Source organism: Falco rusticolus, chromosome 15 (assembly GCF_015220075.1).
Source record: "Falco rusticolus isolate bFalRus1 chromosome 15, bFalRus1.pri, whole genome shotgun sequence".
Taxonomy (NCBI): Eukaryota; Metazoa; Chordata; class Aves; order Falconiformes; family Falconidae; genus Falco; species Falco rusticolus.
Window position 1 is genome coordinate 7,481,734 of NC_051201.1, and position 144,179 is coordinate 7,625,912.

At 39.0% G+C, this 144,179-nt stretch overlaps 1 protein-coding gene across 3 annotated transcripts; it reads left to right on the top strand.

Moving 5' to 3' along the window:
- The first annotated feature begins 28,950 nt into the window (after positions 1–28,950).
- On the top strand, positions 28,951–108,851 carry ADAMTS18 (ADAM metallopeptidase with thrombospondin type 1 motif 18). Of its 3 annotated transcripts, none has more exons than XM_037409559.1 (23): positions 28,951–29,334; positions 29,497–29,575; positions 31,421–31,737; positions 57,803–58,085; positions 61,732–61,931; positions 62,511–62,594; positions 63,463–63,622; positions 64,243–64,348; positions 68,741–68,878; positions 70,319–70,472; positions 71,520–71,615; positions 72,580–72,728; positions 78,256–78,428; positions 80,278–80,408; positions 80,545–80,668; positions 81,881–82,125; positions 92,204–92,345; positions 93,882–94,008; positions 98,434–98,638; positions 100,954–101,145; positions 101,520–101,729; positions 103,161–103,308; positions 106,833–108,851. In XM_037409559.1, exons 1-23 carry the CDS (start codon positions 29,233–29,235, stop codon positions 106,946–106,948), a joined length of 3,681 nt encoding a protein of 1,226 aa, XP_037265456.1. In that variant the 5' UTR covers positions 28,951–29,232; the 3' UTR covers positions 106,949–108,851. The 3 variants fall into 3 exon arrangements, with proteins under 3 accessions (XP_037265456.1, XP_037265459.1, XP_037265460.1); XM_037409562.1 differs by having other exon boundaries at positions 29,227–29,338; XM_037409563.1 differs by lacking the exons at positions 28,951–29,334; positions 29,497–29,575; positions 31,421–31,737; positions 57,803–58,085 and adding an exon at positions 61,028–61,364.
- The last annotated feature ends 35,328 nt before the right edge of the window (positions 108,852–144,179 follow it).

Here is a 144,179-nt window from a genome sequence, read left to right on the forward strand (position 1 = left end):
AGTGAATGTAGTTAAATGCTGGGCAATGTAGCAGGACTTTTTTGGTGCTATGTTTGGCAGAACTAATGACTGTAGTACAAAGGCAGACCCTCAAGTTAGTCTGCTCCCAACTAAACTAATCTTTCTTATCTCATGTTCCAGCAGTTTTGGGTTGGTTGTGAGAGATGCATTTAGAAGCTTGTCAGATAATCATATGGAATGGTAAAAGAACTCCTGACATACTTTCCTTCCCATGGGATGGCAACATCTGCAGTAGAAAGTGTTTTTAAGTGGGTTTCAGTTGTGCTTTCTAGAAACTCTTCTTTTAAGGCTTCCTGCAAAGAAAAAGAAATAAAATAAATGTCCAAAATGCAAGATTACTTTTATTTCTGTCCTCGCTCAAAATAGTAGGATATTTGTAAAGAAGAAGTGTAAATCACCTGAGAAGAACACCAATTTTAAGTCAAAGTCCTGCCAGGTGATGTCCTGCCAAGTACTGAAGTGATGAAAAGTGGACATAGCAGAACAGAAGTGTGGTCTGTGAAAAGAATCTAATTTGAGACATTCTCTATAGATATAGACTATGCTGAACTAAAACACTCAACTACTTACTTATAATCAGAGTTGAATTTATTCCTTTCTTTCATTCTGCTCTGACAAGTCCTGTAATGCCTTACTATTGAATACTTCCTTATGAATACTTTACTGTTACATTAAATCAGTTGAATATCCTGTCCAAGGGATTATCTTGCAGGCATGTAGCTAAAATGGTGACATTACTATAAGAAATGACTGATTTTCCAAGGACTGAACAGTTACATAGTGTCATAGGACAGGAGACATATGGCTGATGACATTAGTGTGAGGAAATACACTTTCAGTGCAATGTTTAAGGAGACAAAGACAGTGGAACAGCCCACTTATTTCTGGGCAGTTCACCAACTCACTTGCCAATAAGAACGAGTTCAGGTCCACCCTTTTCTGATCCATTAAACGTAATAGATATAGGACTGTAAATAGACCCAAATAACACAAAATAGTAGAAATAGTATTTTGAAGATACTTGCTAGCTGCTGAGAAAATAAGAGAGCACACTAATAATTTAAGCCTTAGATTCTCATTGATAGAATGAGCTCTCTCTATTTATAGGATGTACCACTGCTGCAAGTCATATAATTTCTGTGTCATGTGTCCCTTGAAACTCAAGATCTTTCTGTTCTAAAGCTTCACATCTATGTCTGAGCCTTACGGTATTTGAACTAAACTGCAGAATTAGTGTTTGCCTTGAAAAAAACTTTTGTGTGGATGAAGAATCTCCAATCAGTGTTGAAAGAATAACAGAGTGTAACAGATTGTATTTCTACCTTCCATAGCAGGCAAGAGAATGAAGTTCAAAAGTCAGGGGACAGAGAGAGCTCTATGTATCATCTTTAAAAAAGAATCTATTATCTTGTGTTTGGCTTATGGTGGCTTTAACAGCTGGGCTTGGCAGAAGCATCAGCATGCGGACTACATACCTTACAGTACCAGTGCTGTGTTACATCTTTTTGCTGGGGAGGTGCTAGTATAACAGTATTATTTTAACCATAGCAGCTACATGTGGAAGGTTGGCTGATGCCAGGATACTGTGAAGTGTAAAAATGGGTCAAAGTACTTCTCTTCCATCATATATATTCCCAGGGTGGAGGTGAGGAGGAAAGCACAAACACTTGTGCTCAGTGATATAGAGCTAGTGTGGCCTCAAGAAGACCATGAGAGGCAAAGTCTGACCACATGCTGTGCTGCTGTCCTAACCAACAGTCAAGTCAGCTGGGGTAGGGAATACACAAAGCATCTTTCTTAAGCTGTTTGAGGTCTCTTTCACTGTAATACACCCCAATAAGCTGTCCTAGACCTTGTGCTACTGTCCAACAGAATAGACTCACTCTATATTAGCTGTTCAAACTAAACAGCCAGAGCAAGCAGTTTAGAATAGAAAAAAAGACTGCTAAAGGAAACATCAAAATAATACAGTCCTCATGCAAAATACACTGGCTTTGTGGGCCAAGTGTAAGATCCTGTAACAATAAATAGAACAACAACAACAGAATTGTAAATAACTGAGTGAAAGGACAAAGCCGACTACAAATAAAAACACAACAATAAAAGGGAAACTACTATAATTCTTCCTTCTGTCTTTTTTCCCTCCTTCTCTGCCACATGGAAGGAAAATTAATGTGTGCACACCCTCCACGTTGCTCCAGCACTGCACTTCCATATACAAAGCAGCTGAAATGCAGATCGTATATATTTTGCTTCTGCTGGCAGCTCCTCACATCCCATCAAAGGCTAATAAGGTATTCTGGATGCTTCATCTCATTCGTTATCTTCCTGATGGCATTATCATTCCAGTCAGAAAGGCACTGAATTCAGCCACCTCTGAGATCACCCATCACTTACAACCATGCTAGCAGGGAAAGCACATCCAGAATTACGGTCCGCCTGCAAGTTCTTCCTCCTGTTGCTGTCACCACAGACGTACATACTGTTAGAGACTGTGCATACCATATTTTTATTGAAAGAGTTAAATAAAAATTGACAAGGCAGCTATTTTTCTTTTTCAGTCCTTGCTGTAAGGGTGGCCTTGGCATGCTGGGGAGTGCTCACCCAGTTATTTTATATGCTGTGCACACAGTCTGTGTTAAGTAGGCTTCACTTGACAGCATGAAAACACTTGGATTTACACATCGCAAATGCTCCACTATAGTATATGGGTCTCTTCCTCTGATAGCTTCGGCAGAACAGTGCCCTAGATGAGCACAAAATGACCACTCACAGACTAAAGCTGCCCACTGGAGATTTGCCATGCCAAGATTCAGGCTGTTCTTTTTTAGCACTGGCATCCAGCCTAACTGCACAGCAGGCTTTAAAATAGTGTAGAAGTTGGTACCAGTCCTCCTAAGATGCCATACCCATGAGATTACTTATTAAAAGATTTATATCTTGTTAATGATCTCAGAACCACCCACGGGTGTTTTGCTTTAGAATCTGTACTTGTAAATTGATGATTAGGAAGCAACACGAGGGATTTGTCTCAGTGAAGCACTATTTTCTCTTTAGTTAATAAAGGAATTTCAGGGGAAGACACTCTTACCTCTCTCTCCTCAAGGTGAGAGTGAACCTTCATCCCAACATCAGTAAACTAAGCACTGTTTGGTCTGTCCGTATTATTTTTGCAACTCTAGGTAGTCCAGATAGTTTGTTACTGGGATTTTTTTCTCTTTTTTCTCAAAGGTGGCCGTGAGTTTCACAAACTTGGATAAAGTAGAGCTCAAGGTGTCTGAGCAAAAGAAAAAGATTTGTGAGGGTGGGACTCTATAGCAGACCAGCTAGGTGTCATGCTGCTCTTATAGGGTACACTCACTATGGGAATGGCGACAGTTAATTATGTCTCAAGGCTGATTAAAGAATAAGATAAGATCTCTGCTCTGTGGTTCTTGCTGTAAGATAACAACAGGATCATTAGGCACGCTTCACATCCTAAAACAGCAAGTCAGAGTATGGCAAGTAGGCAAAATCAAGTTAAAGAGCTCAATGATACAAGAAAAGTCCTACCGTCAATGTAGATTTAGGAAAGATCAGCCTCTGCTGAACAAAGGGGACTCCTGTACATTTTGCATGTAGACATTTATGAGAAATTAATCTCCTTGGGTGCTGCAGTGGATTTTATTAGTGACGGTTTAGCTGGACCCCACCACATGTATGTGACACAACATGCTTTAAGGCCATGTTTTTCCAAACTGTCTGGGTTAGGAGCCTGGCAGGATCACACAGGGACTCCCTTTGAAGTCCTTGGCAAGGCAGTAAATGTGTGCCAAATTCCCCTCCCAGATAGAAATCTAATGAGAACTGTACCTACGTTCAGGTGTTTAGTTTATACAGACTAAAATAAGCTTTTAGCCCTGAGAAGAAGTTGCTAAATAACTGACAGCTCAAAGAGATCTCTGAGGAGGCATGTCATGGCTACAGGGGCAGAGGATTCAAGTATTAAGAAAAATCATGTCTGGTGAACTACATTTGGCAGACACTTCTGTGTAGTTAGTAAAAATAAATGTTTTGAACCAAGGTTTTATAGGTGGTAATTCTGTGTTCCTCGTTTTCTGGGGATCCAACTTGAGACATCTAAGCTAATGTTTCTGGTTTGCAGATGTGGCAACATCTCTCTTGCATTAACATCTGTTCTGAGTGGAAATGTGCTACACTTTGTAATTGCTTTAAAAAGTCAAGCCCTATGTTTCTTAAACCAGGCAACCAGAACAAGATAGCACATTTGGCAGTCATGGAAGAGTCATGAGTCTGATGAGGTACAGCAGGGAATGCAGGAGGTTATGCAGTGAAGGAGGGGAACAAAATAAAATACTCAATAGCAGTAGAGAGCATTGCCTGTTCCTATACAAAGCGTATGGCTGTATAATGAGAGTGTCCCCCATACATAATACATACACTCATGCAAGCCAGATTAAAACTGCATAGGCAGTTGCAGAGGAAACCTTAATTCTGGTACCTCCTGGCTGTTGAATCCTTACTTCACAAACTTAATGTGCTGTTGTATGTAGGTTTGGAGAGACTTGGCTTCATATACTTTGCAGTGCAGAACTCCCCAAAGGTAGGAGCTAATTACATAAGGCACTGTGCAAACCTAGAGAAAGGGGTGCTCCCAGGCCAAAGAGTTTATAATTTAAATATAACAAAGTACTTGATGGGTGTGTGTAAAAAGCATGTGAGAGGTGCTAAAAGAAAAATTTGTTTCAGATATATATTACAGTGATCTGTCCTATCCCATATCAAACCTAAAATGCAGCAGCTAATAGTGGTAGAAGATGTTCATACATTTTTCAGCTCCAGTTTTGTACTGACACTGAACAGGTTAAAGATCCTTTAATCATCACAAGACAGCATCCCTTTCTACAGTCATGTTTTCTTTAATAAAAACTATTTATATCATATTTAAAAAAACAAATCACCTCCTACTAGTTCACTGGAAGCAGGCAGTAATGTACCATAGGGTGCCTGCTACAGGAGGGCTCTGAGCCTGGAGCCACCCAAAAATTCAATAGAACTGTTCTACTAATAGCTTTGAAACCAAAGATTCTTGAGACCTTCTTAAGTTTCCCCATGAAATCCTGTCGTGCTTTCCCTGACCAACCAAAACAACAAAGTACAAGCCCATACAAGTCAAAGAGCTGCAGGAAAACCGTGTGCAAGTTGAAAAACAGAAATTCCAATGTTGGTGGGCTTCAGAGCTGGACTATTGCAACTAACAAAAAAATCTAAACAAAATCTAACAAAGCAACCCCCTAACATTCATATAGGACATGTAAACATAGAGCCATGTCTGCAGCAATTGGACTGAGTTTCTTCTGTGGGGCTGTTACTGCTTTAGCCAGACCACATGTACAACAAAGTAAAAGATATCTTTGTCTTTCCTTGGCTATACTTCTTTCAGAATTAAGTGCAACTTGAAGGTCAGCTTCAAGGAGGTGATAGACAGAACTACATGCAGGCTGCTTTCTCATGTGTACTCACCTTTGTTAGCAATGGAAGTAAAAATTAATAAAGATTTTTATTAATCTTTTTCCCATAATCCTCCCTCCAGCTTTATGTCTTTTCAGTCAAAGGTCAGTCTTTTAAAGCATGATTTAAATCCATAATCCTCACCCCAGCTTTACGTCTCTTCAGCAAAAGGTCAGTCTTTTAAAGCATGATTTAAAATGTTCACCCTAAAAAGAGAAAAGCAAAGCCACACAGGTCCTGGATGTTAAAAATATACTCATCTATAAACTGTGCATTCCTGTTGGGTCAAATACATAATCCCTTGCTGAGGTCTGGCTATCTTGTACTGTTTTGTGAGATATTTTTGCATGGAAAGAGCTGATATAAATGATACCTCAGAGAAGCAAATGAAGGAACTAAGATCCTGATCATGTTCTTCTACAAGACAGCTAAGGAGATGGAGCCTTAATGAAGATCCTTAAAGTGAGAGCCAAACTTAAAAAGTATGACTTGGGAGGAGGCAAGTTGAATATATCCAGATTCTCATGGATCTGCTACATGAGATCCATATGCTTTGCTGCTGCTTCCCTGGTAGCATAGAATAACTGAGACCTCATGCAATATTCTCCTGCTACTCTCAAAACTCCACTTTTATGCAGTCCCACAGTCTGGTGCCATTCTGAAGAAGAGTCCTATTAGGCCATAATAGCAGCTCATGGTGACACATGAAAGCTTAGGGCAGCAGCATACTTGCCACAAGGCACAGTTTAGACAATTTGTACACTGTGAACATTAAATAATAACAAAACAGATTGCATGTAAAATGCAGGAATTGCACTTCTCACAGAATGGAGCATTGCTTGAGGCTTGGTAATACCAAACCCCTCAATGTGGATGTGGTGGCTAATGATTTAATACTCAGCAGTTCACCTCTGAAACAGCTTGAAAATGGAGGCATGTTCAGGAAGGGTGTTGCGCTGCTTTCTTTCACCATCTTACTCTGTAGGAGCACTCCCTTATCGTGAAAGTCATGAGTGATCTGTAAGATAAAAGAGGTGGCAAATGTGTGTGGCAAAGTAATACACTGCTACTGAAGCTTCTGCAAACATTGGAGATGTGGGAGGCAAACCTCCCCCTGCACCTCTGCCTGGCATAGGTAGGAGATCAGTAAAGACAAAGTTGTTGCCTGCAGGCAAACTGTGTTGCAATGACCCAGCCTGTATGCTTTGTACTAAGATTCATTAGGTTTGCTGACATTGTGTAATACTCTTCGTGTGGCAGTAAACCACTTCAATTTTCCAGCTTTGCATCCACCGAGGCTTTGAAAAATCCTGTGAATTTATCTCTAGTTGATTGCAAGGACATTTTAATGGAGGAAGAGACATCATTATAGATTTATTTACCTCAAAGAACAGGGAACCAGGGCACCCACTGGCAAACTACAAAGCCAGAAACAAGGGAAAAATTCTGTAGGGGACCAGGAAAATACTGTTCTGCCTAGAGATAATACTTTTGATTTAAAGCTTTTATTGTCTAGGTTTTCCAACTGAGGCTTCTGCTGTGTGAGAATGGGCTACATATTATGTATGTTTAGTTTTTTGCAGTTGTTTTCTCAGGGATATTTGGCATCCTAAAAGAATATGCAAAGTACAGATGGTGCCCAAAGCAAGGAAATGTGGAATGTAGCTTGGAGTGTGTCACAAATGAAGCATCTGAAAGCCTCCTGGTCTGCTCGTGCAGACCAGGGGAGCACTGCAGGGTAGCAAGACTCTTTGCTCTTATTGTGTTATATCGAACGGTTTGCTGAAATGCTGTTCATTTACCTTTTGTTTCTCTCCATTGCCCACCCAAAAAATCTAAACATTTAAAAGCCCAGTTTGAATAATGGGATGTGTTGTACATTCTTGTCTCGTTTGATGGGACAGTGTCTGTGCCATGGGGGGTTGATGAGGTAATTCTTTATTGACCATGAGTAATTCCAGGAGCATATTGTATAAAATTCCAATGAACTGCATTGTGTCAAACTATGCCTTATTTAATATCTGATTTAATTAACTTTTTTATTCCCTATGCTGAACCATGGTAACGTGGAAAGACACCTCCCAAATTGTAGCCAATGCATTTCATGGGTTATGCTTGCTCTCCAGTGGCTTAAGCTTTTTACATAATTATTTTGGGTTTGGATTTAAGAGTTTTTACATACATTTAGAGCTCACTTTTGAGCAGCAAATGCAATTTTTTTAAAAAACAGTGGTTTCTTGTATTGTTGAAGAAAAATGAAAGTCATTGTATCTTTGGGATTTAGTTATTTTTTACTTTTGCTTTCATTTGTCAAAAAAAAAAGGTGTATTGTCTAAATGAAGTAATAAATCGTGTGTGTGTGTGTGTGTGTGTGTGTGAGCTAGCTCTTGTCTGCAATACCATCCTGAGGCATCTGCCATTTCTTCTGTGCTAACTGTGTTTTCACCATGACTGCAACAAAACAAACAAGCACAGATGATTGGAACATAAACGCCTTATCTTGTAAAAAATATCGAGACTGTGTAGAAAAGAAACACTTTGGATCAAGATGGAAACATAGGCTCTTTAGTTATTTTGAAGAAACTAGATTCTGAAAAATACATTATTTTCTCCAAAAGTTTTTTCAACATTTTAAATAAAATCAAAACTTTCTAAGGTGAGGCATATCCAAATGGAATTTTCAGACACTTTCAAACTCAATTGTTTCTATTTCATTAAATAATTTGCTGGAAAGGATGAAATAGTCATGCAGCTATCATCACAAACCCGCTTTCAGAACCCTTCGTCCTAAAACCATATAGCCTATAACATTATGCAAGATGCCGGCTTTTTTTTTTTTTTTCGTCAGCTGCAGTGGCAGTGGATCAAGGATAAAAAAGGTCAAATAAGGCATGTGATGTAATCCAAGCATAAATATTTAAAAAAAATTATATATTCAACTTTAGGAAAGTTGAAGCTGTGTAACACTGCTTGTATATGATTTAACACCTATGTGGTAGTAATACAATGAAAGAGGAACCAAGGGATTTAAATGCAGTCAGAACATGAGGTTGCTGATGTAGTAATGACATTCGATCGTATCTTAAAGATGTACAACTTCTGCAATACAAGTAATCAAATTTGTTAGATAATTTAATTCAGATGTTTTGTGGTTACTGGAAAACAAAGACCACAAACTGAAAGAGAGGCCTAAATATCCTCTAATGATTTATTAGGAAAACTTTCAGCCTACATAAATGATCCCATAAAACTGACTTAATAACTGAGATATGGAACACAGTAAACCCAGAAATTTTTGTCTTACTGTTCAGTGTAAGCATATCCTGCAGGAACATTCTGAAAACTCAAGCAGATTTTTTTGAAGAAGTTCTTTCATGAAACATGCTGCTCTTTTCTTTTGAGAGGAAATGTTGTTTTGGTTGTGCTGTAATGGAAGATACTTTACTGACTTCAGTGGATGGCAGAAAGAATACTATAACCATATTGATCAAAGCAGACATTTTTAGTTCAAAAGCAATAGTAATAATACAATTGAAGACCTTATTGAGATGAAAATTTATTCCTTGGTAAAGCTCCATAGCTGTAACCGCAGGAACAGTAAAATGTTTGTTCTTTCTTTGGGGCAATGCAATGCAATGCACTGATCCAAAATCCCAGTCAGCATGCCGTGGCACCCAGCTGCAAGGTAAGTCAGAAAAACACTAGAGTGTGTATTCTGAGTGCTCGTCCCATTGTTAACGCGGAGTGGGTTCTCTGATAGATACTTCAGTAGGCCTGTCTTGGTACCATAGGTGGAAAGAGGGAGACTTGATTCTCTGGATATTATCAGGGTACCATGTTACAGTAGGAGATTATGTACAAGCCTAATTTAACAAGTGTGTAAGTGAACGAAAAAGACCCCCTACTGATTTCAGTGGTCTGGTACTTTACTGAAGGATTACTTACCTTTAAAACTGAGTTACAGTGCAGAAGAAATAGCCTCAGTGAAGAGAATGATGGAATATTGACAACAGTTCCCTTAGTCAGGGACCTTTTCTTTCCACACTGATTAAGGACAACTGTATTTTACAGCAAGAATTTCACAAATGGACTGTGAAAGTACTTTATCTGCTCATAGGCTGCAACAATAGATCCACTCAACAACATTCCTTGCCTCCAGTGTTTTTTGAAAATCCTTTGTGGGCAGGTGGATTTAAGGCTGTGTCAGCTAGCTGGGTAGGAAGTCAATTTTCGAAAGCCTTTTTTCTTTTTTTACTCAAAAAGTGAAATTTTCAAAAAGTTGTACACAAAGCCTAAAGCTGCCAAGTAACCTGGGAAAAGCTCCTGGAGTTTAATGGGGATTTTGATTTAACAAATTATCAGCTTTTCAGATCTTTAAAGATCGTACCATGCTGAGATGAACAACTGATTATTTAAGCAATCAAATCTCAACTGATTTGTTGGCTATACTGATGTTCAACTCTCTTGAGAAAGACTCTTCTGTGACATGTCCTTTGGCAATGGACTGTATTCCAGGTCCTGCAGAATGCTAATGGCAGTGTTGTGATCATACAGTGGAATAGATGATAATATTAATCAGTAAAAGATCATCTGCTAGGCTGGAAATATGGGGAATACTTAATTTACTCATTAAAAGATGACGTTCACAATTATTATTAAGCAGACAATGAATATGAAAAATTTGGTGTCAGGTTGTCTGTAAAACAGAGGTGATATTTATCAGTAAGAAGATTCATTGTGTTGATGTACATAAGAAAGTGACAGATAAGAGCTATGTTATCAGAAATGTATTTTCCCTGTACAATAACAATAACTTAATTAGTACTTCAATCTAATTTTTTTGCATATGCTACTGTTTATAATAGCTATCTGCACGTGCTCCCGAATACAGCTCTATATCCTTTTCATGCATTAGTCCTATAGGTTGACTGTCAGTTCTTGCTGCAAATTCTTTTGATATTGGGACTGGGTTTTGCCTGTAAGTGTGCAAATTTCCATTTGATTTTGATTATTAAAAAAGCACAAAGATAGCTTTAAGCTCTGACCTGTTTTCTATATATTTTTCAAAGAAAACAATAGCAAAACATTTACACTCTTCTGATTGAAACACTGTAGCTATAGTTACAGAGGAGCAGCTACAGCATGTTAAAATTAGTTTTTATTACATTTGGTATTACCAGTTTCCAAAACAGGTGAAGTCCACTCTTCAGAAGTGGTGCAGAAAGCGATGAAATTCCTGTTTCTTTCTCTGCATGGAAAGCACCAGTGTAACAGCTTTACAAGAGAGTCAGTGCTTTATTTTAGCCCATCAGAGAAAAGGTATCAATGGCACCAGTAATCAGCAATATGGTTGAACTAGAGAGAAGACTCCACATAGGGTGTGTGAACACACAGATTAATTTCGCTTAAGACATTGTGTATGGGGCACAAAGAGGTTCTGGTTAAAATTCCCAGTGCGTGGGTTCACATAATGTCCCTGAGTGGGAACATGTGGCTGTAGTCTTCCGCAAGTTTTGCCTCCACATTCTTTTTATTGTTCCAGTGTATGATCTCCAGTTTGTTGATGGTTGATATGATTTCCTTCTCTATCACTGGTTGGAATGAATAAGCTAAAACCTTTTGTCATTTAGTGAAATAACAGTGATTTATGTTCTCTTCTTTATGTATTGACATTCATTTCTGCCTCAGGGATGTTTTATATTTGGTACCTGATATATTTAGTTTTCAGCTCTAGGAAACCTGTTCAGTGATGTCTCTGAGCCACATGTCTGTGATGTAGGAGCATAATCATGGCATGAACATAATAATAGAGAATTTCACTGGAAACAACTGTTATTGTAGGTATAAAATGATGTAAGTTAATTGCCATCACACACTAAGGCTGCCCCTGACAAGCTGCTGGGAATATGGCAAGAAACAAGCATCTATCAACTTCTGAATTCTTGTAATGAAGGCACTTCATAAAAGTATTGGTATTCACTTTTTACTTATGAGATGAATAGAAATTACTTGCTTGAGTTCAACTGGAATGCATGTTATAAATGATGTACCGAGCACCTGCATCTGTGCTCATTTCTGTAGTCACATATATTTTAGTGGAGGTATTCATAAATGAGGCCTTTTCTAGAAGAAAAAAATTCCACAGAGACTTTTTTTTTTAAAGTACATGCAGAAATTCAAGTGAAGAGGTTTTCAAAGACGTTCCCAATTCCTCTATGTAATAAGGTTGATAAATGGTAAATTTGTATTTAATCTTTTGAAAACAACTTATGAGAAAAAGTTCAGAAAGCTCAAAAGCCCCTAAGATTCTTTCCTCTAGAAACAATTCAAACTGTTTGGGGGAGTTGTTTGTTTAATCATCAGCATCAGACATCTCTTTTATGTGTTTGGCAAATTGTTACCATTTTTTTTTTGCATTTCAATTTGATTAATTAGACCACAATGAAGACATTGGAATAAAATGGACTGGTTACTTCTTCCTTTGTTTGAAAAATAAACATTTGGTTAGAGATCACATTTTTCCACTTGAGTGCATGAGAATATACTTTTGTGGGCCTTGATTTTTGAAGATTTATTTGCAAAATGTCAAACACATTTCTGTTTAGCTTTCTTTATGTACAGTTATTATTTCTTTTTTATTAATCTTATTTTTTGAGCCATGTTCATATTCTTTGGAATATACTGTTTAGCAACCTTCAACTATTGAGCCCTCTGTTAATAGAACATTGAGAAACTTGTCAAATTCATGAGGAAAAAAGAAAGAGAAAACATACCAATTTTTTTCAGTGATTTTAAATCTTTCCACCTCATGGCACACAACTTGCACAATCATTAAAGAATTCTGTGACATAACCATGTGAAATTATGAAAATATATGGGGTGAGAGTATTACAAAGTGATGACAGCTGATTCTTAATTTCATCATTCATTATTTTTCTTGTCTTTATGAACAGTTTGAGATAAGCTGATTTTTGTGGTTAGGGTATTCATAGTTAACATGTTGCTATATTTCTCGAGACATATGTACACTGCAAAATATTTTAACCAGTGGAAGCGCCTGTCTGAACTAAATAAAGATAATTTAGGACATGATGAACCTATGCAGAAATCCCCCTTCCCCCTCTTCTGTATCTGCATAAGGAATGAGCCATGAGTCAAACCAGGAAAAACAAGTTTGACAATGCTCCATTTGAAGGCCCACAGAATAAAATGGAGAACGATGGAGTGAAATAAGGAAAAAAACCCCACCTACAAACAAAAGTTTAGATTGGCTGCCTCTTTTGTCTGGTCTGTAAGTCAGGCTAATTTAGCACTGTATATTTAAGAGCCAGAAAGGAAGAAAAGGAAAAGCCTCACCAGTGTCCTTTGACATGACATTTGCACTCCACATTAATGTAACTTGAGTATTTGTTGGTTATCAAAGTAAGGGGTAGTTCTCCAAAGCCTCATTTCAAAATGCTATCTGCTTGCTAGATTACATCTTGTTATTCAGTGATAACCTATGAAAAATTACTGAAATAACAGTTGAGAATAAGTCAGTTCTCCATTGTTAGCTTGTTCTTCTATTTTAAGATTTTTATGTATTTTATGCCATGTAGCAACTGTTTCCATATTAACATTTAAATACTTAACTTTCTATCTCTGTAGTTTAATCTTATTCTTATATCCTTCAGCCTTTCATGACATTAGAGTTACCTGATAAATGCACAGTTCTCTGTTTCCATTGAAGCAGTGAATTATTATACAGTATGGACTAGATTATCCATAGATTATCTTCCATGCAATACAAATCATGAGATTCTCGAGAGCCTGGGCAAACACTCTACATCAAGCTGCAAGGTCTGGTTTAGTACTTGCTCCAAGATAATGGAACTGAATTTTCCTTGGCTGGTTTTAAGAATTATCTCTAGCCACAGGTGCCTGCAGGCAGCATATGAGCTAGAATCTTCACAAGAAACAGCATTTAGTTTGTTTTCTCTGAAGAGTGATTTCATCATCTGAAAGCAAAAATTGTCCCTGCTCTAAGAATACTCAGTCAGTAATAAAATGAAGTTCCAAATTCGAAAATTTTGCTTTTTAGGTCCAAGATTTGATGCTAATTATAAACCTGAGTGATGATATTAAGGAGGAGGTAATGTCCCAAGTTCCTTGTGGTCATTTAAGAGTATTACCTTGCATCTAAAAAGAAGAAGTTTCTGTCTTGTAGTTGTAAAAGAAGGCTAAAGTCTATGAAAATCCAAAGCAAATAACCTGTGCACAACTGAATTCTGCTGCATAAACCCTCATGCAAACATGAGTATGTAATGATTTAATAACTTTTACATTTATCTCGTGATTTTTAAGATGGCTGTCATACATCAGATTTTATGGAAATGCTAGAGTTAGGACTGGAATGGTGCCCCAGCCTTCTCTGCATTCTGGTAACATGGGTATCTGGATAGTAAGAGGTGGTCTAAATATATTAATAATTAGCTTCAGGAATACATAAAAGTGAAACATACTTCATCTATACTCAAGACTACAAAATCCAAATGTGTGAAAATTAATGTTTCCTATAGCATCTCAGAATCCAATATTCTAAAATAAAGAAGGGGGGTGGGTGTGGGTGGGTGGATAAAGAAAAGGTGGGGAAGATATGTTACCATCCAGAAGTCTAAATGAAGAGGGGTGTTGTCTGAAGATTTATGAATGCTGCAATCCTGTTACTTGGGCATCATCAAACTCTGTGTTATTCACAGGAGCTGCTGTGAAAATAATTTTACAGCAAATAGCAATAACTCCACTGTACTATTCAGTTTTCTGTTTGGGGAAACTGTTCTGTCTGCATTGTACATAATACCTCTGGTTTCCTTAATGGATACCTCCAGTGGACTGATCTGTTCTTGTGCTGGACGATTGTTTATAAGCTTATGGTCCATGCCCATTTCCTAATAACTTTTTCCACTCCACAGAGTCAGATGGTGCCCTTAAGAAATGTGTGATTCAGGCACTCCAATTCTCTTTTAATTATTAATTTCCACTCTTCATTTGTATTTCATTGAACTGCAGAAAACCTCCAGTCATCACAGTGCCATTTCCATCTCTTAACAGCCTGAAATATTTATTAAACTCATTAAGCTCCTGTCTTGGTAGCTAATTACAACAAATGTATGTTTATGGAAACAAACGTAGCCATGAAGATTAAATTTAAATGAGTGCTAAAAACTCCTTGCCTTTGGAGATTTTTGTTTTTCCTCTTTTTAATTTGTCCTGCTGATTTGTAAAGCTTCCTCGTTATTCTGATAACATTAGCACTGTTGATAATAACAGACACTGTTTGTCTTGGAGAAGTGCCAGTATTCTAAGTACATATCTAATTTGTCCAGACAGTTTTAAAGTCTCTTGAATTTAAATTATAAGTTTAACCTGAAGAGTTACAACAGCTAATTACAGATTAAAATTTAGAATGAGATTTTTTAAAACAAAACGAACTACCAGAATTCTTTGAAGTTAAGGGCACTGAACAAATTCTACCCCTTTTGTATAATGAATGTCACCCACCCCTGTATACAAGCAGAGCTCTCAGAGGGTTGAGCACGTGGACTTGACGCTGTTTAAAGGCTTCAACAGACCTTGTATAGCTGATTTTGAGGCCACTGCTAGACCTAAATCTGTGTGTGTATATTTACTGGGGTAGAAAAACGCTGTGCCATTGCTGGAGGGTCTTCTGGAACACAGTCCAAGTTAGACCTCCTCTGAAGCATCCTCTGGAGGACTGTCTTCCTCTCCAGAACTGGATAGGCTACCGGAATGAGCTCTTTAGGCTGTCATAGGTGGCATTCTAGAGTAGTCTTCAATCTTTCATTGTCTTCCACAACAGAATCCTCAGTAATGTGCTATTTCAGCAAAGTCTTCCCAGGAAGATAGAAAAGTGTGTTTAGGCTGCCGTAGCAAAAGTGTTAGCTACTTGGATACTAACTCTTACTCGCTAAAAGCGATTGCCTTCATTTTTACTTATGAGCCTTTCTGGAAGCTGTCCCCAAAGGTACCTACACAGTGACTCCCCAAGAACCATTGGAATAATTCTGTGTACATAGGCTGTATAAAGCTTTCTGTGAGAGCACTCTCCTCTCTCCTTCAACAGAAAGGGAGTAAGCTCTTTCCCTGAAGAAATTCTGGCCGTAGGATTTACTGAGTATTACAGTTTGTTTATGGATATAGACAATATGAGACATCCAGACTGGATTAGAAAACCTTTTGGATTGCTTTATATTCCCTAGACAAAATTTGTTATTGATGCAAATTGCTCCAGTTCTGTTTGATTTGTTACACTCTGAGCTGGTCTGAAATTGTGTCTAGCAATAGGTTTCAGCAATACGTGACTTCAGTTGAGCTATACTGGTTCACAGCAGCAGAGACTTTTGGGAGAATCTGACCCCTGTTCACAGGAAGGAGCCTGTGAAGTCTCACTGATGCTTTTTAGTAAACCGACACTCTGCTGTGAAGTGGTGTGAAATTCAGAGCACTGCATAAGAGTTGTCAGTTAAGTGGATTAACAGAACACAAGTCAGGAAGATTCTCCTCTGAATGAGGAAGATAGTGTAGGTATTTTTTGTTATTTATAGACTTTCATTTCAGTTTCAGTAGAGTAAAGGATCTGGAGCATGTACAAAACTGAGCCCATCGTGACTCGGATGATGGGAGTATAATGCCACCCTTCCATTTCAGTGATACAATGCTTGCCATTACAGAATTGCCATGATTCAGAGTTATATAGTAGCATGAAATATCTAAAAACCTTAGCTTATACAACATAGCAGCAGACCTAAGAAAAAAAGGCATAGAAATAGAAGTTATAGGCTGAAACAGTAGTTTTAAATAGCATCTTTCAGCTTGAGAGTCAAAAGGTGGAAGCCAGAGATTCTTAAATGACAAAACGCCTCTCCAATAATCACCCTTGCAATAGAACTATTCACTTTTTTATCATTATTTTTTTTTAAATACAGCTGTTTCCTTCTTGATGTATATGTTGATGACTTTGTCTTCTAGTGTTTGTATAAACTGAGTTCAGTAAATGCCCTTGGAGGAACTGCAGAAGAGTGTGTAACCTGAAGACGGGTGTGCAAGGCTTGCTGCCGATATCTGCAGGAAGGAATTTCAGGTTTACTGGCAAAAGGAATTTTGTCTCGACTTGCTTCTTGGCTTCAGTGGAGTCAGGATATAAAATGTTATGGTGGTGTACAACAGAAGAATTCCTTTATACACATACTAGGTCTAGCAGATCCTTCAGATGTGCATAGCAAGTTCCACCATTTCCACACTGGCTGCTTTTCAGGCTAGAGCATGCAGCATGCAAAAGTCACCAGATAAGTGCTTCAGGGTTTGTGATTGCCTGAATCCTACCCTTTGAATTTAGAAAAATTGCTTAGCATTATTTTCATACTGTTTTAAAAAATACTTGTGGGCATGCATTGAGTTAGTTTGTTTAGACAGATAAGCTTGGACTTGAACATGGAGTGTCCCTCTGGTATTGTATGCTGTCATGAGACAGATTTTAGGAAAAAGTAACCCTCTTTTGTTATTTTTTTTATTCAAAGAAACAGGAGTCGGATAAGATATCGTAGCTTGATAGCCATCAGTGTACGTTGCCAAAAAAAATCAGACGTCTTAAAGCGTTTCTGTAACTGCCAGTAAGTATGTGCAGAACTCGGGCCATGGTACAATGACATTAGACAGGGTTCAGAGAAGTAGGCATACAGACAGTACAGCTTTTTAAGCCATGGTTGTTCAGCCACACTAGAGTAGCAGGTTGCACTAACCATTCCAAAACCAGTAATTTCCTCTAGTATAATAAATTATTAATGGTACATTGCTGAGGGTAGAATTACTTCATCATTTGACTTTCCAGTGTTATAGTCTAAGACAGTGAATGTGTGGATGTACAGCAAGTGTACATTCTGGAGTTCCCAACATTGCAGTGACCCTGACTATGAATGAATATGAATATGAAGGACTGTCTCCCCAGCTGAGGACTGCAGAGCCTGCTTAATATACAAATAAATTGAAGTGCATTTCCAAAAGTTCTTAAAGTCCTTAAAATCTATGGTTAAGGTCAAGCTTTTTAGTGTGTATTAATCAAGCACATCTATTAGACTGGAAAAGAAATGGCTTATTGGATCTTTAATGTTCCAAGGAATATCTCTCCCTCTCAAACACCAAAACTTACTTCTGTCCCTTTTTAGACAAGGGTGGACAATGACATATTTTTCTAATCTCACTCCACTGAGCACTCAGGGCAATAAAATGGAATTCTCCATTTCAAGTATTTGTGGATTCAGTTCCTTTTTTTTTTTTTTTTTTACCTGATACGAGTCATAACTTCAGATGTTTTTATAATGATACCATTAAGCATATCAAATGAAACTCATACTTACACAGTTTACCTAGAACTGCATCTGACTTTCTCCAGGTATGTCCTCTTTTTCTACCTAGATACTTTGTCCAGGAAAAACTGAGGTAATGTGATGCCTGTTCAGGACTCCGATGAGCTGATCAAGGCCATTTGCAGACATATCTGTTGCATATGGTCAGATCTATTCTACAGTATATGAACAATGGATCCCATGAATTCAGGGTGCATGAGATCTAATGTGTGTGCACTGAATAGGTAATCTGTGTGAGCACAGTAAATCCAATTCACACTGAATTTACTGTATAAATCAAGGATGCATCCCAGACACATTAGTCTCACTGCATTTCATTTTGTCTGGGAAAACCTGGACAGAAATATGGTAGCCCTAAGCTTCCCACATTCCACACTCCACACACACACGTAATAGGTTCAAATCTTGAACCTTTAGTCTCTCTTGGGCTTTCCATTATTGTTGATACAACACATAAATCTCAGGATAAGTGTTCTCCTGACTTAACAGTTCTTCGTGATTTTCCTATAGGCCCAACAGTCTTTAAATCCTTCCGAGCTGCTTATTAGATTTTTAGGTGGGAAATAACAGGCGACCCTTGATTTAGCTCTGAGGATGTTACTCTCTCTGGGTAATGTCCTGATATCTGACAACCCACTGCAAGTGATTTCTGCAGACATGGGCATTGTTCTTTCTGTTTAATGTTCTCTGTTGTTTTCTTAACCAAGTTGCTTTGGTATTTATTAATTGAGAGTTGTAAGTAATTCAGTTAATCTAACACTTGATCAGCTATTTCAAATCTACATTTGAGGGGGAATATGCCCTAAGGCAGTTGCTATTTATTCTGGTCAGGCAATTCTTTTCTGGGTTGTTTAAACACCAACGTGTTTTCTGTAACAGTGAGGCTACCCAACTTAGGAAAGGAGTTTGCAAAAGTCTGCCTTTCTGTTTCTTTAGAAGTTTAGCTAAGTACACTGCTTAGTGTGATATTGATAATCAAGTATTAAGATGGGCAGACAGCAGCATCATTAAGAATATGCAACACTGCAATATGAAGTCCAGGCATCTGGTAAGGATTAGATTTGCTGGTTATACAAAATCATGAAGATACAAACCGTTTTGACAGATCTGATAGGGAGAAGAAAGATGAATACATTACCATTTAAGCTGCCCTTGTAGCACTGAGAAATCCTGTAGTGCTTTCCACATAAAATATTTCAACATCCAAAGCTAAACATTTGGTTCACAGGGAAAAGTTCTCATATTTACGTGTATCACCCACTGCTAAATTCTCCCTTAAGTATTTTAAGTATTTTTATTCCTCTGTGGAGGAAATATCGACTATACTGCTCACATTTGGATTTTAAGAGATTTCTTTTCTCCTTTTGGAGTATTAAAAAGTCTGACTTGCTGTTCCAAGAAAGTCCAGTAGTCATGAAGATCCATAGTAGAGTTGCTTCAAGGCACCCCATAAGAAAGAAGTTAGAATAATCTCACTGAAATATGAAAGACTGAGCTGTAATAAAAGCACTGTGATAATTCAGGGGCTAGCATATACAAGCCACATTTGTAGTTGATAAACAACCGAGCTTTAATCGCTGCAAGCAGATTGCTCCCTTTATAGCTATAAAAAAGTGCTTTGGCAGTTAAGCAGCACAGGCATTTAGTGAAAACTCTGATATTACAAAGGTTATACGTTGTCATATTTATCGGCAAGGAAAAGACACAGCACAAGCCCCCATTCTTCCTTTTCTTCCTTCTCCCAAGAACAACAACCTGCACACTACCAAAGCACTGAGCTCTATTTAGTGAACTGTTAGAGTAGGGTTTTCCTGGACCTAGTAAGGCAAGTGTCTGCAGCTCCAGAATAAAGTGGGAAACTGAAGAAAGCTTTGAATTTCAAACATCTTTCAGTAAGGAATTAGTTTTAAAAGACATACAACAATAAGCCATGAAATAAGTCCAGACACCATAATTCAGGGATAGAATATGCTATGAAACTGGCAGGCATCCAGGCCAGAGCCAGGTGCCTGTTTTGGATCAGATTCAAGTGGCCTTAGGCCACCTACAGAGCTTTCAGGTAAAATCTGGAAGCTGCTCACCTCAATATGCCCTACCTTACTTCTATTTCAGGTACTTGTGAAGGATTCCCAGATGGCTGGCCCTTGTCCAAAACAATATGCTTTCAGATTGCATTGTCTCTATACTGTGAAGAGGCAGGTTTCAGAAAAAATCTATGTGGAAAACAGAGACTTAATAAACTGCTCATTTTGCTCAGTTTGCACTCAGAAAATCTTACTTATGAGAACAGCATTTACATTGTGCTGCTTTTGACACCCTTAGCGTGTGACTGCAAATGAGCAAGCCACAAGTGTATATATATAATCAAATGGACACAAAAGGTGGATCCTGGGAAAAAAAAAATTTGCAGTTTAGATTATTATAGATTATAAAAAATAGAAGTACTTCATCAATCTAATTCATATTTTACCTGTCACATTTTTTTGCTTATTTCAGTTCTGTTTTATTCTGGATCATGAAAACAGGCCAAGGTAACTTAAGTTGTAGATGTTAGCGTGTAGACTTCTGACTGCAAATAGTTTTTGCTTGACTGTGACTAAATCCTAGACATGCGATGCCTTCCGTAGTCATCTGAAAGATCCTGTGCATATCCCGGTACACATCATGCGGTGTGGGACTCCAATTTCACACTATGAGGGCAGCAGGCAGCGCTAGCTGGCCTGGCAGAGCTGGAGTCAGCGCATTTCTTCCTGCTAGATGCAACTCAGTAAAATTATCCTGCGAGCATGGGTAAAAAATAATCAGGTTACCCTCAAACAGACTAATCAGTTTCAGTTTCTGGTTATGAAGCTGTAGCACAATGTTGCAGTGTCTGTGTTGCCAAGGCAGGTTAAATCTCATTTAAATTCAAGCTAAAAACCCCTGCTCTCATTAACAGTAAAATGATTGAAAAGGCCATGAAATCACTTTTATTAATGTTACACTGTTGAAGAGTTCATCCATGGAGCAAAACAACACCACTTCCACAGTATTTGGTATTTCTTAAAGGAGAGGAAGGGTAGGATTTTGATTATAAGGCACCTCCCAGTGAGCATGAACATACCTGGCATTAGACTCATAAATAAGCGTTGGCTGAGTAAAGCTTCAACCTGCAAGAATCTGATTTTCATGAATATTCCGTGTTACGTTTCTCTTATTGTAATATGCCTAAAAATGACCTCTTCTTTAAATCTACCAGATACCTTTACATTTGTGCTCCACTAGAATGCTTGTGCAAGTTCAGAATCGCCACCATAAAGATCCAACTCTACCTTTATTGAATTCAGCTGAAGAGGGGCTGTTAATTTCAATGTTACAGGCGTACAGCCTAAAATGATTTCATTCCTTTTTCTTCCCAACATCCATCTCTACTGAAAATAGACAAAAATCAAACACTTTCCACTCAGTACACACTCACAGTAAGATATTATTAAATGTTGTCACAGCAACCAATGCAACACTGAGTTTGTAAAACAACTGTTTGACTCCTCAACATGCTGAAATCACTTTGGAAATCAACACCACAGTCAGGGAATAGTTTTGTTTGCAAATTAGGAATGCAAAGAAGGCTGTGGTAAATTAAAAACTGTAAGCTGAGCTCTTGGGATAGGGACCAATTTTCTGTTCTGCATGTGTTCAGCACCTAGCTCAAGGGATCCTGTACAACTAGTGCTACCATATTCTTCATCTGTTATCATCATCTTTTGGTAAGAAAAATAGTGGTAAAAACACCCTTCGTTGCAGAAAATAAAAGGTAAGTCATGAGGGCCTTGTTTTCCTCGGGAAAGAGTATAAAGCAAGTTAAATATTTAGAGTTAATACCCTTACACAAAGCAGGGAAGTGATTGCTCACCGCCATTGTGGTGCAAAATAGCCTACAAAAAATGAGAATCTGTCCCTCAAAAGATATAGCTAGCTTTCCAATGTCTAACACAAACCCCACTCTTGTTATGGTACAAGAGTTTGAAGTCTTTCAGTACACAGCAAATAGAGTATCTATGCAGATTTATTGGACAACGCTGCCTTTGTATAGTATTGCATGGTGCTGTAAGCTCTTTCTTATAGAAGCAAATATGGAACAGCTCCATAATTCTTTGGGAGACATTCTCCTGTTTGATTGCCAAGCTGTAGTTAAAATTCCCACTGAGAGGTCCATTTTGAGTAAGAAAGAGATGAAGGTGGTGGGTCTGGGCAGCCAACAACAAAGGGAAGATGAACACACACTGAACCAGAAGTAAAAGCACCTAATTTTCATAGGGAATGGGCTGATACTTAATTGAAAATGGTAAAACAAACTATTTGTGGGGAAACTGCAACTGTTACACAGAAGGGACTGAAAAGGCTCCTGAACTTCTATGCAATCTATGTTCCCAGCGAGAAGGCTGAAGTAACAAAGGCTCATTGATGTGAAAAGGGAGGGAAGTTTTTAATAGAGGAATCCCAGGAGCCAGCCAAAGAAGCATTATCTTGTATTAAAAAAATCTGCAAATAATGAAATTCAGAGGAGAGAGAAGCCAATTTTCTTCTTTGCTTGGCCCATGGAATTAATGGCAAATAAAAGAAGAAACACATGTAAAAGGGACTGAAGACTAAATCTTCCCAGCAATATTCTTTTTAGGGTATGTTGTTCAAAAGAGTATGGGGTTCATGTTCAGAAATACTGAGCAGGTTCAGTTCCTCCTGATTTCAGCTGGAGCTGTGAATTTGTGGTACTTTGGAAAATTGAGCCCCAAGAGTGCACTTGAAACTTTCATCCCAGAACTCAGACTTCCACCCTGAAATGAACTGGGTACAAGCAAGAAAATTTTCATCAGTGATCTTATCTTACAAAGCGACGCAAAGTGATGCTAGCACTTGTGGGAACAAGTCACATCAGCAGAAGTTACCTTTCCAGTCCAGAAATAAAATTAAAAGGGAAGATAATATTACAGGCTTAGGTGAGAAGAAGCAGTGCTGCTAGGAATAGGGGGGGAAAAGAACAACTTGTAGGCTCCATTGAATGAAACAAGTATGTTTTGTTCACAGAGATGAAAAGAGGAACCAATAAGAAATAAGTAAGATACCATTTCATCCCAGTGCCATTTGGGAGTGGAGTAACTTCATGCATTCCTATTATGGAAGACAGAGGTTGAAACTTCCACATGGATTTTCTTTCTTGGCCTGGTTTTTCCTTTTCTGGGGTGCAGATGCTGGCTGGCTGTAACAGAGACTGGGCTTTCCTTCCTGCACGTGATGCCAAAGTCAGTCTGAAACCAATACTAGTGTCTTAGAAGTAATTTTCAGAGGTTTTAAATATGTCTTTGTGACTCCATAGGCTACACAGCCTTCCGGGTATAGTGCAAATCAGTATTTATAAAAAGCATTTTTAAAGTGGATCTTTGAACCTGCTGGACTGCATGGTTTCTCCTGTGCCATTTTTGATCCATTGTATAAATACAAATTTTGGCACGTGCACAACATTATAAACTGCATAATTGTTTTTATTAGAGTTCTGTGAGTTTGGAGGTACCTGTGCTTTAATTACTCTTGGCAATTTTCCAGGAAAACTCTTCTAAAATGTAGTGCTTGCAAAGCCTTAGTTGGGCCACCCACAATGACAGCTTTTATTTTTCTTCTATTAGTGATGGACATTTTCATTTAATTTTGGTCTGGGTGTGACAGAGCCCCCATGTACTGAGCTGCAGCTTCGCCCTGTTCACTTTTCAGCCACAGAGTGTGTCTGGACACTGTGGCAGCAACTTGTGACATTTGGATCCAAGCCAAATGAATGCTATTTGTCAAGTTTTTAGGTTCTCTTTCTTGCTTTCTTGGTCTCCCCCCTGCCCCCCCATCCCTTTAAAAATTGCTGGTGACACTAGAAACGCAAGTCAGTTAATCTCTTCTAAAATCTAAGCATTAGCCTACAGCACCAACTGCAAGAGAAATGCAGAACATTGCTCTGTGAAGTTTCTGTATGTCAGCCGTAAGCACCCAGCATGGAGGTGGTTTTAGTTCCGCTCCTGAGCCCAAATCTCGTGTGTCGCAGGATAGAGCAAGTACAATGGTAACAAGTCAGCAGGATAGCTGGAACTTCATACTCCATGCCAGAAAGTAGGATGTCCAGCTAGCACAAATAAATGTGTAGAACTAATCAAATTAGGATGGACATGCTGTGCAATACAGAGAAATGCATGTAAGCAGAAAATTGTGTTTAATATTTGTAATCAAAAGCGTTTATTTGGGACTATAACAGCCCAGTGCTACGTGCAAATTGGGTGAGGAAAAAATGTAAACAGTGTTTCTTTGATTTCGTTGGGAGTTAGGCTACAGCAGGAATGCTGGATCAAGCTCCTTTTCCAGTGGCTGTGATTAAAAAGCTATGTGAAATGAATTTAGGGGCTTATTGACAGAAAATATTACTGTAAATGGTGGTGAAAACCTATTCCACAGAGATTACTCTTTATTGCATGGATTTCACCAGAATTTATACGATGCAAACTGAAAACTGTGGGTTTAGAGACTATGTGAGGACATAACTTTAGTCCTAACACCACATTTTGAGGCTTCTGCAGAAAGCAGAATTTAATACAGAAACTGGTGAGACAGTGGAATTTTATTCTGTGAACTTTCAGGCCCTTAAGGAACAGGAATTAATGGAGGAACCACACTAAGTCAACCAGTAGATATTTTTGTTACACAGTTTCCCTGTCAGCTGAAATATAGTTACCCATAAACAGAATAACCAGTGACATCGTATAGCCCATGTCATGTGTCACTGAAGAATGCAATTAGCCATCATGCAAAAGCAACTTTATTATAGTAGCTCATATTATAAACTGAACACTGCTTAGAAATGCAGATGGGAACACACTAGACGAGCACTTTCCATTCCTGACAATGCTGTAGTTGGCTTCAGATTTCACAGAAGTAAACAAAGAAGTTCTTACTGTTTCTTTTTATGACAGCAGCCTTTCAAAATTTGGGGAGGGGGGAAGAATCCAGCGTAGGAGTGGATCTGCAGTTAGTAGGCATTACAATACTGTCTAGTACCTTATCAACCTTCTCTGTACAAGAAAGAGCAAGTGCTAATGCTGTTCCAGCTGCAGGGGAACCTGACCAGTGTCCTCAGACCATTAGTCCGTTCCAGCTGTGCCCCCGTACCATACCTGAGGTGCTCCCTATGGCAGGGAGGTATGTCACAAACTCTTCGTTTACAATCTCCTTTCCGCACAAGGGATCTTTCTGGCAGGAAGGACAGAGTAGACTATCTTCTCAGGTTTGGTAGCTCAGCCAGATAGAGGAGCTATGATCATTTATGCCAGCTGAAAGGCTTTAGCCTCTTCCTAAACTGTATGGTATTGAGCAGGTTTAGATAACCTACAGACAGCCATGCAAATGGAATTTGATACCAGATGACTGCATCTCTGAAACTACACTTAGTCTATATGAACCCTTCCATGAGTTCTTTTTCGAGTTGCTGGTATTTTGTTCAACTAGAGGTTTTGTCCTGCTACAACGGAGTAATGGTTGCTGAACTCTTTAGACAAATTATATAAACTCACAAAATACCTTGAGATAATTGAATGACAAATATAATGGGGAAGAACAGCATCCTTAGCAGTTGTGGTATGTATGGAGCATAACCAACTTTGGAGCATAACTTCACTTTGAAGCCTCTTCAACTTCGAACAAAGATGAACTTGATGGGTTTTGAAAACTACCAGCTCATTCTAAAGAGGGTCATTATCATTTGTAAAGGGGCTTCCATGAAGACTTCTCTGCAAAGAGTTTAACCCAGCATGTGGTTAATTACCACTCACTATAAATGAAGGCAAAGGGCTTCTGTCCTTCACAGGATTGAAACATTTTCATGAGGATAAACACAAAGAGAGCATAAAGATTGAGCTGGAAGAATCTTATGAAGTGCTTACATGTATCCTGAATAACCCCACAAGTATGTTGTTCTATAAGAAATAGTCACAGAAATGGTCAAGTAGGAATGGACAGTTGCAGAAACTGAATGCTGTTAGCAAAAAACATATCTGCTCTGATTCTACTATGCGTATTCACTCACTATGATGTGACTACCTGATTAAAACAAGCCCTCACTGCACCATTTTCCCATTGGAAGTGCTCTGCTTCCAGGTATCCAATCATATATGATTAAAATATGATATAAATTATTCACATTAATTTCTAGTACAAATATATCTGGAAAAATAATCTAGATTGACAGAGGAAGAGGTGACTGCTGTCAGACAACAGACTCCTGTGAGTCATTCACTCATCTCAGTGGTCACAAATGTCTCATATGATAAAGAATTTGCTTTAACAAAGATGGCAAAACAAACACAATGGCATTTTAATTCAGGGCTTATTTCTTCTGCATGCCTGTCAGTCATGTTACCGATAATGTGAGCTCTGCGCGGTGCTAGACTCTATCACGATGGCCACCACAGCATAGTTCTTGGGGAAAAAAACTCAGTAGAAATCCATGAGAAAAGAGGGATTCAGAATTAGAAAGAATAGAGTTATTAAAAATAGTAATCCATTTTCTCTGATAAGCTGGCAAGTGGAAACAAGAACATGCAATGTGTTTGCATCTGGACATCAAACCAATGGACACTCTGCATGCAGGTGTGATCTGTCTGGAGCGGGTGGATGAGAAACCCTGGTGAAACTGGGGCTGTGCTCTTGTGAGGTTCAGTGTGTTGATGAGGTGATAGTGAAGCAGTAACTCGCTGCTGCTGTAGGGCAACAAGCCCCCTACTATCCCTTGCAGATACGAGAAAAATCGACTTCCTGGGTCATGGCACACAGTGATCTCTTCATGCTGGAGATCCCTCCCCAAGAAGGGTACTGTCTGTACTGCAGAGAAGCTGCAGCTGGGTCTCCATGCTTTCTTGTATTCACTGGTAATGGAGAAATGTAGGTGGAACACAATGCCAATGGGTGGATAGAAACAAGTAAGGGAAGAAAAAGACCAACTGAAAACACAACAAAACTGGTAAGCATGAAAAGTGTTAGGAGCATCTGATCTGACAGCTTAGGGACAATCGAGAAGAGTCCAGTAGCAGACTGTACTGTGGTAATGATTATCTCTGAAGGCATATATGCTTGCTGGTCATCTGAGGTGGGAATTGCTGGGGAGTGGGGGGAGGAAAAACCCCCTCTGACTGCATTGTTTACTACACTGCTGGCTGTGGAGCTTTATTTCTCTAGTGTTTTGCATGGTAACTATGTTTGCACATGGTAACGAGCTGCCTGCAGGATTCTCTGATGTTTATGACCATCACTGCTGGGATCTTGATTGACTCAGGGAGCAAAGTTTGATGTTGTCTGAGCATATTAACTGATCAATGTTGCTGCATACAGGCCAAGAAAGACTGGGGTCCCCTGCCTAATGCCAACTCAGATTTGGATGCATGTCATTTATAGTCATGCAAATCAATGTCACATTCTTTTCTTGTCCTTTGATCATACTCAGAAACTATAAATCCCCAGGGTGAAAACTTAACTGCACAGAAATCAAGAGCAAAACTCCCTTCAGTGGTGCTAGGTTTATGGCGAAAGTTGTCTTCTTTCTTAAACGTTCTTGTAATTGGTAGAGAACTGTATTTATTTCCCTCCCCTCACAGCAAATAAAATGTCAGTCTACGCAGTCAGGTAGTCGACCGAAAACAGTCAAGTTCAGGGTGTTGTGGGCCAATGATAAAAGTAGAGCCCAATAATTTTGTATTTTTCTCCTATTATCTGCAACGCACAGCGTGTTTTATGTGTTCTGCTCCACTGGGACCATCGTAAACTTGTTATTTCATTTGAACATACTCAGTGGGAGGTGACAGGTGCACTATTACAAAAAGATCTTGAAACTTTATCATAATATATTCAGCAAGGTGATAATGTAAAACCTACTGGGAAATAGAGAGAGGTGAAGGAGAAATTCCACACCTGGGGACTTATTTAATGTTTAAAGACAGAAAATGATTTAGAAGGGAAAATATCTCTGATCTGTCTAATCCGCTGCCCCAAACCAGTTACCACGAAACCCCTGGTGCAGGAGGTAGATAGAGGAGATGACCTCCAGCTCACCTCAGCTTCCACTGCGCTCTCCAGCTTGTGTGCCAACTGGAGCAGCAAGGCACTTTAAATCGACACAGCTACCACTTATTTTCATGGTGTGACCTGGGACAAGGGAGATTTTGAGTGAGATTGGACTGACACACACACTGGAAACCCCTCTAGCACAAAAAGGGAGATCATGAGGTGAGGGACACTTCTCCAAGTGTAGCCAAACCCATCAGAAACAAGTTCTGTATTGATTTCCAGCTGGGACCAGTCCCATGCACTTTAATACTTCAGTTTCTGTATAGATTATTTAGATCTTGGATCCTTTACTGAAGCTTTCTGTAGAAGGGAAAGCATAACCAGAACCGACATTGGGGTCAAGACATGTGAGCCACTGTGTGACAGCTCCTTTACAGGCAATATTTAGTAACTGGCCATGGCTATCACAGCTGTGTTTTCTTCTCGGGCATCCTCATCTTCGTTTGATTTGTTTGCTTGCTTTCCCGCGCAGCTACCTTTAAAGATGAAGGAAAATAACCGTGTATTCTCTCCAAGTGAATGGTGCTTTGGAAGCGGAATGGCTAATGCTGGACTCTGCTCCTCCCAGCATCATCACAGAAACTCTGGCCCGCCTGATGAAGGCCCGTGGGTCACCCCCTCCCCCCACTTTTGCACCCCCCCTACCGCGGTGAGGAGTCCCCCGATCTCGGCAGATCGCCCCAGGTGTGCGAGCAGCGGCGCTGCCCGGCTCAGCCCAGCCGCTCCCTTGCTCCCCCCGCGGCCGGGGGGCCGCACGCCACCGCCTTTCCCAGGTGCTGCCCCGCCTGCGCCCGCCAGCCCCGGCCCGGCCCGGCCCCGCCGCCTCTCCATTGGTCCCGCCCGCTCCGCTCCGCTCCGCGTCGCCCCCCGGCCGGCGGCCGCGCCGAGACGCGGCGCCGGAGGCAGCGCTGCCCTGCGGCGGCGGCGGCGGCGGCGGCGGCGGGGGCTTAAAGCGTGCGCGCCGGCGGCGGCGAGGGCGCGCTCACCTGGGCGCCGCTCCATGGGCTCCGCCGCCGCGCACGGCGGGGGCGCGGCGCTGCGAGCCGGCCGCCGGAGCTGCTGCGGGGCAGAGCCCAGGTGACCATGCGGGGGATCCGGGCTCGCCCGCCGCACGCTTCGGGGAGCAGGTAGCACGCCAGGTGCACGGCGGAACATGGACTGTCTCCTGCTTGTCGTCTGGACTTTACCTGTTGCGATTCTCAGCGGCAGATCCATGCAATTCCCGGCTCTCCTGTGGCTTGGAAGCACTGTAAAGGCAGGTCGAGAGCACTTTCTTTTGCAGTTACCTAGTGTACTTTCATACCAGGTTACTGCACAGTTTCTGGTGCCTTGTCTTTCTGCCTTCCCTTGTAAAGTAAATCTCGCCCAATACTCCTTTTTTTCTCTCTTTTTTTTTTTTTTTTCTCTTCTCTTGCAGACCCTTCAGCTGTGCTGCCTCTGTTGCATGTCTCATGCAGCAACTTTAACCAGTGACAGCATCAGTGAATTGAACCATGGTTTGTATAGCTCTTTCTGTCTGTGTATATGAACATTTGCATGGATGCTTTTTTTGGTGGACTGAGCGTTTAAAGGGAAGAAGCCACGGTGTTCGGGGAACATAAAGTAAAAGCAAGTTGGCTGCTGTAAAATAGCTAACTATGGGCAGATATTAACTTTTTAAGCCCTGTGTGCAAAAGCTAAAAGGAACAGTATATAATAGCAAAGCAAATGAATGAGATGGTAAATACATCCACGTTTACATGTGTGTTTAGAAAGATGAATGCGTATGTAGCCACAACAATAAAACCTCATGTTTCTGTTATGGAAGCAATGAGACTAAAGTAATGAAAAGATTTGGGTGGGAGAGCGGAAGAAGCCGTGCAGTGCACGCTAAGGGAGAGCAAACCTGGAGAGAAAAGACTCCCGAGTGAGAGCTCAGGAGCTGTTTGTTCCCAGGTTGCAGAGACTAACACTTAGATGCTGATGACCTGGGGAAGTTTGAAGTGCAGTGTATGCTTTTTATTGGGTGTGAGTGGAAACAAAGTACAACAGGGAACCACACCAGGGTGCAGAAAGGAAAACCGTCTTGCACCCTATCCTCTCCTCGCTGGGGGATTCCCTCTCTCCAGCAGCTGCTTGCATTTTTTGGCCACCAGCCTGCTTAACGTCCTCAGCTTCTGCCGTTGATTAACACCACTTGAGGAAAGTGAAAGCTCTTGATGTATTGTTTCCACTGTCTAAGGAAAAACAACCTATCACTGGTTATGTTTTTGGCTTAACGTGTGACCAATAAAGTCTGTCCAGGCAAAGAGATTGATAGTTTTTGCAACATCTGTTACAACACAAGGAGTGGGTTTTCTTCTTTAGCGGTGGTGTTTCAATTTAGGAAGACAAATGAATTCTTTTACTGTCAAATACATAGACATCTTTAAGTATTCATAAAGCAATACAGCTCAAACACTAAATGGGGCTGGGAAGCAGTTTATTCAGCATAATTACTCATGTAACCAGGAATAGGTGCAAAGTTACTACCTCAGCAAATGGTAAAATTCAGACCCAGCTTCCAGGATACAAGTAATCCCTGTATGGGTTGATCAACAGCAATGGTTATATACTTTAAGCTAGGCACCTGCTTATACAACCAGCTGAATTGTGGCCTGAATCTTTTTCCTTTCTTAGGTGGTTATGAGTAGATCTTGGCCTTCTCACAAATAGTTTCGTAATTTTTCACATACTTTGTCCAAAACAGTAAACTTCTTTGACATGCAATTAGCAATGGCTGACAAAAGGTTATTAGGTAGGATGTAATCTCTTTCTGCTGAAGGTCAGTTACAATTTGAAACCCGGTCTAATCAAGTCACTACAAAGAGATGAGGTCTCACTCAGTTAAGGCATTAATAAATTAATCCTTTAATCCATTTGAGCAAGTGGTACAGTTCTACAAAGTCTCAGTCATGGTTACCCCTACAGTGATGTAATATTTGCTGATTCTTAAGGAAGCAAAAAAAAACCTCTCAGAGTGGCCTTCACATTTGACAGCAATTAATACAGGGGGAGGGGAAAAATCTACAGATCTGCTGGTGATGACAAATGTCTTCAGAAGAGCGATTGTGGGAATGTTCGCAGCTATGCTAGTTAGTCTGTACCTCTCAGTGGGGCAGAAAGGAAACAAACACAGTTTGAGAGCCTGTGTGACTTACAGGGGTAAGACTATACACACATAGCCTGCGGAGCTTTCGGGCCATTCCCTGAATGAGGAAATTGTTCCTGCCATAGTGAAAGCCTGATGCTTACCATGTTAGAATGATGCTTACCTTATTTGTTGGATACAAGAGCTGATGGCTAACTTTTTATCGTTACAGATTATGTATTTGTGACACCTGTCAAAGTGGATTCCAGTGGATCGTACATTTCACATGATGTTTTGCACAGTACTAGGAGAAAGAGATCAACTCAGAGTTCAAAGAGTTCCTTGCACTACAAATTTTCAGCATTTGGACAGGAACTTCACTTAGAACTTAAACCTTCGACCATTTTAAGCAACAGTTTTATTGTCCAGGTACTCGGGAAAGAAGGAGTCTCAAATTCTCAGGAACATGAAATTGAGCAGTGTTTCTACCAGGGATTTATAAGGAATGATAGCACCTCTTCAGTAGCAATATCTACATGTGTAGGCTTGGTAAGTGTTTCTTTAAAAAAAATCAGCATTGAAAATACTTTCATACATGGAATAGTAGCTGAAGGTATGCAATTCATACAATATCCAGGATACATAATCGTATGATATTCACCATTTGGTGATTATCGTAATGCTGCTAGTTACTGTAGCATTTAGCAGAAGAGGTTTAGTTATAGCCAATGAGCTGCATCATGCACTTTTATTTTTCTTATCACAGTCTTTCAAGGAAAGAACCCAAGAAGACTGTCTGGTAGTCCTAGTAATTATCCCATAGCAATTTTCATTTGTTATAGTTCGTGATAGTTTCTACATTTTTTGCTTGCTTTTAAGGAAATTCTCTTCCTGCCTTTGTGTATTACTATGAATAAAGAAAAAATAAATCAATCCATAAGCTTGTGAGAATAAAATATTATACCCAGGTTTGTCAACTGCTTTAAGAAAGGGTGAATTTCCTAGCTCAGCAGGAGTTATGAACCAATTTCCCTTTGTTTCCTTTGACAATTCCAGTTTTATTTGGGTTTGTAATTCTTGATTAGTTGATCTCTTATGGATGTGTTAAATGTTATAGTTGCATTTTTTCCCTTTATGGCTGTCATCCAAGTTCATGAAAAAAATTATTACTCACAAATGGTTTTTTTCAATATACATTTGATAGTGCTTATTGCCAGCAGAGAAGTCTTTACTGATGTAATTCAGAAGAATCATCTACAGAATTAATAGTTATTGATGTTTCTTTAGGCTTAAGCCCTTGCACAGCAATCTTCTGTGGATGTAGATTAAGGCTGTGACATTTACATGTTAGGTATATGAAGCTATCTGTATGCTTTGTGGTTGACTAAGGTCCAGAGGATATGTTGGGTCACCCTCTAGAAATCTGTTTTGCAAAGGCACTTGTCCATAAGGGCTATTAAACTGTGTGACAGGACCAAAAAAGGAGTACTTGAGACACCCAGTGTTTCCTTTGAAATTATAATCAGTGACTTGAGAAGACTGTTCATTAGGGAGAGCTGCTGAATACTGATAACTAGTTGAAGTAGTCTGGATTATATTTTGAATGGTCTACTTGTTTTCTCAGCAAGTTAGAGGAATTAGTATTTTATAGTTCATTTGAACAGTTGCAAATGTGACTTTGGAGCAGGTGCCATGAAATGAAGCTTGCTTTTGTTTTTTGAGCTGTGTTTGTAGTGATGAATTGTTAGTATCAGGTGTGCTTAGTTGTTGCTGTGGCTGCTTGATTTTCACAACTGCTAGCTTTTACCATATTCATTCAGAACAAAAACTGTTTTCACTTGTTGCAGTGCTTGTCTTTTCCTCTAAGAGAAGTGCTCTATCTACACACAGCAGTTACAGTTTGGGTGATCTCCCCCATTTGGTCCCGTTTTGTTTTTTAACATGCTTTATGAGCTAAGTGAAGTTGGGCTTGTTAAGTCTTGTCTGGAGAAGGAAGGTTCAAGTCTGCCTCAGGTCACAGAGAAACAATGTGGTGATCTTAACTGAGACTGAAATGGATCTTTTACCACTGTCTCGACATAGAGATTGTTATGACTGGTAAGCTTCACTTAGAAAAGATCCAGAAACTGATCAAAAGAGAGTAAGTATTGTGGCATGAACAAATTAATTATGGCAGTACGTAGATTATCACCAATTAGAATCTCTGTCTTCCTTTAAGCAGTTCCAAGGTTCAATAGATTTCACTTTAATTTGTTATTTTAAACTGATAAATGAAGTAAACTTTTACTTATAATTATCTCCTGCAGAGTAGGTATCACAAATAAAGTATAATTGTTCCTTTCTCTGTATCCATTTATTACTTTCCGTGCACCTAATGAAGCCCAGGCAAGTTATCAATAGGATTCTTAGTCTTTGAGTTTGCAAGGCTGCCTTCTTAAAAGTGTGTCGTCAGCTGTCTGTAATGACAACTATGTCATTTTTTACTGTGATCCAAATTCAGTAATCATATGTTAAGTCTGGACGCTCTGCTCTGACCAAGAGAACCTTGTGAATAGCTTCTATATCCTCTTTGCACCAACTACTTTTGTCACTTGGTTGCCCTTCTTTCCTATTTGCTTTGTTCACTGCAATTAAACTGAAAGTGGTGTTTCTTCTATATGGTTGGTAGCACTAATCTTTCCATTGTTCCTTTCATTAGCAATAGCTTCTCTACAATAAAACTGCAGTGACCCATTCTTTCAAGCCTGGAACACCACAATGTGATTTGGAAGCAATTGCATTTCAATAGACTACAGGGACTCTTTGATCTAATTTTTTGGATGACCTAGAGTATTCAGTCATTCAGCTGTCTGTTATCTGCCATTGCCTGCAGAGTAGACTTTTGAGAGAGTCTGTATGAAATGGTTTGTTAGGCAGGATGACCTTAACTTAACACTGGAAAGGAGCAAGAATTTGTTGCTTTGGTATAGATCTATTAAGAGATGTGTGTATCTTACTCACGTTTTAATAGCTTGGTTGACAGTAAGGCCCCACATTTTTGTGCTGATTTGTTGATTTGAGACCCAATGTTTCCATCAGTCAACACAATTTTCTTGATGTGTCAGAAGGCAAAACTGGATCTATGCTCTTTATCTGAATAAGTACTCTAATTATATTAATATTTTAGGAGAATGTATAAGTTTGCTATGAGTACTGTCTCTTGCCTTTTCATCATCCAAGTGTTTAGGTACTTTGATTTTTGACAGGAAACTTGCTTTCTTCTGTCTTCTGCTCTCTCCTGCTTCAGTCAGCATCCTTTACTTGCTCTGGAGCATCTGTTAGGCAGCAACAAAGTGTGATTTATTTTTTTTTTTAATGAAATTAACTTCTATCTTCTATGCATGAAATCTTGTTTAGATCTTCCTAAGTGTCTGTTTCACTATCAGGCATTGAGTAATAGCATCAAACTTACTGACAGAGTATGACAGATTTATTAAAATTCAGGTTTACATTGTACATCACACAATGTGCTCAGACTTGCAAAAATTCTCAAAAGACGGATATACTTTGTACATCAATGGCTCAATGAGTTCATTTATGTTTATAAATACAAATTAGTTTCTCTCTCTGGCATCATCTTAGTGTGGCCCAAATAGAAATTAATGCAAAATTTTCAAGTCCTTTCTCCACTCATATATTCATTATTACTTTTAATAGAACTCTTCTGTTACTCCAGCATGCCTTCTTGGAGTTTCCTTCAATCCCTTGTGCTCTCCCAACTGATATATGTGGCCCACTGGTTTGTCTTGCTGCTTCGTCCTCTGCTTGCATTCTCCAAATCAAGCTGTTAATTCTTCCCAAATTCATTTTTTCCCCCAAAACTCCTGACTTGAGCTGATTCTTATTCTAATTATATGTTTTTACTACTACTATTATTTAGTAATATGTTCTTACTTATAATTGCCTTTAGCTATCTAATTGGGAGGGAGACTATGCCAAATCCACAGAATGTTGGGTTTTTTAAGTTTTTCTGAAGGAGGTGGTGCTGGCCACTGTTAGAGTAAGAAATTGTTTTCAGGACTTAGCATGGTCATATCTGTTTTCCTACCTCATTCCTTTTGCCCATTCTTATCCACATGTTGTGCTATGTCATCTTCATTAAAACCGGATGATCTATTATAGGTTCACCATCTTTAACTCCACTTTCATGATGACATTGTCTCTAAAAGCCTTACTGCTTGCTGTCTTCCTTGTCTGTGTATAAACTGAGTGTTGCCTCTCTTTATATGCTAGTTTTTGTCTCTTTTCTGTCTCCTTATGTTATGTCTATGTATACATAATCACTCTTGTATAAAGTGAGGTGTTTGCAGTCACACAGTAAATCAGGGTAAAATACAAGAGAACCCCAGAGTTCTCAGTAGTCCAGCTGTGTTTTAGAGACATTCTTAAAAGTAATTTATAACTGTGCATTTAGGAGAGGTCACATTCCCCTTGTGAACAAGAACTCTCACTTACAAAGTCAAACAAGTTCACAGTATAGTCCAATACACAACGTAGAAAATAGTGAACATAATGAATGAGTAATCTATTATATAGGATTTGTGGGGGTGATGTTGCTGTTTTATGGAGGAGACAGGTGAGGGCATATAGTAAGTGCAAAACATGTGCCCGGAGGAAAGAAACAGACATACAACAGAAAGAAACTCGTTCTACCATTACATCACAGAGGATACATGCATGTGTATTTTGGGTCAGAGAGAAAATGAGTACAGTTCAGTGGAACAGTTCAGGTCCTTTAAAACTACATGATACACAGTTTTATTGTTCAGGCCAAATTTAGCCCTAAACAACACACTACATGGAGGCCTGAGAGGCTGCACCTGCTTACGCTAGAGGTGGATGCGGGCCATTCTCTCCCTTGTATTTATGTATCTCAATTAAAAGAGTGGAGTCAGCTTCATGTACTAGCTAGTGCCCTCCTTTGTTTTTGGTAAGATGTGATCGAATCTTTCATTATAAGGGGCCTCTTTCTCTTGTCTCAAGTTCTGTTATGTTTGTTAGTGTCTAGTCAAGGGAAGAGAAAGAAGAGAGAAGGATGAATCATGTTACACTCACTGAGCTGTCAGAGGAGTCTACAACTGGAAAAAGGGTTAGATGCAGCACTGAGAGATAAACAGGAGATGCATTAATTCAATGGAAGTTGTGTGTGCATGTCTGAGGGCAGGACTTTGTGCTCAAAGTATCAAAGAAGCCACAAAATTAAAGCTTCTTAATGCAGTCTGGCCACCAAAGAGGCAGGCAGGCTAGGCAATTCATATACCCATTCTTTGTAGTCATTTAATTGCACCCTGTATTAGCATTAAGTTCATGCTAACAACAGCCTCTTATTCCTAGAGCTCACACTTTAAGTCCAATTAAATATGTTAAGACAAATCCCAAGGTTCTTATGCAGACAAACTCCCATCAAAATCAGTAAGCCAGACTGCTGGTAAAAGTACAAAATAATTGCCGTTTGCAATGAGGTTCCTTTAGAAACCTACAGCTGTAAAAATAGGACAAGATTTGGCCCACTGGGACCCTGAAGAAAAACTAAGTATAGAACTGGTGATTTGACTTATTCTCAAAACTATTTTTGGTCTGCCCACAAGCCAATATACAAATTCTACATCTTCTGCCATTATACCAGCACAACATGAACAGCATCTGGTGTATGAGTTCTTTGACTTTCTTTATATTCGCACACCATTACATCTCCATTCTTTATAAAACACAAACTGTGTTTTACAAGTTCATAATTTTTTCCACTGTTTTGATGGACATTTTGCCATAATATGGTAACGATGAAAATAAAACGAAAATACAGGAAAATGAGGTGACAATCAGGAAAAGCCATATTCTTGAAGATATTTTGAATTCTAGTAGACAGATACAAGACACTGTTTCTAGTCTCTGCATTGAATTGACTGTTGATGAATTGTGTGATTAGATTATTGATTGCCCTTCTCCATATCTGTCTGATAAGTTTTATGTTTTACTCCAACTTTAGCTCTGCAAGACATAGACAGTTTTATCCCAGGCATTTTGACCCTACTGATTCCTGAATGGGTGAGAAATGGAGTTGAAGAGGATTAATGATGGAGAAATAATCTGCTTCTGCAGACAGGAAAAGTAATAGAGGTTGCATTTCCTCCAGTTTTTATATTGAAAAATTGAAAACCTGGAACATACGTGGAGGAATTACTACGTGACTGAGAGCACTTTGGCTCCATCAGCCTGACCACAGTGGGCTGTGGATGCCAAACAGCTTACAAGAGTGCCCACAGGAGCTGGTCCTCTCAGTCATTTTCCCCTGTTCCGTTCCTGCTTAGCTGGCAGGAAGAGCATGGAAATTGTTTGCTTGTCTATTTCAAACCAGACTTCAGGCTCTTGGGAGCACCGCTGCTTGCACCCATAAAGTAGTTCCAGAAGCAGAGAGCCATCCATTTGTACATAGATCTGCAGGTCATCCTGGCCTTTCTTGTTAAGCAGCAGTGTTATCATGGTTTCTAAAGGAATTAGTGGACTCCCTCTATACTTGAAACATCAGCACTTTTCTTGCTGTAGCAAAGTCTTTCCATAAAGCTTAGTTCCCACACTTCCCCTACTCCGTAAGAGAGAAGCTTATAGTCAGATGCCTTCGTAAGGGTCAGGAGAGAATGACCTGTCTGCACAGACTTGACCTCTTCATAACAGGATGCCTTTGATGTAAATGAGGATTTTTATTTTAAGCGCCACTATTTTCATTTGGACTGTACCATCTCTGCTGCCGAGATGCAACATAGTCTCTTTTGCACAGCTGTGAACTGCTGAACGTCTGAAGTATTTCTCTTTCTAGAGGCAGATTCTAATAACTAATAGCAGCTTTTAGTCGCTAATAATTAACCTAGACAAGATTTTCTTTCTGTCATTTTCCTCTTCTTTCTCCACTTCAGAGGTGTTTGAAGAAGATACTAGGTTTGCAGACCAGGAGTGTAAAGGCTTTTATTTACCCAAAACACAATGACAGTCTGTGAAACTAGTTCAAATCCAACTCAAGCAGCCCACTCCTAGAGCTCTGTACCTGACACATAGCTGTAGAGTGGAAATCACATGAGTGTCTTGGCTGTGCCCTGGCCCTGCTGCACAGTCCACTTAATTTGAGCAAACAGTGGTATCAGAACTGTTCTTAAACTGTTTTGGTTGTTTTTTTCCCGCCAAGCTTACTCCCTCCTTAGCCTCTCTGCAAAACCAGTGCTCTGATTATAAATGACAGCTGTGTGATTTGCACACTTGTACTTGGTTGGGAACTTTGTTTCAACAAAGGCTGCCCAGTTACAACTGGTCTGAATCATCACTGGGAGTTTGTTACCAGCTCTCTAAGTCCCTCAGTCATTTTGGCACCTACTGTTTTTGTGTGTCACAGCTGTGTTTAAGTCTACAAGATATTTAAGATGATAATGTTTTCTAATTTGCAACTGTTTAGGGAAGGGTTTGTGTTTCTGATGCACGGCATGTCCCATACTCTTCGAAAGAGATGGTAGATTGATCACTGGGACTGCTGTCCAGTACTGCCAACAGTGAGAAAAGGGTGGAGGTCTGAAGACTGTTTTCAGTCAACTGTCTGTGGTTTTGAAATTTGCCATCCATGGATGGAGGCAAGATAAAAGCTGGGACCATGCTAGACAAAGCCATCAAGAGCTGTGATGCCAATAATGTATTAGTCAATTCTCTAAGACAGTTTTAGAGCTATCTGTATCTGATTTCATTCCCTCCTGAGCGTCAGTAATGTTGTTGGCTAATAGATATATAGCTGTCTAGGGATTTCCTAGAAAATACCTGCTTTCACTTTTTGGAAGCTGCAATGTCAAGTGATAACCCAATAGCAGCCCTACCCCCACTAAAGTCAGCAGCCTTTTTGGTCATCAGAATTGTTCCCTCTGACTTGACTCCTGACCAAATACAAAAGCTGTTAGCTCTATGTGCCTCACTTTGTAATGGCCTTCTCACAGTGAGCTGGCAGGACAGGGGTTAAACTTAGTTATCGCTGCAGTGAGAGGTAGCAGTGGAGCTACAGTGAATTTTATCAGCTGAAACTTGGACTTCGATATCTTTTTTTCTAAAACCCAGTGATTTGGTGTTAGGAAGGCTCTGAATAGTCCTTAAATGGTATCTGAATTGAACTTTAATGGATAATTACATTACAAACAAGGTTTTCCTCTGTCTTTTTGATCATGTCACTGGGAGCAGAAATGTTGGTTCTTTCTTGCCTTTTCTTATCCTGTTTTAATCCCAGTTCTGTTGCTGCAGGTCTACCATAAATTACAGTATGCTAAAGGAATTTCCCATTGATTTGCTCTGACAGTGATTTGACCAGCTATGTGAATAGCTGATGGAAGCAGAACTTATCCTTGGTTCAGACAGTACAGCATTGACTAAAGCTTCAAGGTAAACATTTACGGAAGAAACCTGAAATCATAATGCCTTGCAGCTCAGCACAATTTACAAACATGTATTAATTAAGCATCAGTAGTGGCTTTACTGTGTGTTAGATGAGAACAGCATCCTGGCTTATAATAGGCTGACATCGGTAACCTTTTACTGTTTATCATGCTCGGAAGTCACTAAGAATGAGGGTGAAGAAATGTCAAATAATCAGGTCATATGCAAGTGAATGAGTCTTGATGGTTGAAGCTCAGTACCGTGGGAACCATTATTGTCCAGAGTAATTTCTGGAACATGCAAGTTAATTTCTTTTTTACAATGTTAGTTCATAAGCTAGGGAAATCTGCAAACAAGTTGTGTAGTCAGATGAAAGCCTTTTCCTGAATCTTGTGTATGGCTGCCCAGCTAGTTCCTGCCAAAAAATAGCAAAAGTAAAAAGTTTGATGACAAAGATAATAGGTCTTGAAGTTATTCTTGCTGGAATAACAAGGCCCAGCACAAACTTGCTTAACAGAAGAGGAAGCTGAGGCAATAAAGTGATATTTACTTGCACAGACAATAGGGCATTGCCTTTTCACTCTTCTGTGGCATTACCATTTCTAGCTGCTTCACTATGTACACAGCGCACTCATGGCTTTATTCTTTGAGGACTGGATTCTTGCTGTTCACAGTGGGATCACTTGAATACTTGTGCCTGCCTGCCTAATATATGTTAATTGAAGGACTTTTGTGTCTCAACATCTTTATTAATATTAATGATATGAGATTTTTAATGGACCTATGCAAAATATGCTTGACCTAGCTTGAGCCCTCACTTTTGTTTTTATACTCTGCAGCACAGTGTGACTTCCAACTAATTTAAGAATGTAATACTATATTCTGTGGCAGAATACACAAAATAATGAAACGTAGATTACTCTTCAGAGCTGCAGTTTCTGTGCCATGAGATATAGAATTTATATAACACCAGAATATAATTAGGTTTTTTAAATCTTGAAATTAAAAACAGATTTGCTTTTTCTTTATGCAAATTATTGCACTTCAGTAAAAAGAGTGAGCATTTTAAAATAATTCTATCTTGAGCAGGCTTGTCTTATGCCACACGCGTTCTTTTTTTAGGAAGAAGTCATCAAAACAGTTAAGTCTATTAGGCTAGACTAAACCTCAAGAAATATTTCAAGTCAATATTGTAATTGAGGTGTAAGCTGGTCATGGTAAGGGATAGGTGTAAGTGCTGTGACACAGTATTGGAGAAGAAAGTCTAAACTGTTCTAAAAATCTGGCTACCCAGTTTGATTTCCTGCTAACACTTGACAAAAGTCATGCTATTTGTTTTGTTGAATACAAGTATAAATTAGATGTTTAAATACCAATCTTGGGCTAGGGCTGAGGTGAATTTTTTGCAGCCCACTGTGAATGATTACAGTAGGGCCAAGTAAAATGCTTCTGTCACTTTTGCACTTTTTTTGCTACTTTGTCTAACAAAGGATCATTTGTTATATTCTGCTCTATGTTACATTGTTTGCAATAGATGGCTGTGAAATCACTGTAGAGACCAGCCTACTACAGCAGTATCTCCAGCCTCCAGTAGGTTTTCCCGGTTTGCTGGCTTCTCTTCATGCTACAAACCACGCTGAAGGCCATATGGATATTTTTTTTTCCCACTCCCAGCATCATGTACTGATGATCAGATAGTTATCTTGCCTCTAGCGGCAAAAGCTTGAGCAAAGGGGTGGAAAAAGGACAATTTGCAGGCTGAGACTGAAGTGAGCAGCTGATGTCTACTGATTTGTGCAGCACAATATCTTCCACTCTCATTAACAGGTATTTGCTGATTCATGGGCTTCATCTAAAGCTCGTAGTGAATAAAAAGTTTTATGCTGGCTGCTTTAGATCAGAAACTGGCCTCAGGAGCCTTTTCTTCCTCCCTGCATCATCTTGGCCTTTGAGTCAAGAGGCACACCATTTCTTTGGGAAACATTACTCCAATTACTATGTCGTTTAGAAAGACATTTTGCAAATGGAGAGTACCACTGGCTCGTCAAGAAACTGAAGCATGTCTGCTGCTACTGGCAGGCCCCAAAACACATCTTGTAAGTAATCCAAGGTGGTGCTGTATAATCAAATTTCACTGAATCAGAAGTGAGGTGGAAGAAAACAGCCTACTTGAAGGGCAAAGAAACCCATCTGCAGACTGACCCTATGCTGTTCTTATGGACCACTTGGACTAGTAACAGCCAGGAGTGAAATGAGGCAGGAGTTCAGGCAGTTTCCCAGAGAACCAGCTGCTGCTACTACTGCTAGAAAACACACTGAAGTGCTTGGCATCTGGTGCCTGCAGCTGCCAGATACATTTCGGTGTACTAATGCCAACTGTTTTCATTCTGCTGTGCTGCCAGAGTATTGTGACAATGAAGGAGTGAGTGAAGCAAGATGGCCATCAAAAAATGTGAGGTCAAGAGTAAATGTAAAGAGGTTACTTGGCCTAATCCCAATCAAGTCCTGATTAAGTCAAGTCTGATATTGGGAGTAAAAGAAGAAAGTAGCTTTTGAGGCTTGTTTCCCTTGTTAGACAGGAGATGGACTTCACAGTTTTTGATCTACAAAAATTTGTAAGGATATTATCACTTGTTATCCTGGGGACACCTGTAGGAGGCAAGACCTCGTTCATCATCTGCTCTTGGTAGGAGAGCTGAATAATTGCAGAGCGGAGAACATGTAGTCTGTTACATAGAAATAGTTAATTGAGTCCTCTGATTTCTGTGATTCCTCTGCTTACCAGAGAGTCCTGGGTGGTCATTTTAACTGCCTGAAGCACAGTGTGTCCTGCAGGTCTCACTTAATGAAGACCATGCATGAACCCAAATACCGGGTGGGAGCTGTGACAGAACAGCATACAGTTGGTGCCATGTGCATTGAACATCAGACTAATGGTATGGTGAGAAAGGCTTGCTTTCTCCATCAGCCTGTGTGACAGATGAAATACCAATGGCAAGACAATCTGGATCAGTAGCTGAATCGGAAAGAGAGGCTGATGCATAGGCAGTTGAGGCTGGGAACAAAAATGTGCCAGACTTTGGTTTGGCCCATGAATATTGCACTGGTTCTATTCACAGGTTCTCAACTTTTGGCTGCCATGAGCAGTTTATTTTTGTTGTAATTTTCCAAGTGTTTCTTGAAAACTAGCTTTCTGGTGCACAGAATAGCACCACAACACTAAATTAGTTAAAGTAGCTTGAGGGCTGAGGGAATAGTATATTTTTTGTTGTTGTTGTGGCTGTTCACATTATGTATTTAATCATTTTAAGATTAGTGTTTGGGAAAGTCAGGAAGATGCCATAATGTGAGAAACAAAATGGAAATGTTGTTCACCCAGAATGAAGGTCTGTCTTCTGCAAACTGGCATTTGTGCATAGCAAAGGTTACTCTACCTCCACACCCCACTGCTCTGTTGGGTGGTTGTGGTTTAACAGAAGATGTAGAGCATTCCCCCATGGGGCTGTGTTTCCTGCTTACTGTCAGCCTGCTCTGAATGGTGCCCATGTGCTCCAAGCTACCTCCATGGGTCTGCCACATACCCTTAATGAAAACTTAGCCTCTAGACCTGACTTTTTGCATTTTACTTGCCAATGAAAAGGAAGATAAATTTATATATACATACATATCTATACCAATGCACTGAACTGGTACCAGTCCTCTAATCTTGATTTTACAAAGGACAGTGCAAGTCAGTGTCCATTGTCTGTGAAATATTAATATATTTGTATTTCTATAAAGTTGCATAAGGCAATGCTCTTTACAGTTGTTGTCTCTTCTGCCATTCAAAACTATATTATGCGCTAGCAAAATAGTAATTATCATTTAAATTAACACCTTCATGTTTCTTCCAGGAAGGGACTTAAATTTTAAATTTTAAAGAGAAGGTTGAAGTGATTTGTCTCTTATTTTTATAGTAAGTGGATGGATGTAGGGTTATGGCAAAAAAATGTTAATGTAGAGGATGTATATCAGTCTTGCATGACTTCTGTCATTGTATGTTAGTATATGTTAAAGGAATTAGTCACTAGAAGTCTATAAATTATCTTATAAAATTTATTTACTCTTTTAAAAAATCAAATTCATTTCGGATAGGTGAGATTTGGAGAATTAGTACAAATAACATGAAAAACTACGGAAGTTCCATGTCCTATTCTCATCCTTTTGAGGGGTTCAGTGGAAGTGTGTAAAGAGAAGCTCTGGACAGGGGTGATTAAATGTGGAATCTTGTGCTGAAACTATTCCAACAGGATGGGGAGTGTAGTTTAAAAGCTCTCTTATCTTACCAGCATTCTTGTGCGTGCTAGCTTTCCACAGCAAGATGTTTGATTGATTCATAGCAACTGATGGGCAGTTTAAAATTACAAAGCTTTCAATTTCTTTGTTCCTGATAGTTAAAGAGGGTGGGCATTTCCTGATTATACGGTATACATTGAAAATATTTAAGTTCCCTATGGTGCTATTTGTGACTAATTTACTTCCACAGCACATTAACACTGCTGGTTTTATGCTGTGGGAGTGTATAGTGTAACACGCTGTGAAGAGAGGAAATGTTTCACAACAAGAGGTCCTTCTGGCTTTTCCTTTCTTTACATTACCACCTGGAAAGAAGAAAAGGTGGAGTAAATGACTGATGATCCAGATGGATTGCATAGCTATGACACATTTAGCTGGGCAAGTTCACACTGAGAAGTGGCAGGATTGCACTTTAACTCCTGGAAGCGTATATAATCTTATGTAGGAAGATGTGTAGGCACAAAAAGAGCTTGCCTACCTTCATGCTAGTAGTCTTTTGGCAGGCAGTGCCCCTTTAGTGGCCACTGAGCAGCCAGATTGTTTCGTGGAAAAGTCAGGGATACACGAATGTGAGGGATAGGGGCTTGAGGACAGGGTCTAGCAGAGAAGTTAGAATCTGAGAATGATAAATCAGTGGCTCTGTGAGTGACATGGAGCTTCAGAAAGACTCGGAGTGGGAGGACCATGTTTTTCACTTTTCATGTTCGCTTTTCTAATCCTTGCCTATGAAAATAGAAAAATTATCTCTTGTATATGGGAGCTGGTGTGGTTTGATGCGCTACTTATTTGACTCATTGAGCACTTCTCAGCACACAAAGGGTATCCTGATTTCTAAGTAAGGGCTTATGATGCTACAGCAGCTAAGCTGTGCAGCACTTATTAAAGGAATGTGTCTTTGAACTCGGGTTATGCCTGGAGTCCACAGAGAGCAGCCACTGGCTGCAGTGTGGCATGGAGCAAACTCACGTCTCGTGTTCTGTGGTGTCAGGATGCAGCAGAGCGCACACTCAGGCCCTGGGACTAGGAACTACCTATGAGACTGAAGTGTCTGTAACTCACACATTTTCCTGATGTCCCAGAGCCTCTGTGACCCTGACAGCACATTCCTCTTGGGGCTTTTTTCTTAACCTATGCTTAACCTGACCTTTGCTTAACCTACTGCTCAGTAGATTCATTGCAGAAAGTAGGTCAGGCTGCTTAGGAAATTTTGTCTCCTAAATCTCCTGCTACTTTTTTTTTTTATTATCCTTTTATAACTGCAGTGTGATGGGCAGCCAACAAATTCCATGTAATTGTATCTTCCTTGACTTTACTGCATTTTTATTTCAATGAGAAGGCCTATAGTGTTTAACATAATGGCAGCATCTGTGGTGATAAATTTCTAGATTTCTTGAACCAATTTAATATAAATACTATCTCATAGAAGAAAATGTTGCTTTCAGGCACAACCTTCCCTTTGTCACTTTATCTTTCCTATTTCCTGGGATCTCAGAGATCATCACAGTGTTACTTAGGTTTTTGGTGCTCCACCAAATACATTTTGAGAGCTTAGTATGTAAGGTAGTGCACTGAAAACACTCTACTGTACAAATGCTTTCATGAAGAAAGGCTATTAACTTTATTGAAAATCACAGCAAATGGTGCTTGCTGACCCAGCAAAGCTCTCCCTTCTTGCATCAGTTCCTGGGGGACTCTGTTGAAATGGGAACCTTTATGTCCTCTCCTCAGCTGCTGCTTTGTCCTCTGTTCTTATTTCTGATTCTCAGAGGTGTGTAATACAACTGACTTCTTCAGTGAAAAGATGTAAGAGACTGCTCCCACACCATCTTTCATACTTTTCTTAAGACTCTTTCCTGCTAAAGTGTCACATGATTGACAGGCTTATACTAAAGTCTCCTTTTGCAAAATGAGTGTAACCTTTCATGACCAGTTTAGTTCTGCAGGCCTACTCAGTAAGTACAAGTCAAACATGGATCTGAATACTTGGAAAATGTTGTGTCCACATACTGGTTTAGACTTCTACGTTGTACCTTGACCCTGTCAGTAGACAGGATGTCAGGAGATGTAAATTGATTTATTGGGTTGAATAATGGATTTACTGTACTTATGCTGAAAATCTGGACCAATATTAAGATAGTATTACTGTTTCCGCTTTAAGACAGTCATGGCATAGTGCTTTATTTCATACCAGATCGGGACCTTTTTGTGGTAGTTTTTGCATGTCATCACAGGGTTTTTTACTACAGAGATTTCTGTAGTTAGAAAATTGTACTGAAAATTACTTCTCATCAAACTTTCATTTATAATAGTACTAAAAACTTTTCCAGTCTGGGACAAATCCACCCAAATTTCCTGCTTTTAATTTCAGTACAGTTACGTACTGAACACTAGCAGAGCAGTTATAGCATGCTCACCTTTGTGCATCATTCCCTTAAAATAGAAACATAGGCCAACTTGTGGGAGAGACGAGTGTGAATGAATGTGCAGTTTTAAAGCAGGGCAAGGATTAATGCAGTATGTCTGAGCACTGCTGATTGGTAGCATTTGGCTACAAGTAGGAAAGCAAAGAGTCTTTGGACCTGTGTTATATTTGGCAATATAATATTCTGAAGGAAGGTTTCATGGCTTTAAATGCTACCAACAAATATGAGGCTTTTTCATGACATGCAATATAGACGTAAGTTACTACATTAATCTTAGCAAATAACTAACTTATTCAAATGCCCATTTTTAACTAAGATCTGGATGCTAAGGATGTTTGTATAGTTTGTATGGTTATCTAAATGTTACATCGAGTTGCTGTTGTACAGGTTTCTTAAAGTTCTGAAAAACTGAGAAAAGGATGAGGTCTTGTTTTAACTGAGTGAATCTTTGCGACGCTGCTGCCCTGTGCTTCAGGTTTAATAGTATGAATTACATTCCATGTTTTACTGAATTGCCATTTCCTGGAAAAAAAAAATGTGGTTCAGACACACCTAGGCTGCTGTCCTGTTTAGAAGAGGCAATTACAGCAAAAGAGAAGATGAAATTTATTTCCTCCTCCCCCTTTCACAGTGATGCCAAGTAGCTATGCTTTATAGGCATGTAAAAACCAGAAAGCATTATAGCAAGGGAATTCCTAGTTATGAGCAAACTTACCAACCTTCTCAGACTCCAGTAAACATGACTGCATATTTCTGGGTCACATACCATGTAGCATAGTTGTTCCTATGATGTGCCAAGGGACAGATAATGGGCAGAGACCTGTTTGCGGAATGTGTCTTTGAACAGGGCACTTTCTGGCATGGATCCCTGCCAGGTGGCACATACCTAGCTATCTTGCCACCTTCTGTGCGTAGTGCAACTGGTCACCTGATTGCAGCTCAAGCTACTGAGTGACATCCTGAAGGCCAGGCTGCAGCTTATAGTGAGGAAGATAGAGGCATTTGAATAGAACAGCCCAACTAGGATCAAATGTGAGCCTTCACAAGTCTCTCTTGAGCATTTAATGGGTTAATTACAAAATCCTGCTTATAAAACTGAGAAACAAGGCACAGAGAAGCTGACTTGCTGAAGAACCGGGAGTTTAATCCAGATAACCCAGACGCCAGCTTGACAATCTTACTCTTGGGCCATCTTTACTTCTTGTTTTCCATTCCCTTAAAGGCCTAAGCTCTTTTGTTCACCTCCCTTTCTCCTTCCCACATAGATATTTCAACATATGTATATGTCTGTGTATGTGGAATATCAGCAAAGCTGATACTTTGCTCCCTACAGAGTTCCTTGTGACCACTCTCTCATGTAACTAATCCATAGCAATGTATACTGCAACAAGGAAAATTAAAAGGTTGGGAACCACTGACCTAACTTCTTAGTAAGCAATACAGCTGGCAATCAGATGTAACCTGAGCTCCTCGTTATTGGAGCTGCCTGAGCTATTCATAGCAAAGTAAAATTGCTATGGGAATTGAGCTGGATTTATTTTGTTTGAATGCAAATTATCCCAGGTCAGACAGGCTCAGATCTTCTGCCCCCTTCAAATTCATTTGCATCAGCTCTGCCAGGGTGAAGCTGGAGGATCTTTGCTGGGGAAAAGTGGGTATGGATAGTGAACTGCCACTGCCTAGACCATTTGCTCTGGGGCTTTGATGCAGTCCATGTAAGTGACTCTGAAGCCAAGACCTCTGATCAGAGTGAAGGGTCTACCATCGGCTAGCCCTATGTGGTGTCCAAGTGCATTAGGTAAGTCGCTCTCTCTCATGGCTGCAACTTCATCAGGGTATCTTGTAAGGAACAGGAGTCTTTCGCACTTATCTGCCGCTCTCACTCATGATTCTGAAAGGTCCAGCTGCCAAAGTCCCATCATCACAGGACAAGCTGTTTTCACTAAAAAAACACCAGAAGTTTGATAAAAGGTAAAAAACTTCTATAAAACTCATTTGAAAATGGTTCAAGAAATCAGAAAGAAAATAAAACACCAAAGTCTTTTGGCATTATTTTAAAAAAAAATCTCAATTTATAGTGTTGTTTCCTGCAAGGCCTGATTCATGACTTTTAATGTTTGGAGTTGTGTGTCTGATAGGGAGGAATGTTCCTGATCAGAAACACTCAAGCAAGCATCTGTTAATGCTAAGTACCTATGGAAAAGAATTTCCAAGTACTGATTTTAGTTATCTATCATCAGTTCTCTTTTTTTTTTTTAAGCTGTTCATTTTCTGTGTCACTACGCCTTAATCTTCCTGGGTTTGCCCTTATCACAACTATAGGAGCAGAAGATTCATTAAGGAGGCATGTACTTTCCCCACAATATTAGTACATCTGAATTTCATCCACATAAAATCAATTAGCTGTACACAAATGAGGAGGAGAATCTTGCCAGAACGTTTTCATTGCACCTAATCCTTTGAGCAGCATGAATAATTCATAGGAAATCATCCTTAGGGTGAAATTCTGCCCTGTCCAAAGGTCTGTTAAAGATCTAGGCATCCTGAAGTCACATTTCAGAGATTTGAGAGGAACATAAATGGTGCTTTTGTTTTGTGCTGTTACACAGAACGAGAGAACAGAGAGGGCTGCGTTTTCTACGCTTCAAAATTGCCAAAAAGGTTCACCTCTTCTCACGCTTTAAGGATTCTCTTAAACCATGCACTCGGTTACATGGGATGCTAGATTAGGGGACTAACTAAGCTACCTTCTGAAGTCACTTGTTCTGTTATTCTTGGTGTACCATAAGTAACTAATCAACTGGAAGACAGGAAAAGTGAAGCATAGATGCATTCATAAAACAACCCTGCAGTTTCCTGTTTACTTTGCGATGGATTTCAGAACTGTCATAAGTAATAAAGTATCATGATTTTATCTTACAGTTGCAGGGATTTGCTTAAACAGGCCATACCCAAGTGCTTGTACAGTTACCAAGCTTAAATTCAAGCTGTTGGTTTTAGCTAATTGCTTTCCAGAACCATTATAGCAAGCCAAAGAGCCATATTGATGAAATCATTAATGAAGTGATCTTGAGTGCAACTTGGTTGACTTTGGGCACTTAAATATTATTAGTGTATGGTTAGTGTCATAATGCTGTAAGTTTACATTAGTGTTTTTCTTCTGTTCATTTATCATACCTACTTCTGTTAAAAAAAAACCCAAACCCAAACAAACAAACAAAAAAACCCATGAAAAATGAGGGTGCTCACGTACTGACAAGCAAGTATTTAATCTGTGGCAAAGCAATCAAATTTGTGTTGGTTCTAGCATATCTCATTACCCTGCTATAAATACCAATCTAATACATTTAAATACCAGTGTGACTGGTTCATTTACCTTAACTGGAGGAACAAATAAGAAAATTTCCTTATTTACCATATGTTGACAGAGGGTTGCATAAAGATGTTTTAAACAAGTTCAGTCAACTGCAGAAATACAAAGGCACTATTCAGAGATAACACTGTCTTTGTTCATATAGGAATAATTAAAGACATGTAATTTTGTTACCTTGTTTTAATAATTGCTGAATGTTCTGCATAGCACTTCTTTTGAGTAACTAAACAGAGTAGTCTTTCATGACTAACTCAGACAGGCAATTTAAACATCGTACTCTCCTTCTGTCAGATCCTCAGATAATAAAATGCTATATTGTTACAAACTCTTTAACATTTTACATTTGCAAGAAATCTATCTTATGTTAGAAAATGGAAGAAATTGAGTTATTTTTGTGAGTCACTTAGAATCTAAAGAAAAATGTGATCTGCTGTACAATTCTCAAGTCAGAATAGGCAACAATTAGTGATGCTAATGCTTCTTTCACAATAAAAATATTTTAGTGTGTATAAAGGCCATTAACTTAACCTAAACATTTGCTGTGGTACAAAGCCAGATATTCCAATCTGGTGAAAATCAGTAAAGATCTGCTGAGGTTACTCTCATCAGCCAAGGACCCAGTCCAATAAAACATCACGTTTGTACTTCCCTGACTCCAGGGTAGTCGTCAGTAACTGCCCACATACAGACTTGATACTTTTCTGAAGAATGGGTGAATTTGTTTGGCAAACATAAAAGCTAGGGAAAAGTTTAGTTAACTTAAATTCTTTCTTTCATTTAGTGTGTTTGCATGCCTTTGTGCTGCCTGGTTTGGGATAGGATCAAAAATGAACATGCTCTGAGTTTTACTCGTGGGATTTCTGACTTCAATAATACATGTGTATTATTGGAAGCCTCATGAGAGTCCATTCTCACTAGTTTCCCAGAACATTTTCTTTCCCAAATTGGTATAAATGCACTCTGGAAATGCTTGCAGAGACAATGTTCAGCTCAGTGGGAGCTCCTGGGTGCTTAACACTCTTTAAAAGTCAGTAATTTATTTAACGACATGGGTATGGATTTAGGGTCCAGCCTTGTCACTTTTTGCTGGAGAATCATGGGTCGTACCCCTGTCACTGTGTCTCAGAAGCTTGTTTCATTTACCCAGTGCTTCAGCAACGTGGGCACATCTGTGTGAAGTGCCCTTCTGAGTGGGACAAAAATAGCTTCTGGAGGTAAAACACACCTTAGCTCTGTTAGCTGCTGCTGTCCCGTTTGCAGTTACCACCCAGAAAAGGAGCTCTAGGTCATAGCGAAGAGGGAATGAACTTTAATTACCATGATTTACTGCCATTGGTTTGGCTGTTTGCTCATGATGCTTCCCAAGGGTAAAGATATCTTTCACCTCAGCAACACTTTCTGCAATTTGGCTCCTTCTTTCTGCTTTGCCAGATATGTTGCTTGTCATTTTTTCTACCTAATTTCACATCTTAATTTGCTCATTTTGATTATATTTTCCAGAGCATTGACATTTTGACCCTAACCTGAGAGGTGCTCAATAACCCATCTCTCAAAAAGTCAGTTAGTGATAACAGGTATGTACAATTCCAGGTCAGGCTGGGCTGTTCAGCTGGCTATAATTCTTGGAAGCAGTTTTTCTTATGACTGTAGTAAGGTTATAGTCTCACGTATTTTTCAGACTACCAGCTTAACCCATCTCAAGAGGTGAGTCTACTTCATTACAGATTCTCTAAAGAAACAATAATTTATTTAAACTGCTTGCATGATGCAGGATTGCTTTGGACAACCTTGTACTAGTATTGGTTGAATATCCTTGCTCTGGAGGAAAGAGGAAGCCATATGATGAATGTTGGCAAACTTACCAGGACTTTATTCTACCTGGGTTTCCTTAGCATGTGTGAGAAAACTATGTCTCTACCCCGTTTTCAAGGCTTGACCCAAACCCCATTCTGAACAGCTGGCACTTTTCCTGCTGTCTTGACCAGATTTTGTGTCAGGCTGCTGGTGTATGCAGAGGGGACTGCCATCTCCACATGATGTTCTCTCAGTATGCATTTGAAATAGGGCTGAAATCAGTCGCTGTTCTCCAAGCTGCTGGTCATGAACTAAATGCTCCAAAATACCATGTAGAGACACATAAATGTTACACTGTGCCTGAGCTAATAACCTGGTCTCTTAGCAGCTACATTGTTTCTAGTTTGAGCTGGCTTGCCACCAGCTGCCCTGGAGTATGTGCAGAATGAACGGAGGGCTGAGCGCAGACTGAAGGTCATGAGGTCATTTCTGTACTTCATGATGGAACTATCATCATCAGCTTATAAAACCTGAGGGAAGGGCCTCATCTCCCCATCAGTCTGTGGTGGAGTCTGAGTGGAGGTACAGGAGTTATGGGGAGACCTTTCCCTTCTTCTAGCACATGGTGCAGCACGTTGGCATTTGAAAATTGACATCTGCCTGATTCTAAAGGCCAGTCTGGGCCCAAAGGCAATTTCTGGCTGTTGTCAGCTGGTTCTAAGTTGTGTGAATAACTTTATGTTCTCTGGATCTCTATCGTACCCTCTTTCTGCTTCTAGGATACTCATTATTCCAGTATGGGAAACAATCTGGTAGACAAACCCACAGGTTGGACACCAGAGCTAGGGGAGTCTCTCCTCCAGCAAGGGAATTCTTCGGTGGCAGAGATGGGTCTGTTGTATTTCCTTTGTGGTGCAATGTGCCAGAGACTTAGCAGAGCATCGGGGCAGAAAATAAGAGTTTGACTTTGATTAAAATGAACTGTAGCTAAGATAATTTCATTAATTTTCTCTACAAAGTGAACAAGAAAAGACTCCAATATGCTGTGGCGTGAGATGGTCCCAACAATATTGTGATGTGAGTACTAGATATAGAGACATCTTTGCCCTCAGATAATTTTAAATAACCAGCAACCGTAGTTCTTAGGCCATCTGTTCTTCTTATTCTTTATATTTCAAGGAAGTTCTTAATTTATATTTCTATTTGTTTTAAGTAGAACTAAAAACTGTACTTTATGTCTCTGTACTTTACGTGCTGTAACTCTTGTTAAGATGTGTTTGAATCAATGATTTGTGTTTTTTAGAAGCTGGACAGTTGGGAAATAACAGAAGTCTTGGATCAATGTACACTGAAGTCTGTGGAAAGCTTTATGCCAATTTCAGTTGGCCTTTTGTCAAGTCTTTTAAAACTGCATGAATTTTTGGAACTATTTTAATGGGTGTGAAACAACGTTTAACTCTTCCTTTTGAAAGATTTTTCATCTTGAGTACATACACACCGACCTAATGGTATAGACTTCATTGATTTATTTGGCCATTGTTTTAGCTGCTCTCGGTTAGAGGCACAGTTGTTTTTTAACACCTAATTTTATGTGCATGCTCATAACACTGAGTAAAGCATTCTGGGTATAAGTAGTATTCCTTAGACCATACATGCAAACTTTTTAGCACTTTATTTAGTTGAGATATTCCTGTCTTAGTACAAACTGTGATTTAACTTTGTGTCAGTCAGTATTACGTAGTTACGTTTAGCAGAGACATTGCAGTTCATTTATTCATGCTTTAATTCTCAGTTTAATTTCATTATGCTTCTTACCTCATTATTTGCATCTGGTTTATGGAACTCCTGCAACTTTAATATGTTTATGGCCAAGCTGTTGCTTTCATTTAATTAGCATGTAACGAAAATGCCTTATATGCAGAGAACCCACAGCCATGAGGGTCTTCTAGCTCAGAGCAAGGGTTTGTCTGCTACCTGAGAACTTAGCTTTGTTCAACTATAGGCAAGGAACGTAAGTTTTGAAAATCCTTTGCTCACTGTCACTGCTGTGTTTTTTATTGAGGGTCTGTTTTTTGGAGATGCTGAAGCCTCAAAATGAATTGGGTTTACAGGCTGGTAATCTGCCAGAGGCTTTGCTCAGAGTCTAACACAGGAGGAGACAAATGGGAGCAGCCTTTGTGCTGTTCCAGTAAGAGGGCAGTGAGACCTGTTAGAAACAGATATGTTAGCATGTGACTCTCAAAACTGTGCTATGTGGGTCTAAAATCAGTGGAAGATTTACCTGGGTTTGTATAGCTAAGATGAACTTTCAGTGTTTTGAAGAATTCTTCTTATTTTTCAGCTTATAATCTAACTTCAATGTAAAAAAATCTTGAATCAGGTATTTTATTATCCTTTCCCTTGTCCAAATTTGATTTTGCAATTCTTCCTCCTTTTGAAACACACCAAGAAAACAGAACAAGTGCCTTACCTTGGTGATAACACCCTGATACTGAGGAATTTCACAAAGACGTAATGGATCTGAAAATTCCTTTAGCCCAGAGCTAAGCAAACATTTCCCAACAAATAACAAGTGGTAGGAATGTTGCCTTCTCATCTCTCCTCAACTTTTCTGCAAACAAACTGCAAGTTCCTCTAATTTATTGATTCGGAATTATTTGCTAACCACACAGATCAACGTATGTCTTTCTGTTTACTTTCCAGTGGCATGGAATATCCCTTACAGAAGGAAAGCAAATGTGTTGTGAGGAAAGAACAAGAGAACAGCAAATTCCAACTGAGCAATCTCTTGGGTTTTCCTTCCCACCATATTCTCACAATTACTGCTGTTATTAGTTATAGCCACAGTGGGAGAAAGAGGGAATAGAGAGGAGTCCCTGGCCTTTTTCATGCTGTGTTGTCTAGACTTGGTAAAAACGTTAGATTTTGTCATCCTGCTTCCTCTCATGGTGTTATAATTGTGGAGAATCTGAAATAAAAGTGGAGTTTTGACCTATCTGACCCTCTCTTTGATGGGTCCCAAACCCATCAAAGTTAATGGAAAGATACTGAGTTCTGATTCAAGGAAAACCACATGTATACTTAAAGTTATGCTGTAATAGGGAACCTAATGCATGAATTTCCATGACAGTTTTGACAGTATGTGTTCATCTACTGAAGTATTGGAGCTGGATAAACACAGTGCACCTAATTTACAATTAGAAAAATGTTTCATGTATTTGCAGAAAAAATTCCCAGAACCCTTTTTTTTACAAAAATAAAAACCCAACCCACCACCCTGAAACTTAGAGTGCCCATGGGTACACACTAGCCAAAATCTGGCCTTCAAGAAACTGGGATTCTTTGGCAGCTTAAAGTTAGAAAAGATGATTCTGTGCTGGTATCCTACCTCTGTGCTCTGGCATTTCTCAGCTGTTATATTTTCCAGCCAGCATGACCATAGCCATAGGCCATTTTGCTTTACCTAAGGCTAAAATTAAAGAACCTGCAAGAAAAGTCTCTGGCAGTTATTGCCCAATTGCCCCCTTTGCAGTGATCCGGAGCATCTCTGTCAGAAGCCAGGTCAGCATACTCAACGTTACTTTGGAATTGCCAGACAGATTATTTTAATATGAGGTTTTGAAACGATCCCATACCTGGAAGAAATAGAAAATGGTCTGTGATTGAGTGAGTGTTCAGACTGCTCCGTGGCACTTTCCCTTTCTTCTTGACAACTTCATAAAACTCGATGTTATCAAAACAAAAGTATCTTTCATTTACACAACATTTTTCAATTTGGAGGATGTGTCTGATGTAAAACCCAAAGGAAAGGAGTCTTATGGGAGATTTAGAGTAATTTCTACTGGGAAAAAAGTGAATGCATTTGTAAGGCACGCAAGTCAGCTACAGGCTATGTAAAGGTGCAGCAATATACATGCAGCGCAGGGCCCAGAGTTCAGTTTACTCTCGGCCCCCCCACCCCCTGATTCTCAATCCACCCTTACAATGTTAAATATAGAAATTACATTGGGGGCTGAAACTTGGTGTACATCAGGGACAGTGTCTTACAGGAAAATGTAGAAAACCCTTTGTTCCATATGGTTTGAATCATTGACAAAATGAATCCTACAGGAATAATTTCTAGAAGCCTTTAAAATGGGGAAATAAAAACCAGATTCACTACATTTCTGTTTTCCAACTGAAAAAAAAAATCATTTAGCAGTGCCCAATTATCAGTGCACTCTAGCAGATAAAAATTGCCTCTCGGAACCACTTTTAAATTGTGTGATGACACACATCATAAAGATTTAAAATATTAGTCTTCTTCCCTACAGGAAAGTACTTTGTCATGACCAAATGCGATCTGACATTTGAAATATGCCAACTTATTGCAGTGAACAGCCAAGTTAAATTCTTGTCAATTATTTAAAGCCTGTCTCTTATTGACAGAGGCAATTTTAACCTTCATTTAGAATGTTAAGAAGATCATAGGCTGATATCGAATTATGAATTCATGTTGAAGAAAAGAGAGGAGGCAAACTTAATCAGAATGTCGTATATGTTTGTTTTCACATTATTTTGCAGGAGACAAGTAGACCCTCATAGTTCATAATATGGAATCTCTTCTATTGTCAAAATTCAGGTCACCATTTGATTTTGCAAGCACTATTATTAGGCCCCTGTGAAAGTTGCTTGTACTGGGGAGTACTGCGAAGCCACCTTTGATTTGGAAAGGCAGAAGTGAATTTCCATGAAAAGGGCATAGTGTATGACTATAGGCTGTTAAGAACCTGTATATCTCTGATAAATCTTTTCAGCTGGAATAGACTTAAAGTCAATTTTAGCATTAACTTGGTAAGTGGTTAAAGCTGTGAAGATTTCATATATAACTTTCTATTTTGACTTGCTTTTCATTTTCTGTTGACTTTTCCTCATGGGAAACAATTTTGAAAGTGCAGAAAATTCCACAAATCCTCAAGAAATACAATGCTTACATTAGGCATTCAAACTGGTCTCCTTCTGATACCCTTGGCATTCAGGTCCTAGGAGGTTAGTCTAAAGAAAAGCATCCATTTCAGGAGGGAATAGGTGTTACATGTCTAATATGTGCATTTTCAAAGAATACTTTTTGAGGAAGGAGGTGGAATCATAATCTGGGAGGACTTAAGATGTCGGGCAAGATGGTTTGCAATTGACATTTGTTTGTCTGCACATATTTTTCTGAAGCATAAGAGATATGTAGTCCTCGTGGGATGTCAGTTTTGGCAGGAGCGTGTTGGCACATGGTAGAGCCTCACTGATCCAAACCAAAAATCTGTATCTAGTATTACGTATATAATGTAATAGAATTACCTGATGAAACTTCTTCTTGGTTTTTGACTTGGTAAAAAGGAGTGTTTATTACAACATGTTTTACAAAACCAAGAAATGAAATAAAATCATAACTGATTAATGAGCTGCATGGAAATACTTCCTCAGTGCCACCCACATTTCCCTGGCCCTGATCCTGGAAACACTTCATCACATGTGCAGTTTTATGCACAGATACTATGTGAAAACTACAGCGTAGTTTTCCCATACTTACTTCTGTCTTTCAGGGATCCAAGAAGGAAAACAATCAGATACTTGCTTTCACTGATCAGTTTTCTTTTGTAGGAGGGCATAAATAATAAACTGCATTTATGAAGATTAAATTGCAGGGAGTTGATTACTGAATGATAGCACTAAAATGTTCAGATGCTTCAGCTTTGTGCTGCTGTACTATAATGTGCTTACGTTTATACTTAGGGGTAACCTTAAGTCTGGGATTCCCATCTGGTAATACCTTATTCAGAAAAAAAAAAATAAATTCAAATATATTGGTTTACTAATGTATGCATTTATTAGAAGTTGCATTTTCCAAAAGCTTTTTCTTTTTATGTGAGACTGTATATGCTGTACACAAACACCCATAGAACCAAATCTGTACTGTGAAGAATGGATTAATATTGCATACGAAATTATTCATGGTACTGTGTGAAGGTGCTATGTTGCCAGTCCCGCAACATTCTTGTTTTGTGTGTTACCAAACGTGAAACCTCGTGATCTCCGAAGTGAAAAAATGCATATTTTAATTGAGAAGACTATCTAGATTATATCTTGAGTAAATCTAATTTAGAAGAGCACATTTTAATCTGTCTAGGCTTTGAAGAAAAAACAGTTTAAGACCTAGCATGTTCCAGCTGTGAACTTTGACAGTCTTTTCTCTAATTTCTGGTGGTGTTTCTTTTTTTAGTCAGGTTTGATAAGGACACAGAAGATCGAGTTCCTTATATCTCCGTTACCTCAGCAGCTAGCACAGGAGCACAACTACACATCGCCTGCTGGACACCATCCTCATGTATTATATAAACGAACTGCAGAAGAGAAAGTGCATCGGTACACAATAGAGTCCAATCCCAAACACTTTTCTTTTGGTCATCACAGAACTCACACTTCCCACAAGTATCATGCTCAAGCAAACGGTTACCACCATGGAAGGTTTCAAAAGCAACATTTTTGTGGACGTCGCAAGAAATGTATGTAAGGAAACTTTCTCTCCTTGTTTGAGATAGTGGCTCTTAGAGACTGTATGGTGATTCTGAAGTGTGATTCACAGTCACCTTTGTGATGGAGATATAATAACCTTAAATTATACAGTTCTAAAGTGGATTAGATATTACAGACTTGATTATTCCTTTAAATTGATGTCATAATCTATTTTATTAAGCCATTAGAATCACTGTTTAGTTTTCTTATTCTCTACCTAGATTAAAAGATCCCTTGCCTGATTTTTGTGACAATTACGTAGTTTTCAGTAAGCAGTTCTGCACAGTGATGGATGCCAAGCCCCTGATCTGCTCTCTGTTAGTTTGGGGATATATAATTAATTAGGTTTGAAGATGGAGAAAAAGTAGTCAGTAATTTCTGAGAGGATAGAGAATACGTCTTTCAGAACTCACTATTTGATAATGAAATGTTTAGCAACTGAGATCTTCAAAAAGAACCTCCCATGTAAATTGTTTAAATAAGATTTTGGAGCCACCTCTTAAAAAAAATATTGGAATATATTATCCTGCCAAGGTCTAGTCTGAGTCCTCATTAGACCCTCAAATTGCAGAACATTTTAGATCCCCCTTGGACCCTATATCTGTGCTTACAGCATTCAGTTGATTCTGTTTGAAAGCTGATCTGCTTTAGAGCTGAGTTTCTTAATGAGGGTCTCCAGGACTGCACACAGTATTGAAAACATTGTCTCAGTCCAGTGATATTCTTCCAACTTCCTACTTGAGTTCTTAGAAAATGAGACAGTTCCTTTTCCAAAAGGCAGGCATGTAAGGAAGAAAGAGAAAACAAACAGAAGGGAAGGAATGAGAAAGGAGGTAGTGGAAAAGGTGGCTGGCTGAGACTGAGGCCTGCCTGAGGCCTGAAAACTGCCTATTAAAAATTGACAGCTTCCTCAAAAATCCTTCTTTCTAGATTGGAAAGCTAGACCTCAAATACCAGATGCACAAGCCTATGATTCAACCTATAAACATTTGTATTCTAATGCAGTTCACAAATACCTCGTTACACACTCCCTTTCCCTCCTGTCTGGTTTTCCTGCTGCCTGCTTCAGAGCAGAGGACACTGGTGCTCATCAGCTCTACAGCATTTTATTTGCATTGTCTGCTGTGATCTTGCACTTTTTTTACTGTATGCCCTGTGACTGCTTGTCCAAATTAAGAATTATTTGTGTCCACTTGAGCTTTTACATGGTGCTTATTGCTATAATAAATGAGTACATTTTGAACACTGTATTTTCATAACCTCCTGGCATGTGAGAAGATACTGTCATTATTCTCATGGCTCAGACACAGGAGAGGTCAAAAATAACCATTGCTTCTGGGGACCAAATCAATAAACTGAGGTTTTTCTTTAAAATACTTAGCAGAATATATGCTCCTCTAATTCTATGTGTGTATCTATATATTAAATAACTTCAGTTACAGCTGTGAGTTCTTAGCTGCATATTCAAGTTGGGTTTATGTTAAATGAAGAACATGCAATTAGCATCTAGCTGTGATGAGTTTAGTATAAGTGATTTACCCATCATTGTTTAGATTGTTTCAGATGCTGTTAGGATCTGATTAAGCAAGATTGTATTTAATTACCTTAACCATGAAACTTTCTTTTCACATCCTGCAGTCTTTCAGTTCATGCAGTACATATCTGTAACCTTCCGAGAGAAATGAAGGAGTTCTAAAAAATTACAACCTATTTCTATACCCAGCTTTGGCTAATCTATAGAACAAGTCAATGTATGTTCACTGAATGAATGCAGTCCTACAAATAAAATCACTTGTGATTGTTTAATTGAGTAAAGACAGGATGTAGAAGAAAACATCTCACTTCAGTAAAGGCAACACCTCTTCTATGATTATTTGGGACATTTTTCTTGGTTTTGGTTTTTTTTTGGTGGTGGTGTTTTTTTTCTTGGTTTGTACATTGTCTTGTTCTGAGATCTGGAGTCATATCAGTTTGAAATTTTCAGCAAAGTCCAATCTGATCACCTGGAATAGAAAATTTCAGCTTGAATGAACAAAGGCATTCAGAATGCAGTCTTATGGAAGACACTCCTCTACTATTAACACCACTGAGTTGAGGTTAATTTATCCTAACCCAAGAACGACTCCAAACTTGATGAACAGTAAGAGGGAAGAGCACACTGCCACTTTTAGTGTCATAAAAGTAGCTTGTCCCACTCACCATCCTCTACAATTTCATATGCTGGCAATTTGTAAGCACTAGGACAGCCAGTTAATAATCTTTCAGACCCTTCACAATCTAAATGTTTTTAGATCCTGAGAATTAACTGGACCATATGGATCATAAATCATGCTTGAAACATTGCTGCTGCTTAGGTTTTATTAGTAACAGTGAAGTTAATTCAAGAGCAAAACACTGCTCATGGATTTATGAGTCGAATGCCTTGAAGTCGTATTGCCTTCAAAACAGTACATGGAAACTGATGTGCCTTGAACTGAATGCTTCACTCTTGGGTGAGGCATGTCTTCATGTCTTGACGTGCTTCCAGAAAAGTTCTTTGAGCTTGTAAAGGACAATTGTTTATAATGACTGATACATTTTAAAATCTTACTAGCACAGTTACTGGCATGTTAAACATAGTTCAGAGTGACTTAGTCCTTGCAAGCAGGCTGCTGTTGTGCATTCTGTGGTATTCATGATTTCCCAGTTTGGCATGGAAGGAAGTAGCATCTGTTTTAACTATGTCCTTGTGATGAGACACAGGCAGGATTTTTTTGATTACCTGAGGCTTCCTCACTTGTGTCATGTTACATCCTGTGAACAAAAAAATTCTATCGTTATCTGAATAATATGTTGAAGTGGCCTTCGAGTTAATTCTTGATTCAGAGGCAATGTAGGTTTATGCAAAAGAAGCTATGAATAACAGCAGCATTACAGGACTAGGATATAGATTTATTTTCCCATTCCTGGCTGTGAAGAAATGGAGTAGAGACCATGCTCTAACTGTGCCATTGACCATGTGACACAAGTACAGAGGGAAAAAGTGCTCCCTGGCATTGGGGTGTGTGGGCTGGATGCGCATATCCTGTTACCAAGCCCTCCTTGCTATTGCCTGACATTTCCCTATATAAATATATTCCCAGCAGGGATAATCTCAGTGGCAAATTCACATAGAAGGCTAATGTCAATCACAACAGCAGGCTGGCAGGAATCTTACTTGTGGTGTGTGTCTGCTTTCTGTACTGACGGTGGACATCTGTTGTGGAAAGGACTTTTTTACCAACTGCTATGTAAGTAGCACATGCCAAACACCTTAAGAAGTTATCAAAAGGATAGGAAAAATGTAGATATTCTGTTAAACTTCTGTATGTATTTTTTGCCACAAATACTACCATTTTGTTAGATTAATTCTTTTATTTTTAAAGTGGTTATTGCATACGATTGTGGTTCTCCCATTTTCTTCTCTCCCTGTAGCCATCCTTCGCTCAGGAATGAATCAGGTCTTTATTAATAAATATAGAATAACTTAGCCATAAGTACTAGATCATGTGCTGTAAAAATAATCTAAGGCTCTAAACTTGTGATGCTTCATTTTCTGATGAAACTGTTCATGAGTGCTCTGAACCTTTTCCAAAACTGAGTTTTATTTCCTTTTAGATGCACCTAAGCCACCCACGGAAGAGACGTACATTCGCTCAGATGAATATGGGACTTCTGCAAGGTTCAAAAGATCATCTGCTAAAATTCAGAAAAATGGAAGTCTCAATGTTGAAACCCTTGTTGTGGCAGATAAAAAAATGTTGGAGAAACATGGCAAGGAAAATGTAACAACGTACATCTTAACAGTCATGAATATGGTAAGATGTGGTGTATCTGAATTATCCCTAGATTATCACAGCTCTGTCAACAGTACTGTAGGGTTCAAAAAAAAAAAAAAAAGGAAAATATTTAAAATGTCATATTTTAAATTACTTCTTGTGTAGTACAAAAAAGGCAGATACTCTGAAATGGAAACTTTCATTTAGTATCATGAAACTTTGTTTTGTCTGATGTCTCTCCTTGAAACAAAAATTCATTTGAGAAAGCACAAATTTATTTTGTGAAAAATCATATAATTTAACAAAAAATATATTTTGCTTTGTGGCTTTGCCCTTGTACTACAAAACTTGAATTTGAACTTGATTACGCTTAATCCAGGAAACCAAGGACAGAACAAAGCTCACTGAAGACAATAGAAAGTTTTCAAGGTTTTTGAATAAGTCTAGTGGTTTGGGGCATAATTCTGGGTTAAACTATTTTAAATTAATCTGAAAAGGTAATAACTCCATTAATTTTAAATGGAAATTGAAGCCAAATGCAGTAACTCAATACATGAGTTTAGTCTATTAAAAAAATTACACATGTAGATGATATTTCCTCTTCAATAACCATTGCAGGTCTCTAGTCTGTTTAAAGATGGAACAATTGGAAGTGATATAAACATTATCATTGTGAGCCTTCTTCTTTTGGAACAAGAGCCTGTAAGTTGGGTCAGAATTTTTGTGTGGTGTGCTTCATTTGCTGCTGTTCACAGGGAGTATTGGGTGTTCCTATGTTAGGTACATGAACTTTCATTAGAGGTTTCTTAAGACATAAAGCGTGAGAAGAAGATGAAAATCACAAAAACCTCCAAAATCACACTTTCTGCATTTCACTGCTTCTCAGTTTTTGATACTAAAATCTTCGTTTCATGTAAATGTTCTTTAGAAACACTGAAATGATTTCAGTGAGATAAAACTTAACAATTTCCAGCATTTTCTTGAACAGAAATAGCTGGAATGAGAAATCTACTTAAGAAGTATTTAAATAAATAAAAAGATTGTGACCTGGACTTTCCAGGATGTGGTGATCAGAAGGGCAAGGAGTCAAAAGTCCTGAATTGAAGATAGTGTGTAACAAAAGGTGGGAGTGGTGCCAATTCTTTTGGTAAGGATGCTGACACAAAAGGAGACAAAATTTCTTCTGATGAAGACAAATTTGTGATGGGTTGATCTACTTGGATAATACTTTTCCTTCAGAGAAATCTCCAAATATTTTAATCACAAGATTGAAAACAGTTTAGCGTTCAATTTTATCAGGAATCAAAATTATTTGTACACTGTAATTCCAACCACTGACTTTGAAAATATCTGTGTCTGGGGAGAGGAGCAGTTTTATTCTACAATTGTAATTGATTCACTTATCAACAGAATTGGTCATCACAGACAGTTAACATGGGAATACATAAGTTTATGCAAAACAAATATGAAAAAGTAATACTCTTTTCCCTAACCAACTCTTATTCTTTCAATTGCCTTTCTCAAATATTGATGGAAGCACCTTATTTCTATGTCCATGAAATATCTACAGGGTGGATTACTGATTAACCACCATGCGGACCAGTCACTGAACAGCTTTTGCCAATGGCAGTCTGCTCTGGTTGGGAAGAATGGAAAGCGCCATGACCATGCCATCTTGCTTACGGGCTTTGATATCTGCTCTTGGAAAAATGAGCCCTGTGATACTTTAGGTATGATATGAAAACATGTTCTGATAAACTCGTGAGTGTCAACAGCATCATCTTGATTTATAGAGATGGGAATGTTTTAAAATCGTCTATTTTTGCACATAATAGTAGCCTTTTTGAAGCGTAAAGAACACTATTATTTTTATATATTTGTCTCTGAGATACCTAAAAGAAAACGAGTATTTCCAGTATCATTGCCCCAGAAAAAGTGGCAAAATAAGCTTTCTGAAGACATCCTTTTGAATTGTCACCTCTTCAAGGAATATTTTTGATTTTGAGAATATTTCTGAGCCACTGATATTTTTTTACCTTTTTATGACTACTTGCCCTTTTTGAATGGGATTCCTCCCTAATTTGGGAGCAGTGAAGGCATGAAGGGGGGAAAGAATAATCTTTACAAGTAAAGTATATTTTGAGAGGTTAGGTTTGATTTATACTTCTTATACAGGATTTTCTTTATAGCTAAATAAAAGTCTGCTGTAATTCCTCCATGATAAATCCGATGAAGCAGACAATCATCTTCATGCACCACAAATAGACTGGCTTATTAGGACCAGTGCAGATGATATATGTATTTGGGATTCTGTAGGGGAACAAACTATTCTACTGCTTCCTTCCTTCAGGATTTGCACCTATCAGTGGCATGTGCAGCAAATACCGTAGTTGTACCATTAATGAAGATACAGGCCTTGGACTGGCTTTTACAATTGCTCATGAATCTGGACACAAGTAAGTTTCATGAGTCTTACATGCTCCTTCTATAAATAAATCTGTGAGTGAATGGAAACATAGCACAAGTTAACATAAATCAGTTAAATATGGATCATTTGGATCAGATGGATGGCTGAGCCCAAAGAGTGGTGGTGAATGGAGTTAAATCCAGGTGGTGGCCAGTCGCAAGTGGTGTTCCCCAGGGCTGTATTGGGGCCAGTCCTGTTTTGTATCTTTATCAACAATCTGAACAAGGGGATCAAGTGCACCCTCAGTCAGCTTGCAGATGACACGAGGTTGGGCAAGAGTGTTGATCTGCTTGAGGGCAGGAGGCTCTGCAGAGGGGCCTGGGCAGACTGGATAGACGGGCCACGGCCAGTTGTATGATGTTCAGCAAGGATCAGTACCGGGTCCTGCACTTGGGGCACAACGACTCCCCGCAGAGCAGCAGGCTGGGGGCAGGGGGCTGGTATGCTGCCTGGTGGGAAAGGAGCTGGGGGTGCTGGTTGACGGCTACCGAACGTGAGCCAGCAGTGTGCCCAGGTGGCCAAGGTGGCCAGCAGCATCCTGGCTTGTATCTGAAATGGTGTGGCTGGCAGGACCGGGGAAGTGATTGTCCCTCAGCACTGTTGATGCTGTGCCTTGAACGCTGCGTTGGGTTTTGGGCCCCTCACTACAAGAGGGATGTAGAGGTACTGGAACATGTCCAGGGAAGAGCAATGAAGCTGGTGAAGGGTCTAGAGCGCAATTCTTATAAGGAGCAGCTGAGGGAACTGGGGGTGTTTGGCCTGGAGAAAAGGAGGCTCAGGGGAAACCTTATTGCTCCCTACAACTGCCTGAAAGGAGGCTGTAGTGAGGTGCGTGTCAGTCTCTTCTCCCAAGTAACAAGTGGTAGGATGAGAGGAAATGGCCTCAAGTTGCACTAGGATTTAGACTGGATAAATAAGGAAAAATTTCTTCACCGAAAGGGTTGTCAAGCATTGAAACGGGCTGCCCAGTGAGCTGGTTGAGTCACCATCTGTGGAGGTATATAAAAGACGTGTAGATGTGGTGCTTTGGTTTTGTGGTGGACTTCGCAATGCTAGCTGAACAGTTGGACTTGATGATCTCAAAGGTCTTTTCCCACCTAAATAATTCCGTGATTCTATGATTTATAGAGTGCTGTATAATGATTAGAATACATCAAACATCCAGTTAATGTGTTGGCCATGTTAAATATCATCTCTTCAAGAAAAATAAAAATAACCACTGTTGGATTTTGATTGATTTTGCTGCCATAGGTGGAGGAACCTTATTCTGTCACAGCCACCTCACAACTGTTTCTAATTTGATGGGAAGCTATAGACAATTTTAGGCCAGAGTCAAGATTTTTCACTCAGAGGTGTGTCCTTTAGCATGAAATGATGAATCAGCTGCTCAGGGTAACTTTCCTTTTATTTTTATTTTTCAACATTTTATATATTACAGGTGATAACAAGAATAAACAGTAAAAGCTGACAACAATAATCTACAGGCTTCCCACATTGCTACCATGTTCTGGTAGACAAATTGCTTCTAGTATCAGTGTGGTTGCTCCAAAAAGAGGTAGAACACTGCAGCTCACAGTATGGAGGAGTGATCTGTCTGAATCTCTTAAAAGTCCCTTTCCCAGAAGACCCAGTGTTTCATAGCATCTGGGAGCCATTCATTCCATTCAACCTGTCCTTTGTTCTCTATAACTAATGCGTCATTTGGCTAAAAAGAGCCTTTGTGGGGGTTTCTGCCTCCCTGTCTCTACATCCATTGGATTTCCATTTGGTTTCTATCATAATAAGAATGTAGTTTTCCTAAGAACCTCTGTCTCTCAAACAAAATCAGTAATAATCTTCCATGGAGCTTCAGCTGTTCTCTGAATTGTTGAATTAAATCTGAAGATGATGATTAGGTTTTGCTCTTCTGTTTTTTTTTTTTCCCCAAATAATTTTGAATTATTTTTTCACAACTTTATTATGGTTTTGTTTTTCAGTTTTAACATAGTTCAAGCTGGAGTCTGTGTAACCACTGGCAGCATAGAGGCATAGTTTCTTTATGTGGTACAGACCTGAAATCAAGGGTCAGATAAAATCATGGGCGTAGGATCTTTATTTTGTCCAGTGACATTACTGCACAGAATATCTTTGAAAAGCAGTGGTACTGTATTCTGCTGTTCGGTCAAGGCATGTGTCCTTCTGATTCTGCATGACTGAATCAGGACTATTTAGTTTTCATTGTACAAATATGCTCTACAGTATATACTATGACCTAATGTCTACATGAGTGACCCTTTCACAGGTTTTTGTACATCTGATGGGAAACAAGGGATTAAAAAATAATCCAGCTACCAGTGAAGCCTGTGGGAATGGTGCCAATGCTTTCAATGGGACCAAAGATGTAAAATATATAGTTTGATCCTCCTGTCACACTAATGCAGTTTCACTGGCCTCAGTATATTTTTAATGCCCTTTGATCAGTATTAGGAGAGAATCAGGCCCACAGCTTATTTTTCAAGAAATATCCCCTTTCGTCTCTTAATGCCCTTCCTTCCTGTTTATTTTTTTATTTGCTTTGAGAGATTATGCTTGGAAATTTTTTAAGTTGGGGGTTTTTTTCTATTTCACCACTACCTTTGATTCTCCTATTATTCAGCCTTTCTTTGGTATAGTTCCATACTCCTAATTAAATGTATCTTATGTCCTGGAAAAAAATCTGTGCCAGATACGAAATGTCTTTATTATCATATGTTCGTGTTCATGTTCCTGAGACTACCTAGTATGTGATTGAGAACAACTGAATTCTGTCTCTGTGATACAGAGATTCTTGGAAGAAAAAAATACCTGTGACAGACTTGAAGGTGCTAAGGTCCACTGTGAATATATTATCCTAAGGATTTTGTAGTAGGAGAATATTGTATACTGTATAGATCACATTCTGCAATCCACCAAATACCTTCAGTTGTTACACATTTTTATGGTTTTCTTGAAGCAGTTTGTGTTTTTACCTGAAAGCTTAACTGTTCCTTTGGGAGTTCAGAGCCCGTTATGTCAGTGGGTATATAAACTCTGCATTCTTTGGCTGCAATGCATGTGAAAAAAAGTTAGCATTTTATAAACAATTCTAAAATACAAGCTCAGTTGGTACTTTTTTTGTCCACTTATAGGAGCCATATATTTTACCAAGTTTGGAGCCTCAGCTGGTGGCAACACATGCAGTAACTCTGATGAGCCTGCAATGATTTGTAACAGTAGAGGACCAGCTCCAGTAAATTAGATATTCCCTGCATGTGCACAGATTGCATTCATAAAGTTGCCAATGTACTACAACGTTGAAGTAACAGATTATGAAATTTCTATTCAAAACACATTGATTTTTACAGATGTCCCATATAGTGAGTAAATATAAAACAGTGGAAGGAAAAAACCTGAAAATTAGCTTTAAGATATCAATAAGCTCCACATAATTTATAATTTTTATGTGTTTTTTATTATTGCTTATTATTCTTTATACTATCCCAACACCTCTCCTAGTGAAAGGAGAGCCTCACGGTGCTGCAGACTGAGCAAAGCACTCAGAAAGAGGCAGTATTCCCACTAAGAGATTACAGTCAAGGCAAAGTAAGTGACAGTGTATGACAAAGGTGAGGAAAAGAAAGTGATTTGCTGAGATAATATAGCAAGTTAGTAGCCAAAATTCAAAAAAAATAAATCACATTTTTATATTCATACCTTGTATTCTATTCATTCAGTCGCACTTCTTTTGCTAAAGATTGAATACAGCTATGTAGTTCTTGCCTCCTGTTATGAGGACAGTTATATTCTTACAGCTGTGTAACACTGCTGTTTCCCTGGATTCTGATCTCCACACCATTCATGTTAGCAGGCATTATTGCTAGGCAGAGAAAGGCTCAGACTGCACGCATGTTTTAGGCTGATGGATTTATAGGCAAGTACAAGTATGGCTGAAAATAAGATCCACCATTTCCATCCATCCCACCACAGAACATTTCTCGTTCAGGAAAAAGAAGCGGTTAAACTGTAAAACTGACACAGTTGGCAGCTCTGGTACTTATGTGGCAGCATCTTGTCATCAGCTCACATTGCAGAGCTCCTTTGCCTCACCAGTATGGGCCTTTTGTGAAACCTGACAAACTTTTTCTCATCAGACAAGTGTATGGTGACAATAAAATTTGAATGGTATTAATTGGAGCTTGTTTCATACTAATAGTATTAGTATGGTGCATCTGTTTTCATCCCTTTGGAACGAAAGAGATGAATTCCACATTCCGTGTGGAGTTCAGGCATAGAACTTTACCCAGAAAGTGTTTCTTCTGCCCCAGATTTTGTCTTGCTTCTGATTAATCTAGATTTTCACTCTCACACATGGTTCTCTTTTCAGCTTTGGTATGATTCATGACGGAGAAGGAAATCCTTGTAGGAAAGCTGAGGGTAATATTATGTCTCCCACGCTCACGGGAAACAATGGAGTGTTTTCTTGGTCTGTATGCAGCAGGCAGTATCTCAACAAATTTCTCAGGTAGGTCAGATGTAAATCTGGGCTGGTGCCAGGGAATATATCTTTAATAACTGGGCTTGAATTCTTGAACAGACATAAAAATTACTAAAGTGTGAAATTCACCTCTTTTAAAATGTGCTCAAACCCATGTACTACGTGAGCCCACACACTTGGACTTATGAAGCGTATAGGTGGTATGGCATGTAAATGTTTTTGTCCTGCCTCGTTTCAAAAGCATGAATTTCACCCTCCATGAATATCCCGCATATCATTCTTTCCCAGGCATTCCTGTCAGCAGCTAGGTTTATTAGAGAATTAGTAGGAAGTGAACACCAAAGAGGGCAGACACAGTGGTACCAAAGTCATTACAAAATGTCAATTAACATTAGTGGCCTTTCTCATTGGAGTTTTTCTCTTGATCTAGCTCATGTCACGAGCAAGGACATTTTACATTTTTCATATAGTGTTTCTGGGGGGAATGAAAGGAAAAAGAGAAAGATACCAATTACTTCTCCGGCGTGTTGGCATTACTCAGTGATGCTTTTAAAGGAACTGGTGTTTGGGCTGTGTTTAATGTCTGTAGAATTGCAGTCCTTTCCTGTACAACTTTTCTTTTGTTTGTTGTGCGTGGGTAGACTATACATGATTACTTAAAAATGTGGAGGTGGTAATAAGACCCAGATCCAACACAGGCATTTTAGATGTTAATTCCTTAGAATGAGAATCAAGCACCTAGATAGTTTTGTGGATCTGATCCTTGAATTACAAGCTGGTATCTTAGAGCAGCGGCCAGGAAAGGTGACAGAATTCTGGTGATTTATTTTTTGCTGCCATGCTGCAACATATTCTGAGTACACAAGCAAATTGCAAATTAAAAGTCATGGAAGCCCTCCAACATGCAGTATGGTCCAAGAGACTTACACTTGGAAGATAAATCCAGCATAGAGTGACCTTCTATGTACATGGGTTCTCAAGCGTATACAAAGGGAAAAAAGTAGACTGTACGTTGGTCTTAAGCTGGACACAGCCAACCCAAAGCACACAGCGTCAGCAGCCTCCTGTTTGTGAGTCCACACAAAGTGAATGCTGAAATGAGACAGTGTGCCCGCTGGTTCTGTTGATTCCTTTTGGGTAATCCATTTAGGGGAAAGAAGCAGACTAGATCACCTTGCTCTTGGCTACACAGGAATAAAGGGAGGAAAATAATTTGACATCATTCTTGTTGTCACAACAGTCTGAAAGCCTGGAAAGTCCCGCTTCCTTAAAACTTTGCAGGTTAGGCTACCAACAAGATGTCAAGATCTTTTGGCTCCTACAAGCAGATATTCTAATTTCAGTGCATACCTCTAAACCTAGTTAAAGGTACTGCATACCATATTATGTGTTTTTGCTGGTCTGTAGCAAATTAAAATATTTTAATATAAAGATCATAGTAATGATTAATATACATTCTCATTATAGTACAGCTCAAGCTGCCTGCCTGATTGATGAACCTAAGCAAACAGGACAGTATAAATACCCTGACAAACTGCCAGGGCAGATCTATGATGCTGATACCCAGTGCAAATGGCAATTTGGAATGAAAGCAAAACTGTGCAACCTCAGCTTTGTAAAGGTACCTATTGATATGCTTTTGAGAAGTTAAAATTACATTAGAGAACTGCAGTACACTAAATAAGTACAAGTAATACAGTGTTCTTTGGAGGCCTGGGCTATTTCTCTACCTTATCTTGCTTGGAAATTTGCTTTGAAGGTACTGGCCTCTTTTGAGGAATACTGGAATCCCAGGGGAGTTTCAGAAGGAAATGCGTTCTTTCCAGGAGTCATAAGGAGTGCAGCTGAATACATAAGGCCCATGAGCCCTTGGCTACCGTGCTCAGGGAAATCAGCAGGCAGTAGCATTTTGATCAAAACTTGCATTGGGTGTGGGGTAACAAGGACTAAGTTATTTGTGTTTTATTTTACTTTTATGCATTGACAGTAAAGCCTGGAAAATTTATAAAGAGTTATCTTAGAACAATAAAAACATAAATTACACTCTTGACTTCATAATGAAGGATTCATTTAATTAACTCATTATTTCAGTGACTGCTACACTCCTTGCTGATCTCTTCAGAGAAGACATTTTATTAAATAATCTGAAGTGCTCATTCTAAAAAGTATTGTAATTTCTTTTACTCCTGTTAATATCATGGAGTATTTTGATTTTTTTTATATACTAACCACATTTATCAGGTGATGGCAGCTGTTTCTTCTATAGCTAGTAAAGAAAGAAGAGAGAATGAACAGCACTGTGAAGAGACTCTGTTTCCAGATACCTCCTGAGTTTTAGAAAATCTAGACTCTTCACAGTATTATAGTCCTTGTAGACTTGATGTAATTTTAGCGTTCAACCTTTTAACGCTGTTTTTGTTCTATTATAGTCCCACAGTCAAAACAGTTTTACAAAATACATAGTGAAATGGTGCATAAAGAAGCAGGCAGTATACAGAATGTGGCTGTGCTATGATCTTAAACCCTGGACTCTATCTAAATTCAGAAAAGGTTTTATTTATACAGCTTTTAGGGTAGCAAAGGCATGTATCTTTTGTTACTCTTTCTAAACATGAGGAAATGATGGGAATTATGAGTACTATAGATAGAGTACTTTTTTTCTTCTCAGGATATATGCAAATCGCTCTGGTGTCACAAAGTGGGTCATCGGTGTGAGACAAAGTTCATGCCAGCAGCAGAAGGAACAGCTTGTGGTATAAGTATGGTAAGCTGTTTTATAAATAGGACAATGTCATTCTAATTTGTTTTCAGACTGTATTGGGTCAAATACCACCTCCTGTCCAAACAGTTTTATCCAGATCCCTCTAGGTTTGCTCTCATGGACTTTCTGATTGCTCTGTAAATGATTGCACTGCAATACATAGTCAGGACTGGTCCCCACAGTGGCACCTATGTGACGGTAGGGAGTGATGCCTTTCGCATCGAGCTATGGAATAACATATATCTGGCAAATCTAAATCTGTAAGAAAATCCATTAATTATATCAGAAGTTAGATCAAGGCTTCAAATTCCACTTTGATATAAACATTCCTTAAGCCATAATATTTCCTATACCGACTAAGGCCATCATGCATATTATCATCAGTGATCACTACTGAAAGAGCAGTGTTACTTATTTTAGTCAAAGCTTCTAATTTACACTCCTCTATAGTTACACGAAATGTTTCTTTTGCTGCAATGTTGTAGAATATTGTTTTGATTTTCAAATTACTGAAAAACATTCTATTTTGCTTTTTCTCTTTGTGCAGTATTTCATAAGTGAATTACAAAAGGGAAAAAAATTAGCAGAATTTTAGCAGACTATTTTTAAATTACATGGGAAGTTTTGAGATTCTGACAGCACAGGACCATAAATTAACATGGATTTTTGTGGGAAGAGTAAGCCAAAAAGACAGTCTGCAAGAGAACAGTTTTGAAAATTTGTACCTCAGAGAAGTTCAGCTCATAACTTGGACAAATTTTAGGACATTACTCATCTATACCGTTGTGTGGATCAACGTCCTACTTCTGAGTCCTAGTCCTACTGTGAAATATCTCATGGAGTTTGATAGGTGACCTCATGTTTTTTATGGTTAAGCACTGGAACTTTTAAATGTGGATTTTTTCTTTTTTGCATCTACTAGGTGCCATTAACTTTGACGGGATGTTTTTTGGCATTCTTTTGGCAGTGGTGTCGAAGAGGACAGTGTGTCAAATATGGTGATCATGGACCCAAGCCTGTAAATGGCCAATGGTCTGCCTGGTCTGAGTGGTCAGAGTGTACTCGCACTTGTGGAGGTGGGGTCACATATCAAGAAAGACACTGCAATAATCCAAAGTAAGACATAGATATGAAAAGGTATTATTTTTATACTAACTATTTATGTTATTAGAACAAAAAAATAAGAGTCCGTTTCTGTAGGGAAGTAGTACATGGGAAAATGTTTCCAAGACCTTTCTTTCATGTCATGACCAGTCAGTAGGTGAAAGACAGAAGTATGTCCTGATACTAGAAAGTAGTGGTTGAGGTACCAGGGTACTAGAACACCTAGTGTCCAGCTTTCTCCATTTATTTTGTGACACAAAACTTTATCAAATACCTGCAGAACTAACAAAACGCCACAGAGTGATTCACACCTAGTGATTTAAAAGCAAGGGAAAAAGGTCTTAAAAATTCTCAAGATTTCTGATGAGATCATATTATCCAGGATAATAAACCAAAAATGTTTTAAGTCAGTATTAGAATGGTTGTAGGCAGATGCCTTTGTTTGGCTGTCATGTTCTTTGCATTCTTTTATGTTTCACAGGTCAGAATAAAGTTGCTGAGCCCAAGAATTGTATGCTAGCTCATGAAACGTTTCTGGTATTTTCCTCTAGTGAATGTCTTATCACTGTAAATACTACTGTTTCAAAGTAGAGGTAAAGTGTTATCTCACCAGCATCTTTCCCAAGTACTCAATTCACTTCAACTAACAAGAAAAAAAGGATTTCACTGTTTTTATTTCATACACAACTTCAACAAGCATAGACACATGTATTCTTCATTGCACACAATAAAAACAGCATTTAAACTGCATTAATAAAAAACAGAGAAAATATGACACAGTTCATATGGGGCTGTAAAGAAGCCTCACGCCTACTATACAGTCCTGCAGTAATAATATCCATGCTTCATATACTGTGTTATAGGAAAATGTGAGTTAGTTAAAATAGTCTTTATTACCCTCACTCAGTCAAGCCAATTTTTGCAGATCCATAGCAGGGAATTTTCTCAACCTTTTCTGTTGTTTCTCAGTGTATTTTGATAAATCAAAAAACTATTTAGCAAGAGAATGCAGAGCCTCAATTACAGGTCATACATACATTTTGGTTTTCCTACTTTGGTCCCTGTTTTGCTGCTAAATTTGTATGTATGCACATTGTTCTGTGCATTTATTCATAAGCCTTTCCTTGTTCTCCCTGTGTGACAGAAGAATGTCCACTAGTTGAAATGTTTCCATTTGCTGCACTGTTATAACTGATAATGATTTCCAATGGTCTTCAAACAGAAGCTCTTTAACATGAAGGGTGTCCATTACTGTAGCATTATGTATTTAAACTTGCGTTCAGTGATCTGTCTGTTCTTATTAAAGTAGGACTTGATGCAAGACTTGATGTAACCAAGTAAAACTTGATACCACAACTGTTTACAAACATGTTTATACTAAATTTTATTATATTAGTGATAATTCAGTTAGAGCAGAGAGAAGGTACTATAAATGTCTCTTGGAGTTAGAGTGGCAAAATGACAGGACTATAAATAAGCACAACAGTGTACAAATATCCAGTTAGCTGTATTTCCCATCACAGCACTTTTGTATAAATGTGGAATCATTACAAAAATTATATTATCCATTTTCAATGTTACACTGCATGGAACAATTTATAACCTAGCCACTGTTCATTGTTCACCTCTAGAACTACACATAAACAAAGAATAATGATTCCTTTCTTTTTGAAACTTCTGAAATGTATTTCAGATGTTTATATATTTCAGTACATTTAGGTACATTATTTCATATGTAATATATTTATTTCACTTTTCCTAATCCAGATTTGTGTAGGAGCCAATGTTTATTATGTTCAAAGGCTTGATGGATGATTTTGGATAGCAAAATTTTGAGAATGACAAGGAACAAAATGTATTCCTATAAGAGATTAGGACAGGGGGTATGGATCTCCAAAGAACTTACTGGACTCTAAAATGAGGTTTTTAAATAAGTAGTCTGTTTTTCAAAGTAACTGACTTCTCGTGAAAGCTGAGGGAGATTTCTAGCTTTCCAGAGATTTTTAAGGTGGCACAACTTATTAGAAGCTTAAAGACAGGTGAAGAACACAAATTCAGGCTGCTGCATATGGAAATCTTGTACCCTGTGTTTGTATGTGAAATTCTCCTCTTGCAAATAATACCCAACTGATTCCATTCCCTTTCTCTTGACAATGTCAAGACAGACCTTGTGACTACACTCAAACAGCTCCAGGGATGGCTTCTGAATTGCCACCAAAGTTATGTACGAATTCCTACTAACAAACACCTGTGGGGGTCATCTGTAGAACACAGAACAATGCAGATTTGCTAAAATCATTATGTTTCTGTAAATTGTCACAGTGTAATTTTTTGGATCTGGCTTTCATACATCTCAGCATTTTACAGTTGAGGTACTTTTCCAAGATAGAAATAGATTACATAATACTTTAGCTGGAAAAGAACCTGAAGACTTTCTGCCCAAGAGATTTAAATCGTATCTGTGGGACTGCATCCTACCCACCTCACAATAGTGCATTGTTCAGTAAGAGTAGAATGGAGTTTTAGGCGTGTATGCAAGCAAAAGACTAAACCAAAATTGCTTCAACATGTCTTTTTAATCTTTTGTGTACAGTATCTGTAACAGTGATTATAGACAATGCACATGTAAACAGATGTAAAGCATGCCACTTAAAATACTAATTAAAAATGAAGACTGTGAAAGACCTTGTAGACCCTTCACATTCATGCGGAATAAAATAGTCTAGCTTTGTGATACTACCATAATATGGTCATAATGTGAGCAGAAATGTTCTCACTTGAATTTAACTGATTACAAAACATGAAAAAATAGAAATCCAGCATTTCAGAGTCTGATTCCCTTTGTAATGCATAAAATACTTTCCTTGATCAGATTAATTCCAGGATTTGTCACCTTCTGTGTTGCATTGCTGTGAATATCCATTTTACTTCCACGGTTCGTGAAGTCCATTCTTAAAAGGGTACTGCAGAATTAATTTCAGCTACTTACTTTTAAATATGTGAATACTTCACATATGAAGTGAAGTATTTACATCTTTGCACTTAAACTGCTTTTACAAATCATTCTTTGGGGACTGCCTTTTTGCTGGCCTTTCTCACCAAATTTTTCCCTTTTCCAATTATGCTCAGCAAGGCCTCAGCACTAACAGCAGCTACTCGTGCAGGCATCTTCGCCTGTGTGTGCCAACACTGGGAAGTACACAGCTGATGAGGAGGTTAGGCTATAGCTGTATTAGGGGCACTGTACCACTACAGAACTATTGAAATACCCTTGGTGCAAAGCGTTTGTTAAGTGCAGTTATACTAAGAGAGCTTCTGTAGGCAGTCAACCCAAAATCTACTGGTGGTATAAACATCACCAATAAAAGCATGATTTTGTCAATGCAGATAATAGCCTTTTCTCGGAAACTTGGTTTTTCAGATTTACACCTAGTTTCCTGTGAATTACTTAATTCTCACTGACATCTTGCTGGTAAAAGGTGAAGGTGGAGAAGTTTCCATAATTCTCTGCCGACAGTTTCAGTAGCGGGAGTGTACTGTAATACTAAAATGCTGTAACAGAGCTGGGAAACAGAATGCCTCTTCCAGTGCTCCCTTAGTTTGGTGGAATTTTATACCATCCTCAAATGCAAGACTGTGGCTAGAAATCACGATTTAGCCATAAATAATTCTATTATATTGCTTGTTTGGTGGCATTTACTTGGAAGGGGGTTGCTTCTTTTCCTTACACGAAAGCAGATTTGTTCTCTGGGGCCGAAGGAGGTCAAAAATCATACATGTGCTGAGGCTGTAAAGAAGGTCTGTGGAGAGCTGGGTAAGGACCCAACAGTTTGGCTGCCTTGGCTCAGAGCTCTCACCATTTGCACAAAGTCAGCTCCCTGACTTCACTGACGTTACATGTCCTGCCTGCCCTGCACAAACTGAACGGCCAGCAACTAGGGCATAAAATTTGACTTCATTTTAAGACCTTCACCATTATACCCAGTGCCAGTGTAGCTAGTAGGTGACGTCAAGAAAAGTCACTGGAAGTTGGGGTTTTTTTCCACAACGCATTTTGCTGGTGCTTTAACCCAGTATTAAATAGACTAGCACGTGGATTTCCACCTCATCCTTTGAAAGACTGTTTTGTAGCCCAGAATTCTGGAAGAGGCAGATATTGTGTATATTCAAAGCTGATGCAAAACATAAAAACCAAACCCCAGCTTGGTTAGAGGGTTAGACATACAAGGATTAAAATTTATAATAAAGCAAACAGAAAAAGCACCTGGATTTTCTCATCCATGTTGCACCAAGCCATCTCCATATCGCTCCAGTCAGATGCGTGCCAGGAGAAGGTGTATGGGAGGACTGATACAGAGAATAGAAGTAGCATAGTGTTTAGGGATTTAAAAAAATATGTTGCAACTGTATCTTTTAAACTATTATTATTAAATATTATTGTTAGTCTTCTATTATTATTAAGTATCTTTTATATTATTCTATTTTTTTTCCTAATACATATGTAACATGAGCAAGCTGTCCACTGAAAGATCATGGCTTGTCTTCCAAGTATTTATATTCCCTAATTTTTAAAAATCATTATATAAATGTGTGCAATTGTAGCATTGTTACATTTCTTTTCACTTGATGCAAGAAATTGTATAATACGACAAGCAGTTCTTAGAATTTGGTGGTTTGAAGATTTGGCTCAGTACTTGCAGATGTGTATCTGAGCATTGTGCAACTACAAAAATAACATCAGGGAATTCCTATATAGATCCATAAGGAATAGAAGAGTGAGTGAATACATTTCTCGGCAGCTTGTGAGACTTCTCAGTCACTTTAGAAAGAGCAAGTCTTACATTTTATGTTGTTTTACAGTTATGTGCGTAGACCAAGTAGTTAAAAAATATTATTCTGATAATGTAAGATACCAGCACAATAATCAAACATGCTCTTTTTATTCTGGCTAAAATTAAGGGAAATGCCTAGGTAAGGTTTGCTGAAGTGGATGTAACATGTTTAAAGTTATCCATGAATTCCAACATTTTCTTAAAGCAGGACAACTATGCACAGTCCTTGCTTCCTTTCACTGTTTATAAAGCACACTTTTTCAAAATTATTTACAAAACAAATGAAACCCCAAATGTAATAATTCATTCTGTTTATGTTTGAAGACTGTTATGTTATCCTTTATTAACTCTTATTGTGATAGGTAATTCTTTGCAGATGCTCATTCTTGGGTTGCAGCAGAGTAAAAGTAACTATATTATAAGATTGAAACCAACCAATACAAAATAGCCCTATAAATTTAAATTAGTGAAAACATGACTCACCTCTAGATGTTTGCATCTTTGCTGAGTTTGCAGTGATCCAAGCAGATAATTCATGGCAACTGCTTTGCTTGGGTTTAGGAACCATGAAAATTAATAGTCCATGTAAGAAATACTGATCTCCTAAGACAAAACATCCTCTCATTTTCTCTGCTTTCTCATACACGTAACATGCCAATCACACAGAAAGTAGGTTTTGCAAAATATATTTTTCTTCTTTTCTTTAGGCCACAGTATGGTGGCACATTCTGCCAAGGTTCCAGTCGTGTTTATCAACTTTGTAATACTCAGCCATGTCCAGCAAATAGCTTGGACTTCCGTGCCCAGCAGTGCGCAGAATACAACAGCAAACCTTTCCGGGGATGGTACTACAAATGGAAGCCATACACTAAAGTGGAAGGTAATTATGCCACAGCTCTGATGGACAAAGGCAATTGCAGGAAGCAAGCTATAAGCTGTAATTCATCTGTATTTCTATGGGAAAATATCACCCTGATGTAAGCAAATAGAAATTCAGTTGGCCTATTTGAGATGTGTTGGCTTTCTAGTGTAGTTGAATCTGGCTTCCTGTGTGAAACCGCTTGTATGAACACACAGAAATGATTTGGGTTGTGAATTTAAATCTTTGTCCTTAGCGTGACTCCCTGGCTGTTGCTAGCCCCTCTTTCAATTTATAGTACGTATTGGTTAGCGTCAAACCCAAACAAAACAATTTCCATGAATTTTTCAGCATGGGAAATGTGAGCTCCCACAATAACACTACCAGAATCTTCCTTCCTTTGGAATGTTCTCAGATTTCAAAACGTAACAATAATTCAACCTTTTGACTTTTCTGCTGGTACAGTCCCATGTGAATTGAAAAACCAAACAATGTACCGGCATAATTTTTTTAAAGTCATCTTTTACTAAGAGATCTTTATAAAGCTCAGGTCTCAATAATGATTTCTTGTCTTTTGTACAAGCAAAGTTTATTTTTATGTTACACATCTTAATTCTGCAAATATTTTGACTCAGTATTCATTTTTATCTGATACAACAAATATTTGCTGGAGTTTGAAAGGATGGTTTGTAGCTGCAATTGCTACTACTTGAATAAAAGTGGCTAAATTGTGTCACATTGTAGCTGCTTCATTTAGCACCTGTACAATTTTGCTTTTGATGATAATAAGTGTATAATTATTTATATATACACACATGCGCATAACTCTCATTCACAGCCTAACTATATTTTCTTCAAAAGCCTTTGCAGACATTTTTCCGGGTATTAGAAACCTATGTCCTAAAAGCCAATGTGAACAGAGGAAAGAGGAACTACGGTTTCACAGCATGGAACAGTGGATGTTGTAGAACAGGGAGAATAATGAGTCTTGTTTAATAGAAATTAAGGTAGACGACAGCGGTCTTAAAGGTAGAGGCTGCAATTACTAAAGGAAATAGAATCTTAAAATTAGGAACAAAGGGCGTAATTTTCAAAAGCAAGACGTCCCCAAGTGACTCTGAACTTGAAAATGCCTGTCCTTACTCTCTTAGGTGCTTTTTCAAAATCTCCCGCAAGATCTACATTTGTAGTCCTGAGAACACAATCGGGTTTTCAAAACTGCCACAGATGCCTTGCCTCTGTAGAAACTACTGTTGAAAATCCAGCTGCTTATTTAAGAATGAAATTATACTATTTTGAATCCAGTTTCATGTTCTTCAAAATTTTGTTATGCTGCTTTATTTCTTGTACTTACTGTTTGTATTAATATTGTGCATTTCAGCAATTGTGACAATATTTCAAATTAGATTACTGTTTTTGTCTATGTAGAATTAGTCGGCTCTTTATGAGCATAACATACGATCTGTGTATAACAAGAAATCTGATTCACAATGGTTGGGGTATTTTAGAGGAAAAGTGCTTTTGATAGGGGAAAATCTGGCCCCAGGGCTAGCTTTCAGCTGAACTGACCATTTTTGCCACCTTACATCTTTTTCTAATTGTAACTGAAAATTAGATAAAATTATTACAGTCTCCCACTTCTCTTAATAAAAAATGAAATTTGAAACTGTGAACCAGTGCAACTAATATAAGCTACTGTATCCGGCTGTATTCCCGTCTGTCATGGGGTCCTAATATGACCACACACAATTAATCCTTGTAGCTAGGATGCAGGAAGAAACAATAGCAGGGTGCTTTCTTTTTTTCCTAAACTATGTTACAGGTCAGCTAATTATTTTTTGTTGTTGTTGGTTTTGTTTTTTCCCCCCAGAGGAAGATAGATGTAAATTATACTGCACAGCTGAAGACTTTGACTTTTTCTTTGCAATGTCCAGCAAAGTGAAGGATGGAACTTTGTGTTCTCCAAATAAATATGACATTTGCATTGACGGAATATGTGAAGTAAGATAAAACTAAGTTTCTTACAAACCTAATGTCTACTTTTTTTAAGTGGGCAATTGACTCCTTTATGGAAAATGCAGCTGTTTCTTCAAATTCCCTTGTGTCTGAGTCCTTCACTTGTGCCTTTTGGTTGCAGCAAGTAGGGTGTGATCATGGACTTGGTTCCAAAGCTGTATTGGATGCTTGTGGAGTTTGTAAAGGAGATAATTCAACATGCAAGTTCTTTAAAGGCCAATACTTGATCCAGCACAAAGCTAATGGTAAGGAAAGCTGTTCCACGTGATCATCAGCTCATTGCTCTGCTGTATCCCCATGTAATATATATGACTCCTTGCTCATTAGGGCAGTGGCTAGAAGTCCAGATGTGAACTGAAAATCACACAGAGAGTGAGAGGAGAGTTCACATTTCTCCTGTTTCTTGGTAACAAGAAAGCTATGAGCATAAGTCTTGGTTAGTTAACTTGCAAGCATTTCTCTTGTTTCTTAAGCCACATTTTCCCTTTATGTGTGAATTTCCTCCTAAATGAGATTTTAGGATTCAGGCAAGTGAAAAAATAGCTGTCAGCAGCTCTGACTGGAATAGGACATAAAAAGCGATACACAGCATAATGACAAACATGACCATATTTTTGTGTCCTTTTTAAAATTAAGTTGACTGGAAGCTGTCCAGCTGATTCAGTGGATGATCCAGTCACTGGGAGGTGGGACTTTTCTTTAGTGGACTTCAGTGGACTGGCTTCTTGTGAAATAATCTCACTATGCCGCAGTTTCTCAGGCATAAAATGCAGATAATATTTCTTTACCCATGGGGGTATTTTGAGGATCCAATTACTGTTGATCATAAGGCACGTCAATGCTACAGTTATATAGGCCAGGAAATTGTTTAGGGTATAGTCACACAGAGATACAATGCTAGAAAGATGATCTAAACTGAATGCTTTGCAAAATTAACTGTGTGCAGGGTGTGCTGGATTGTCAGCGGTGTACAATGAGTGAAATTTCTACATGCTCAGAGTGCAATGGCTCACAGCAGGGAGATCCAGTTGTATACAGGACTCTGTGAAAGCTCTCTGCATCCCAGTGCGTCCCACCTCAAAAACCATGTCTGTGATGGAAGCAGGACCTTCCAACTACTGTAGGGAACTACAGGGAAAACGTGGCAAAACAATTACAGTGACATAGCCATTAGTCTGTTCTGCATTTTACTAAGGTGAACTTGCTTTTTCTTGTCTTTAATCACAAAGAAAAATTCCAGGAATTGAAATACCTCAGAGTTACTCTGATTATAGGCTGCACAGAGGGGTTAAAATCAGAACTGGTTTCTCCTTGTGAAAACGGAGTAACTTTGGTCGATCAGAAGAGCTCTCTTAAATAACTTTTAAACTGCAAAAATTTCAGATTGGATCAAAAATGATAAACCATCTCTACCTGTATGGCAACTGCAAAAGTGTTGCTTGCTTCTTTCATTTCAGACTACTACGCCGTGGTCACTATTCCAGCCGGAGCACGCAGTATACAGCTCCATGAAATGCAGATCTCCACCAGCTACCTTGCAGTGCGCAACCTCAGCAAAAAGTATTATCTGACAGGAGACTGGACAATTGACTGGCCAGGAAAGTTTTCTTTTGCTGGAACAGTTTTTGATTATCAACGCTCTTTTAACCATCCAGAGAGTCTATATGCAGCAGGACCGACTAATGAGACGCTGGTCTTTGAAGTAAGCTTTGTTCTGTTTATTCTCTCCTTGATGTCTATTACAGAATTAGTAACGACAGCTTTAGCTCTGCACTGTAGCTCTCAGCAAGATTAAAGAATGGCGTTGAGTCATGATAGTATTCAGACTTAATTGTGTGGTCATGCTAGATTGAAAGGCCTTTCACCAGTTTATCAAGGTCTGAGGTTTAGTAAACTGTCACAAACTCAGGAAAAGGAAGGTACATAAAACACACCATATAGCATTATTTCTTAGTAATAGTAATAGATTATAAATACATTCCTTGAATGGTATACAATAAAATTCAGTGATGTAAAAATTAAATCTAATCTTATGGCAAGGCTTAACCGTAACAGTTTCAAATAATGCTTCTGAAACTGCAGGCGCAGGTAGCCATTTTTATGTCTACCTTGGGACACAGAGAGTCAAGGTACCACACATAGGCTCCTGTGTAACTTCTGTTCATTCAGTTTCATTGGTGATAGCACCTAAAATAATGAATTTTATATCTGTTTATCTCCCAGTTAAATTTGTATCACCTACTCTGTCTGCTAGATGTCCCATGTTGAAACTATATTTAGTAGGAAGTAAATTAGGTACTTAGATGGTTTGTTCCAGGGTTACAATTTTGAAATTGGTCACTAGTACTTCTGTTCTAAGAAAGATCTCTTTCTGCATTAGGTTACTTTACTAGATTGTCTTTTAAAATGCATCAGAACATCTGAGAGTCAATTTCTGGCTGAATCACCAGTCTTTACTCGCCGTTAGCTACCTTAGTTTGCCTGCTTTGTCAGAAAGCTCCAGCAAATCTTTGACTTTGTGACTCACCTGTTATGTCTGCTTTGATGAACCCTTCCCTGTGAGAGGGAAGCACCCCTCCCCAGAATGGATTCAATTTCCAGCACATTTCAGCAATGCTCTGGTCAACTCGCTATCAAACGCACAGCTTTCTGTGGCGTGCACAAGAGCGAGTGCTGTACCTGTTCTCTGAGGCTGCAGCCTGCAGCTCTTTGCCCCATCATGTAACACCGCAACGGAAAATGCTCTCTGCAGAAGTTCAGCAGGGGTGGTTGGCTGAGAACTCTGCATCCCGACTCCCTTACACAGCTTTGTTCTGTTAAACTAAGAAACACAGTAAGTACAGACTGGGACATGAACTATATTCTTCAAGGATTATTTAAACTTCCACAACTATTCAGTAAAGTGTTTATTTGGAATACTGGAGAGCCTTACTGCTATTCATACTGATTGAATAACATACTTAAACATAGCTTTGAAAGCCACTGGAGTTCACGGACCAAGAACACACGTTAGAGTACTTTAGGATGAACACATGCTACAGAACAAACAGTCTGACATGGGCTAAGGGTGTGTATTTTCACAAATTACTATCACAATTTGCAGTACTTTGTTAAAACATTTTTTTTAACTGAAGAACTTTCATTTTGGGTATGTATGTTAATAGGGATGCTTTAGTCCAAGGAAGAGTTCATTCTGCAACGTAGAGACATGCTTCCCGTCTGCATATCATCTCCAAAATAGCCTTACACCACAGAACAAGAAGTTATAAATACTATGAAATGCTAAGCTGAACTCTCAGGAATCTTATTTGTCATAATACAAAGTAGATTGAACTGTATTATTATAGAGCTAAAGTATGAATAATAAATTGCCTGCAAGATGACTTACTTGGCTGCACATCGTGCACATACTTTGTAGAATAAAGATTAAAGAAAAAAATTTTAATGCCAAATAACACTTCTATTTTCATCCTATCAAATTATGCTAAACAGTTTTATTAAGATTTAACATTTAACTGGAGGCTATTGCTCCTTTGAGAGCTTATTTAAACTTCCCTTGTATTTTTATTGAAATACCTACACCACTGGCATTGGTAACTAGGGATTCTAACAACTGAAAATGTTATGGTTACATATTCCCCAATTATATATATCTATGAACTGAGGTCAAGATATTTTTTTCCTTTTAATAATTTAAACAACATTCAACAAGCTGAATTCTGAAAAAAATGCAAAATTTTGTGTTCAGAGATCTGCATTAGTTATCACTAACTCTAAGCAGCAAAAATGCCAATGAAAAGTAAAGAAATATGCTTTTATGAGAAAACACACATATTGCTGAAGATCTGCTTGCAACAGTAATAATGAAACAAATCTTCTTCAACTATAAATACCACAAACTGGTAGAAGGCTGAAAAAAAAGGAGTGTTTGTGTAATTTTCAAAGCAGCATGCAAAAAAAGTCCTGCCAGCAGTGTTTTATCCAATTAAGTTGGTTTTCAATAAGCAAAGGCTTTCCAGGGTTTGAATCTCAACTTCTTCCTGTAATCTTCAGGTATTTTTATCTTCACTTTTAAAACAGGTTGCATTCAAAAGAAATGTAATAATTATTTTTGAGATTTTTTTTTTTTCCAAAAAGGATTCGGTGTGAGCCCTTGTAAAAAAGCACACTGCAGGTATTGAGAAATTGAATACGTTACATCCATAAACACAGGAACTTTTATTATTCAGATAGGCAGAGAATATAAGGTTTTGTAGGTGTATTTATTGAAATTCCACTATGATCTGAAAGACAGATTAGCACAGCTTGTGCCTGTTTAATTTTGTAGTCATAGTTTTGCTAGACTTTTTGTGCGGTGACTCAAACAGTCCAGGTTTCTGACCAGGTTTCTGACTGCAAATCAGCCTGCGTGTATCCAGAAAGTTCAGCCGATGCGTGTCCTCTGAGCAGCGTTCACAGGGGAGGATGGGACCGTGCTCTCCAGGTATGGGTCCAGACAGGTCTGGCAGGTCTGTGCTCAAGGCAATCACATCCTTTGAAATGCAGTCATTCTCCAAAATATTTTCTTGAAAGAGACATCTGAAGCATGTATTAAGAGAGAAGGAGGAAACCCAAATAAGAAAAAAAAATCTTAAAATTCCCTATTGTCTTCCATATCCTTGCAGTTCTAAGAAATGTTTGGTGTCTGTATCTTGTTGTCCAGTATGTTCCTGTGCATCTGGTTTTCTGTCAGATTTTTCAGTAGTTCAGCTGCGCATGTATCATTTAATCAGACTTGGGGTGATTGTGGGTTTGTAGAAACCAATAAAAGCCAAAATTAAAAATATTCACGGATTCAAAAGGCAGTTCCCAAAATGGTCAGATTCAGGTTAGGTGAAATAACAGACAATGGTCAAAGGGGTAGAAATATGATAGTTAAATGATAATCTAGGATCAGAAATTAATAGCAGATTTTTAAAATATGATTTCTCTAGCATAATTGTCTCATCTTAAATGTAAACATGCAGGATTATTTTTTTTTTAATGTAGTTGAATATATTCCACTCATTTATCTGTTGTTTGGTCGTAGGTAATCTAAGCTCAGCACTTTCAATTTAAAGACCTTGTCAGTGTTTTTCTGTTAACTGAGAAATTTGTAACTTGAGGAGAAACAAACAGTAAATTCATCATTCATTTATCTAGCTTTGCAAATAAGGGCTGCCAGTGGACACCACTAACTACTGAAAATCCTTTCCAGAAGAGCCCAGCAGAGCACAAGGGACATACAGAACTCATGTAAGGCTCACTTGTGACATCCATTTCTTGAAATATTCAGTCACTCTCCATGACTCACCATGGGAAAGTTTCTGAAAGGGCAAAAAGACCTGAACTGTTATGTGGGCGTGAAAAATACTGCATGATCAGAGATTGATAAACTAGCTTAAAACCACCAAGAGTTTAATAATTCAGTTTCTCATTCTGTCAATAAATGGATGAAGAATTGACTGATTTGAGAAGTCAAATATGATTTTGAGAAAACACTGGAAAGTTTTTCAGGATGGAGCAGGATCAGTATCCTCACAGAAGTTTACCACAAACTTGGTGAAATACTGAATCAAGAAATTTTGAAATCTTTGTGGAAAAAGACAGTTTATTTTGACAGCAATAAGTAACAGATGGCAAGGATGTTTTGCAAAGAGGCAGACATTCATGGAAAGAGAAGGTGAATGGAGCTTCAAGGCAGGAATATCTCTAATTAAAACCAGTAAATTGCTTCCTCTTTACCAATAGGGGGAAAAAAAGAGAAAGGAGGCCAGGTGGAATGACTTTACTGATGATCTAGCTGCCACTGGGAGAAAGCCAAGTTGCAGTTATAAAGCATTAAATTTATTATTAGCTACTAGATGATAAATTTGTACCGATTTCCTCTAAAGAGAAAGTAAGCTAAAGAGAGCTAAGATGTGCTTATAAGATACAGATGTTGATTCAATACAACAGATAAAAGGGTTCTCCTTTAGTGAGGAGAGATTAGCTGGACAGTATCCCTGAAATTGTACATTTAGCATGTGAACAGCAAAAAAATGGAGACACAATAACAGCAGAAGATAAATTCAAAACAGCTGAAGTAGGAATGAGATCATACAGGACCTTTCAAGGATACTATTTTTTTCCCCCTTTTAATGACCTTAGTGGACTCTCTTGAAAAACAATAGTTTGTCATAAGCTTTTAGTTAACATGTTTAAAGTGACTTTAGAAATATTGACAAGATAAAAACCCCTTTTGTTTTAAGGTTTGGCTTAAGTAACCAATGGGTAATTCTTCCTTTACTGGTGCTTTCCAAACAGGTGTTTTCTCACTTTCCTTTTGAAGCTCCTGCCGTTAGCCACTGTCCAGGATCTCATCCAGTAACTGCCCACTCAAGATAACAGTCCTGTTTCAAAACTTGTTTTAAACGGCTTCTCAGCAGCACCATATATGCTGCAATACGCATGCATATTCATCCTACCGAAACCTGAGTAAATCCATAAAAGTCAATGGAATTAATCCTGACTGAACAGAGAAATCACAATCTGGCTTAGGACGTTGGATATTACGCTATTTATTAAACAGCATGTAGATTCACAGTGGATGCAAACGGCAGGCCTCACCAGCATAGCACAGCCAGGCACTAGCCTCGCACACGGCAAGCTTCTCCGTCTGCCCTTACTGGTGTATCTGATGGCTTGCTGCAGGTGGCTTTACTCCTTACATCCACCTGAAGAAATTATGAAAGACTTACAAAGCATGGGAGTGACCCAGCAGATGTAGATGCAATCTGAAGACTCAGATCAAAGCTACCATGTATGCTGGCATTCAGGGCTTGGGCTCATGCCCATTTTGTAAATTATGCACATGTAGAATGAGTAAAGACGCAAATGCATGAAGCACATATGGGTAAACAGTAGCTAGTCCTTTACCTGGCTCCTTCTCTATGCTCAGCTTCACTCTGTAAGCGATTTGTAAATGTTCATTAGTCCTTCACAGAGATGATGAGTCCTTTTTTCAGCTTGTTACATGCCAGGCATTAGGATGCTTTTCTATGTATTGGACAGAATATTTTTGAAGAAAGAGGAGTTTCTCTTGTGTAAATTACTCTCTTAATTCGGTGTGTTGTAAGTAACTTCACAAAGACATCTGACAATGAAAAATGCCAGAAAAGCAGAGAGTCCATCATGACAAAGCAATGTGGATAGGCTCTATAAAAACTTGACCTGCAAAATGGACTGTTGTATGGGAAACTTAGGATAGCCATGGGAAAAAAAAGAATAATCTCAAACAAAGGAGCAGATGCACAGCTAGTTTAGCAAATTTATTGGTTTAGCTTTGAAATCAAAATTAGCAGCAAAAGGAAAAGGTTCTTTACTCAGGAGAATTCAATTTATCCATTGTTTTAACATTTTGTGCCCTAAGCAAAAGCCACGGTTCTTTTTCTTCAGAATAGATCTGGCAGATCCAGCCACAGAGTCTGTGGTTTTCGAACTCAAGAAGCTGTAAATTTTATAACTCTGCGCCCTGCGGTCAGAGCTGCTGAGTGTTGTGTCTGAAGTCAGGTGGTTGGTGTGTTAAAGGTAGACATTAAACAGTTCTATTGAGGAACTGGAAATGTTTAAGGAGGTTGTTCGCCAGTTGTAAATTTGGGAGCAGATGCCAGTTGGCTGAAAAGATGCTGGAATGTGTCCAGTAAGTAGACTAGCACTGGAGGTCTTTCCAAATTTGTAGGTCTGATAACTTGGCTATGTATGCAGACTTCAGTTATTGCATTGTTAAGGAAGGGCTTTATAATGAATGTTTGAAAATATGATAGAAAGCTTTTTATATGCTCATTACTTTGGCAAAATCGCAACTGTGCAATACTATTGCGTTCCTGATGAAAACTTGGTTGAACATTGTACACTATTTTTCAGCTGAGTGCTGGGGACTTCAAAGTATATGGTTTGGTGCCCTGCAACATTTTGTGTCCAATGCTTTTTCCAGAGTTTGCGTTGCCTTTTTTCTACATAGCTGGGATGATACAGGAGGGAAGAGACCTGACTGTGATGCAGCTCTTGCTTTGTAAACATTCCCTCTTGTCTGCTGGGTGGGAAGGGGCTCTGGCTTTGGCTGCTGCTCACGAAAGAAAGAGGAAGTTCACTTCATCTGCCTGTTGTAACTGTGTCTGCTTTCCAACGCGCAAGAAGGGGGTGTAGCCCAAGGTCCTAAAATGTGTATGGCTCAGCTTGCCTGGTGTGCAGGAGTTACGCCGCAGGCATTCACTTAGCTGGAGGGTGCAAGTTTCTTACATCATTGTGTGGTTGTTCTCTGAAGTGATAGATACTAACATGTCTTGTTCTGACTTGTCCGAGATAATTCCCTCTTCATTCTCTTCACTCTGTTGAAGCACCAGGAGAACATTGCTCTAACAGGAGTAAAACCGGTTGCCGCTTTTATCTTCTCATCCTCTGTCTTTTGCTTTCTGAATTCTGTTCAGAATGCATTTGTTCTGTTTCTTGCCTCTACTACTACCAAGTTCAGTCTAATACTTCAAGATATTTTTATTAGAAATGTTTAAGCTTTACTGCTTTTTTGCCACTGACATAGCACAGTTCTATGACAGCTGTCAGAATTAAATGAGACGAGGGCTAACCCTTACACCAGGTCCTGAGGTATGGATCAAACCTCCTCCTCCTCTTTTGACACATGACTTACTAAAAGGACAGATAGAATTTCAGTCTCTGCACTTGAAGGAACACAGAGCACCCACTGAAATGGGAGAAAGTACACCCTCACGGGGGCACGGAAGAGGAAAGCTGACTGACTCTTCATACATTAGCCAGATCTTGTCTAACACAAGATGAATATAAAGCTGCTCTCTGAAATTGTTTCTGGCTGCCTAAGATGCTGAGAGCTCTGTTAATACCTTGGACTTGTAGGGCCTTCCAATAAATAAAAGCAAATTAAAGCATTTTGAGGTCTGGTGTGTAAGAAGAACCAGGAAATGAATTGTTTTAATTAAGGAATAGCTTTCCGGGGTTCAGTTCTTGTTAGGGTTAATGGCCCCTATTTTCTGAAGCACGTTCTGAAGCTTTACACATTAAGTATTTGTCTCAATTTATCCTGAAGAGGACAGTGGAGTGAACACATATTTTTGAAATGTGTTTTTTCTGGAAACCCTAATGCCCATGACTTGAGGTTCAAAATTCAAAGAGACTGTGGAACAGCGGTTGTAAACGGAGTTAGATTTTTTGCTATCGGCAGTGGCACAGCTTTCTGAAAATAATAAAAAAAACCCCTATATAGAAGAGTTATTTTCCTTCATCTGAAGGGCTGTTAATTGTTAGAAAACATTTACATCAGATAGCAATGAATAGCCAAGGAAAAAATGAGAGGTCCTGAAAAAAGTTACAGTGGTAATGGTTTAAATAGAGCATAGCAAAAAGGGCACAGACCCACCCAGTGATGAGCGAGCGTAAAGTCAAACATAGACACTTTGTAAGATGCTCATTAGTGAGCACCATGTGCTGAGAGCACTGAACGTGGCAGAGGCTCTCTGGAAAGACGGTATGAGATGCAGAGTGCGCTGTGCAGGGCACTGTGAAGTTGCATGGCAGGCTGAATTCTAATGTTTGTTAATTTCAGAGTGTTTGATTTTAATCCTGTTCTTGTAAAATATTTGTGAAATATACACATACCTATATGACTCACCCCTAAAGCAGATATACTAACATTATTTCTATCACAAATATTCATTAAAAATAGAGAGGTCACTAATCACTCTCAAATCTATTTCTTCTGTAATCTCACAGGTATTCTAAGGTGAATGAATGTGAACTCATGAATTAGGCTTGGATGGGTGAGATGAAAACTTTCACATGAAATACTTTAATTTACCTGTTCTTAGAGGATCCTCTAGTCTGAATCTTCCAATGAGAAGGCACATACTCTCCAACGCTTTTGCAAGTATTTTGCCTTTGACAGTCCTAATTGCTATAGTCTCAGTTGGGGTTATTATTAAGGTTCACTGAACGAAGCAAAATCTTTGGCTAGTAAGAATGGAAAATACAGCATCTGTTTTTCTTTCTTCTAGAAAAGTAAACAGTATGCAGTCCAGATCCTTCATGTGTTCAATATTATTGAACTGCAGGCCATGTAAATTTGGTCTGAATTTTCACTGTCATGGGTAATTTCTGTTTTCCAATAGGTATATTTTCAGAATACTTTAAAAGCCTTGGGTACATTTCAAAGTGTTATTATATTTCTTGATCTTAAACAATATAAATGTAAGTTTGTTGTTATTTTATGAAACCAGTCTATACAAAGATCACTTCTACCTACATGGATTGCTTAAGTACTCAGGTTAGACATCGTGTGACCATAACCGGTATTTCATTAATATTTTGAATGGTTTGAGTCATTAACATAGACTGAACTTGCACTTGAAATGCTAGTGCTTATCAAAAAAGTATAGGTAGGAACAGAGGTTCACTGCACCTGCTCTTTATATTACTATGACCAGATCCATATTGGTGAAGAATTAAAACTTAATAGAGCTCTGAAACTGCAAACTCTTGCACTTTTTGTGTTAAGAAAGAATATAAATGCACTTCTTTGCCAAAAGTTTCTAAAATAAATGTTGTTAAATAGAAGTTTCTCCTCAAATTTAGGTATGTGTCAGATGTTCATGCATCTTGCACTGATTATAATTCAGACTTGAAATGAATATAGTGAATTTTAGAAAGTTGCCTACATGAAAACTGAAATGTAATTCACCACTAAAATAGTACAACCCTGAGAGCTAGGCTCTGTGAGTTATACGACAAAAATTGTTATTATAGTCAGTAATCACACTTTTATAAACTTTCTGACACGTTATGCTAAAATCATGAATAAAATATTTTTCCAGTCCTTTTTTCCTTGTTGACAACCAGGGATGGGTCCTTTCCTGGACTGAAGCTCTACCGGCTCCAATCATCAAAAGAAAAATCCCAGCTGAAGGTCTTCCAAACAAAATTTATCACCAGTCTGCATAGAAAATCATTTATATAGGGAAAAAAAATAATCTATTTTATATGCTCAGCCTCAAGAATTTAGGAAGCCATCTCTAACCATCTCTATTCCCAGTCCCCGCACAGCTATACTGTTTGCTAAGGCTTCTTTTATTAAAGCATTTGAGTCCTGCTTACCCAATGGGCAAAGGCTTCTTCATTCATGGAAGGCACTGTGGAAGGATCAGCTTGCCTGGACTTTGCTTACTAAAAGAGCGGAAACTTCTCCCACCCCCAAGATCTTTAATCCACTCATTGCACTACCACAGGCAAACTCCAGCACCTGCCAGTGGGCCCCAGTGAAGGCAGGGACCCCCTTGTTAAGAGCCAGTTGCAGGAGCAGAGCGCTGAGAGCTTGGGGCAGGGACTAACACTGCATTGCCAAAAGGCTGGATGACATTTCGTGTCCACTGAAGGCATTTCTGCTTCACCAATCCAGTCAAGTGCCTTCTGATTTAAAGGGGTGTTATGCCGAACTGTGTATTTCTGCAATTTTCTGCTGTACATCCTGCAGGTGTTAGTCCAAGCAAACACTTTGCTGTTTAGGAATTACTTTGATGGTTTTAAGTTTATGCAAAAAATAAGTCTCCTGAAAATTCTTTCAGAAGCATGACATGTCTAACTATCTTCTGTATCACGTTTACTTCCTCTTGCTTTAGATTGACAGAATACTTTTCTTTTTTTTTCTTTTTACCCCCTCCTTTTTTTTTTTTAATTGAACCCCAAATACCCCTCTATAGATCCTGTTACAAGGTAAAAATCCTGGGATTGCTTGGGAATATACTTTTTCCAAAACCAACAATGAAAACAAGACATCCGTCAAAACGCATAGCTACTCCTGGGTGACCGTGCAGTCAGAGTGCTCAGCTACTTGTGGTGGTGGTAGGTAACTTTCTCATTGCCAGTCCTCTTGTTCATTTTTTTAAAGCTTCTTCAGCATTTCAGCTGCCTTTAATTTTGCAAACATGTATCTATACATACAGAGGGGTTACATTGAACACCTGGTCCTTATTTTTTTATCTAACAACTTATAACATAGGTGAAGGGCCTTCTTACTATCTTTATAGTAAAAAAAAAAAAAAAAAATTATTCATGCCAGTCTCAATTCATGTCACTCAGAGTGACTCAGTCTTTTTTTTTTTAGGTCAGTCTGTTGATATCTTGCTGTTGAAGTAATGTGGGAATTAAATATGTGCTTTATTGTTGTAATTTGGGAATACAGAAAGATACCAAATAATGAGTAAAATTTACCTTATGTGTAGAGAGTAACTGAAGACTAAAATATTATCAAGACCTTTACTGACAGTTGCACCCTGATCTTCTCACTGTTTAATTACAAATATTTCAGTTCTGCCAGGTCCAAGTCTGAAAGTCTACGTTAGCTAAGGGGTTTTTATTACCTTATTCCTCTAGTTACTTGCTTTGCACAGACCATCTATTTGTTTTTCCAAATCCTGGATGTTCTGTCAATGAAACTGGGATGCAATGAAAGCAGAAAATTGCCAAGTGGGAAGTCCTGAAAAAAGACTTGAGAATTAAAATTTATGTGGCCGTAAAATTAGAACTGGGTGATATAAATAAGACTACATGATGGAGTTGTCTTTAATACCAAAGAATAGGACTAGGTAAGCAAGGAAATGCCATGTTATGCTCCTGTATTGGCAAAAAAGTCCAGGTGAAATGCAGCGATACCTTGCTAGTGTTTGTCAGACTTCACAGCATCTCAGTAAACAGTTCATGGAAGAAAGACCCACCAGGAGCAGCACAGACATAAAATATGACAACTGTATTTTTCTTGCTTCCCTATAAAACAAATGAAGGTTGCAGCATGAATATAAAGATGATGGGAACAACTGTGTTTCCAGACTTGGCTTGCTGTGCCCAATGAACCGTGTGTGAGGTGAATTAGACCTCTCAATTAAAAGAGAAATTACAAAATCACTTCATCTCTTGAGGCATTTGTAGCCTTCTCTGTAATCTGTCCTGATGTTGACACTAGACAAGAGTTTAAGTACAGGGCCCTGCAGAACTGAAGTCTGTGAAGATATGCTGTACAAAGTTGCAGAATGTTTTGTTGCAGTTTGCCACTGCATGCGGAGAGCTTTAAATAAGCATTGCTAGTTTCTGCAGGGAATTAGGATTTGAAGAATTACTAATTTTTGCTGGGGGAAGATTCTGCAAATATGCTGTTTGTAACTAAAATGTTTCATCTGGCTTCAATAGTACCTGTGTTACAGAGAAGAAAGTTAATGTTAAAAACATGTTGCCAAATTAAATCCTATTTTATTTAGTTCAAGTCAGTGGAATTGTACCAAGGATGAGCTTGGACTTGTTGCGTTAAAATTCTTCCCTATTACTTTTTCTCTTATTTTTTGAGTAAACGTTTGTTTTACTGTGTTTTTTCTAATACTTTCATAGGACATATTACAGCAAAAGCAATCTGTTTAGAAGAGCATCGTGCACGAGTTAATTCCTCATTTTGTGGCCCAAGGACGAAGCCTTTAACTGAAACAAAACTATGCAATACTAATCCCTGCCCAGCATAGTAAGTGCTCTTTATTTTTTGTACCTTTTTGCTGTGCCTTACGACTGTTTGCCATGAAAGAAGTCCTCTCTGATAGGCCCACAGAACTGTATGGCCTGCCAGATGAAGCCACTTTTATTCTGTAACTTGTAGTTGTTTAACTGTAACTAAGTAATTGTTTAAAAATGTTAGTTGTGTAGGCTTCTGCCCAACGATAATAATAGAGGCGGTATTTCTAATGTTGCTAAGCAAGACCTCCTGAGGATTGCTTGCAGCTCTGTCACCATGCTGGGGTTAGCTATGTGACACTGAGTAAATCTAAGTTGCTTCGAGGCCCATTCTGCCACCTCTACTCACCTTGAATCAATAAGACCATTTCCTGAGTAAAGTGCACCTCCCCATGTGGAAGCTTGGCCCCGTGACTCAGATTCCACATATTAGATTAGGTTAAAAGAATCTTGTGAAGTGTAATTAGTGATTTTTGGACAAAATGTCCCACAGAGTATTATGATACCAAGAAGGACTATCTAAACAAAATAAATCATCAGCAATACTCTGGTGCCCACAAAAATAAATATGAAGACATTGCTGATGTGAACAATCTTATATTCTAAATAACATAAGAAAGGTGAGACGCAAAGGAAGACATTGACATATAGATAAGCATTTAGAATCCAGCTGGTCTAAATCAATAGAGCTTCTTTAAAACCAAGGGAGTTACACTGATTTATAGTAGCTGTAGTAGGGGTCCTTTGGAAAAAAAATAGTTGTGTGCTCATATAATTAGACACAGTATTATGTGGCTTTGAATATAAATGGATAGATTTAAGGACACACTGGCCATCTTTCTTCTGGGTTTTTCCTTTTGGACTCCTGACCTTGCAACCTTAGCATTATTTTAAGTTTGTACTAAAGATCAGGAAAACTATACTAAAGACATTTTGACTTTGAGAACAGGAGGTTTTCTAAAGTGGTATGTTGGAAAAATTAAGAGTGTTTCAGTGGGAAATAAAGACAGTTGAAGACACATTGAAGTGCACAGGCAGCAGAAAGCGGAGGAAAGCTCTAGACCCGGTGTCACCTGCTGGTTTTACTCTGTGGTGATAACAGCAATAGGCGGTAAAAGCAGTTGGCTAAGCCCACTGCCATATTTCATAAAATAACACATTTAATGAAGTTTAATGGGAAGCATTCCTCATCTCCCCCAGTCCAGAAGAGGATGATGGGGCAAAGCAGAAAGACATATGTGTTCTGAAATGGCTTTCTTTTTTACTTACAAATCCATAGTTTGCTATATGTTGAACATGCTAAAAAATAGTCCAGTAATAGTTTGGAATTTCCTGCAAAATTTAAAGATTACAGCAGAATACACAGAATCCAAATGGCAAATTATACACTATGACCACAAAAAAAATAGAGATAAGGTTTATATAATGGTAACACGTGACATGAGAGCCCCATGTTCCTGCTTCAGCAGTTTCCTTAGACTGCGTTTAGCCACATGATTTTCTCAATACCCGTTTTAAGTAATCTTTGTAGCCAAATGCAATCTTTTCCTATGTGACTTATCTTCTGCCAGAATTATTTTTATGCAATGAACTCAGCATCATGTACACAGAAACGTATTGTCTGTGATGTTCCCAGGAGCCTTTTAAAGCTGTTTATGCTTACCTTGGTTTTGATGTGGCATTGTTACACTACAAAGCTTCACCAAAATCATATTAATTTCTACAAACCATACACAAAACTTCCACTTCTATTAACCAGAGACCCTGATGTATTTTGAACATTCACTGATAGACCTATCACTGAAAATGCTGCTTATCCATTTTGACATGCAATGCAATGTTTTCATGCTGAAATTGCTCTGATACTTTTAGATTTACTATTTTAAAACACAATTAATGACTTGAACCCTAAGAAAGAGTACAAAAAGAAACTGTAAAAGCCCCAAGCCACTTCTAGGAAAAAAACAATTCATCTCACTAATTAATTATTTTAAAAATCCTTAGGATAAATTTTTGTATGGAGGATCTACATGTAGGACCATGTCTTAAATTAACACATTGCCATTCGGCTGAGTGAAACTATGCCAGAATATCTCTGTTGAGGAATCTGCCCAGAAAGTCACAGCATGTAGTATTTCCCATAGAACTGTGACTGCCAACATCAAAAAATGGAGTATTAATAAATACCACAGAGGAAACAAAGAATGCTTAATAGCCAGCAAATAAAGCAAAACCAAATACGGTAGATGAAACGGGCAAGGAAAGGAGGTGAATAATAGATGAGATACAAGCGTGTCAGTTTTGTGACATAAAAGAGGCTCCAGACTTACAAAGGTCAGTGAGGAATAATTACTGCATAAGAACAAAGACTTATTAGTCTGAGTAGGAGCAATCTACTGTCCCAACAGTAAGAATACAGAAAGGCATCAGTACTGTACACTGTTGTTGTTGGATTTCAGAGCTGCCAAATCTGGTCATAATTATTGAGTTATTTGAGCTAATGAAAGATACTCTTGGATCACAGCCCAGATAATCTTGGAAAATGGCAGTTTACTAGAGGACATTAAAGTGGGTTTATTGCCCTCTCCTCCGTGAAGAGGGGAACCTTCTGGGCAGTTATGGTGAATAAACTCTTAAAATGAACACTTTTGGTTGCTCTACCAGTCACCATTTTCAGAAGCATCAAGACAAAGTAATTAAAAGTTGTAAATTGATTAAAACTATAACTTTTTTCCAGAAATTTGTATTGTAATGGTGCAAATACTTATAAATCAAAGAAAAAGGAAACCTTTTACATTTTCTGAAATTACATAACTACTGACTTTTCACATTAATATTTCTTTGTCCTTAAATTAGTGCTTTTTGTATTTCCCACTAGGTTTGGCAGTTACTGAAGTTACTAGACTGAGAGTTGGGATTTCTTCTATTCCCAAAATAGGCTTGTTATGCGTTTTTTACGAATTAAAATTAGCTTTTTTTTCAGGCAGATGTGAACAGACAGGCAAATGGGATGCTGTTCATCTTTCACACAGTAAGAAAAGAAAAGAAAAAAATCTTTCTTGTCATTAAAACTGTGTGTAAGCAGCTATTCCAGTGGCCACAGGAGTGATGCTGTGAGAAACCATGGAAGTAGCATAGGCCAAGCAGTCGGATTTGAGACGAGAACCTTTTCTGTGACATAAATTATTCAAAATTTGTAAAACTGCTGTTTTAAAATCTTAATTTCACTGCTGTGTCTTTGAATAAGAGTTCTCAACTTGAGTAATCATTTAGTCATTCATAATTTTCTTTGTTTCTTCACTTCTACTTTCCTATCTAGTTGTTATTTATGTTCCTACATTGTAAGCCTTCAAGGACAGACACTTGGCTGAACGTTTGCAAAGTGTCACGCAAAGGCTGGGGACTCACTCAGTGCTTCCATCATAGAAATACTGACCAGCTATTGACATTGAACTTATCCGGAGCTCTTGGCAATAATTATTTGGTTTGGGTAACTGAAGTGTGCCTGTGACTGGATTACAGATTTGCCAACAGCTTTTGCTGATTAAATTTCCTCTGTTTTATTTAATTCTTTATCATCTGTCTGCCAAATTTATTCATCTAAGGGCATTTAAATCCTCAAGATACTAATGACAGGACTGCTGATTTTAGCAAGGAAGTTCTTTTTTTGTGAAAAGAGGCTGGTAAGGTTTGACATGCATACCACTGGAGAGCACCATGGCAACATTTGTTGCCCCGTGTGAGTATCTCTATGCAGAAATGCATTGGGAGGTGCATGCTCAGCTGCATTGGGCTCATTCTTTCCCTGCCATGCCAGACTTTTCCTTATATCAGCTTAGGTGATAGGAAAAAAAAGGGAAAAAATGCAACAACACAGGGCAGAACTTTCCAATAATGGAATCTCACCAATTTACAGGTCTCTCTGACTTCTTTGTTTGGCCTCAGGTCTGTTAGTCTATTCAGAGGTCTCTTCAGCAGCTGAAGTGACAAAAGTGATCATCCTACCATTTATTTTCCTGTTTTAGACAGATTTTTTCAATTAGAAGCATAGACACAGTTAAAAATGAATGGTGAATTGTTAGCCAGACCCTCAGATCTTCTAGATACTCCACCAGCCTCAATGGCAGCATCTCTCAGTCCCCATGGAACTCCAGACTCCAGGTCAGATCCATAGGCAAGCTGGTTCTGGTAGGTGAGAACTGTAAATAAGTAATACTAGTTTTTCTAGTTGTGTGACTTACATTTCATCTCTAGCAAAATGTTCTATGCTTTGAAGATAGATTGTCTAACTACTGCTTTTTGATTGCTTCAACATATATCAGGAGAGCAGGCAAAGTAGAATCCCTGAATAATTCACATTTGATAGGTGGCTCCTATGTATTGATTTTATAAAGCCAGTTGGACTCCTGTGTTTCTAACGTACATTTTCTCCTTTAAGCTGGTCAACAGGCGAATGGAGCGCGTGCAGCAAATCGTGTGGAGGAGGGCAACAAAGCCGTCTCGTTCAGTGTGTCCAGAAAAGGGCTTTCCAAAGAGAGGAGGTGGTGGCCCACTCCCTGTGTCCTGTCAGCACCCCTACACAGGTGCAGATGTGCAATAGTCAGGACTGCCCCCCTGAATGGAGCCCTGGCCTATGGTCTCAGGTAATCTGGAGAAAAACTTATGGTTTTGTTTGCTGCCATAATGAAAATATTGCCAAAAACTCTGCCTAAAAAGAACAATACTGCTAATTTTGTGAAGATCACTATTTTGCAAGCAGCTCTGTTCATTGAAAATAATATGTAAACTAGGTATATATTTCAACTAGCCTTCTTAAGTGCTCACAGGAGGGCTTGCCAGAAGTAGACATGTGGTGTCCTTTCTGGCGCATACAAATAGATGGATTTTTTTTCTGGTCTCATAACTTAAGGCTCTATGAATTCTTTAGAGCCATTAACTCCCCTCTGAGATTACTTCCCACAGCCATATTAACTTTTCTCAGAGATGACAGGCAGTCAAGGAATGAAGAAATATTTGGGGTTAGAGCTGCATATTAATGCACACACATATGTGAATTGTGGGCTGATAGATTTGTGATTTACCCATTCACTAATCACTTCTGATCACTTCTGTACTTTTGCCTTTGTTAGAGTAACTGTTCTACTGCAGGTAGAGTACTGTTGCAGTTAATTGCCATGAGGGGCATAAAGGCCCTGGGCAGATTCCTATGTGTACACACCCTGCTTTGCAAACCTGCAAACTGCCTGACATTAGAACAGCCTGAGTTAAAACACATGCATGCTTACACAAAATCATCTCCGCTCTTTCTTTCACTACTACTGATGCTAGTATGGGCTGTTAATGTAAGGATAAACGAAGTACTGGGGAATCTGGGATTTAAGAGAGAGCTGAGAGTACACATATTAAAAGGAGCTACATGATTTTTATTTTTCCATCTTCATTTGGTGAGATTCAAGGTGGATTTAAATTTACTGAAGAATCTACTATTTCTGTGTATACTTCTTGGTACTATTACTCTTTAGGTATTCAAGTACACCTTGCTCTAAGCATTCCCAGCTGAGAAGCACAGTCTGCCTCTCCAAGGGAGCGCACTGTAATGTACAATGACAGACAAGTAACTACCCAAAAGTCTGTCAAAACAGTTTTAAAACTCAAAAAGAAACTTTTTCTTCCAGGGCGTGTAAAGAAAACCTTAGTGTGGCAGATTATAAAAGACAGGTACGATGATTAGAAACTTAAAAAGGAAGAATAAAGTCTTCAAGCACATTCACACCTTCAAACTTTCCTTCTTCTAAAATAATAATAATGATAAAAAAATCAATTTTCCTCCACTTTAGGAGGTGTACAATTCAAGTTGGGATTTTCAAATAAGCCTATGAAAAGTTCACAAGCCCTGCTGAAATGTAGTGAACAGGCTTATTGAACAAGTTAGCGAAGATTTTAAGATTCAGCTGAAAGCTGTTATATCACAGGCTCAAAAGAGTTAAGAGGAAAAAAGTGTCAAATACCCAGCCTTTCCACATAAATCAGAGTAATTTTAAATGAAAAGAATTTTTTGTTTGTTTTGGGGACAAGACTAGAACCACAGACTTTCAGCATGCAGATATTTCTGTTGCATCCTCAGTACAACTCTGCTTTCATGAAATCTTTTATTAATACAGACAGTGATAGTGCAGGATTCTGCCTTGGAATGTGCCCCATAATTGTTAGTAAAAAGAACAATTAGAGAAGGATGCAACAAGGTAGAAGGATGGCAGCGTTATTTCAGGGCTGTTGATTTCTTCATTTCATCAGAAATGGCTCCTTCATGCATTTTGTTGTATGCTAAGGCAATGAAAACTATAGAATGTCTTTTCAACTGATCCGTGGTTCAGCAACGCATACTTATTCACTGGTGACTTGCCCTAAGCTTCAGTTGTAATCCTGGCAATTAAAATATCTTTGGTCAAACTTCTGAACATTGTCTGTATCAGATTCTGTCTTGCAGTGAGATTCATTTGGAGAAGGAGTTGTGTATAAATTCCCTGGGTAGTTTTCTCTGCCTCTATCTCATCCCTGTAGGCCAAGGTGAGGACAAAATAACAAATAGCTGAGAACATCTTGCCATGGGAGATTTGGCAATGGGAGGTTAGAACCAGCTTTCAACTATGCTGTCCAGGGGAAAAAGCATTTTGCTCACAAGTCCAACTTACCTCATCTACGGAAGAGAGATATTACTTATCTGTTCTACGTAGGGGGCTGCAAGAGTTCATAGTTTACATTAAGAAAGCACTTAGAACAATGTTTTCGAAGTGACATACAGATTTTACTGTTATTTACCAACAGAATTTTAAGTTTACTTGTATTATAACGACAGCTGCACAGCACATTAGCCATGGTTTCGATGCTCTGCTGTAAAATACAAATAATGCCAGTTTTCATTTCCTCTAGTTCAAATGAATATTTCTTTCCATCGCAGTGCTCCAAGACTTGTGGGAGAGGCGTTAAGAAACGGGATGTCTACTGCAAAAGTACCGGTTCTCCCAAGGTTCAAATCTTGCCTGAAAATATGTGCAGCAGAGACCATAAACCCGAATCCCAGCAGATGTGTGTGCTAGGACGCTGCCCCAAGAATGACCGACTCCAGTGGGTGATTTCTTCCTGGAGCGAGGTAAAGTGGCGCGGTTACATGGCTCAGCGCCTGCCTTCGCGGAGCTTGGAAATCCTGACTCAGGGACGCGCACAAACCAAGTGGGGGAAAAGCAAGCTGTGCTGTCACGTGGAAATCAGGTGTTCTAGGCAAGCTGCAACAAAGACACAGCTCTATACACCCAGATGTAGTTAGATGCACCTTGATATCATTGTTTTTGAGGACTTTCACTGACCCGGATTCATATTTCAATTTACATTTACAGACATAGTCTTTGTGGATTTAGTTATATAATGCTTTTTTAGTTTTGCATAATTTGGGGTCTGTTTACATAGCACCTTCTCCTTTCTCTGAGTGTGTTTCTATAGATTTAAAAGGTGCATTTTCCTTTGCAGTGCTCAACCTCCTGTGGCCCAGGTGTAAAAAAGCGAGAACTAAAATGCGGTGAGAAAAGCATCCATGGGAAATTGATCACCTTTCCTCAGAGAAGATGTAGAAACATCAAGAAACCAAATGCTGACCTGGAAGAAGCCTGTAACAAGGGAGCCTGTCCCTCACAAATGTATAACATGGTGTCTGGCTGGTACTCCTCACCCTGGCAGCAGGTAGGAACGAGAAACTTTCTCGCCTCTCTCTGCCTGTCCCAGCTAGCACTTTTTTTCCAACACTAGTTTGTGTCTTGGTTTTTATGGAGTTTACAAAAGGAGCAAGTTTCTCTACACTAACTCAAGTAGCATCCCCTAGTGCTTTTCTCTACCCAGCATTAAAGGACAAAACAACGGCAGTGTGACTGCTGACTGTTGGGCAGTGTTCCCCGTAACTAGAAGGTGTGGTTGCAGTGCGGGGCTTAGAGGGCACAAACCTGGAACAGCTGCAGTGTCACAGGCCACTGAATGAACACCAGCTGCAGTGGCCCAGACGCCCGGGAGGCGCACAGTGCTGAAGACCCCACCACTGTGCCTTTGGCAGCGCGAGTCCAAATTCCCCGGGTTTGGGGTTTTTGTATGAACTGCGGTCATATGTTGTGCTATAGTCAAATGTCCGACTGCATGGAGGAGATATCCCCAGGACCGACAGCCCACAGGTGGCTGCGGCATTCACCATTCCCTAAAGAAGGTGATGCTACTCAGCCACTGAAACGTGATGCAGCTGGTCCGTATCCATCATGTACTTTGGTGCAGCTCATTTTTTTTTGTCCTGAAACTGAAGAATGTCACCTAAAATGTTATTCATGCTCACAAGGCACTACATTCCGTGCTCATTTTCTACGGCTTTCTTCTCAGCCTTCTTCAAACTGCACTGTGGTTGAACTGTTACATATCTGTATGGACAATGTATTTGAGCATCTGCACAGATTGCCTGGAATTCCCTAAATACTATGATTAATTACAGGATCAGTCTGTATTTGTTTCTACATTCTTGCAAACAAGCTTCTGTATTTCTGGAACATATCTACTTTATGAGTCACCTATCAATGAGACGCACACTCATTTAATAACATTTACATGAAACAATGTATGCCTGACAATTGTAATCAAATGAAAATGATCACATTTATCTTACAGACAACTTTTCATGAAACACATATAAGTAAAAGGCTTACGCATTTAAAAATAGTTCATAGATCTTCCTGCAAATGCATAGTGTTTTTCCCCAGACACTGCTATAATTATGGTTCCAATGGGAGTTTTATCTCTGTTCAGACAGCAGGATTGGGCCCAGAGGCTCAGAGTTCAAAAGAAATCAGTTTAGACAATCAGGAACAGATTTTCTAAAATGTGCAGTTTCTGTTTCGATGTAAGGAACCAAATTTTCAGCTAAGTCCTTAAATAACCAGACTTTCAGAAGGGAGAACAGATGCACACATCTTTGAAAAGTTGGTTCTGATGGGGGTTTCTGAACAGCAACACATCTGATTCTGACCTGTCTCACTTTGAAAGTCTCATGCAAAGCCCTTGAAAGTTACTCCTTTGGTTTTCATGGGCTCCAAGCGAGTTTTTATAACAAGATGGCTTTTGCTTTTTTCCTCTCTACAGTGTACAGTAACATGTGGAGGGGGAGTGCAAACCCGGAGCGTACAGTGCCTGCGCCAAGGAAGACCAGCTTCTGGGTGCTTGCCCCATCAGAAACCAGCAGTCCTGAGAGCTTGCAATACTAACTTCTGCCCCGTTCCTGTGAAAAGAGGTAAAACTGCTCTACATGCTGCAGCAGGGTTGGGTGCTTAGATCTCTATATCCAGCAAAAATCACCTTTTCCAGTTACACCCACTGAAGATTAGTGTTTGGCACATTCCTTCATAAATGATTTTTTCTCAGTCTTTCCAGCTTTACAGTTACACTCTGATACTACAGCATCTCTCTTCTCAAGGTGAACCCTATTAAAGCGGACTTGAGAGTATAACTGACATAAGAGATTATAAAAACAGGGATAGGTTTTAAAAAAAAAAACCACTTCAAAAAATTATGCCATTTGGTTCTGAGCTACATCTTTATACTACCTTGTTGAGTAACATAGAAGCATCCTATGCTGGTACTGTAATGATTAGAAATAACTTTTGAACTAAGCAGTAAGAATTTGCCTTTTAGTCTTCTGAAGCCCTAGGAGTCCAAAAATGCTTTGTCTAGAATGTACTGCCCTTCTTACTGCTTCTGATCAGCATATGTCGTGCAGTCGGGGAACATGAAATCAAGCTTTGTCCCGACTTGGATGTCTGCTGTATCCCTCTCCACCGCCTCAGTGTGCTTTGCAGTTCTAGAGGAGCAGGAGGAGCAAGAGGTTTTGTGTCACTGAACGATGGAGGGGGCTCCACGCCATACACTGACTTATAAGCTGGTGCACATGGAGGTCCAGGTCTGTCCCATATAACACTAGTTACCTAGGGATGCTAAAGCACTGTCAACGTTAATTTTCAAAACACCGCACATTAACGGTCTTGTTACCATTTCAAAACTGGGAGCTGAAAGTAACCTCTGTAAAACCCAGGCTGGATTGCACGAGAAAGGTGGTAATAATGTTGGGAGCAAAGGTCAGGCTCTGGCCCTGCATCCTGTAAACTGCCATTGGCCAACCACCCCTCATCGGTGCGATTCCCGGCACGCGCTGTGCCCGGTAACCCTGTAAAACCCAGAGGTGTCTTCACAGACCATTCTGCTGCATCAGCTCCAGACATGCAGAGTATCAAACTGATCTATCAGGGGACCCGAATCCAGACAAGGATATATGGATGAAATGGTCCTGAAAGGGATAAGTAAATAGTTCTGCTGTTTTTATAAGCAAATGTTCTTAACACTTCAAATTAACCTTCCTAAAAAAGTTCTGCTGTACTTTGGAGTTTCCGTATTACATCTTTTGTGTCACGATATAGCAAGCACTTTTCTTTCACCCCTGCTTTCCTTTGGTATATTTCATGTCTGGAGTAATGTCTGTTATTAATTTTGGCCTTGGCCTGTTTCTTTCTCTCCTCACATCTGCAGGAGCCCTTTCCCCTTTATTTTAACTGGGTCGTCAGGCTCTAGAGATCAATTATCTCTTCACTGCTCTTTAACTTTCTGTCTAAACCAGCAAAAAGAGAGAGAAGCAGCTGTGCTGGAATCACATTGAAGCAAATCAGTCTCTATTATCAGCCACGCAGCTCCAGCTCACTGATCACAGTCAAGAAATTAATGTTTCAGTGAGAGTTTACACACTTTCCTAGACAAGCTGGGTCATTTCCATCCCTCTGTTAGACGCAGTTACGGTCACCATAACTCCTAGTAAATCCAACTGCTTAAACTGAATGAAAATTTAAACAATATATAAATACTTGAGTAAATAGCAATAAGGAACTGACAGCCTGATCCACATCCATTGAAAGTTTGTGGGACTCTTTGTGTTCATTCCAATGGTTTTTGGATTAGGTTCCAAAAGTAGAGTTTTTGGCCATATCTCTAACGTTAGCATTGCACTCCGATCTTCAAAAAGAGCATAAAGATTTATTAACATTGCTTATATTTTTTTAAACAGTAGTCCTTAATTTTGGAACATTTACCCTTTGATGCCAGGAGAGCTTCTTCCGGACTCGATCAGAACAGGTTTCCTCGCTTTGTGCTGTACATGTTTTTCATCTGTTGTCTGCTCTGGGTCCTCCCAGCGGCAAATTCTGTCTGGTGGACAGTAGGTGAAGTAATGCAAAAGCTGGTCCTGAACTCCCAGTTGCATCCCTGCTGACAATTAAGAACAGAAAGGGAAAGCTGTGGAGTGGAAAGGCTGCAGTCCAGCACCGAGCTTCCTAGTTCCTAGACAACTCTTTGTTCAAGGACAGTGTTTTCTTTCCATAACATTAGCATTTACAGACAGGCTTACTTTTTTAAAAACTGAGGCATTAAAAAATGTTTTTTTAAAAAAATATTATTATTATGAAATTATTTTCTTATTCATTCAAATAAATTTGAGGGTGATAAAGGTATACAAAATCACCTTTGACATCATCTAAAAGGGAATCAAAAAAAGCAACGTGGTGACTAATTAAAGAAGTTCATACAGAGAGACAGAGATGATTCCTGGCCCACAGAATATGAAAAAGTTGCCTGTGCTATGTGTGAGGGAGCATTTGTCTTCGGTGACTCAGCTTAGCTGATCTGAGAATGCAGACAACGGTGGCTAGATTTTTCTTCACTGTCTCCTTGTAAATTCCTTTTATTGACCATGTAAACAGTAGTTCTGAGAGCTGAATGGAATCTTTTCCCATGCTCACAGGAGATTTCAGTTTAGCTATAAATTTTGCTAAACCTCATTTAAATGTCTTACTGCTCTCTCAGACATGGTGAATTTGTTTATAAATCATCTATATGAATCATCACTCTGCTCTTTTAAAGAAACATAAAGCATCCACTACAAAACTGTAGAAAGGAGCAGCTATGAAATGTTTTTAAAGTGACTGGCTGAGCGCATAATAAATATTCTGTACATAAATTTAGTGAAATAAAATCTTAATTGAAAAATATGGTTTATTTGTAGTTATAATTAAAAGCTGCGCTTTTTAGAACTAAACATTGTCAGCCTGTCTCTTTTCCCATTGCAGTTAATTAAGATTTCACCAACATGGCATAGTCAAAGTCCGATTCCTGCCACCTAACTAAAGTGTCTGAGAGATTTCTTAGGCTCCCTGCATGGCCAAAGGGAGAGATATAAGCCCCTTTGGAAACGGTTGTACAGAGTAGGGTCCGTGCGTTCGGATCTCCGTGCATTTTGTGTGTACGTGCATGTACACTCCAAGCTGACGCTACTTTGAGGTGCGGGTAAACTGCACGTGATGTTGACAGCAACAAGCTGTGGAGCAGACTCATTTGTACAAGTAGCTGGCTTTAGAATAACATTTGTAATCAGAGATGGAAATAAAGATTAAGTTTTGTATCCTCTACAGTGGAACTTCCTCCTGTATTTCTGAACTTCAAAGTGTGTTCTAAATTTTTTAGTACCTTTAGCCTCTGACCCTCCATTCACATTAGTTCTATCTCCATCAAATTACCAAATTAAACATCTCTTAACAAATCGAAAAAGAACCCGGCATTTCTCAGATGAAAGCTAGCTCATGGTTCCTCTTCTTTGAGCCGAGTCACCCATCGTGTTTTTACTGTTACCAAATGCATGTAAGCGTGCAGAACTACTGCCCGACTTGTAGGCTTGCTAAAACACAGCCTTACCATATTGCTTGGATTTCTCTCCTTCAGATGATCCTTCTTGCGTGGATTTCTTCACTTGGTGTCATCTGGTACCCCAGCATGGTGTCTGTAACCACAAATTTTATGGCAAGCAATGTTGTAAATCATGCACCAAGAAGAACTGATAGCAGCGTGTTATCTGAACCCTTCAGTGGCAGGATTCTCTTCTTCAATTTATGTTGGAATTAACTTTGCTCTGAGGCAAGACATGGTGCCACATAAACCGCTAATGGAAGAGACTTTTTCTAAGGGAATGTCTGAGGTACAGTAATTGTTGGCTATATGTTGAAAAAGGAATGTTTCTTTCTTTTTTTTTCTTTATTTGCTGACCTCACTAAAGTACAGGGTACTATGGATCACTTGAACACTGAGACTCGAGGGGCAGTTCTTTCCTTAAAAAGTGTCATTTTGCACTGTCGTATGTTATGAGGAAGAAATCAAGGCGCAGAAGCCTTTTCTGGCTAATTTACCAGAACGCAAAGCAAAAGAGATTGGGAGCTTGAGGAGGAAGGTTACAGTGTGGCAGTATGACGAAACACACTATCAAAAGCATTTCCTTTCATATTTTTTTTTATGATACTATCGTCCCAGGGTAAGGAAGCTGTTTACTGCCACTTTCACAGAAAGACATTCAAATGGCTGTTGTCTGGAGAACGCAGCGTCACGCATGTGACCACAAGAAGTAAATAATGCACTACAAAGATATATGGTGCTTCTCTATCAGACTTGCTGCTGGAAAAGCAAGTTTTGCATCATGCTAATTTTTTTATTATTTTGAAGAATTCATCTTCTGCTTTGTGTAGAAACTCAGAGGTGGTTAACTAGTAACTTGAAATGTATTCCTAGAAATATTCAGCATTAGAATATTTGGACTTTTAGTATTGCTGTGTTTCAACTAACTCCAGGAACTCTGATTTACTGAGCTCAATGGTTATGTTTTCAACATTCTAAACTCATTAGATACGTAATTTTAAAGTTTAAACTTGATATTTTAAAGTAGTTTTTTCAGAAGCTAGGTTGTTTGAATACCAAGATACAGAAGAATGTCTTCCTTTTAATCTCAAATCTCTCTGCAAATTTTGATTCATCTGTTACTCAAAGGAAATAACAATATTACAGTCTATTAATTCATGCTAAACTTCTCTAAATAGTTATTTATTCACACAGGTTATATGAAAAAAATGAAAAGATAAGTGGATGGTTTATTCTAATCAAATAAGGTCAATTCTATTTTTATACATCCTCCTAATACTTTTATTTAGTTCAGAATCCACCAGCACACAAAAGAAATGTAAACATAATATTTGTAATCATTCAGTATCAAGATGTTCGGTGACACTATATATCAAAGGGTACAATTTTAAAAGCTTCTGCATTGAAAAAATACCCAACCTATTTGCCAAACCCGTTCTGAGACAGAGCTGTGTTCTACTGTAATTTTCTGGGGAGTGCCTATAAGGGGCATATTTATCTAATTCCACCCAATCCCACAACTTTGATGAATGTAGTTCAGTTTTACTGTTTTTTTAAAGTATCGTTTCAGCATAAGATTAGCCAGCTCAGCACTAATGCCAGACAGTGGTCACTTAAAATTAGCAGTTCCTTCTGCAACAATTTAAATTAAAAACATGTATTCTGTGATACTTTAAGAAAAGATGATTGGAAACATATCTAACCTACACCGCTCTGTCTTGATATTGGACATTGTGTAATTATAACCTTTTTTCTAGGAAAACTGCAAGGGTTTTTTGTTTTGTTTTTATAATTGTGTCCTTTTTATTATTTGATGTAAAATAATTAATTTATTAATGCATAGCTTTTCCTTTCTATTTCTTTGCTCACTTCCTTAAGTGACAACTGAGGAAAGAAAATGGTAGTGTCACAAAGTATGAATTATGGTGTAAAAAAAGCAAAAAATATAAGTGTAATATTTAATTATTTTATAAGCTTTGTAATAAAGTACTCTAACTGTTTCATTATATTTGGAATTGTAAAATTCATGAATAAAATATGGAGGCTATAAGTAAATACCAAGTAATATGAGTGGTGTATGCATTCATTTGCATTTGTGTTGATTGTCCCATAGCATCTTTCAGTAAAACACCACCCTGTTTTCTCCCGCCATGTAACTGACTCCTGTCTGTGACTCTGAGCCCACGCCAGTTCTGTAGCAAGAAAAGCTGCCCCCAAGAAAAGCCTGTTCTTTGGTGCAGTGGAAATTCAGCCACCACAGCTGTGACCTCCCTGCCTAACCGTGCCCCTACCATTCAGGTCTTCTAGGGGTTAACATTGGCAGGGAACCCTCAAAACAGTGGCTCCGGGTGTTAACAAGCCATTATGATGAATGGGATGGAGGTCATTCCTTTCAGGCACTCCATGTCAGCCTATGTGCTAAGGTCATGTGAAACTTCTCTACTTTTGAAGGTCCCATTATACTGGCAAGTGAGGAATGCACGACTGGTTATTCAACAGAGTGAATATATTGTAGTTGCCTTTTAAGAGCAGAAGATGTTTCTCATTTGAATGACTACCCTGCCGTTGTAGCAGCTGGCTTGGACTGTGCCCATTTTGGGCACAAAAAGGCAAAATGGACATAACTTCATGGTTTTATTTTCATAATAACACAAAAGCTAAAATTCACAAAAATACAGTTGCCTGTTTGCAAGACAAAACTGACCTACTGTTTCTCTCGCCAAAGACAGTGGAAACTTGTGTATCACAGAACCAGCACGACTCTTCCCTGCATGTATTTATCTGCAAGGTGTTTTGCAAGATAAGAAGCCTCACTGAACACATTAGGTTTTACAGCCTCTCCCATCTGCCTGGGGATACTTCATTTTTCTGAAAATGACTCGGCTAAGAAGTTTCCAAGCCAATCCCTAGCAGGGATTGCATCAATTCACTGGATCATTTCATTTACGTATTCTCTAACATATATTTGCTGCTTTTCCCTTCATTCACCACCGCTCAGTTCTCTGACAACAGCAAGCTATATCGAGCATCGTTGATAGGAAATACTGAGCATGCTTCTGACTTACAGTATAATCTAGTAGGCGATAATAAGCGATAGATCAGTCCGCTCCTGAAGGATTCCCAGCAAGCGCTCTTTTGAACATGATTTGGACTAGCGATTTAAATAATTAACATGCCCACACAGGAATTCAGACTCTAAACGGCTTTGTGTCCAGGGCTAGAATTTTGGAAATAAAATAAACTGACGGTTGTCACCGAATTACAGAGTTTGAGATGGATGTTGAAAGAGGAAATACTGCATAAAGATGTGCTATTGTGTGGTTGGATCAGCCCCAAGTCCACAACTGTTTTGTTGCTCAGCCCTTACAACGACATTTGGTACACAAAGCTTCGCAGTTTTCTAGAAGTATATTGCTGCAAGGCTCACTTTATAAAGCAGAATGGGGTCTTTTCACAAAGGAATAGCTCCGTTTCCTGTAGTCAGATTTCATCACTCAGGTAAAGGATGCATCTGCCTAAAACTGAAACAGATATTTAATGAATGGCTTGATTGTGTAAATCAAACTCAACTATCTCGGATGCCCAGAAGACATGAAATGTTGGAGACAGATGAATGTTTTTCTGCATGTGGTTTTACGGTAACATAATCCATATCCCATATTTCCCTTATTATTCAGCAAATCCTATTCAAAGCCATCAATAAAATAAATTAACATTATTATTTCTATTGCAATAGAAGTCCAACCCTACCGAGTCACTGGGATCGCGTTGTGTACCACACCGTACACATGTCATGGAAGGCTCATAGCCCCGAGTGCACAATAAGAAACAATAGGAAAAGAACGTGTTAACAGCGAGCTCCTTGTGATCAGGAGAGACAGCGCTGGGTGTGCTCACTGTCTGTCTGGACGCTGCAGAGCATTTCAAAGGCAGCTCCATGCAGATAAGATCTGAAAGAGTAATATTGAGGAACTTTATCTGGACTCTTTTGAAAGCAAACACCGAGCACTGCTGAGGTCTGAGAGGACAGCAGAGGGGAAAGGCAGAGGGGAAAGGCAGAAGGGAAGCAGGGGGACAGTGGAATGAATCAAAAACGGGGTGCAGTCAATGCCGAGTCCTAACGAAGGCAGCGATTACCACCAGAGGAAAGCAGTACATCTGAATCATTTAGACAGCCTGGCAGTTATCGGGGACTACAGAGATTTTGGCAAGGCCATAAGTCTACTTTCCATCAAAAGAAGTTCTGAAATAAGGAGATGCAGGTGCTAGGAAGTACCCTGAATTCCTCCCCAGCCAATAACGTACGAACAGCCTCCAAATCAGGCTGCCCTTCCTGCCTACGTCCTGCACACCGTGCACCGCTATCACAGATATCCTTCATACCTTGCTCTGCAGAACAAGTCCAGGTTAGGGCTGGGCTGGAACACACCCTTCGATGTATATCGCATCCTGAAGTTCTTTACCTCGCAGCAACACTTGCTTCACAGGAGAACAGGCAGTGACAGAGCAGCAGCGGGGTCACACGGATTCTCAGGCTCACGCTGCAAATGGTGCAGATGTGGGCGGCTATTTCCAGCATTTCTATCGCATTGCCCATGGGAAGTCACTGCCTCAGCCCTGGGCAGAGGTAATCACTGGCCAGAAAAGCTCGTCCTCTAACAGCCAACATGCGCCAGGCAGGGCTTAGAGAGGTAGTGGACTTGTTCTCCGTGAGCGATACCAGTGCAGAAACAGCCTGAATGTCCCAGCTGGGCTGGACTAGAGACAAAACCTGAATTTCTCAGTTCACAGGCAATGTAGTAACACCAAACCCAGTTCTCCTCATGCTCCCTGAAGAAAAGCCTCTATCATGGAACCTATACTTCAAGCTACTAAATATTGTGTGTACTTTCTGTTCAACAATAAGAAGTATTCAATCATGAACAGAATCTGTTTTAATTTCTGGGTTCTGCCAAGGGAGCAGGAACCTTCAGCGAAGCCCTAACTTCCAGACTTCCTTTCTAACCATCAAATCAAGCTGTGGTCACCATATATTTCAGTCTTAACACTGTTGCGTACCTACTGCAACTCAAGATAGACCTTTAGTATCCCTTAGGTGACTTGGGCTGCCCAACATTTATTTATTGTGCTGTGTTATGATAACGTTCACTAATCCTTTCATAATAAGGTAGAAGAGCTGACACAAAAACTCATTCAAAAAAGAATATGAAAGGGTTTATAATGAAAATATTTACTCATGAAGTTCTTACCTACGGAAAGCAAACAGATTTCAGACAAAAGCATACATAAGAACTCCCTCTTTGGGATCTTCACCTTCTCAAATTACCATAGTATCTGAATTAGGTCTGTCTAAGAGGAGAAACTGAAGGCATTCTGCCCAAAGCAGGAATCCCTTGCCAACACTCCTGTGCTTCCACAGAAATAACAGCCCTCTACTACCTCTGTTTAGACGATAGTTGAAGATATTCAGGATATCTGCAGAATTCAACAGCTGTACTTGTACAAAATACTTAATCCTATCTATGGTGCCCTTTCCAACCAACTGTCATAGTGCTTTTAGCGTGGTAACGTATTGCGGCCATCCCGAGTCCTCATCTCAGGATTCCTGCAGGGTTAAAGCAGAGGGGGGCACCTGGACACACAAGTGGCTACATTTTCCTTCCATAACGAAATACGAGAAAAAACGCCATTAATGTTTTCCCTGGATGCAGTTATGACTTGTCCCACAGGAAAAGCCATTCTGGTGCAGTGTGTTCCCCAGAGCATTGGATCTCACATTTCCACATTGTATATTCAACTTAACTGTTGAGCAAGTAAAAAGTAACTGAGGTCCGTATTTCCTCAAAATGCACCACCAAAAAACGATTTTTATAAGCTACTAAACAAAATATTTTGTGGCTCTCATTTTGGGGGCTTTTGATAGCTGAAATATAATTTGTGATTGAAAAAGAATAAGTTTTCTAGGTATGTTTTTAATCTCCAAACAGATAATCTCACTGATTTTTTTTCCCCAAATGATACAAATAACCCTGCAGAAAGCGCTCATAGATTATTCACTGTATTAACATCACTATTTATCCACAGGAACTGAATAAGATTCAATACACAAATCATTATTTCACCCTTCACAAAAAGATACCATTAAAGGAATTTCAGCTTTCAAAGAATTTACTTTAACTGCACAGCACCCAGTATACACAATGATAGATAATGTTTTAACGGGACCAGAATATTTTATTTCTAGCCAGAGATATTCCCTGTCAGCAGAAAGCCCATCAGCTCAGGTTTTGTAAAAACACACTGCAAATGCCAGGTTGCCCAGAACTACCATGACTTACTCATTCTTGTCTTTGCTGGTGTGTGGGGAAAAGTCAACCAACACAGACAGTAACAGGCTGTAAACACAGCTCTCTCCAATTAAATATAGTATACACTACTTCAAATTGTATCATTTACCACAATTTAATTTTCAGGGGTTTGGTGTCCACTTCCAAAATACTGGTTGCAAAACCAAAATTGTGTATAAACAAACTGGAACATCTAATTTGAAAAGCATTCAGCTATTGAGGGAGACCACCAGATGATATATGGGCTACTGTGATATACATCTACCATATTACATGTCCTGAACTCAAATTGACGTTGTGTCTTGTGGCCACTTAACATCTAATGCTGACTTCTTTTTGTGTTTCTCAGTTGCAATGGAACTTGTCATGAAAATCATGAACTTTTATAAGCTTATTGTCCAGATAAGCATACAGCTTGCTCACGTGTCACAAACAGTCTCCTATTCTCTAGCTGTGCTAGACCTATGGTCCATTGCCCGCACGGATTCAAGAGCGTACCAATGCAACTCTCCGGTAGCTGATATAAAACGCTTTAACTCACTGACAAATTCAACATCTGGCATGCTCATCAGCAGTTTCATTTATTCGTTAGTGCGGTGATTCTACCCTAGAGCTTACACATTTTTGAGAATCCTGTTTAGTTTCAGCAGTTACATTGCTGTTTGCAATGTAGAGACAAGCCCCCCTGCCACAGTGCGGTGTTGCAGGTTGGTTGTGAGCGCTGGTGAAAAAGCTTCCTCTGGGCTAAGCAGCTGAGAGGCCAGAAGTTCACAGAACTGCTCTTATAACAGGTGAGGGTTGGGGCCAGAACTGAAAAATTAAAGTTTGGGATTACAGGGTTTCTGAGCTTTGACCTGTTGTGATCAACAGCTGCGAGGCTGAAGGGAAGCCAGACCGACTTGTGTTTGCTGCACAGCCTTTGCATTGCGTTGAATTTAACCCAGCCTCCAGTGTTTTCTGCCAGTCTTCAGCAGGGGCCAAGAAGGGGTTTTTCATGTTGAAGCGTAACTTGTGAACACAAAATAGAAGCGAATTTATCTTCTGACTGACAAAAAGCAGAGATGAGATACTGTACGGGATTTGCCAACGCTCTCTTCTTGGTTGTGTGATTTGCTCACTGTTTTTCTACACCCAGTGCTAAATCTGTGGTCGAGGAGGAGGAATTTTTTCTCACCCACTTAAGATCATCTGGACATTTTCAAATATATAACTAGTATTATTGCACATAGTTTAACCTCTTCTACGGTCTTCTGCGAATTATCAGGTTTTGAGCCTTTGAGCTTTTTTATCAAGGGTGTAAGGTGGTCGACAGTGTTTGTGCAAGTTCTTGTACTTGCACAAGGGAAGGAAGAGGGGAAGGGGAGCAGAAGAGCAGATACTCTCCTGGTTCAATCCAGACTCTACATCTCTTAACACAGCAGTCTGTTGCCAGAGGCTGGATTTGATAAAACAAATGACCACTCTCAGCCCTTTAACCACCTCTCTCTAGCTCCCTACATCCACTATCCCCTCTTCGATTAGTTTGGTTAAATTGTTAATTTTATCTAGGGCAGGCACAACTCACACCTCATGTCTTGCATGAGGGCAAGCACAATGGGGCCCTCATGTTGACTGGTACCGATAACAGCACTGATCTGCTGAGAGATCCTGAATTAAAAGGAGATTAAAGGTCTTATTTTTCTTTTAGGTCAGAATAGGGATTCCTCTAGCAAGGCTGATTTTAGAATCTGCCATCCAAACTCTTCTTATCCACATATATACAATATGTATTGTATAGATCTTCCAGACTGTTAATCAAGCTCTTTTTTTATATATAAGAAACTTAATTAAGGTGGAAAAACCCCCAAACTATTTCACACGTGCTATGTCTTCTTGTTCAGGCAACAGCCAGAGCACAGTAGTTCCCCGGCTTCCTAGATGACACAGTCACACTTTGCCCAGGAACAGAGTACTTCCAGAACCGCTATTCTTGGTGCTGGCTTTTGTAAATGCTCTTCCCTGAACTTCTCATTAACCTTCTGAACCTCATGCCCACTGGATGGACCCCAGCCAGCACTCTTCAAGTACCAAAGGACGCTTTGAAAGGAGAGTTTACACCTCAGTTTCCAAATTGTGTTACTGTGGCATAGTAACTATGTAGAAGAGGAAGGCAGACAGTGGATTTGCCTTTTTATTTTTTAATCAACTGCTGTTTTTAAAGTACCAATAATGTGAGAATCATACAGTCCTGAAACCTTCAGACATTTTGGCACATAGCTCTGTCTCTCTCGGACAATTGCATCCCCTTTTTCTCTGCTTCTCTCCTCCTGTTCCAAAGCTCCCCCCCGAAGCCATCGGGGGGTGGGGAGCAGAGCGGGTTGTGAAGTGTCTTGGGGTAATCCGCTCTGACAGGGAACTATGCTGATTAAAAGTTATGGCTTTGGAACAGTAAAGCTCCCACTGCTGTCCATGTACAAGTTGCTGCTTTCTATTTAAACCTTAACAGTCACATCTAATCAAGAGAAAACAAGGACATTTTTATGAATTCCATGAGAAAAATTCCCCTCAGGTGTAGGTTGCACAGTTTGATCAGCTCCAGCATCATGTTTTAGCGTTTCATATTAATCCTGCAGATTCTGAGCCAAGAATGCTAGCTTTCGTAGTCGCCTGACAGCCAGGCAAAAACATTTTGGCAATTTGTTATTATCCCAGATAACTTGCAACATGCAAATTAAGATTTATGGCAAACGAAGGCTTTAAACTACGCACCTATCTTCACGTGGAAAAGGTATCACGTAGTTTCAAGGTGCCAAAAAAATACCAGACCTGGGCAGAGAACAAGCAAATTACAAGTCCCAGAAGGCACTGGAGAGTTGTACATCAGCATTTTGCGTCCTGATGACAGGAAACAAACTATTTCACAGTCTGAGATTTTCTGGAAGATACAGAGTTGACCCAGCCCTCAGACTAAAGTATCTCGTTTCAGTGTTTCCAACAGAAAATTGTTAAAGTGTCAGGTAAATCTAGATTTTTCAACAGGGCTAAACTAAAAGAAAAATTATTGTTTTCTGGAATGTAAGTATCCTGTTGAAAACACAGTGATGGGAAAAAAACTGATGAAGTACAGAAAACACTTCTATTCCCTTATATTCTCCCATCCTCCCCCTTGTTTCCCTGCTCATAAGCAATTAAGATCATTCCAGGCCATGTGCCGATTCAGCTTTGCTGCAATCACTTTAAGGCAAAGAGACAAGACGCTGCCTATTCCCTGCCTCATCCTTCTGGGGTAGTACAGAGCAACATAAACCACGGAAGTAAGATTCAGAGGTGCTCTAGAGAGACGCATTCCTGTGTGGTCTTATTCCCTGCTCTATACTCCACAGCGCTGAAGACAATAGGATGACACATGGACTGGAGATAGATCCATGCATACTTTCCTTCATAAGTCAGGGTTTCCAATGAAAAGCATTGGAAAACTAAGATACGTGCCCAAAGTTCAGCTCAGCCTGAGCCTTGGGGTCCAATTTTCATCTCAATCAGAAATAATTTCCCTTAAGTTAAAGGATTCATCACCATACAAAATCAGCGTGCACAAGCCAAACTCGAGCCACATCTGGTAAAAAGGACTTTAAGAACAAGGAGGATGTTAAGTGAACAGCAATTTTTTTTTTTTTTTCTTTTTTTTTTCTTTCCTTCCCCTCAGTCTATCCCCTCACATACAAATCACAACTTCCAGATTCTGGAAGCTGCTTTGCCCCACTCCTGTAGCTTACTGGAAGAACAAACTACCCTTAGTTAGGCACAACTTACCTTATTCCCTGGTTTTACCCAACTCCTATGAATACCACATAGAATTTGAAAAAGTGGTGTTGTCAGGAAGTCCTTCAAGTGAGGCTTGGACATAACCAATATAAATACTTAACTCTGTCTTGGAGAACAAAACCGATTTAATCAAAGGGATCTAGTGTTCTGGATGCGTGGGGCTGGGTTCCCTCAGCCCGACCTTGCAGCTGGTACCTGGTACCTGCTGTGTCTGATGAGAGGGTGCTCTCCAGCGTGAGACCAGAGAATGGCACAGCAGCGGCAGAGCTGTGTTTCAGCAAGTAGATGATTATGTGTGTTCTTAGACAGCCACCTAGTGAATCTAGTGAGGAATCAAGAGCCGGAAGAAAATTCAGTGAACTCTTAGAGACTGGAGTTAGACTAAAAATACAGGCTAAAACAGCCATAAAATTAGCAATGCATTTCATAGGGTTTTCACCTCATATTCGATGCAGTAGCACAGCCGAAGGGCTCTTGAATTTCTTAGGAACTCTGAGACAAGATTACTCATCATGATCATTCTAGGAATGAATGTTAGGGTGAGAGTTCAAGTATTAAAAAAGATGTCTGAAAGTTAAATGAATTTCAAAGCTTTGTTTAGGAACAAATATATGTTTGTGTATTTGTCTCACCTTTTTCTTAGGTATCCAGGTCTAGATCAAAACATTACTGTTAACTGAAAACCCTTACAGCCCGCAATATAAATAAAGGGGCAAAGGCAAGAGGGGGAGATCCTTAGAACTGCCCCTGGGAATTCGCACAGAGAGCCACTTCACTGGCATGTTTGTATTCTCCCATTTCTGCTAACCTAAATCTGAATGTGGTTGTGAACATAACACGAAGTCTTTTGAGTAAGACAAAGAGAACCCACAAGCCCAGCTCACATCAGGAACAGCACTTGCATCTGCTAGCTGTGTGTGCTAACTTCTAGCTCTATGAAAGAAAAGGGGGGAAAAACAGCCCTCGACCTAAGGGTTCACAGAAAAATATTCATGCAAAGTTATTCCAGGGAGACCTCTGACAAAGTTACATGCTTATGGGCTCATGTCTGTGCTAATGCTCTGGATGTTCGCAGAACCACAACATGCGACTTTATCCTCACGTTAGAAAGACAATGTGTGGAACCATAATGAAGCAGCCAGAGTTGGCACCTCATCAGTCCAGCGGTTACCTATTAACCAGTGCTTGCTAAATTACTTTTTGATACAAAGACCAGCTGTGAGAAGAAAGCTCCCAGATGGTCTCTTTTTATAACTGTGATCATTGAAAATGAAAAAAAAATCAGCTGAAATAAAAAATTGAGACACTAGTGGAAAATCGTATCAAAATCATGGTTCTTCAAAGTTTCACCTAACATTAACATGCCACAGAATAGCTGCAGAGGGGTGAGTAGGTCAAAGAAGAAACAATTAAACCCTGCTGATGAAACTGTTTGGGACACTATAGAATTTCTACTCCAGGTATTTATTGCCTCCCAAAAACAGGATACAGAGAACTGTTGTTGCTGCAGATCATGTCAATCCTGAACCATTGCTGCAGTCTGGGACATATAGTTCTTATAGATTTGCAGTGTTTGTAATCCCCAAGTCTAACAATACAATAATATACTAAAAATAGCTACGAGTGCACTTTGAATTCCTCTCAGAAACATCAGCCCTATGTGCTTAATTAAATATCCTCAACACACAAAAAATAATTGCAAGGAAAAAGAAATCTCCCTCATGAGGGCCAGATGATTTTAATTAGGTCTCACTCAAAGTCTTCCTAGCCTCACATGGCTCAGCTCACTACAAAACGCTCGGTCACACTGAGATTGCACACTGTGCTCCAGGCCTCTCCTTTCCCTTTCACACTGGCTGCTGCTCTTCTGTCCCAATTTCTGCCTGTTCCTTAAGAATTTACTGTCATCCAGTCCTCAGTGCTCCAGTTCTGAAACTCCCCAGACATGTGGAGCTGATGCCATTTGCTGTTCTTATTTTTTTTTCATACCTCAGGAAGAGCTAGCCCGCACATATGGTGTGCTTCTGTGTAGAAGCTGAGCATATGCACAAAGGCTCCACACAAAATCTGTGGAGGAGGAGAAACAGTCTTTATTTATTCCAGATAAGAGTTACAGCCCCTTCACCCTCCCACAGCCACAACTAGATGTAGCTATCAGCCCAGCAACTGGAACACACACTCAGATCTCACTGCCTGCCCTAGAGGGCAAGAGGTGTTAAATCCTGATGGCAGCTCACCAGACCCTGAAGGGTGTCGCCGCAGGGAGCGTGGGCACCACCAGCAACAGAAGACATCCCAACTAATTCACACTTCTGCATTCTCCCTCCACAAACCTCACTTTTCATCTGTTTTGTACCTAGGGAGGAATTTGTGCCACAGTACCGTGCAGTTCTGTGACGGTGCCGAGACACGCGGCATAAGCACTTTTCAGTGTCCCAGTTCCCACTCAGAGATTTAAGGCTTTGCCGTTAAAGAACTGGGGCATCTCTAATGTACGGCCTTCCACCTCCTACTTTCCCAGCCAGATCTAACAGTAAGTACTAAATTTTATTCTCCAGGAGAATTGTAATTATATGAATATCCAGTTAGTACTCTAAGTAGATACTTACAATAAATACAACACTTGAATCATTTCGTCTACCTCAGTATAACAGATATTGGTTGTCACAGTTAACAAGGTCCTGTTGTTCATTCTTGCGTGAGTTTTCCACTCCCAATACTGGGAATTTTTAAGCACAGGCTTTTGGGTTAATTAAAAAAAAAATAATAAAAATAATAATTATGTACTACGAGTTCAAACACATCCAGTATTAAGTATCACAAGCCTCATCCTGGCCTGAATGACTTTTGTTTACCACAAAGTTTTACCTGTCACCTCAAGGGTTCATTCTAGCTCTTGCAGTGACTTTTGAATGGTTTTGTTTGTTTGTTTTTAAATGCCAGATGAGGAAATCTGGTGAATTATAACTGACAAGATTAAATTCCAGCTGTTGGAAAGACAGAATGGAACACAGACCCCCTGAAACATCTCCACTACAGTGCCACAGTTCTCCACGTGGGGTCACCTACAAGTGTTCCCCAAAAGGCCACTGCTTCCCAGCGCTCCCTTGCTGCTGGAATTCAGCACTTGCGGGTGCTGCATGGGATGTTTTGGTCTGACCTTCTGCCAGCCACTTAGGCAGCCACTGAGGTCTCCAGCTCTGCCATCAGGAGCTCTATTCCTCCATGCTGGGATTTTTGTTCATTTTTTAATCTTACTTCTGGTACTGAAATTTGTCCAAGAATTTAATCAAGAAATTCCCCTCCAGTTATTGTTCAGTTACGCACACAAACTTCTCTAAAGGGACAGTCTCCAAGATTCCTCTGTGAGCTTCTCCAGTTCAGTACAGGTATCCACACACACCTTATTAGCAAAATTTAGCAGCCTTTCTCTTTAAATATTAGAGGCTGAAGCAACAAAATTTGATTAAGAGTCATATTTAATTTGGCCAGAGAGAAAGCTGCTTACTGCTGTTGTGTTAAGGTAGTATATTAGCGATCACAGTTACAAGTACTCCAGCCTGAAGCAGTTCCTTGAGCTGCTGCACCTATACTGAGCTTCCTACTTACATGTATAATTCTTGCTTTTATGCATCTCTCACCTGAAGTACGAGTAAAAATCAACCCCATCAGATTAGCCAGCAGGTATTACTTCTTAACACTTGAGAATGTATAAAATACATTTTCTTTATGTTAGACATGTAAAATTATAGCATATATTCTTCTTTTAGGATTACCTGTATGACACTAATTTCTACATTATGTGGTTAAAATCTTTTCAGTGACAATCCTTAAGAACTGTCCTTCAGAATACGAGTTCCCTGGAGTAGTTTGGCTGTGTGTTCCCATCATACGTCTAGAAGTCTTTTTCTGAGGGTATTTGACCGCTGTTCCTGCGAAGTCGATGGGTACTGCATGGTTATAGACATCTGCTATGGAGGAACATCTCTCTTGTGAAGCCTGATTCAGAGTCTGAGGTATTTTGCCTCCATGACCTTTTGTTCTGCCACAACCTTGTAACCAGGATCACCCCATGAGGTACCAATTAATAGCCCCAAGACGCTGCAGAATTTAAGCTTGTAGACAACAATGTGGACGACTTCTGAACCTACAGATAGGTTAAGGTACAGCCTGCAATTTTGTTCTAGGACTTCTGTTCATTCATTTGACAATTTGTTCAATATTGTTGTTCTGCCCTGTTAAGTGAAAAGTCTAGACAGGAACTGAAAGGATCCAAGGAACTGAGAGCAGACCAACATTCTGTGGCCCCTGGAAAAATATCTGACTTCTCATATGAATGACCATTAAGCTGCATCCATTTTTCTGTGGTTTGAAAATAAGGGCAGGACTTGACTGAATATCTTTGTGATCATGGGTTTAACCTTTAGTGATTCAGGGCAAAAATCTCTCTCCAGGGTTTTCTAATTTCAAAAGAAATGCTACCATTCTCTCTGTTGAGCCACCCCCATAAATGGAAATTTGGTATCCCCGAAAGCCTCTGGAAAATACTCTGAGTAGACTGGCAAAATTAGAACCATGAATTCTCTTGCAGAGAACAGTTTGGTGGATTTTTATTGCTTCCCAGATCTTTAATTACAGAACCATTCCCTTTAAAATTTCATAAACTTTCATAAAACAGTGTTTCGATTATTTTATTGTTTCTATCCCTGATTTACAAACTGGAGATTTTCTTTTTAAAGTTTTGAAAGCAGGTAAGAACTTTAAATTACAGCTGAAGGCGGTGAGAACTTGAAGTATGGAACTACTAAAAGCTCACCTCTGATGTTCTGACATCAGAAATGTAAAGCCATTTTACAGAAGTAACACTGTACATCAACATAATACTCTCAACAGAACACTCTCAAGCATATGAAATTAAACATATATTGGAAATTATTTTACTGTGGTTTTGTTTTTTTCAAATCTGACATGCTGACATAGAATATGGCAGAGTAAACCACCATACCGGGAAAGCATATGTTTAGATCTCCTGTGTATTTTATATAAAATTGCATTATCCTGTGAACATGAGATACACAAGAACATAAACCTAACGAGTAAAATTTGCTTGAGTTTTATGGTGAGTTCAGCTGAGCTGCAATCAACCGAACTAGTGCAGTACGTGCTTCCAAAAGATGCTCTGCACTCATGACTTGCCTGAGATTCTTTGCAGGTAGCAAAATTTCAGTCACATTAGAATTATGAGAAAAAAACCTTACATTTGCTGGATGACTTGCTTGCAAAAACTTATTTGTTCCATTTTAGTGAAAACAAGCTCAGAGATACAAAGTTGTCACACTTTTCGTAAAACAGAGGAAATGTTGACCCATCTGAGAAACTACGATATACCTAGTGGTTTAACGACATTACATGGATTAACAACGTGCTTGCGTTGATAATAGCACAGGGCTCAGAAGACAGAGCCAAAAGAAACACACTGCTGAGCTTGGAGATAGCTTTTCTCTCTTGTCAGCGTTGCTCAATGCTGAGCCTATCTAGTTTTGGAGAAAGTCTCATAGTTTGGATCTGAAAGAAATAAAAAAATAAAAATCCCTCTCTGCTTTCACAGATTTAGGAGATTTAAATTCAGGCAGTTTGTGAAACTTCATAGAAGCAAAAACTTCCTACGGCTCATCTAGAACTTAAAAGAAATGTTTGCTCATTCTGTTTGATGTTTTACACTCTTCATGTGAGACAATTCCCTCCACTGATCTCCCCCAGTGGTCTTAATCTCAGAACAGAAGCGTTGTATCATAGAAGTAGACTGCATGGTGAGATGGTAGAATAAGTTGTAAAGAAACTCTTATGTCATCTAGGAAAACTTTGAAAGCAAGTTATAGGTGTTTAGATTATTACAAAATGAATGATAAATCCTTCCTTTATAAACTTTTTGGACATTATTAGAAGAAATGCTGAAACAACCACCCCCAGCAATGTGCTATTCTTGCTGTTCCATATCAGTAAGACCTGAAAACATTTTAGCTTTTTTTTTATCCCCTTGTTCCTGTATCTACACATCAAGAAGGCTGTGGAACAAAACTGCAAAGAGGCTACCATGAACAGGCTCCGAAAACATGGGAAGAAAGAGCTTGTAGAGGTCCCAGACTACAGCTTGTTGCTATATAAACATAAAAGGAATTGACCAAAGATCAGTACGAGATTTGGAAGAGCACATCATGCGACACGGGAAAGGTATGGAATAACAAGACAGCTGTTCCGGTAGATCTGACTGGCTTGGCCGGCTTGCTAGATTAAAGTGCGTCCAGGTTAAACCTAACCGGTATAAAGTCTATGTTACACTGCTCAGAACACACCTGAAGGGCTGGCTCCTTACAGTTACAGGTCTGAAACGGTATGGTCAGACAGGTCTGGCAAGTCTGTGCTTAAGGGCATTGCCCACCTTCAAAGTACAGACCCCCAAAGTACCTTTGGCTTAATTCAGATCATGGTAAAATCATCAAAATGGTACATAGGGGAAACCTTGCACGTAGAATGGCACAATTCTTACTTTAATGACTTTCTATTTCTTTCTGTGATTTCACTGTAGCTCTTCTCTCTAGCCTTCTGAAAGCACTGTATAGAAGTACATGGCAAAACAGCTGCCTGCTACAAGAAGCAGGATCCTTGCTCCTTGCATGAGGAAAGCCTGTACATAAATACAGTTCAAATGTTTCCAGCAAGTGACAAAACTCAAGGAAACTCTGAACTTCACTCTTTCATGTTCCACCTATCTATTTCCAAGCTGCTTTTGCCAGTTGCACTCTCTCGGAGTGGACAACAATTGAAGCAAGTTTATTAATGTTACACCTGTTCCTTTAACATACACCTCCAAAAAGGTGTTTAATGAGAGTGCCTTTCATAGCATGTAACCAAGATTGCAACTTCACGAGCCTACTTCACTGAACCAGGCACTGAAAACAATGCATAAATGAGCAACTGCATTCATATTGGTTGCCTGAAGGTTTTGCACATATGTGCATCTACTCATATGCTTTAAGAAAAAATACTCCTGAAAGTAAAAGCATGAATACGTCCTTAAAATTGCCCTTCTGGAAATAGCTTAGCCTATTTGTAAGAATTCCTGCAACTTAGCACATGCTTCATCTTTAGCTCAGAGTGTTAGCCAAGTAATAATCAGCACTCAGCAAGAATTAGAAAGCCAGTTTGTCACAGTGAGGTCATGGGGAAGATTATTCCTGCTTTATGTCTCCATTTATAATAAATATTCCATAGCCTGTCATGGACAGGATGTAGAACATTATACTTCCAACCTCCCTTTTCACATACAATTCATCAACTTGTTCTGGTAAATTCAATAGAAGCCTATTCCCTTTTGTCATTTTTTACATGCCTCCTGGCTCAGAAGAACCAATAATCTACCTTACAGTGCAAAGGATATAGTGTGTATCTTTGAAAGTCAATGTGGTACAGATCTAGATTAGCAAAGGAATTTAGGTAATTCCTTTTAAGGCAGAACATCACTGTGTAAATCACCTTCTCAGAGTCAAGTCAAACATATGATGCATTCACCTCATATGTAGGCTGCTTATGACCATCTGTTGAGATGTGATTCAATTTCACAACTTCATCTTACTCCTATCCAAGTATTTATTGCCAGATAACTGTGGGGTTGGAAAAGCAGCCTACATGACACTGTAATGGCTCTGTCTTCCTCTTTCATAAACACTTTAAGGAAAATCTAGTGCATTTCTCAGAACAGCAACATCCTCCTCTCTGAAAAAGGCTACAGGAATTATGAGCAATGTCTCACTACGTGGCAATGAGCTATTGGAATAACTTGTGGTAGTCATCAAGGAATTAATCCTACCCTAAGGGATCCTGCTAGAACACCCTAGATAGTGCAGTTACCTCTGCGTCGGCACATAGAGGTGCCAAGGAAAGTGGTGATGAAGGTGGCTATTGTACAGCTTGATGGGAGCGCTACATGAAAACACTTTCTGCAGATGGGATTGACTATTTTGGGGAAATAGTAACCCACTTACAGTGTCTTAATAGTCAGGAAAGCCAGAGCAACTAGTCTAATCTATAATGGGTGGCTTCCAACACATCATCTCCCATACCCAGATGGTCAGAGTTCAGCAGACATTAGACACAATTTTCCTATGTCCTCATATTCTCTAAGGGAATACAGCAAAGGAGCTGGTTGTTGTATTTTTACACAGGCTCAAGACTCCTCACACCAGGAAATTCCTTTAAGAATATTTGGAGAACACCACGTTCCAACACCAATTTGCAACTTGGTGCTGCCAAGTTTGCAGAGCAGGTTGAAGAAAAACTCTAGGTTCTTTTCTTTTCACCCTGAACATCTTAGCATCACTGGAGTGACCATGCATTTACAAATAAAACCACAAAATAAATCAGATTGAGGAATGTATTAAAATTTAGGTCCCAAACCACTGACGTATTATTAAAGGCAGGAAAAAACGCATGTCAGCTAAGATTTCAACAGGATGGTATCTCAGAAAGGCTTATAGCATGAAATTGGCCAGCAAACAGAAAAAAACCCCATTTATTTATAAGCATGAAGACACAGAGAATCATAGAATCATTTATGTTGGAAAAGACCTTTGAGGTCATCAAGTCCAGCCATTAATGTATGTATCTGTGTGCACTATAAATATATAACAGATAATTGAATACATACTGTTGAAGCAAATTGAGTACAGACAGCTCGTTCTTTTTATAAAACATGTGGGAATGATCACGATGGAATTACCGTTTTCAGAAAGTCAGGCATGAAATTTTGGGGAACTTCCAGTTGTACTCCAATAAAATAATTGCTCAGAGAGAAAACAATTTTTTCTATTTATAAATTTTCTCATCCTGCATTTCTTAACCCTATAATTCTTACCCAAATGGCTTTCACTGAAGTCTACTGCATAAAGAAGTAGTTCAAGTGAGTGCAAAATAATAATGAAAAAACTAGTAACATGTTTAAAGCTTCACAAAGAAATAGATGTTTGTCTTGAGACAAACTTGAGAAACAACTTGTATATGAGCTTTTTTTTTTCCACCACAGCATAGCAACTGCTGATAGGGTTGTGTGGCATCAGTGAGCTGATTCTGCATTGATATTCAATGCCTAGCAGCATTTAACTATTTCACAAATATAGCTAACAAGAAATGAGTGCACCTATCCTTAAGAGGAAAGGGGATAAGAAGCCTGGAAATAGAGAGGAAGAAAGAATTTTTTTCTCCCCCTTAAGGCTAAGAATCTATTAAGAATTTATGTAACTTCAAGGAGTTTTTCAGCCAATTCACACAATTGTTATTTCAGGACAAAAAGTCAGAGAAAGGATGACTAAATAAATGAATGAATAGTTGAAGAAGAGCTACACTGAGAACAAACCAGCAACCACATCTAGGTTTTGAAAAATATCAGAATATGTATTTTAAGTCTTTAAAATTAGCATCTTGCTCTAACGATCTGAAAGCAAGTACCCTTACCTCTATCTCCTGCTCTTCTCTTCAAAACTTACATCCCCTCACAGCTGCAGGTCTGACCTGGGTCATTTTCCCTTGCCCCTCCTTAAAAGCTCCTGACATCAACACCTGGTCATTAGTTCTGGCTGTCTAACTTTACAGTAGCCATATCTCGTTTTCCATATCCAGGAATTGTTAACATTGCATCATTCAGTTCACTGGATATTTCCATCATTATTCTAAGCAGGATTCTATGACATTTTAGCAGTTTGTTTTGGGTCATTTCAGTTCCCTAACCTAAAGCTGTTAGCAATTCAAACAACAGCCTTTGCATTCTGATAAACACATACACAGATTTTCATGTTACATGGAAAATACGGGTGTTTATCTGAACAAGATGTCAAGTAGGCTTAAAACCACCGGCTTTGTGAGTCTTTCAGAGGCTGCAGCATTTTAAAACTATCAGCATGGTGGATAAAGCAGTCAGTAGTTAACACTGTTTAACTATCCTTTTCAACCAGCAGCTGAGAGCGTCATTAGCATCTCCACGCTCCAGCTGGGGAGACAGAGGCGAGAAGTTTATTTCCCTTCTAAAGTGACACCTACCATTAGGATCAGACCTGCTTAGAATTCATGAAAGTCACCTTAAAACCTCTATACAACCCCACCTACCTCACTGAATTCTTTCCTTTCCCATGCTAACAGAACCTAAAAGTGTTTTGCTGAATACATCTTAAAGCTGGAGTGAGAATAAGGATTAAAAACTTGCAAGACAAAGATACGAACATTGAAAAAAAAAAAAAACCAAACCTGAAGCACATGTACTACTACACCATAGGTAAGATCTTTGGTTAAGATGGGCTACACAACAAACGTGTCAGAAAAGCCTTCTGCAGACCCATGAACAAGTATATTTTGAAAAATCCTACGAAAAATGCTGAAAGCAAACCCAATTCAGTATAACTAAATATTATTTCTTCTTGAAGTAAGCTAATGTAGCACGAGTGTGGCACTCAGTTAAATCTCTGACACTTAACAGCACTTAGAGAAATGCACAATGCAATCTTGGAAGCCAGGCAAAGACAGATGGAAACGAACAATAAATGAACGGGTGGCTAGACAGACAGAAAATCTCACCCAACACTTTATCTTCCATCTGCTTCTCCTTGTAACTATACGTTTACAGATCAATTCAAGCCCCAGATTTCCCTTCCTGACACTGGAAATGGCACAAGCAGTGTTTATGACAGAGTGGAATGTGTTTATACACAAAAAGCAAACAACAAAATTAAAATCTGAAGGTAAGCGTTTGAGAGTAGAGACTCTTGAGAAAGGTTTCTTTAAAATAAAACATTCTTGTTATTTCCTTTGTTTTACCGTGTTGTTCTTTAATCTTCCTCCTAGAGGGTGGTCTGAACAACAAGAGATAAGCAGGGGAGAGATGAAAGAAGGGAAGATGCAGCTTTGCAAAAGTAAAATCTGTTTCTTTTTGTCTAACTCTCTAGTATCACCTGCAGCGATATGGAAAAGCAGTAGGAAATGTGCTGGGGTGGGAGTTTTGCTGCAAGCTTGTGTTACAAACCGTATGTTTTTGTATGGCACAGAATACAGTGTTTTTCATCCTTCTCATCAGGACTAATGATATTTGACACTTACAAGTTAACATATACCATGTTATTTTAAAACATTGTAAATCATCTTTCATTTTAAATTACATTGCTCCTGTGGGGCAGAAGGGAGAATAAAAAACCCACGTGGTTAAAAGCTAGGTAGTTACTGAGCAAGTTTCCAGGCTCAATAAACTACAAGAGTTAGTGAAATTCTTAAACGGGTTTTCTATAGGAGGATTGGCAGCTGTGATGCTATGTACCATATCACCACAGATAATTTAAAGATACTTATGGTTAGTATTTTCTTTTGTCATTGAGTGTGCAGTGATAGTATGAGACAGAAACTTTCTCTTCTTCTGCATAGGAAGAACTGCTTTGCTGCCTAATATAAAGTTAGTTCTTCAAGAAATAAGTGACAAACAAAGCATACTTAGGGCTGAAGGTACATTTATAACGTCACCCTATATTACTTCTTCAAACAAAATACCCCAAATATGCTGGACTTCAGGAGTTCTGACTCACCATCTACATCATACTGCATCTATTGTAACTATAACTCTTCATTCCCATTTACTTGACTCAGAGAGAGTGCGATAAAACCATTTTCAACAGGATTAGCAAATTTAGAATCAATTGGTTTCATTGATGCAAAGGACAGAGGGATATCTGGTATCATAATATAAAGGAAACATACACCTCCACTTGAAGTTTCCACTAATTTAGATTACTTACTTAAAAGTAACAATACACTTCTGAGTTGTCCCTGGTGCCCAGTGCCCAGTAACGGGGTTGGCATGGAGCACTAAATCAGCGCAACAAAGGACACTGTTCCCTGGCACTGATGTCGTGTGTTTTTATGGCAAAACCATACTGATTTCAGGCCATTCTGTAGTTAAGCATTTCAGAATGCTGCAAAGACTTTTCAAGAGTTGCAGCACTGAATTTTATCAGTTGTGTCAGTTTGATTGGGTTGTATTCTAGCTTCAGAGATGCCGCTATATAGTAGTATTTTATTGCTTGTACCTCTGACAAAGACTGTATTATCTAGCTCTAGAAATGTACTTAGAAGGCTGTAAATAAAAAGCAAAATTTTGCAGGACCAAGACTCCAGGTTGTGACTGGCAAGAGAGCACATTCACAACAGAACACTAGTAGCATTTTCTGGCCCCTAGTTAAGTGTTATTGTTATTTTAGCAATTGAATAATGATGGAGAAAGCTACAGCAACTTTGCCTTGGGTCACAAGGGAAATCAGAGTATAGGTTCAGAAAAAAATTCTGCATTTTCATCTCCCTGGGTGTTAGTTCCCTATCTTAGGGAAAGCTCTTTGTTGAGTAACTATAAAATACAATTTTGATTAAATATCAAAATTAAGTACAGAAAAGATTAATTCTGTTGAGCAGAAATACTGCATAATGCACCACATAGCATGTATACAGCCCAGAGATGGAGCTTCTGAAGATAAGTACTAACCTGCACCTAGTGCCTATCACTACCTTCTAGCATACGGCTCATTCTGCAGAATTGCTTACGTGTTCAGTATTGCAGATGACAATACCAGCTCTGCTAATGGAGAGTTTACTTCAGCTGACATAGTGGAGAGCTCCTCTGAGAGCAAGGGCTGCAGAGTTTGCATTTCAGCGTTGTGTTGAACCTGATCCAACATCCATTCCAGCTGATGGAAAGACTCCTGTTGACTTCAGCATGCATTATATTAGGCCCTTGGTGCAGTTAGTTACAGTGACAGTGTTTGAATGCTGAAGTTCTTGAACCCTTATGCTACGTGGATATTTCACAACTTAAGGAACACATATAAGACAAAGCTAGAGAAAGTTCTTTTCCCTCCCTTTCAGTACTCATTTTGCAGTCTACCACAAAAAATACCAATTTCTCCACACCACTGAGCAACTTGCTTGCTTTTACATGCTTTTATTCTTGGGGGGGGGCGGGAATCAGACAAAAGTATCAGCTGCATTGTCTCAATATTAAACAGCTACTTCAGAGCAATGACTGTTATTTTTTCCAATACTTAGCAGTTCAGAAGTGGATTGTGTTAAGTTGAAAAGAACCAGCCATTTCATTTAGTGAACTACAAAATCCTAGTTAAAACCTTCTTCCATTTCAGGCATGTCCTGACATCACACAAGGCCATGCGCTGCCTTGATCACGGACCAAGAGAAGCAGTTGTCTGAAGACACTCAGCTGAAAACTTCTCAAATATCACCTCATGCTAAATACTTTTAAACTTCCTAAATGCTAAATACTTTAAAAACAGCCTCAACAATCTGATTTCCCACCTCTACCACTTGCTTCTAAAATTGCTGTTGCTTCTAAAATCTGCATTTCAGGGAATGATTCCTTTTGTAACTCTAGTTATCTGATGTTTTGTCATACTATTAGTGTGATGAAATGTATTAGTTCTCAGCAGGAAATCCTACTGACAGATCATCAGAAACTGAAAATGCTTAGGAGAAAAGAGGCTGTATATGTAAACAGGACTTTCCTTGTCTTCCATAAGTGCCTCCATAATGAGTTGTCACAGCTAACATCAGAAATTTAGGTTACTTAATGTTCTTACACCTTACTCTTTGTCCCTTCTAGCAGTGAACCCTTTCCCTTTGTCTAACAGAACAATGCCTACACTTGGTGACAGTGCTGTGACCGAGGCTTACCAAGTTACAACCCCCCGAGATTTGAAATCAAGGTGAATTCTATTATTATAAGAACATATTTTGTTTTGTGCTTGTTTTTTCTTTTCTTTTTTTTTTTTAACTTAACATAAAATAGCATCATCAGGAGAATGACACAACCTGTGAATTTGTTTCAGAAGAATGAGGATTACAGGCTATCCATAGAAACAATCTACTTGAGGTACTTCCTAGAGATCCTATCACTCTCATAGTAAAATTTCAATGTGTGAGGCAGATAAATATGGATGGCAACTGAGCTGTAAATTGACCTTGTAGGTTTGGGATAGATTTAGTCACTGCTGCCAAAAAAATTTTCAGGTACATCAGAGATTTGTGCCCAGGGGTCCTCGTCTTACCCAACTAACTTGTAATCACAACTGTCAGTTTCAGAACATTTATATGACCCTGTGGAGTGTAATGTGACTCAACCATCTGAATGTGAAATTTGTTAGACAACTGCAGCATGCTCAGTGGGAGCAGACTGTGAGACAACAGTGATGTATAAGAGAAGATGAAAGAACAGGTTAAAGGGTTCCTGCAGTGGTTTTGCAGGTATGGGAATAGGTGTGCGCATATTATGTGCCAACGTGTCTTCTCACACACCTCAAAAGAGATCACTTGGATGCTGAGAAAACTTCAGCAGTAACAGAACCTGACACCTATCTCTTCCGGTATCAGGGTATAATAATGACTGGACTACACTTTTACTATTGCCATTCCTTCTACATCAAGGACATCAGGCTTTGAAAGCATAACTTGCTGGATTATAATTTTGATGTAAGAAGTGTAAGCAGCCCTCCCTGCACCACTCTACCCATTACCCACAGCACCTTTTAGCCTATCCCAATCACTCATCTGTAAATCATTCTAATTTTATAAAGGGGTTTTGAATACTACTAACTTGTGTCTAGTACAAGCAGTGTTGATTTATTACTCCTCTCCCACTTCTACTTGTTTCAGCCTTCAGTAGTCCAAAAGGAATCTATTGATGCCATTAAGGGCTTTATGTAAAACTGAACCCTTAGGCAATGAGAGACTACTTGGCAGGCTCTCACTGAGTTATCAGTTACATATTTTTTTCATGTAAGTCTAATTTTACTTCCCACTTCTATTTTCCCCCATAATTTCTTATTGCTGAGGTGGGCACTTACAGAGAAAAGCAGTACTGCTATTAAAAGAATCAATACTTACATTGCACAATACTTAACACTGCTTCATTCAGTTTGCATCCTGTGCCCTTCATATGTCAGGAATAGTGATCAATTATGAAGATCTGTCAGGTTTGTTATTACATGAGATCATTTACTCTGTTAAGAGGATAAAGCAAGGTCAGCAAGCCAAGAACATATCAAGTCAACTAACATTTCAAAGCCTACAGTTAAAGCCTGTTAGAAAGACAAGTATATTTACTATATTCTAAACCCAGAGCTTAAGAACAAAGGGACAATTCTCTTCAGCCTGACCGCTAAAGAAATCTAATTGATAACCAAAACATACAGCTTAAAATTTTTGGAAAACTTTTTCTAATAGTGTCTTTGCCTAAAGACTTTCCCCTAAAGGCCTCCCCTCCATCATAAAAACAGCCAACCAGAACAGCACTTACCGTATCCTTTTTATACTGGACCAAGGGAATTACTTCATTTTCCATAGCCAGCCCAGCTCAGGTTCTCTGGGAATTACAATTAAGGCATGCAGCTGTGGTCTTCTCTTCCTCTCTAAGACAATGTCAACTTGAATTTGCCGAAAGTAGCAGATGCCCAAGTGCACTGTAACAGGTAAAAAGAAAAGTAGCAAGTATGAGCAGAATATGGCTTCCAGTTGTCTAAGAGCTTGCTATTACAGCGATTAAGCTCTACTATTGTAATTGAAGAAGCTGGACACTGTATCATTAAACTTGCAAACACATTCAGTTGCTGACTAAAGCCTCTGGCTCCATACATGTTAATGCCCAATCCAAGCAAGTGTAAGGTCAAAGGCAGATTTTGTTTCTTTTAAAGTTTTATGGTTTTGCTTTTCTTAACAAGATAAAAGACACAGACAAGCAGAATTTCTTATAGTGCCTTGAAGGGGAATTTTTGAATATTTAAATTTTTCCTCACAGCGGGAATTCTGATATTTGTAGCCACTACTAAGGAAGGATCTTTTACTACTAAACTGGTTGAAACTGAACATACTTCAGAGTCCGGGAGAGACACCAGAACTGTGAGTTCTCTGTGTAGCTACAGAACAGGTAGATTGCAAGTACAACATGTTGAAGCAAACATCCTAATTTGGAAAGGACTCTGTTGAGGGTAAAAAGTTTTTCATTCTGTGCTTTCATTCAGCAGTGATTTAAGGAACTAATTAGTGCCAACATACGAGATACAGATCCTAAATAAGCTTAAGCACCCATTATCTGTTGCATGTCATGCCAAACTCTGTTACAACAGGTACAGCCCTACATGTTGAACCTTCTGTTGCTCTTCCGTTAGAGGAAACCCAGGCGCATGGAGACCAGTTCACACTTGTGCTCAGGCCTTGCAGGCAGGAAGAACAGATATGACTCAGAACATGAAGAAGAACATGACCCCAGGTACCAAACCCAGTAAGATTTAAGCTACCTGGATCCTCAAAACCCTATATGAGATATCACTCAACATCTTAAGACTTGGATCAAATTGTTTCCATTAAAACGCATTAGATGCTAAGTACCTGCTTGGAGGTACACATAACACCAACACCCTTAAGATGTCAGCTCCCGAGCTAACAACTGATGCTTAAAATGGGCTTTTCTCTGTCATTCTGCTTTATGGGGCTCAAGGCCAAAACTAAGGTCTTAAACTACATAGACCCATTTCTCCTTCTAGTTCATCCTGCTCCTAGCTAAACCTACACAATGTAGTCTGCGCTACCTCCAGGGCCAAGTTTTCTTCTCGGTACAGATTTTAAACTCTACAGAATGCAGTGGAGATTTTCCAGACATAGTGGTAGGAATGCATTTAAAGCTGAACTTCTCTTGTTTCTTGTTATTCTTCCATATAGCTCACAAACAGCTTTATTTTAAAATATGAACAGTCTTAAAATATGTATTTGCATATGTGAAACCAGAGTTTGTATGCTAATCTAAATGTGGCCTGATGACACTTGTGTTACTGTGTCTGTCCTGAGTCTGCTGGTACATTACACAAGCAATGACAAGCTGCAGAGAAACAATTTAGAAGAAAAGAAATGAAATTCTAAATGTGTTATGCTTATCTACATTTGTAATTCCAGTCATGGATCCTATCTGTTTGTAAATTTCAAAGCAAAATATCTCTGAACTTGCTAAGTCAGTATGGATATGCTCATCTTTTTCTTGCTGCATAAAATTAGACACATACCAGGCAACTGTGAACTGATTAAAAGAGTCTCTCCAGCAAAATAAAGGAAGATAGGTCTTGTTATCAACTTGGTTGCTGACTCTTGACAGAGGTAAGAATGTAAGGTGCATTGAGATGCTTATGAGATTCCTATTGACTATTATGAGAACTTTAAGAAGTGGTTATATGCTGAAAAGTGTCTCTGAATAAATAGCATTGTGAAGTTCCAAATTTATTTTCTCTCAAAGTCTTACAGAATAAATTTGCCCGCTTTAAAGGTAAAGATACATTCTTCTCTTGCTGACAGCCCTGCAAACTCTGAAAGTCACAGCTGTGTTCTCCTTGACTTGTGCATCTCATTACTGCTCTTCTGAAGTGGGATCTTAGTTAAAACTCAATTGTTAATGTAAGAAAGAAAAAAATATCCAAACTACTTCCCTACTGCTCTGTTGATTCTACAGTGCTAACACGAATAAAAAGACCCTGGAAATTGGTTTTGCCATGTAAAAGGAAAAAGGCACACAGGGAACAAATCTATTGATTGTGAAGGGAACAGTATATGTAGCTGCATGTTTGACCAGAAGGAGAAGGAACACGGGGACAGGCAGGTGCAACCAATGACCTGTAGGTTTTCTGAACTCAGAAGAATTATCTCACATTCTTTGGCAGCCCACCTGCCAGTCTAGGTTGCTTATGCAAAAAATAAGGACTAAATGCCCCCCACATTAAACCCTGGCATTCTGTCCACAAAATATCCTGCTCGTCTGCACTTCAATTTAGATGTAAAGGTGCAGTCTTCCTTACATATACTACTACTGTGACTGGCTCAATAGTAAATCTAGAGTACAACAAATTCAGTCATGGCCCAAAGGCAGCTGTGTCCCAGGGCCAGAGGATGAAGGTAGCTTATGCACCACACGCACTTCCTTTGCTCAGAGATGGCAGCTGGCCCTTTCATTAGGATCAGCCAGTACAGCTGTGCTGCTCAGAACAGAAAGTGAATAGCCAGAGCTTATTTCCACACTGTATCTTTTGCTGAGTTGTGTGGAGCCTCCTCTTATGTTGTTACAAATACGTTTAACGCATATGAAGAGCTATGCTGAGTGTCTCTACCCCGACAGATTCCTCTGTGGATACAAGCGTTTATAACCGTGATGGCTGCAGTTGCTGTGGGCTATCAAGTAAATCTTTTTGCTGCTGCTGGGAAGTCTTCCCTGCCTCTAAGTGGAACTTCTCTCTAGAAAACCTCAGCCACATACGTGAAGGCAATTGGCCTCATGATGTACTAGGAACCTGTGCAACCTGCAGTACATTTACCCTTTTAGCTTCAGATATAAATCCCTTAACAGGCCTTGAACATAAAAAACAACTAGTACAAATTCTAGGATTACTATAAAGCTATAACCATGCTAAGGGGCACACAAATCACTCTGAGATTTGATTTCTCTGAATCATAAAGATTCACCATAAAAATATAGTTATGAGCATCGTTAAAAAAATGAGCTTCAGAGCATGAAATGTTAGAGACATTTGCAATCTTTTAGAAAAATAGGTTCTTGTTTAAGATCAGTTTTTAAATCACCCTAAACTGTCCGAATGCAAACTTTTTGCAGGCAGGTCAAGGAGATGTGTAAAAATAATGGGAAAGTGTGTTTTAAAAGCGTCCACTTTAAACACATCCACTACTGGGATGCCATGGTCTGTTCTTCTCAGGGATTAGGGTCACATTTTGAAAGATATTTCCTTTCTGAAGATGTAAATAAATTACTATTGACAGTTCGGAAAAATTGTAGTATCTCACTCCTGTCAAAATCCTTTACATCCAGAAGAATCTCAGCTGTTTTGAAATTTCTGGGAGGTAATGAGCATGGCAAGTGCCCAAATGACTTCGAAAGTCTAATCAGTGCCTTTAAATGGCTGGCAAAAGAACATATAGAGCAGCCCCCCTTACAAATTTAAAGCAACAGATAAACAGATCACAAAATATGATGGGATATTTAACATTGCTCTGATTCTGTTCCTTTTATTAGGATAGGCCACATTATGTCATAAAAGTTAACTGCAGTATACAGCTGTAAAATCAGTATGAGATAAAAATCGTGCCCAATATGAATACGTAAAAAGCATGGTAACAATTCTTGTTTGTAAACAGCTAGGATGTCATGATTCACATTGCGTTGGGGACTTCAGAATTTTGAGTAAGAAATGGGCAGAGTTCTTTGCTGCATTTTCTCAGCATGTTCCCAGCAAAATCTTTTCCAGTGGTGCACATGAGGTTCTGTGTGAGTGCAGGATGAAAGTACCTGTGAGAAAGCTCAGAGCTGTACTTTCTATGGATCACTTGGGATTCTTGAGTTGAGTCCTCTGGATAGTTCCTTCAAACTGCCCCCTAAATGGCAGCAAAATGAATATGATGCATGGTTTGAGGAAAGTGCATTTACCTGCTGATCTGTGTTCAAAACTTTCAGGAAGTTTAGAGATTTTTTAAAAAAAACACTATTGTGAGTTTGGAGAGAATGAAAAAAAATCTAGTAATTTATCCTATTATGTTTAGAGCTTTCAGAGGAAGTCTGGATATGATCTAGTAAAATCCCAGCTACGGAAAGAATTCTACATAAGAGAATTATTTCATTATCCTACTTTCTAGATGCTTGATACTATTGATGCTATCTTGATGCTATTTTCTACATGGGAAAAATGATGCACAGGAAAGTAATATGATGCAGGAAATCCAGAATTTGAACTCTTAGCACCTTAGTAACTTTACCCACTAAGCCACATGATACACTTTCCAGCAGGCCCCCATGAAATGAGGAAATATGCAGTATTTAATGCTTATCTGGCAATAACACTGAACACACTATTTAAACACCAACAAAAACATGATTTAGAAGTCTAATTTTCAGAGAAACTGACTGTTCCTGTTGATTGCTTTTACTTAAAATTGCAACTAGCCAGTATGTTATTAGACCAGGTTTAATGAGTTACCTAAACAGTGATGCAAGGTCATAATTTTCAGCACCCACTCTAGCTAATTGCTAGTAGCCTGTCTACTAATACACACCTTTTCTCTGGCAGGAGAGTAGTAGGTATTTTATTCCTACTTTCATGGAGAGGGCAGATCTGGATCCACACTCCCTTACAGTCTGGGGTTGTCGGCATCGAGAATTTGCTTTAGACATGAGGAAAGAACTCTGACTTAGAGTAATTTTCTTCCCATTTCAACTTGTAAATTTCCCTGGGAATTGGAAAGTCTTAGAATATTTCCATAGAAAATTATAATTATTTACTTTTTCCCCATTCTTTGATGCACACCTAAGTCTCATGAACCAAACATGGTAACAGATCGCAAGCCGATTTGTTCATGTCATTCTACAACAATGCTGTTTTCAGCTTACACTGTTGTGTTTGTTTATTTTATTTATATTGGCCCACTGCTAAACCAAGCATTTTAAACTCCCTGAGAAACTTTCAGCCACAGGAAAGCTGGGATTAGATCAAAATGCCCATGTGGCACCACTGGCATGCTCTCAGGAGTATGGAGATGTGGAGAACAAGGTAAAGATCCCTGTGCTTTCCCCACTCCCTTTGTATAGAAATTAATATTCAAAGCGCTGGTTCTTAGTAAAGACCACAGATAACTGTCGCAATGGAAATCAAAACACCTCTTTTCATGGATATATTGTCACTTCTTCTCAGGTTCAGATCTGGCCCTGTCTCTTCGAAACATGCATTTGTTGTTCAATTTTACAGATGGAATCTTCTACATACATTCCGAAGTTACACTAGAGGGCAACAATGCACGAGATATTCAGAATTTCTGACCCTGAGAATATTCGAGATAGGTGGTCTTCGTTCGGTAACAGTTATGCACAATTCATAATTTGCTTCATGTGTTTGCTTTAATTTGGAAAGTACTTCTGCAGGGATAGGAAAGGAGGAAGAAAAAGCTTCACAGAAGACTCGAAATGTAAAAAAAATCAGTTCCTTTCACATTGCTGTGATACTCTTAAAACAAACTGAGAAACTCTTTTGGGAAAGATATCTGCATACAGGGAAGGAGTGTCTCTTCCAAACAAAATTTTAAAGGACATTTTAAGATCCCTTTGTATTTTGTGAACTCACTTTGTATTTTGGTGAAGCACTGACAGAGAAAAATCTCTTGGAAAGGAGAGAATAGGAAAAAGGAAAAAGAGAAGGAAAAAGGGAAAGAGAAGAGAAAAAAGAAAAAGTTTGTATAGGTAGGCAGAATTAAAAAAAAAAAAAATTATCTCTTCATTAAAGGTACCTTACCTGCACAACCCAACTTACCGTTAACTCTCAAGTCTGTCTGTAAGTTTTATTTTTAAAGCCAGTTGTTCTGTAAACCAACAGTTCAACAAAGGACAGTAGGAAGGGTTTGATTTGGTTCTCTTTGCTCCTGAATCTAACTTATCACCCTTTCATACAGTGTCTTGGGCCATATATTGTATTAAACAACTCTTCTTACTCAGATTGCTATTAATAAAAGATACTGTCTAAAGCCTGGACATTGTATGGTGCTGGAAAATAAAACAAAAATCTTCACATCTTACTGCTTTCAAGTCTCAGTAAATTCAAGGTACCTGGCTGGCTTTTTGTCTGGAATTTATGGCTCTGGTGATTAACACCTTCAGGGTGCATTCAGACATCAAGAGAAGGTTTTGCTTCAAAAAAGCTTTCTTTTACGAATGTCAAGTGCAAAATTAATGATTCAGGATTCAGTCTGGAAGAAAAAGATATGTGTGAAGTGAACCTTTAATGGTCTGTAAGAGGGAGTGACTGCTTAGAAGAGTTTTTGTAGCCCTGCATTTCCTGCTAATTTAATAATAATAATAACAGTAACAGTAATAATGCCTACCTCTTGTATTTCACTTCCCATTAGCAGAACTCAAGTAATTATGTTCATTTCTTATCTTAAAAGTGTTATCAAAGAAAGAAATGTGACAATGCAGTATGTGTTTTCTACTACCTGTGTTTTTTAGCAACACAGCAAGACCGGTTTTGTCTCTTCTACTGAGGCAGGATGCAGAGACAGACTAAATAGCAGATAAAACTCTTTTTGAGCACCCACATTTTAGACAGATCACTGTAATTTCATTAAAGGTGAGAAAGGGATCATGTCATGGCCACACAGGATGTCTGGCTCCTTTGAGTAGAAAAAGAATATGTTTGTTACATTTAAAAGCCTCACCATTTCTGCTTTCAAATATATTGCGCACAACTAGCACGAGGCCACATTAGTATGGCATGTTATTGATGGTTGATGCTACCTATTGGTTCAAACCAGGCAGTTTAAAACTCAAAGATTATGTTATTTTTAAGAAAAGTAATTAAAGAGAAGTCTTGAAATGCTCATCAGTCTGAGCACACTTCATTTTTTTTCTTCCTACAGCTAATAGAAAATTATCATGACATATGAAATTAATTTAGGTCATGATAGTGGAGCTGTATAATCAAGGACAATTCATAGACATTGCCCAGAACAGACTCTCTCTTTTCCTGTTGCATTTAATGAGCTTTTGGTTGAAAAATGTTATGATGCACTTTGTTTTCAGTATAAGATGAATATGGCTTCTCTGTTTTTGAGTGTCTCCAAGATAATTACTGAGATTCAACTGTTTCTACTTTAGGTACTTCTGTTCTGTTGGTCTACATTCACTTTGTCATTGGCAGGGTATGAAAAGGAACAAAAAGGATATTCACGTAGGTCAGGTTTCCCTGAAGAGATCTTGCCTCTCATACCGGTATTCTTTCTGCTAATCCAAACTTAAAGATGAATAGTAACAATTCATTTCATCTATATATCATTGATTTTAAGCAGTCTAGTTTTTCTTTCAGCCACTTCATATTACCCACATGTAATGACCCTTGCCCACATAAATTAGCCAGGAAGATTTAATTTGCGTACTGATGAATCCAGTTCTGTTCATTTCCAGCCTTTTCCTGCAAAACTCTGAACACATAAAGCTCACCTTTTTCTTAGTCTTCTTGAAGAAGTAATGCATAACTAAACCCCTTCAGTGAAACCTGGAAAATCGCCCTTCAGCTCCCAAATGCTGCTTATTAACTGCAGGAATTTTGTTTCGCTCTGTTGTATTTAGCTCTACTGTGCTAGATTATCCTTGATTTTTGCACTGTCCATTTTTGTTGAATGAGGTGATAATTAAACACATGCAGACTATAGAACAGAAAGTGTTATTCAAAACTAACCAGTAAAGGTCACAGAATAAATACATTGACAACTTGCTAAGAAAGGAGATTATCCAAAGTCTTGACTTGGTGTTATTTCAAATCCCAAGACACAAGAGAGTTTTTATTCCCTCTCAATTCCTTTGTTGTTTGGGGATTTCTATGTATTGCTTAGCTTTATTTTCTGCCAAAGCCATCCAATCAACTCTGTTGACTGCTTGGTAAAATTCCATTCTACACTTGGGTCGGTTTGTACTGAAGAAGAAGGTTATCTGCACTATTAAACCTTTGACTTCTTGTCTTTTGAAGAAATCATTTTGCATTTTGCTATGGCAGAGCTGTAATTAGATCTGTTAATTAAGGACAAAATGAACTTTTTAAAAACTCTAAACCCCTTTGCATTTTTGATAAGTTTGCTTAGGTTGCTACTGACCTTCGTACAGGGTTTGCCACTGCTTATTAATTGTTAAATTTTAATTAGGCATACTGATGAATGTGCTAGCCTTTGCAATAAATAAAAGGTAGCTTCATTTATAATTGGATATTTACCAGTCTACAGTGAAATTATCTGCTTTCCTAGAACACAGTTAATTTAACATATTTTGATAACAGTAATTGGTGGTATATAAAACCCAGACCCAAACAGATAAATATAATGACTCCCTGGTTCAAAGATTGGATTACCAGTGCCAGCTGAGCTAGGACACTGTATTTTAAAAGCATTCCACGGGCACTTGAACTAAATGACTTTAACAGCTGGTCAGATATTCATGGTCTTTTTACTGAAATTATTTCAAAACGTGTTTCCCAGAGAAGAATCAACCCTTCTTACAGAAAAAGAAGGTCAGACTGGGGAGATAGATAAGCGAGGGGATGAAGAGGAGGATCATCTTTCATGCCTAGGGGAAATGAAAATTTGCAGCATTAGCAAGCAACGTGCTTTTTTCTTTGCCAGTAATAAATACATAGCCTGTACCTGTGCCTGTGTGACCCATCCAGGGACTCCACAGACTAACCGACTGACAAGGTTGTGTAGTAAAACAATGGGAATCTGTCCCAAAGTCCCTCAAAATCAAAGGGTACCAGGAATCAAAATAATTCTTCTAGATTGACCAATAGCCCCATATCTCAGCGAAACAGCATGTATCTATCCCCTTTGATTACTCTAGTAGAATTAGTAACCATACTGTTTAAATTGGACCTCCTGCCACTCTCATCTCTTCCCTCTGTGAAGGGTCATAAGAGAATCTTCTCATGATGAATGAGATAGTCAATTAGCCATATCCATTACCATGAAGACAGAGTTAACCATCACCAGCTTCTGACACAGCACACTCACGTATGTACCTTTATCCCCCGTTTCAGTGCCATAACTCTAAGCTGTGCAGCAAACTGTGAGAATAATAGACACAGTGACTGAAGTCCTGGTTCAGGTAGAGGCAAGTGGCAAAAGTCACCCGTAATTCCCACACAGTCCCTGCCAAACTTCAGAGATCAACAGCCAAATGCTCTGCACTGCTCTTATCAGGACCCACCACATACATAATGAAATGCTACTGCAGCCAGTGCTGATTTTCCAGCCGTTCCACCGCTTGCCTTGAAGAACAAACATGTATGATTCACTTTTTGCTAGGAAGTTTATTAAGTATCTCTTCCCAAGGACTGGATAATTAGATAATTATCATGTTGTCTGTATTACTACTGATTAAATGCTACCTAAGTTTCATTAGGGATGGTCCAAACAGGTTTTGAAAGCTGGTGAAGTGCACTGCTCAGAACTGTGAGTGTAATGCCAGGGGTTCCTGTCCTCTGACCATCTCAAAGCGTGTGGTCACTGCTGTTTGGTTTGATGCCAGTTCTTCAAGTGCCGAGCGCTGCTTTCAAGATTCACACTGCAAGCAGCAGGGCTGATGATTGACTTGCCAGGGTGATTTCAGGCAGTCATGAAAGTACTACTTTTCAAAGACTGGTGCTTTGGGAGCATTCTACCATACTGTGGGAATATTTTGCTAGTGGTATACCTAGTTGCTAACTGGACTTGGTGAGAATTCATTTTCTGGGTCCTAATATGTATGTGTCCCCATAAAACAAGTTTCAACAGACTCATTACGTGGGACTCAGTGATATGTGTTTGATTATCTCCTGACTTTGAAAAAGAGACATAAGCCAATTTTCAGAGAGTGTTCAAGTGACCTGTCTGCTGTTAACCCTGTTTTATCCACAGATGTTCCTGGCAAGTCTGCTGAGAATCAATTCTTTTTCTTTTGAAATCAGTTACGATTGCATGCCTGGCTTCACTCTTCCCTGAAATGAAAAAGCAAGAGAAATATCTGAAAGCTTTCCCCCTTACGGACATAAAAATGACATTACATCTTCAGCACAGGGTGGGGCATGCTTCTTCTGATACTTCAAGACACAGGCTAATACATCTTATGCAGTGCTGTTGATTTAAGTGAAGACCAAGACCCTAGAAATACAATTGTTACTGCAACAGGAAAAGGGGCATGAAATAGAGGCTGCATATCGGTCTTTTTAATAATGATCTCCTTGGAGCTGTATTAACGAGCTGGAAGAGAGGAATTATGGTTGAGCAGAATTTCTTCCCCTTGAACTTAGAATAGCAGCAGGACATGAAGGAGCTGTAATAGAATGTTATTTTACAAGAAGTAAATAATGTAATAGAGTCTATAAGGATGTCAGCAGGAGAGTTAGAACTGTCATAGCGTAATCCTGACTTGAGCAGCAATGTGTGAAAAAGTAGCCTGCAGCAGTTTTTCCAGTACTTCAATAATTTCTGCTTTCTCACTGATCTTTGTTTACTCTACTTACCTTGTCAAAAAAATGTTTTACCTTATGTTAAAATGCAAACTAAAAGAGGAAAATGTATTCCCAGAAATCCCAACTTTTCAAGCATACACATTTTCTTTTCTGTTTGAGTTGTGGCTGTGGAAAAGATGGAAGAATTGTATTCCCTTCACTTAAAAAATATGAAGAGTAGTAAAACCATAAATAAAAAGAAGGCTGTGTCTTTGCTGCTTCTTTTCCCTTCCAACTAATGAATAATTCAAAAAATTGGCAGTATTACACTTCACATCCTTGTGATATGATGGCAGCTTTTCCAATGAGTCCTCAAACATAAGCTCAGGAGGGTCATGAAACTACACAGTTATCATTATTGGACTACAACAACATCTTCCAAGATACTGCAGCACCTTTATATCATTACTGAAGGAAGGCATAGAGGACAAGTTTGCAAATAAATAAAATGCCAAGTATTAAACTGAAGTTACAAAAAAAGGGGAGGGGGGCCGAGTCTCTTTGTCATTTCTGTTTTCATACGACACCTGTTTAAATTTTCTTAAACCATTATTACAGTCATGTAGTAAAGGCTGGGGGACAAACTAAACCAAACTTGCAGGATGGCTCTGCTCCTGCCTTGACACCATTCAGAGTATGTGCCCCCAGAAGAATACTTGCAGAAGCCTTCCCTGGCACAAATTCAGTCTGACTTTCCACAGGATCTAGGTACCTCTACTTTCAAAAAGCGTTGCTTCTGTTGCTACTTCTTTAACTGCTGCTCTTGCAGAACCCAAGATCCTATGTAATTCTCTCACCCCATCCTAGTCATAGCCTCAGGAATACTATGCCATGCTTTTAATACAAATTGTATTGGCTTCTCTAAGTTTGAGACAGACCTTTAACATCAGTTTGGTGTAATGTGTTTGTATGGAATATTTGTCTTGGTTTTAAAGAAATACATTAGAAACCTTTCACTGAGTATATGAGATACTGCATTGTCCTTGAAATCGTGTTAGGTCCTTCAAAGCCATTTAATCTCAATTAAACCAGAGCATACAAGATAAGGTGCTCTGAAGATGCATTAAAGCGTGTTATAGTGCCAAGCC

Coding starts and splice junctions, on each gene's coding strand:
- ADAMTS18 (XM_037409559.1), top strand. CDS start 29,233: ATGGACTGTCTCCTGCTTGTCGTCTGGACTTTACCTGTTGCGATTCTC. Junction 70,473..71,519: donor GCAACCTCAGCTTTGTAAAG/GTACCTATTGAT, acceptor TTTTCTTCTCAG/GATATATGCAAATCGCTCTG. Junction 92,346..93,881: donor CTCAGCTACTTGTGGTGGTG/GTAGGTAACTTT, acceptor ATACTTTCATAG/GACATATTACAGCAAAAGCA.